The sequence below is a fragment of the Aotus nancymaae genome, unplaced genomic scaffold (genome assembly GCF_030222135.1).
Source record: "Aotus nancymaae isolate 86718 unplaced genomic scaffold, 86718_ANA_hifiasm-v0.15.2.pri h1tg000029l, whole genome shotgun sequence".
NCBI classification, from domain to species: Eukaryota; Metazoa; Chordata; class Mammalia; order Primates; family Aotidae; genus Aotus; species Aotus nancymaae.
Genome location: NW_026988442.1, coordinates 87,956,725 through 88,100,903, shown reverse-complemented (window position 1 = coordinate 88,100,903; position 144,179 = coordinate 87,956,725). Strand labels below are relative to the sequence as shown.

Sequence of the window (144,179 nt, the reverse complement as noted above, 5' to 3'; positions counted from 1 at the left end):
TTTGATAAAATGCATAGTAAAGATCTACTATCTTCATTGACCACTAGGGTTACCAATACTGCTTGAAGTAATTGTCTTTAAACTCTAAGTTCCACAATGCCAGGGACTGACTATCTATCTACCTATAACATACTCTTATATCCAAACATGGCTTTGTTTAGGCCAAGGCAAAAACAGAGTAGGTGGCTCTCAAAATGTTTTGTTTAATTTTGATTTTCCGATACAACTCAAATAATATTTTGTCCCATTCAGTGGCAGAAACTCTCCAATGCTTCCATACTTCTCCACTGTTTTTTTCATTATTCATACTTTCCCACTGACCTACTCCCAGGCTCACTTTGCTCCTTCCCATAGTTTTTCTAGAACCTCATGGGTGCCAGTGGCTCCAGGGCTTGGGACAGCTATGTGCAAGAACAGGACATCACACCAAGCAGGTCAGACAGGTGCACTTTCCTGCAGCTTTTAGCACAGACTAGAATACCTGCAGTAAAATGTCCCAAACAGAAATAAATTCCCTAAATATTCAATAAATAAGGACAGGTATTAATAACTTCACATGATACAAGGGCCATTTGTGGTCCACAGCTTAAGTCTCTTTTCTTAGCTAATTTATTCTCTAGGAGAAGTCACAGCAATGTTAAAATATGCTTCCATTCAAAGTAATTAAAGAAGCACACACAGGCACTTAAGGAATAATGAGACTTAAACAGTAACGTTCATATTTTTTCCTGGTGATTTCAACAGCCATCATCCATACATATTTATGCTACTAAACGGCATTTGGAGACAGCCTTGAAATGTCTACTTCATTCTTCATTCATTTGTTCATTAGAAAATGAGGGCCCGGAGAGAGAGAGAGAGTGAGAGGGAGAGGAAGACAGAGAGAGAGAGAGGGAGAGAGCGAGAGATTGAGAAAAGAGAGCCTGTGCCTTGTGGAGCAATAGAGTAGACGCAAAGATGAATAGTTGAATTGAGCCTCTCTCTCCAATCCACACCCCCGCAACTCCCCACCCACCTATACTCTCTTCTCCCACCACACCGAATCCTTCCAGTGTCCTGTGCTTTCACCAGCCACAAAGACATGGCACTGCTGTTGCAGCCTCATTCCTCAGTGTGTGAGTGCTTCTTGTTCCTACCCCTCAGCCACTTCTACCCCTGGCCTGCTCCCTCTAGAGAGTAACTGCATACCTTTCAGGGCACTGGGTAAAGTGATCCACTCGAGTCTGAGTCTCCTCACTTCTCATCCAGATAAACTGCATCTCTTCCAGGGATTCACAGATATTAGACAACTCTTGAAACACTACCAGACTGTGTGTTATTTACTCACCCGAGTTTTCCATTGTATTGTGAGCCACTTGAGGGCAGTGACTATGTTTCATTCTTTTGTTTGTTTTGATCCTTTTTACCCTGGGACCTTGTCATGGCTCTTAGCACATGGGGCATGCTCAACACAATATATATTGAATGAATAAAGGGTGGAATAATTAAGAAACTCTTAGCATAATGCTGTAGAGACAGAAACAAACCAATAAACAAAATACAGTGTCACAAGCTGATGGGAACTCATGGAGTGGGACGCACCCACAGTGTTAGGGAGGGCTTCACTCTCTGCGTCTTCACTCTCATCTCACCCAGGCGAGCTACTCAACCCCAGCCCTCAGGAGCAGGCTCAATATTGGTTTCTGCCCCAACAGAAAATGCAACTTGAAACAAAATGCAGGAGGAGAGGGTCACTTCACAGAGGGAAGCTTGTGTAGCTTGAGGAGAGTAAGGAGAGATTGCACAGGGGATGTTTCTGCTGCCTGGCCTGGGCAACTCACACTACATCAAAATGCACAGATGGAATGTAAAAGAAAGGAGCAGTACGTTAGAAAGGGAAGCAGAGGAATGCCGGAGTATGGCAGAGGGGCTGCAGAATATGCCTTCCCAAAATATGAAGAGTCGTTGAGCTGAAGGCACGTAGAAGCAGATACAGGAAAGCTCTCTGCCCTCCCTGTATTTGCTTAAAAGCAGAACATAGATTTACAAGGATAAAGGGTGTCCTGATCTCCCTTGGGGAGAACAAAGGTTAACTACTGAAGACAACTTTAGACTCTTACCATCTGGAGGGGAATCTTTGTTAACAACCTTTGCTAACCAGACTTGATCTGCCAGTTATTTGCCTTCCCACAAGTTGCCCTGGCTAGAAACTCAAAGTCCTTTTCCTTTGTCTTGTCACTTTTCTATAAATTTACTGTTCATCAACAAAAAACACTTTGTTGAAGATGCTATATAAGCTAACATTCAAAGCCACTCTTTGAGAATAACTCATTCTCTGGGCATTTCCCATATATATGAAATAATATCCTAGTAAATGTCTGTTATACTCTTACTGAACGGTATGTGTAGCAAGGGTCCTTTCCAACTTAACCTCTAGGATGGTTGGAAAAAAATTCCCCAGTAGGGGAAACTAGACAGAACTTAAGCCACACACCTGCGTCCTAAGACAGAGGATAATAAAGGTCCTTAATATCCATGGAGATTTTCCCTGGATTAATTAAAGCTAAGAAGATTTCTAAGAAACTGCCTAGGATTTCTTCCTGCACGTCTCAATTAAGCACCATGCCTCTACACCTGAAACGGGTAGGCACCTGTAGTATCAGGTTAACGTTAAGAATATAAGGAAGTGTCTTGGAGGCAAGAAACCTCCCACTCACTCCTTTCCAGTTTTATAGAGAGAAAATTGTACTCGCACAGGCGTTACCTATGCCTGGACACAAGCACAACAGCGAAAGAGAAACTGGAAAATACAAAAAACAGAAACAAACAAAAAACCAAACCAAAGCAAAACAGAAATCCTACTTTCTCTTAGTACTTGTAATACTTGGGCCAGACCTTGATTACACGATGGCCATCTGGAGCAACTCTCGTCACAACAGTCCTCAAGGCTTAGTAAGTTCAGGAATCAACGAAAAGCTTCCTATGTGTCACTCCCTTGAATCTAGAAGAGCTATAAGTTGGTGCAAAACTTTAAACTTACTTTAAATGTCAAAAACCACAATTACTTTTGCACCAACCTAAAAGATATACGAACTGTTTCCCAGACAAACGCCCAGTGGACAAGTTAGTCAGGGACCTTGTCCCAGCAGGTCTGGACGATGGAGCAGGGAGAGCACATTTGGCTGCACTCTGCACAGGTAGGGCCCCCATTCTGGCTTTTCTCGTGGAGCCCAGAAGTGAAGGAAGCTTGGAGAGAGACACAGGCAGGAACTTAACATGGAGATTGGGCACCTGCTTTGTCTGCAGCCTAGTGAAACCTCACCCAGAATCCCAGGCTCTGCCCACACAGAAAAGGAGTCTTTATTCTCTTTGAGAGATATGACCACAAGAACAGTTAAAAGGGAAGAGAGCATTTCTTCCTGTTTCCTTCCTTAAGGACAGAGATAGAAATATGGAGCAAAGAAGAAAGACGTCTTTTTGCCAAAACTTGAGAGTATCCTTTGGGCAAATTCGTAGTTTTCCAATCCTTATTTTTTGAAATGTAAAACGAGAAAAATAAAAGGAATTTTCTTATGAAGTTGTTGAGAAAATTAGATGAGATAATGTGCTGGAAATTTATAATATGAAATTAATAAGCATTAATTTTGTGTTAACATACAACTATACCTCAAGTGAGTGCCTCAGACTGGCAATGGCCCTTCTCTTTGATTGCCAAGTGGTGATATTTTGTGAACAAGTGTTAAAATCTGGCCTTTTGGTTCCTGAACTTCTGCAGTGTCCATCCCGGAGTCTTGCGTAGACCCTTTTCTCACAGTGCTGTCTGCCGTGGAAACCAGCTCTGTTCTGATGCCACACATGATTCAGGAATGCCAGGGTAGGGGAAAATTAGTAGAGAGAGGAAATTAACTTTCAAATTTTATTATCAATTAACATTTGTAAAGCAATAACTTAGGTGAAAAAATGAATTAAAAAACAAAACAAAACATGAAATTCTTACCTGTGAATTCAGTAGCACAAGCTTGCAGGGCTGAAGAACACATACTCAGAATATAAATGGACATCAAGAAACAGGAGCAAAGAGGCAGAAGATCTGCATAACAGGGCAACGTCCACACTTGGTGAAGTAAAGCCAGAGCACTTAGATGATTATGGTAGGATTGTAATCTCTAAAATAGCACAGTCCCCCTGTCTTCTGTTTGTGGCTAGCTAAATCGGGAGCACCGTGCCCTGCCTTGGGAACACCGTGGCTAAACAACAGCAGGGTCAGGAACAGCCATCACCGTGCAAGGTCCAGGAAACTGTGTGGCTTCGGAACCCAGGGCCACCTAGCCCAGGAAAGGAGTCTCTGAGGGAACCCAGATCATTCTCTTCAATCATAGAGTGCCGTATAGATGAGAAACCATACGCTTTCCCTGCTTCCATAGTGGCAGAACTGGAGTCAATGGCTAGATTGAACTAGGGGAAAAAATGCAGTTCACCTGTTAAAGCATATTAATAGCTTTGGCAGTCCAGTAATGGAATGGCTAGCTTATAAAATTATGGTCTTCACCATATAAAAAATGGGCATGTAGCGATATTGGGGGGCACATTTCCATATATCTTAACCATGGAATGTTACATGTTCCCTAAGAGAGGAAAATACCTGAAAATGGCTCTAATAGAGGAGAGGAGGAAGCTTGAGTGAAAGGAACAGGAATGTACAAGAGAGGAACCCCTTAAGGCCTCATATTAAAAAAATTGGAGAAAAACGATAGGAAAAGAAAAGGTTAATTTACTGCCATTTGTTACCCCTCAAATACAGTAATCATCTATTATGTACAAATACACATTTTGTTGGACACTGTGAGAAATACATTAAATAAATTAGACAGAATGCAGTTTTCATAACATTTATGACCCAATAGAAGAAAAGTATATTCATAAATAACGATATTATCATGTGGAAAGTGACTTAAATGTGGTGCACAGAAAGTCTTCTGGGAATTAGACATTAAGTAAAAATGGACAAATCAGCCTATGTTTTCCTTGTGATTAAAAAATGAGTTAAAAATTAAGGTATTTGAAATCAATTGCTTTGTATTCATAAAAAAAAGATGTAGGTCAAAGAAGTTTGAATCAGAGAAATGAGAAAAAAAAATTTAGAAAAAAAGTTTTTTGTTCTATTTCTCTCCTTTTATAAGCATGATTGAATCTCAGGTTTGGATTAGACACCCAAGGACATATTTGTGAAGTTATTCTAAATGCTTCCCCATCAATGGTCATTTTCTTTAAAAAAAAAAAAAAAAATCAACAAACCAGGGTCTCACTCTTTTATCCAGGCTGGAGTGCAGTGACGTAGCTTGGCTCACTGTTCAACCTCTGCCTCTTGGTCTTGAACAATCCTCCCACTTCAGCCTCCTGGGTAGCTCAGACTACAGGCTTAGACCACCACACTCAGCTGTGTATTTTTCATAGAGATGGTGTCCAACCTGGTCTGAAACTCCTGGACTCAAGCAATTCATCCGCCTCGGCCTCCCAAAGTGCTGAGATCACAGGGTCGTTTTCATTTAACTTAAGACTAGTTTATTAGAGAAATATTAGAAAAAATTAAATAAGTGAAAGAAAAATGTGTGAAGAACTATAATTACATGAAATTTATGTTAAATTATAACCTTTTTCAATATCTATAAGTATAAATGAATATGCATTTACCTATATACATAACATAAATAATATACATTGCATATTAAGCACATTTTAATGACATGATTAACACACAGAAATACATTTCTCCATTGATAAAATGTTTTGTGATATCATCTTTAATAGCTCATTTCTGTTAGGTGTACTATAATACATTTTTATTGTGATAAAATATATCTAACAAATTTTACCATTTTGATGATTTTTAAGTTCGCAGCTCAATGGCATTAAGTACATTGTTGTGCAGACTATGCTGCATCTTTTAAAACCTTAGTTGTTGGACATTTACTTTGTTTCTAATTTGATATTACAAATAATGCCACAGTAAATATACCAATACTTGTTCGTATTTTAAATTATTTTGCTATAAATTTTCTTTTACTTATGTACCAAAATATATACAAATGTCGATTTCCATATACTCTTGGAAACACTGAGCATTCCTATTACATTTTCTTTATGTATCAGACAGGAAAAACAGCAGTATTTTAATACTGTATTAATTTTTATTTATTTATTTTCAAAGAACAATGTTCGACATATTTCTATTTGTAATGAATTACAAGGTGTTTGTCTTAGGAAGTGACACCGCCTGAGGAAGTCAGAAAGTCATATTGTAACATTTTCAGATTCTTAACAGTCAATGGAATTCAGTAATTTGTCACAGCATAATTTTTTTACGTTGTGTTGTTTTTCTGTTAGTGTTATACGTGAACTCCCATGGATCTCTGTTGAGGGCTGCTCCCAGGAGGTGTCAATTCCTTGTTGTATGGGCACATCAGCAGGGAGGCTTTCCAAAGCCCTCAGGCACAAAGATGCTGACACTGGCAACTGGAAATTGTGAAGCACAGGGAAGAGTTGGAGGGCTATGGGGATGATGGTACTGGTGGTTTCTGTTACAGCCAAGACCAATCTTCTCACCACAGTGAAAAATCATTACTAATGTGTTCATGGTTTTTTTTTTTTTTTTCCGAACATATTTTTACTGCAGATACTATACATGGAATGTTGTTGTTTTGCATTGTGTCCACTCATATTTGTTAGCAGTCACCATCTTGTTAAAACTATTTCCATCATTCTAATGACCACATAGTTTTATTCTGGATTGCTTTACTATAGCGTATTTAATGCACTGCTTGTCCACTGATACATCACAGCAAAATGGTATGGAAGGAATGTTTAATAGACGAGCTGCCGAAGTGCAGTCAATTTTTATTATAAGTTTGTGTATTTTTATGAAAACTGAGGATCATGCTCTGATAGCAGCATCTGCTAGAAAGAACATGGAGCTGAAAATGAGAGACAGGAAAAACCTCCCACCAATTCGGTACTAAAGAAAGATTACCTATTTGTTAAAGCACGTGAAGATTTTGCCCAAGGAATACAAAAGAAAATCGCAGCAAGGATCAAGATCTTCTTAAGGAGAAACTGAGATAACAAGTACGCAAACAAAAAGCATAATAAGAATATGGTATTAACCAGTCCCTTCAAACTTTCAATTCGCTAAACTGCAGAGAAGTGCAAATAGGTGGAGCACTGTTTACGTAAACATCTCCTTCTTGCTGCAGTTTTTTCTATTTGGCACCAGCTGTAGAGTTTAATTAAGTATAACTTCTAGTTTATGGCACATAATTATCATTAGTTCAGGGAAGACCTCATTCTCTTTTATTTTCTTTTTGTTTTTCCTGACCCCCAATCCTGTTCTATGTTCCCACACAGAAACCCAGTCCAATGTGTTTGCTACATGTCTTTGGATTTATATATAACCTTATGAAAAGGGTGTTGGATTTTCGTACGTGTTTTAGGAAATGTAAATGACATTGCACCATAGAGCCTATTTGTATGTGTGTATAATGTGCTAGCTTTAAGTAATCTTCCTGTGGTCACAGGTACACCTAATTCGCTGCTCCTAAGTGCTTGCTACACTGAATACATCAATCGTATTTTGTGTGTTTAGAGATAAACACATAAAATGGCTACAACCAGTAGCTATCACAAACAGTACTAAAAAGAATGAAATTCACACGTGACTTTAAGAACTTCTTGGGAATATACACCTAGGAACGGGCTCGCTGGTAACAGGGTGTACACATATGCAATGTAACTTCTGCCAGCTGCTCTCCAGATCAACCTTATCAGTTTACATCCACACTGGTCACTGCCACACACACCATTCCATCCAGAACAATACTTGGTATAATTCAAACCTCTATCTTTTCCTAAAATGCATCTCCTACTATGTATAAAGCAATGTCTTGTTTACTATTGGTGAGGGTGAGTATCTCTTCATATAATTCTAGACATTCAGACTTGTTCTCTCTGTTTCCCCATGTTCTTCTAATTGATTTGTAGAATTTCTTCCATATTTAACATGTTGGGTCTTAATTGGCTTTAGTTGCTGCAAATCTCTCCTTTCAATCTGGCCTGTATTTGCTAACATCACCTACACTTTCCTTCTCTAATGAAATATTTAATCTTTCTGTAATATACTCCATTAACTCTTTTGTTACGATCTTTTGTTTGGGAATCTGGGATGCTACCTCTTTCCCCAACCCTTACACCAGGACTCAATGATATTCTACATTTTCTTACTTTAGCTTTATAGTGTTTAATGTGTTCAAGCACTGCAGAGTTCATGTTTATATACTGAATGAAAGAAATTAAACTTAACTTTTTTCCATTTAGTGGCCTTTATCCTTTACGTATTCCCTACTAACTGGGCATTCCAGTTCTACCACTTACCATATCTGCTACAGACACATGATTATACTTCTGATCTTTCTATACTAATCCCTCAGTTCACTTTGAATAAGCAGCGTATTGGCCACACACCTTTTATGGCCACATACCATACTTTTCTAAAAAGTATGCTTTCTAGAAACCTTATTTATATCAGAATAAAGATTACCCTTCCTTCATAAAATGGGCTGGGAAAGCTTTTTTTTTCCTTGGAACAACTTTTGTAAGATAATAAATATTTATTCTGTGAAAGTTTGAACTTATTTGCTAACCTTCTGATGACCATTTCCATTACTTTAACACTTATTGGATGTTTTATGCTCTTCAACAATTTTTGAAATTTTATATTTCTATAGGAATTTATCATTTCAGCTAAGTTTTCAAGTCTGTTAGCATATATAGCTATTATGTTAGCTCATAATATTCTAATACTTTTCAAAATCTCTTTGATTTCTTACTTAATTGTCTAAAATAAAAATTTGAAGTGGCTCCTTTATCACTGATTTCCAATTGTATTGCATTCTGGCCAAAGAACTTAGACTATAAGATTTTGAGTCTTGACACTTGTGAAGCTTCATCTGTGGCCTATGTATTGTAATTGTTGCATTACCTATAAACATAAAGTGTTTATTTTTGACAGTAACCATCTATCTACACATACATAAATGAATAAATGATTTATTGATTTATTGCAAAGTTATGATATAAGAAATATATATTTGGTCTTTGTCCCTGGTTCCCATCACAGAGCTTCTAAAACTCTTGCAAATTCCTGAGTCATAAGAATAATAGGAATATCTTCTTAAAATAACATTTGTTTTTTTCCCCAGTTCCTGAAATAGCTTCAAAATTACAAAGTTTAAAGGAGGGTCTTTTGTTATTCATAACAAGCCCAACACAAATTCACACCTGAGTTTATGTTAATGAGGTGACTTTCAGAAAACTTCTAAGGATGAAAGGGCTGGTTTCCAGGGGAACGATGTGATTAAAGAGTTGGTACTTTCAGCCCTACCCTCCAACCTCAGAAAAGGAGAAGAAGGCTAGAAATTGATTTGATTACCAGTGGCCAATCATTTAATCAATTATGGCTATGTAATTAAGCTGCCATAAAAACCCAGACAAAAGGGTAGTCCTCTAGCTCTTGGAGTTATGTTTTGTGCAGCTAAGGGAGTTTTTAGAGACATGCTGTCCTACATACCCTCATTGAGACTAGCCAGTCTCAAGAGCTGCTCTGCTGTTACTCCCACCATTCTTGAACAGTATGTGGACAGTGCTCCAGTTCCAATTCCAGAGACCAACCATGTTGGGTCAAGGGATGGAAAATGGCTTATTGTGGGAAATTTGGGGGAGAAAAGTCACAATGAAAAGTGTCTTCCAACATAGTCTCTGACCATGTCAGGATTTTTTTGCTCAAGACTGATACTTTCCCCTCAATAAGACTCAAATCATTTTCTGTCTCCACAATATTTTCTTCCAGATTTCACATTTATGACTCTTATCTCTCTTTTTCTATCTCCCCTTTGTGCTGTAAACAAAAAAATGTATTTCAGACAAATCTCCATCAATTTTGAAAGTTTATTTTGCCAAAGTTGAGGAGATGCCAACAACATAGCCTCAGAAGGTCCTGAGAACATGTGCTCAAGGTAATAAGGCTGCAGCTTAATCTTGTACATTATTGGGGGAGGGGGGCAGAAGTTACAGACAGACGTTAATCAATACATGTAATGTGTACATTGATTTGGCTAAGAAAGGTGAGACATCTCAAAGGAGGAAGGTTGGCTTCCAAGTCTTAGGTAGATTCAAAGATTTCCTCACTGGCAATTGGTTGAAAGAGTTAAGTTTTGCCTGTAAGAGTTGAAGTCAGCAGAAAGAAATGCTTGGGGTTAAAATAAGAGGGGTTGTGGAAGCCAAGGTTCCTGTTATGCAGATGAAGCCTCCAGGGAACAGACTTCAGACTTCAGAGGTGATAAATGGTAAATGGTAAATGTCTTTTTATCAGACCTTAAAAGGTGCCTAACTTTCCTGAAAAGACTTAGTAAGACATTTTTGGGGGTAAAATACTTTGATTTCTTTCAGAGCCTGCTATCTGTCATGTGATGCTATATTAGAGTTAGGTTGGAATTTTGTAACTTATTACTGCAAATAGTGTGTTTTGTTAGTCTAAAGATCTCTGTTTTAATGTTGATACTAGTCAGCTAGTATTTGAATTCCAAAGGGAGGAGAGTATAAAGCATGTCTGACTCCCCACTTCACGTTACAACATTAACTGATTTTTCGGGTTAACTTATGGAATGCTCTTGACTGAGAGAAGAGGTCCAATCAGTTGGTTGTCAGGCTTAGAATTTTATTTTTTTTGTATACATTACCATGCATCTTAAGTTTTAGGTTAGTGGGACATATTTTCTGGAAGAAGAAATTTTGGAAAAATATTTTCAATTTCACTTTATATATGAGAGAATTTAGGTTTAGAGAATTTAAATAATTTGCCCTATATTATCAAGCCAGTAAACAACAGAGAGAGAAAAAAGGTTGTTATGCCTGACTATAATTCTCATAGTCTTTCCCTGGAATTTATGTCATAAAGTAAGTAATATGCAGACATCATGTTTAAGAATATTATTTGCTCAGTCAATAAGAAGAAAACCATTTTGTTTTTACCAACTCTGGAGCTGGAGGATCATTTTAAATTTGCCCCACAAAATCAAACACACAGGAGATATTTTGAGACCCAAAGGCTCATTTCCACTTGGTGGAGATTAGAAAAGGCTGTGGAATAAGTGCAAGGATAATTTTCAGTCCCATTTACAAAGACGATTTCTGCAGAAACTGCATACATAAACCCTATAAATGGACAGTGAGCATTTACAGTTTAGAAACTCTCCAGTGATATGCACAGAGCAAATGGAAATCACTCTGCTCTCCACTGCTAACAGAACATTAGCTCTCCTTTCAGGTGAGTGCTTTCCAATGCAATACTCTCAACAGCAGCTGTTTGAACAAGGCAAAACATTTAATTTTTAATCACCACATAGTTGCTTATTATGGGAGTAGACACACAAGTGCCAAGTACTAAAACATAAGTTAGTCAAATGGAAAATACCACCTGGGTTGTCATTTCCCTGAATCGTTCATGGCAAAGTTGAAATAATGGCTGGAGTGTTAAATTTTGTGGAGTTTTGCATTTTCTTTCTGTGCATTTTAATTTTTGGAGGAAATGTGTATTTGAAGACAAGAGGGATTATTTTGAATAATATTTTGAATCTTGTAATTTATAATTATAATCTTGTAATAATAATTTACAGTCTTGTAATTATAATTTATAATTTATACAGTGCCTTCTTTTCAGAAGGCACCGTAATAGGTGTTTAGATGCAGAGACTCTTCATTTGTCTGTAGAACAATCAGACAGTCAGCAAAGCCCCAAACCCACAGCCCCGTTTCTTCTCCATCCTGGATAATCTAGTCTGTGTGATCAACACACCACAGCTTTAGCCAAATTATGCCAACAATCAGATAAAACAGTTTCTACCTGTTCTAAAGTAGAAATTATAGCCGAACACAGGAGCCAAAGTGGAGGCCACTAATCTATTTACTTTCTTATTCAGATTAAATTCTACTGTAAAAGAGAGAGAAGGAAAATACCACATGTTGTATCCTGTGTGCTGAATATTTTGCCAATTATTTCACATTTGTAACTCAACCAAGTTGGTGCAAGTTCATGATGTTGTGTCAGCAACTAGCCTTCTCCTAAAAGTGTTGCTACTTTTGTTTCTGAAACTTTGGAGGGAATAGTCTAACAGTACTCTAGAAGTATCCAGCGTATCCAGTGCTTCTACTCCAGTTTCTCAGCCCTGCAACCATGCCACTGACTCTCCAGAATCTGACGATGCTCTGCTGAGAATTATCCTCCATTGGGAGACACTTTGTTACTGCAACTCTTCTATAGGGAAGGGATGTCATATTTTCCATGTCCCTCTTTACCATAAATGTAAATATGGCTTTTACCTATGAAATCCACTTGATCGTGGTGGACTATCTTTTTGATATGCTGTTAGATTTGTTTAGCTAGTGTTTGGTTAAGGATTTTGTCATCTATGTTTATCAAGGATATTGGTCTGTAGTTTTACTTTTTCGTTAGGTCCCTTCCTGGTTTTGACACCAGGGTCATATTGGCATCATAGAATGAATTAGGGAGGGTTCCTTCTTTCTCTATCTTGTGGAAGAGTTTCGAAAGGATTGGTATCAATTCTTCTTTGAATGTCTGCTAGAATTCTGCTGTGAATCTCTCTGGTCCTGGACTTCTCTTTGTTGGTAATTTTTTATTTACCATAATTATTTAATTACAATTTTAATCTCAAAGCTTGTTATTGGTCAGTTCAGAGTACCTAGTTGTTCCTGATTTAAGCTAAAAGGGTTGTATATTTCCAGGAATTGATCCATCTCTTCTAGGTTTTCTAATTTATGTGAGTAAAGGTGTTCATAGTAGCCTTGAATTATCTTTTGTATTTCAGTGGTATCAGTTTTAATATCTCTCATTTTGTGTCTTAATGAGGTTATTTAGATTATCTCTCTTATTTTCTTGGTTAATCTTGCTAATGTCCTAACAATTTTATTCATCTTTTTAAAAAAAGCTTTTTGTTTTATTTTGTTTTTCTCTTTCACTTCATTTTTTCCTGTTCTGATCTTGGTTATTTTCTGTTTTCTGCTGAGTTTTGATTTAGTTTGTTCTTGTTTCTCTAATTCCTTGACCTTAGAATGTCATTTTGTGCCCTTTAAGTCTTTTTGATATATGGGTTTAGGGCTATAAACTTTCCTCTTAGAACCACCTTTGCTGTATTGCAGAGATTTTGATAGGTTGTGTCATTATTGTTCAGTTAGAAGAATTTTTTAATTTTCATCTTTATTTCGTTTTTGAACCAATGCTCTTTCAGGAGCAGGTTATTTATTTCAATGAATTTGCATGGTTTCAAAGGTTCCTTTTGGAATTGATTTCCAGTTTTATTCTACTGTGGTCTGAGAGAGTGCTTGATATAATTTTAATTTTCTTAAATTTATTGAGCCTCGTTTTATGGCCTATCAATGGTCTATCTTAAAGAAAATATTATGCACTGTTGAATAGAATGTGTATTCTGCAGTTGTTGAATGAAATATTCTGTATAAATCTGTTAAGTCCATTTGTTCCAAGGTATAGTTTAAATTCACTGTTTCTTTGTTGACTTTCTGTCTTGATGACCTGTCTAGTGCTGTCAGTGGAGTATTGAAGTCCCCCACTATTATTGTGTTGCTGTCTATCTCATTTCTTGTCTATTATTAATTGTTTTACAAATTTGAGACCTCCAGTGTTAGATGCATGTATGTTTAGAATTGTGATATCTTCCTGTTGGACAAGGCCTTTTACCATTGTATAATGTCCCTCTTTGTCTCTTTAACTGCTGCTGCTTTAAAGTTGGTTTTGTCTGATGTAAGAATAGCGACCCCTGCCTATTTTTGGTGTCCATTTGCATGTAAAGTCTTTAGATAATCTGATGACAATGTGCCTAGGCAATGATCTTTTTGCAGTGAATTTTTGCAGTCAACCTGGAGCTAAAATTCATGATGTGGGCCTCTTCCCATTGCTCTGTCCATATATGTTGGAGCTGCAATGTATCCTATGATCTCTTGTTATTTTTGAAGGTTGAAAATACCTTTATGTTTCTTGGGCAAAGACTGGCATCTATTTTTGCTACCCATCTCTGGTAGCAGGTTCTTACATAATCTGGCTTTAGTCTCCTCCTACCTCATTTTACACTACTCATCTTTCACTCGTTTTAATTCTATCTGCATCGACCTCCTTGTTATCTTTATGAAGGCTGAGCTTATCATAGCTTTGGGCTTTTACAGAGGTACCGGAAGCAATTTCTAGTTTACTCCTTCACTTCTTTAAGGTTTAGGCTCTGATATTACTTCCTCACAGGGGCCTTTTTTCAATAACTCATCTAAAATAATTCCCACCACATTATCATTTTCTGTATCGAGCTTTCCCTTCATAGCATTTATCCTTGAGTGTATGTATACTTAATGATATATATATATATAATATATATTTATATATGATATGTAATATAAATACTGTGTTTATAATATATAATCTATTTACATTATATAAAATATAAATTATTGTGTATATTATATACATAATATATAATATACATTATATATAATTATATATATATAATTGAGTGATAGATAAATTTGTAAGTAACTTTATGTACTCTATTAGACTCTATATTCTAACACTCCTCTTATTCATTTAAGACTAAACTCTCTGAATTTCTTGAATGTTATCACCTTATTCAGCACAATGTCTTTCATGATTAGAATCATGCTTAGCAAATATAATGTGGACAATAAACATTTGGTGAATGATAGGGTAAAAGTAAGTACTCCAAGATCTTTCTTGTATAGTTCACTCATAGTTTCAATTTGGGGACATTTCAGAAGCAGTGCTGATTTCTACTGTAATGAGAACCCACCTTTGACTCAGAAGGTGTGCAAGCAAAATTCTAAGTTAGATCCCAAAATTTCCAGCACCTGCTATACACATATCTACTCCCAGGTATTCAGTCAAACTCTAATCTAGATGTTGTTGTGAAGGCATTTTACAGATATAATTAGACCATAAATGAGTTATTCTTTTTGTAAAAAAAACTTTTATTTTAGGTTCAGGGGTACATGTGAAGGTTTGTAATGGAGGTAAACTCATGTTACAGGTATTTGTTTTACAGATTATTTAATCATCCAGGTATTAAGCCCAGTACCCAATACTTACTTTTGCTGCCCCTTCTCCATCCTTCTACCCTCCACCCTCAAGTAGACCCTAGTGTCTGTTATTTCATTTTTGGGTTCACAGGATCTTATCATTTAGCTTCCAACTTATAAATGAGAACATGTGGTATTTGGTTTTCTGCTCTTGCATTAAATTACTAAGAATAGTAGCTTTCAGCTCCATCCACGTTCCTGAAAAAGACCTGATCTTGTTTTTATGGCTGCCTAGTAATCTATGGTGTATATGTACCACATTTTCTTTATCCAATCTGTCGTTGATGGGCATAGGTTTATTTCATGTCTTTGTTACCCTGAAGAGTGCTACAATGAACATTTGCATGCATGTGTCTTTACAATAGAATAATCTATTCTGAGTATATATCCAGTAATGGGATTGCTGGGTCAGATGGCTGTTTTTAGCTCTCTTGGGAATCACCATACTGCTTTCCACAAGGTTGAAGTTAAAATACCCTTTCTGTGGAGAAATTAAAAACAGGTATTTCCAGCAGAATCCCAGCTCCTATGAACTAGCAGTAAGACTGCTTTTTATTTTATTTCATTTTATTTTTTTATTGTATTTTAGGTTTTGGGGTACATGTGAAGCACATGCAAGACTGTTGCATAGGTACACACATGGGACTGCTTTTAAGACACAGAAGAAAGATATCTTTGAAAATGCTCTGCTGTTGAACTGTTTTAGACTTCCACCAACAGTGTAAAAGACAGAATCTTATTTATTTATTTATTTTTGAGACGGAGTCACACTGTCACCCAGACTGGAGTGCAATGGTGCAATCTCAGCTCACTGCAACCTCCACCTCCCGGGTTCATGCAGTTCTCCTGCCTCAACCTCCTGAGTAACTTGGATTACAGGTGCACACCACCACACCCAGCTAATTTTTTTTTTTTTTTTTTGGTATTTTTAGTTGAGATGGGGTTTCGTTATGTTGGTCAGACTTGTCTCGAACTCCTGACCTCGTGATCCTCCCGCCTCAGCCTCCCAAAGTGCTGGGATTACAGGCGTGAGCCACTGCGCCCAGCTGATCTTATTGTTTTTATGTCTGCATAGTATTCTATAGCGTATATGTATCGCATTTTTTAAATCCAGTCTACCATTGGTGGGCATTTATGTTGATTCCATATCCTTGCTACTGCGAATAGTGCTACAATAAACATATGTGTGTGTGTGTTTTTATGATAGAGAAACTTATATTATTTTGGGTATATGTCTAGTAATGGGATTGCCGAGTCGAAAGGTATTTCTATTTTTAGGAATTTGAAGAATTACCACACTGCTCTCCACAATGGTTGAACTAATCTACACTTCCACCAACAGTATAACAGTGTTCCTTTTTCTCTGCAACCTCATCAGCATGTGTTGTGTTTGGCTTTTTACTAATTACCATTCTGAATGGTCCAAGAGCCTATATGGTGAGGGAAGACCTGATGAAGATGTATTTTTGAGTTGAAAATAAATAGATGAAGAGCAAATCCTCCTTCAGTGGGCTGGGAAAACACTCTTAGCAGAGGGAAAGCCAAGTGGAAATGCCCCGAGAGAAAAGGTGCTGTGTTTACGGGGCAAAAAATCCTATGACCGGAGGCTTGTGCTAGAGGTGGATGATCATATAAGACCAAATCTCTAATCTGGATCAAAAATCATATAAGAATTGGTAGCTTTTAGTCAGAGATTTTGATTTTATTGGAAAAGCAATAGAAAGCCATTGAGGAATTTTTAGCAGAGGAATTAAATAATCTCATTTGTGTTTTACATAGCTCATATTGGCTGAGGAATAGATAAAGGATTGGGAAAAAAAGGTAAACACAAAAGTAAATATATTACCAATTCTTGCATAATGGAACACAGAGATACATTATCTAGATAGCATTTCTAAAATATTGCGTTGGGCAGTTGGTGACTGTCAGGGGATGGATGGCAGAAGGTATTAACAGAAGCACCTTCATGATCTAGAGGACATAGGGTAGTGATCCCAACAAACACCATTTGATTTAATGGTTTGATTCCTGCAGAAACCAGACAGATCCCAAAGCAAGATATTAAACTGTCACTACAAACTACAAACTGATAGCAGTCACAATAGCAGCCTCCATGACAAATATGGAATCCTCGCTAAAGCACATTAGCATAATCTAAGGTACATGTACTTGGCCATTGATTTGTTGAATACACTCCTTTCTATTCTTAGCAGAAAAAAAAAAATGGTTTTGAAACAACTCATATTCACAAGACAAGAACAACAGCAAATGTTTCGAATTTTGTCCCACAATTATGTTAACTCCCCTCAACTTCTGTTAAAATATAGTCCAAGGAATCTGGATCATCTATACAGCTCACTCAACATCACATGATCCACTACATCAATGATATCATGCTAACTGATGAATGAGCAAGGACTAGCTAGTGTAACTGTGGCAGGCCAGGTCTCTATTAGCAACCAGGGCAGTCAGCCAACACCTTAGTGTAAATCTGATGAATGTATAACTTAAGCATTAAAGAACTGGAGAAACTGGTGCCTTAGTACAAAGGCTGGAATATGAAAACAAAACCATTAAGACTCCACCTTGGCTTTCTCAGACCTTAGAGTTTAATTAAAATAGTGGAGGCATTCTTGTACGCCTTGTACCAAGACCCACTTTAGATTAAGTAATTGTTCCTAGGCTCTGAAGTAATTGCAGATCTGGACCCTAATTAAAGATTAATGAAGTGAAACACTTCAGTTTGTAGGAAATTTTCCCAGTTTGTAGGCATATGGTTTGAATATACATAAGCACTGGAGAAAAACTTCTAACTTTTGAGTTGATCTGGTGAGTTATTCTGACTTTCTGTAACTGGTTGAAGAAATTCCCTTCTTTCCCAATCTGTTTGCATCTCATTATTGAACCACGAGAACAATTAGCCAGACCCCAATTCTGTCTGGGAATATAACAGCCTAAGAAGTTCTTCTTCCTCACTGCCTCCAAAACAGCCAGTGCATTGAGCTTTGCAGCACAGAGTTCCATAATCACAGGGCCAGCCAAGCGAAGAGAATGGGAGGTAATTCTCAAATCTGCCTCCCCAAGAACTTGGAGGTGAGGTTTTTTTAAGCACAGTTTGGTGGGCAAGAGGCTAGAGAATTTGAGTGCTGCTTGGCTAGGGATGAAATCATAGGGGTATCAAAATTGCCTTCTTACACTGAGTCAGTTTCTGAATGGTCACAGGAGCAACTGAGTCAGTCTTTTGATGTGGATCATGAATCTGGTTGGCATCTGTCGGCCTAAAGAATGTAAACTCTAAAAAGTATCTCTAACAGCAGTCAGGTTTTGCAATAGCAATGCTGTCTCTAGGGGCAATCAGACAAGTTACAAATCTTGTGATCTCTGGTTACATGACTCCTGAGCAGTAAATAAGTTAGGAGACAATGACTTAACTGTGCCTAGCATAGCAGAATTAGGGCTCTTAATTCCAAAATTATGGCTTTTCATTAGCTTTATAAGGACTGACTTCAGTCCCTCAACAAGACAGAGGTTAGTTTTGAGCAGAAACTACTATCATTCTTGCTTTAAACTATAAACTAAATTCTTCCCATAGTTAGCTTGGCCTACATGAAGGGATGGACAAAGGCAGTTTGCTTGCAAGGTTAGAAACAAGATAGTCAGCTATGTTAGGTTTCTCTGTTACAATTTTTGAAAGACAGTTTCAATAACATGTCAGAAACCTTAGTAAACATGTACACTTGTGAGTGAAGGAGATGAATCCTACTAAGCTTCAAGGGCCTCTCATTGTATTATAATTTTTAGGGCACATAGGTTAGGTATATGCTGGGACATCTCAGCCAACTTAAAAAGCAAATTATTGCATCTCTCACCTACTACCATGGAGAAGGATTCATTCTACCTGGTAGATTTTTCAGGATCTGGAAACAGCATTTTCCACACTTGAGAATATTGCTATGGCCAATATTTAATCACACAGAAGGCTGGCAGATTTGATTGTGGCCCAGAACAGATAAGGGTTCTTCAGCAATCTAGACTATGTTGTAAGCTTCCCTTCCATGAGTGGGTTCTGTCCAGATTGATTCCTAAGATTAAGCATGGCTTATACAGCACATGGTGTGAGATGAAGGCAGCATATCAATGACTAAATGAGCAAAACAAGAAGGCACAAGCAAGCATCTCAGAGCTCCGTGATACTCCTCACGGCTGCACCAGTGCCGACTCCCTTGGGATCACGCCAATGACCCTATGAGAGGGCCACAGCCAAATGAAGGATGAGGAAATACCCCTGGCTTAGCTCATGGGTAGTTTGCTTAGATATGTGGATACAAGGTAAAAATAGTCTGTAGTTGCATCACCTCCTCTCTCAGGAGTGACCTTAAAGCAGAGTGGTAAGGAAAATTCCTCCCAATGGGCAGAGCTTCAAGCAGTATTACTGGTCATCTATCATGTGTGGGAAGAGAAATAGTCCAAGATTAGAATTATGTGTGAATTCATGAGCCATGACCAATGGATTGGACAACGGGCCAGGTGTCTGCATGGAGAAAGATTAGAGACTGGGACAAGAAGGTCTGAATAGAGACAGACGTATGAAAGTGGGCGTAATATATGAAGATCTTTGTATCCCATATTATTGCCCAATAGAGATCATTCACCATGGAAGAAACACTAAACCATCAATCAACAAATGGTTTCATCCAGTTGACATCAGCCAGCCTCTGATATCGGGCATCCCGTGCTGGCATGATGGCAACAGGAATAAAACAGTCAAGTTGGCAGAGATGGAGACTATTCATGGGTCCCTCTGAATTAACTCCTAACCACAAATAATTCAGAGTCATTCTATCTTGCTCCCAGATATAATTTCCTCTTACAATCATTGATACTGGGAATATTCATTTCCTACTGATTAATTTTACCCTCCCCCAGAGGAAAGTAGTCCAGCCCTGTGAACTATTGCAAAATAAATCAAGATACACGTTCATGTTGTGTGTCTAAATAAACATCTTACAAGTGGATCAGGAAAATCCCATTGGGATTCAGGAATGAGAATCCTTTATTGCTAGGGAAGGCATAATGATAAGTTAGAAATTTAATTAGATGTTCAATAACTTGAAGGCATATTTTTTAAGTTCACGTGGATGTTACTGTTTAAAATTTGTGCCCTGATTCTGAATAAGAGCATAACAGATGAATGTGTTTTAAAGTATTTCTGAGACCATAATTATGACTATTTTCAAAACATCTAAATCTTGACTAGGTACCTTCAGAGCTCTTCAACTTTAGGCAAAAGAGATAATCAATTTCTCAATATGATAAGTAACCAACAAAAGCTCAGTGAGACCTTCTGACTTCCCAAAATGGGATAAATTCATGGCTTTATACCTAGTTTCCAATCTGGTTTCTTCCTAACTTAAGATAATAACTCCTTCAGCTACTTAGAATCATGCTTCCAGTTGCCAAAGTAGTTAGGGTTTTCTTTTTCATTTTTTAAAAATGATCAGTGTTCAAATAATTGCTACCTGAATGATAATGAATACTCTAAAAGTAGAGAAGGAAATTAATTCTAAACTAGTCTATATATATATATATATATTCATTTGAATCAGACCATACAGTAAATCAATCAATATATTTCCCCAATGTCTTCATAGGTTAATATTCCTCCAGGTCTGCATGGAAATTTTTATTTCATAGGTGTCAAAAGAATAAAGAGTCTTCCTGAGATGTGTATCAACAGCGACTATACTTTAGAAGAATAATTTCTACTTCAATAAGTAAACTTCCCCTTCACAGGTCAGGGCCATGACATGAAGAGAGTAGTGGTTATGAAGCTTATTAGTTCAAATGGGATCCCTGAGAAAAAGGGGAACCAGCTTCAATACAGACTTCCTAAAATTTATGAGCAGAAGACCCATAATTGGTTTTCCTATTTCCATCTGCCAGCTGGACATCCCTGGATGACTCACAAGTGCTTTTCCAAAACTGGGAAATTTAGTCACCATCACCTGTTTCTTCTCTCTGCCTCCTCATATCCAAATAGCCATCAAATCTCACTATACTATACGACTTTTCTTCATAAATTGTCTCTTCCTATCCATCCACTTACCTTTACCTTTGTAGTCTCTTTTTTAAGAAAAAAAATTGTTAGTCAAAGTTGTCTTTCTGTATCTAGTCTCTGTTCTTTTGAGAGCTTCCTTTGCACAGCTGATTGGATTCTCTGTTTAACATAGTAATTCTTGTGTCATTTCCTGTTTAGAAATGCGCCAATGGCTTCCAATCACCCATAAAACTGCGAACAGTATGAAGGGTTCTTGGCAGCAAGACCTCACTTGATTTTCAGCCTCAATTCTGCTGGTTCTTGGTTCTCAAATAGACTGTCTATGTTCCAGCAGGACAACATGGTTTCACTGACCAAATGTTCCCGGGCTTTACTGACTGTGTATCTTTGCCTGGGGTGGTTGCAGTCCTTTTCCACTCTTTCCATATGTCTTTCAACAACCCTCTGGAATGTGAGGCCTTCCTCAATCCCCACAAATAGACTCTTTTTTTGTAGTATGGCAGCACTTTGCACTTGCTGTTATTAGAGGACTCATCACATTTCCTTGAGAGAAAATGGAGCTTTCATGAGTAAATTGGTAACAGCTAGGACAGAGTATCTAACACTTTCTCAATACATATTTTTTGAATGAGTAAATATATGAATAAAAGAATTATTGCTACAGGCCTCCCGTCCCTTTCTTCTCCCTCTCCCAACTCAGTGATGACATAAGTAAGATTAAGCTGAGATCTTGTGTGGTTCGTATCTGGGGTCTCTGTACTTTTGTTTCAGTATGACATTTTAACTTTCCTTACCCAGGGCCAGGCGTTGATTTTTCACATGTTATCTCCAAATAATCTCCTCATGCTCACAGCTACCTAAATTTCCCTATTTATTTCAGGAAAAGAAAAAACCCTCTTTGATGAATATTCAACTAAATTGTAATTTAAAACTACATTATCAAATGTTGAAATATGTCTTCAAGAACTATAGACATTTAAAATTCTTAAATATTTGCTTCACATTTTTTAATTAGAAAAAATTAAAGATAATTTAAGTCTTTACATAGCACCATACTCTGTCACTTCTGTTTTATTCTTCTCCCTTGTTCCCTTCCCATTGCTCAGCCCTATCAGAAGCAACCTGCGTCATGACTGCATTTTATAGCTGTACACACAGACACACACACACAGTCATTTCTAAGAAATATACACATATTTGTGTGTGTGTGTACATACACAACTCTGTGTGTATGTGTGTATATATACAGTTGTGTTTGTGTGTATATACATATATACATATACATATATATATAATATATATATATATATATAGGCCCTCTGTATCAATGGGTTCCACATTCCCAAAGTCAAGCAACAGCAAATTGAAAATGTTTGAGAAAAAATAATAATAAAAACAATACAACAATTAAAAATACCAATTTTAAAAATACAGAATAGCAACATAGCATTCACATTGCATTAGGTATTACAAATAATCTAGAGATGATTTAAAGTACACAAGGCAGGGCATGGTGGCTCATGCCTGTAATCTGGCACTTTTGGAAACCAAAGCAGGAGCGTCACTTGAGGCCAGGAGTTCAAGATCAACTTGGGAGACATAGCAAGACCTTGTCTCTACAAAAAATAAAATAAAATATACAGGAGGATGTGCATAGGTTATACACAAATCCTACACCATTTTATAGAAGCAACTTGAGCATCCACAGAGTTTGGTATACGGTAGGGGTGTTCTGAAACCAATCCATGACAGATTCCCAGAGATAGCTGTAGAGCATTGCTTTAAATTTAATACAACCTATTTACAAATACAGATTCTCCTCTTGATTGTTGTAAAGTTGAAACATTGTAAGTGGAACCATCTTAAGTGGGGAACCATCTGCATAACTTTTTGAGTGTAATTATTTTTAATTTATATAAATAAGATCAATATAGACATATTATGCCACATTCAAAATGTACTCTAATGTCTATTCCTATGTAACTATGGAGACACGTTCTTCTATTTACCTGATATGTAGGGTATTAAATTGTATTCAACATTATATTAATTAGTAGTTTTGAAGACCATTTAGGTCATTTGTATTTCTATGTTTACAAGTATTGTTCCAATAAACATTCCATTGTGCCTGTGTAGAGTATATTTAAAGAATATAAATATATATACACACACACACCATATATATATATATGCACACAGATACATGCACATGCATGCATATATTTTTTTGCTGCTCATTTTCTATTTTAATAGATATTTAAAATTTGTTCTTCAAATTTTATGCTAATTTACATTTCTATCCAAAATTCTAACGTTATTAATACATTGTAAATATATGTTCCGAATTGATCCCATTTCCTTTAAGTATGTTTACAGTATCTTGTTGTTGTTAAAACAATCTTGTGATTTGAATAAAATTAGAATGCCTGTATTTCTTCTATGGTTAGTGATTTTTTTTTGCTGTCTTCTTAAATAATATATTCTTTACCTCGATGCCATGTATATATTATTCTTTAGTTCTTCTTATATTTTTGATGTTACCTCTTCCGTATTTTTCCTTTAAATTCATCTTTTATTTTTTTGCTTATAACGTGAGGGGAATATTATTATTATTTGGAATTATAATATCACATCCAACACATATCTATATATGTTAGAGAGGTTTCTTCAGTTCTTGGATTATCTTATTAAGATATATTTACTTTATGAAATATTGAACATTTTATTGGCATATATATTATGTATGTTTCAAAAGGTGCATAATAATAAGTGTGCATCTTGATAAATTTCATCACCACTCTGATCAGAAAATATTATATCAATGTAGAAGTTCTCAAACTCTAAGTATCACAAAAGGTAAATACTTTCTAACTTTTGACATGAAATATACCTATAAGATTAATTTATATAAAAATACGTTAAACTCAATGAGTTAAAAAGGTTATCAGATTGTATAAAATAAAACCAAACAAAAAAAATTAGTTATATACTGCCTAAATTAAATAGATCAATTGTAAATAAGTTTATTTTAAAAAAGATAAACTAGGCATGTTCTAATAGAAATAGAGGGCATTATTAATGTCAACATAAGAAAGAGAAATTAAAGAAATATGTTATTAGGACTGTAGATTTTTAAAATTTTATTTAAAATTGACAAATGAGGCCGGGAGTGGTGGCTCACACCTGTAATTCCAGCACTTTGTGAGGCCGAGTTGGGCAGATCAACTGCAGTCAAGAGTTCGAGACCAGCCTGGCCAACATGATGAAACCCCCATCTCTACTAAAAATACAAAAATTAGCCATACGTGATGGCACCCGTCTGTAATCCCAGCTACTCTGGAAGTTGAGACCTGAGAATTGCTTGAACTCTGGCGGCAGAGGTCGCAGTGAGCCGAGATTGCACCATTGCACTCCAGGCTGGGTGACAGAGTGAGACTCCATCTCAAAAAAAAAAAAAAAAAAAAAGGTAAAAATTAATAAATAAAATTGACATAAATGGAATCACGTGATTTGTATTCATCTCTGCTTATGCTGTTGGATATAGCAATCCTTTGTCTATTTTCATTGCTTCATAGTATTGCATTGTGTGAATATACCAAAATTTTTAATCTGTTCTAGTGTTTATAAACATTTGGATTGTTTACACTTTAGAGTCACAGGAACATTGCACCTATGAAGGTTCTTATGTATACATTTTTGTGAACACATCCATAATATTCTGTTGTCCATATACCCGGCAGTAGAACTTCTGGGTTATTCAGTATGTAAGTGTTTAGCTTGAGTGGAGCTGTAAAACAGATTTTTCAGGGACTGTACCAATTTACACTCCCACCAGTAAGACAGGAGAAATTTTGATAATAAAAAGGTTTTTTTTTCTTTTGTTTTTAATTGTATTCATTCTAATATATAGGCATTAGCATCAGGTCATTGTTCTAGAATAACTAATGATGGCAAGCACATTTTCACATTTACTAGCAATTTTGATAGACTTATTGTAAAGTGCATTTGTCCAGTTTTAAAATTGTTTTGTCTGCCTTTGTCTTGGTATTGTTAGAAATTCAGAACTATTCTCTCCTAAAATGGCATTCTGCTCATAAAGATATACTATTAAGACATTGAAAGTCATTTTAGCATAATTCGATATATCAAAAATTTCCTTTATGTTTAAGAGTTTTTATGTCCAGTTTAGAAATTTATTGTTCCGTCATTCATATTATATTTACAATTCACCTAAAACTGATTTTCACATATGGTGTAAAATAGAAGATTCTTTTTTTTCTATATGAATATTCAATTGATACAGCATAATTTGTTGAAAAGTTTATTCTGTTTCCTTTTATTGTTCTATTTGTGTGTTTTTACACTAATTTTACACTCTCTTCTGTACTAGAGCATCATAATAAATGCAACACCTTCACAATTATAAGTTGTCCAGCTTGTTCTTCAAGACTGTTTTGCCTATCCTAGGTCTTTAGCATTTCCCTGTATAGTTTAGATTCGGTTTGAAATTTTTCAGCAAAAAAAATGAGCTTAGATTTTAATTATTATTGTAGTAAATCAATAGATCAATTTAGGGAAAACCACGACTTTATTTCACTGAGTTTTTTTATTGCTTAACATAGAATATGAGTTTATATATTTAAGTTTTGTATATTCTGTCAGTAATATTTTGTAGTTCTCCTTGTTAATCCCTTTTACATTTTTTTAAAGTTTTTTTCCACAGCTATGTAATAGTATTATAAATGGCATCCTTTTTTGAAATTTTATCTTATGATTATTTGTGGCACTATTTTATTTTTCATTATTGATCTTGAGTACAATGATTTTACTAAATTCACTCAGTAGCTCTCATAAGTTGTCTATAAATTTGTTTATACTTTCTAAGTACACAAACATGTCATGAGTAGGTATTAAGTTACAACAAACGAACTTTTTGCAAATATTGAAATGATCAGACTTACTTTCTCATTTATTTTGCTACTACGCTAAGTTAAATTGTTCAATTTTTAAATGTTGAGCCAACCTTGTATTCCTGGAACAAAACCAGTTTATTTTTGGTGTATCATCCTATTAATATATCCCTAAAAATAAATAGCTAGTATGTCCAGGATTGTTTGCATATTTGCTTATGAGAAAGGCAGGTCGGCAATTCTCCTTTCCTATAATGTCTTAGTTGGTTTAGGATTCATGTTTGTTCTTGTCTCACAAAAGTGATTAAGTAATTTTTCTTTGTTAATTAGGTATTCAACTTTTGTAAGAGATATAAAATTTCTGGTGTATTTTTTATGAAGTTGTACTTTTTGGGAGATTTTACCCATCTCATCTAAGTTTCCGAATTGATTTATATATAATGATTCATAATCTCTTACTAACTTTTTATGTATGTGATATGGTTGGTTTGTGCATTATACATTGTCTTGTTTATTCTTTCTAGCAGTTTATCAAATGTGTTAGTTTTTTCAAAAGACCAACTCTTTGCTCTATTAATTTTTCTAATAGTGTATTTACTTTGTCTTTGAATAATTTTATCTTTTATTTTCTCTACAGTTAATTTGACGTTCATTCACTAACATTACTACTATAGTTCCTCTCTCTTGCTGTGTTTTAAAAGAAATGGAATCACTGTTCTTTCTTTTTTGATTTTTATTTTTTGTATAGTTAGTACTTTTGTTTTAGAGCTATCAGTATGTGTGGTAGGCAGAAGAAGTAGTCCCCAAAAGTTGGCCATGTCCTAATCTGTGGAAACTGTAAACATATTATCTTAATGACAAAAATACTTTGAAAAGGTTATTAAATTGGGGATATTGGGATGGAGAGATTATCCTGAGTTACGTGCCTGGGCCCAAAAGTTCTTATAAGGAAAAGAAGGAGGCAGAAGAGTGAGACAAGGAGATATGGCTGTGAGAGCAGAAGTCACAGAGGTTAAAAGATGCCCCGCTGTTGGCTTTGAAGATGGAAATAGGAGCCAGAATCCAAGAAGTGCAAGTAGAATTGAGAGGGCGAAACAGGCAAGAAAAAGAATTCGACCCAAGGTATTTCCAAAATACCAGCCCTGCCAACACCTGGACTTTGGCCCAGTGAGAATGATTTTGGACTTCTGACCTCCAGAACTATAAGACAACAAACATGGGTTATTTTTAAGTTGTTAAATTTGTGGAAATTTGTAACAGCAGTATTGAGAAACTAATAAAGCATGTCTGAACGTTTTGCTGTTGTTGTTGAAGAAGTTTTATGTTGAACCTTACTTTTTAAACTACACTATTGTTTTCCTCAGCTACAACCCTAGTGGTCCTCTCCAGATGGGTGGATAATAAGCTTTTATAGTCTTTATATTTCTTAGATGCCTTCACTCTGACACCCACCATATAGTATAATGGTATAACTAGCTTGAAGGATTCTAAACTGAATGCTTTAAAGATAATAGTTTATTGACCTTATTTATTTTTAGTGATAAAAGTCTATTGTCAATGTAATTGCTATTACTTAGTGGAAAATCTGCCTTCTGCCCCCTTTGGTAAACATTAAAGTTATTTACTCTTTATCTTTGGTATTAGTAGATATTTCCTCTCTTCTTTTTAAAGGCAATTGTATTTTTAACATAAAATTCTCTCCCAGTTATCTGTACTTAGAGGTACCTTAGAGATACTTAAATAAGAAATTGAATAGCTGTATTAGGACTTCTTAAAATATGGCAGTTATTAAAACTCATCTCCTATTAGTTTAATGTATTTGTGCATTCTTAGGTAACTGGCAATTGCCTCATTTGTATTGTTTCGAACTTTTGTTAGTATATCTTATTTTGTACGAATGTTTTTCCCACTCTTTGTAATTTTTTCTAAAGACTGAATACTTCAATATTTAGGTAAAATACATATCAATGTTTAAGTTTACAATTCTAAGAAGTTTCTTTGAGTTGCAGTGACAGAGACAGGACTCTTAAGATATATCATATCTCAATTGATTATAAAGAAGATTATATCCTTTAAGAAGCAAAGTGGAGAAGGTGAAAGAAAGCAAACAAAATGCTGTATTTTCAACCCCAGACATGGTATTTACATTTTCTAAATTTTTCTGTAAAATGTAGATAATATCATCTTTGCAAAATTGTTTTAATATTTAAATAAAATAACTAAGTGAGGTCATTAAGGAAAATTCTCTGCCACTAGCATATGTGGAAAATTCTCTTCCACATACGTATTTGTGGGCGCACACACACACACACACACACACACTTTAGCTCTCCTCTCCCAGTGAAATTTTTAAAAATAAAATTAATATTTCTTAAGTCTCATAATATTAAAAGAACAATTCTGTTTTAAAATTATAAGTTTTTCACTTAACATAATGACCTCTAGTGTCATTTATCTTGTTTCGAATGACAGGATCTCATTCTTTTTTATGGCTGAATAGTACTCCATTGTGTGTAGTGGTTATATAGCATCAATATATGTAGATAGCATATAAGACTAATTCAAAAATATCTTTGGTCAGAATGACCAGGACTGTTTATTGGGGCAAATGCACAGACACACTGGACAAGGAGAAGGGGTCTATCATTAGAACCTCCCTGAGCTGGGCTGCTCCCTTAGGCCCTAGAAAGTCTCATTCAGCTGGACACAGCTTTGAAATGCTCCCCTTCCTCCTTGCTGGCCCTGCCAACAAAATCTTCATTCTGCCAACTGTCCAATGTCAGTAGTTGCCATAGAAAAAAAATACTCTATACTAATACACACAAAAGTCAAAACCACTGTCATGGACTATGAAGTCATAAATGTGCAGTTATGTCACCACTCAACAGTGAACTCAAGCTTCCTAGGTCTGTTCCATCTTTAAAAGGAGAAGAAGAAGAAAGACAGAAAGACAGGAAGGAAAGAAGGAAGGAAAGAAAGAAAAAGAGGAAGAAGGGGAGGAGGAGGAAGAAGAAGAGGAAAAGCAGCCTTTTGCAAATATTATGACGAATAAATGAGATGTGTGTGTGAGAATGGACCATATGTGAGATGCGACCCATAGATTCAGCTTGCAGGCCCTATCCTAAAAGAGGTAAAATACTTAGACTACTGAGCACTTAATCTGAAACTTAGCTTGAATTCAGTACCTGCACTGATCACTATTATTTTTAAGTTATAGAACTCCATATTATGGTTGACTATTATAACGATATTCTCAATAAGCATAAATAGCTAATATGTTTCATAAGATTTTCGACATTTTGTACAATTCAGTTTTGATAGGATGCATTGGCCACACACAATGCATGGATACTGGCAACCTATGGAAGCTAAAATTCAGACAGGAAATATATCACGGGGAGTGTGTGTGTGACTAAGACCTTAGAGAGTTGCTCAAATCGTGCAGAGGACTAATCTTCTATTTTTGTTTCCATCAGACTAATCCTTGTACCAGTGCTTACTGTAACCTCCTTAACAAATTTGTTGTAATTCACATCTTAATAACATTCAGTGCAACATTCTACGGAAATTAACAGCTCTCTCGACAAGCGGCAGCCTGCAGTTTATGTGGCACTAATACGCAGCTAAGTAGTTTGGGCTACTCAGACATCTGGCCCACGTAAAACAGCTGGAAAGGCACAGCTATTAACCTTTTGCTTACAGAGAGAAGCTTTCCTACAGATGCTAAAACATTATGGGAGACTTGAAAATGCCTTGTAATGGCTCAGACAACTTTTCTAATTGCAGATGATGGCATTATGCCTTCCTTTCCTCAACAGCGGGGAGGAGAATGCTGTCTAGTTTCTCCTGTTTGATCTATGTCGCTTTGTGTACATGCTATTAAATTTAAGCTTATCAGATTCAGGGAGTGAAGGGCTTTATAGACAAAAATGTTATACTGTATCTGAAGCCAAAAAAGTACTGCCTTAACCAGTAAGGACACTTGCAAAGAAGAAATTAAATCAACATACGGGAAGTGCAGGAAAACAGAACTAATTTTTGTTGTTGTTGATATTTTTGTTTGAGATGGAATTTCACACTTGTTGCACATGCTGGAGTGCAATGGGGTGATCCCGGCTCACTGCAACCTCTGTCTCCCAGGTTCAAGCAATTCTTCTGCCTCAGTCTCCCAAGTAGCTGGAATTACAGGCATGAACTACTATGCCCAGTTAATTTTTATATTTTTAGTAGAAATGGGGTTTCACCATGTTAGCCAGGCTGGTCTCGAACTACTGACCTCAGATGATCCACCTGCCTCAGCCTCCCAAAGTGCTAAGATTACAAGTGTGAGCCACCGCACCCACCCATGTGTTAACTACTTATTTATTTATGTATTTTTACTTTTTAAGATTCACTGAAACTTTGTGGAAGAAGAAAGTGAAACATGGAGATCTTGTGAAGATTGTCCAGAATCACAGTTCGAACTTGGTAGTTCTGAGATTAGAGTCCAGGCAACACCTATGTAACCTTCTAAACAAGTCCCTAAGCACGTTATATTTTTTCTCCATAATATTTTTAAATATAATTAAAATCATAACTATCCCAAATAAACTCTCTAAGTAGTATTTTTGTCTAAAATTTCAAGTTCCACATATTCACTGATACTTGATGTATTTTAGTGATTATTTGCTTCAGAAAAAGATGTAAATAAATGATGGTATCATCTGATATCTTGGTTAAATAAGAACTTGGCACCACCTGCTAAAAACCCCCGTTGCCTTATATTCAACACTCATTTTTGAGGACCTGCACTGTGCTTGGCAGCAGGCTAGGTCTCAATGAAAAGTTCTCTGCAGGAGAGGTATGTGTACCATGGGAGCTTATAAAGGCTAATTTACCTCATCTGGGGATTGAAGAAGGGTTAGAAGAAGATGTAATAACTAAGCTAGACTCAAGAATAAAGTAGAAGCTAATATGTTTGCATGAGGAGCACCACATCTTTGGTAGAGCAACTCACATGTGTAACAGTCCTGTTCAAAAACATTTAAACAGTAGCAGTTTGAAAGTAAAGTGGAAAGAGGAAGGAAGCGTAAGAGAAAGATGAGCTTAGGGAAGTAGGCAATGGTTAGGACATTTGGAGATTGAAAGACTACGATCATTTTCCTCTAAGATAAAGGAATTCCATTAAAGTATTATAAACAGGTGGGTGATTGGTGACATGACTCAATTAATAGTTTGAAAAATCTCTGTGAGTGTAATGTGGAGAAAAAAATTCCTGGAGGAAGAAAGAGCAGGAGATCATGGTCACATGGACTGTGGTGATGGCTTGAGGAAACATATCAGTAGATTGGATAATGAATAATGAATTGGATTTGGAGGGTACACAAGTGAGGGGCATCCAGAAGGATACTTAAGTTTCCAGCTTGCATGGCAAGATGGGTGCTAGTGTTAGCCATCAAGCCAGAGAGCACTGGAGAAGAACGCTGTACAAAAGGAAGCCCTTGAGTTCACCTTGGGACATTATAAACTTGAGGTGGATTTGAAACACTTTACCAGAGATGTCAAGCAGTCATCTGAAAATGAGTACATTACACTGCAAAGCATCCTGGGATGGAAACAGAAACATTCAATTAAGTCCTATTTGAAGCCTTACGCATGGTTAAGATTGTTTATGAAAACAGTGAGACAAAAAATGAGACATAAATGAGTTATTTCATTACAGGCAATGCAAGACAGCAACATACAACTTCAAAAAAACCACCAGCCCCTTGGACTATGTTGTGAATGAGCCCTTTGGAGTTGTTAATTTGGCTGCCGTGGACAGACGTTAAGACCCAATGACTAGGGAGAGGAAAGTGAGTCTGAAAAGTGAGTGCCTGCCCAGAGAAACGAGAGAAAAATATGGACAAGTACAGCCATGGACAGCAAGGGAAGAAAGTATTTCAAGAAGAAGGGCAGTATAAAATGTTACAATTGCTGCGGAAAAGTCAAGTAAGAGGGAGAAAAGTCAGAAGGACAAGGACAAAGTCTAGTCATGGGCAAGAAGGGAAGAAAGCATTTTAAGAAGGGCAACATAAAATGTTATAATTGCTGCAGAAAAGTTAAGACTAGAGGAAGGACATGGAGCTTGGCAACTTAAAAGCCATTAGAATACTTTCAAGAATTGTCTCCGTGTAATTACAGAGGTGGAAGTCAGACTGGAGTAGGCTGAGGAGTGAGCAGGAGTCTTACCTGTTGCTATCAACCCTCTGTACTCTCTGATAGCACTTACCTCACTACACTGAACCTATATGCTTTTCAACTTTTCAAATGAAGCGTGAGTTCCTTTGCATTCTAGTCTCATTGCAACAGTCAGTGTGGTCCTCTAATATCAGATCAGCTCTTTACTGTGCCTTAAACCCTCCAGTGACTCTCAAGAATCCTCACATGACCTTCCATACGACCTGTCTCAGCAATTCCCTTTGTCTCTCTGGCTTAATCTTCTACCTCTCACCCCCTCACGCCATCCAGTAAAGGACCCTGGCCTCCTTACTGTTCCATAAAATACTAAGCTCATTTCCCTTCTTTCCATCTACTTGTGTGCCTTTTGCTTACACACCCCCATGGATAATTTCCTGGCTTCTTCCCAATCTTTATTCAAATGTCACTTATTTCTGTGAGATGCCTACCCTGCAGACAGTCTAAAGTGTCACCACCACCATCTCATTAAAATGGTTTCTGTCTTTCTTGCCTGTTTATATTTTTGCTCTTCAATACATAACACTTTCAAATATACTTTATTTATCTCGTGTACTTTGCTTATTCTCCATTAAAATACGTTTTATGAAGGGAGGTCTTTCTCGTGTGACTTTTTCCTATTATATCCCTAGGTCTGAGGTAATATTCTATGCAGAGAAGTATTCAATAACTATTTGTTGAATGAATGAAAATTTCCAGTGCTTTACACAGTGCTCTATACATAATAGGCACATGGTAAGTTCACAAATGAATAGACTGTTTTTATTATGACAAAATTATATTGTTAATTACTAAGATCATATTGAATACAATAATGCAAGTGATATTTTTTAGTCTGTGAGTTTCCTTTTTATTAATTTTTGGTGTTTATCTGTAACCCATCGAAATGATAGTCTAGTCATTATGGTGAAATACTTTGAAGCAATTTGCAATTGTAGGATTTCATTGGCTGTCCATATCAACCTTGAAATTAGAATGATGGAATATTATGCACTCATTTGAATCTAATGCCTTTCCTGGAGCATCAGAGTGAAGAATACTGTTTTTATTAATTTCCTTACTAACAACACTAAAAGATTAGCGTTCTATAAGTCTGAAATTCATTTGTTTTTAATCTCATTTCAAACATGAGCTTGGCTTCACAGAGCAGAAAAGAAAGATAATGTTGTACTCTGGACTTGACTAACAGAGTGGATTAAATAATTGGGTGGAAACATTTTATGAAATCTTTATGCCCTCTACTGATGTTTATTTCAAATTGGGTGACTTATTGCTCCAAAAATTTTATCGTATATGACTTCATATAATTTTTCTCCCCAAAGAAAATAAAGACTAAATTGTTGAGCCATAACTCAGTCGATTCATAAGTTTGTGACTTGTCATCAAGTATAAGTGTGGGAGAATTGTCATAATGATGAAGATTAGTTTGTCTGGGGTAGAGGGGAGATCTTGAGACATAACTTCTAACAGAGTAAACCATTTTCTCTGAGGAGCTTGGTGAATGTTTTTAAGAAATATAGTTCATTGACTTTTTTTTTGAAAAAAAATTAATGATGACAGGTAGAAGGCATAGTGGTCATTGTTCCCCTGAGGCACAAATACTATGTAAAATGTGCATCCAGAATGTATGTCAGGGTCAGAGATCATGGTGTAGATCTCACGTCAAAAGCAGGAAAGAATAAATAGTAAATCTACTCCTCTGGGGCATACTTCTATTTCTTTTGTCTTTTGTCTTATCTGAACTACCTCTTTTTATTTGTTTGTACTCATGATAAATCCCTTTCCAGAGCCTAAACATGAAGGAAGCAAGAACTGTACTCTGATTCCCAGAACTGTAGAAACAGAACATTTGAGGATTTCCTCACTCTCTATTGCAAGAGAGATAATACCATAAACATCACCTCTGTAGTTTTTTTTATAAGGAAAGAGCTGTAGGGGCATGCTGAAAATCTCTGTAGTGCAGCAAGTGCACTTGCCCTTGCCAGCACAGATCCCTGATGTTATCAGCTCCTTCAGACTACGTACAGCTCTCAAAGCTTCAGTGCTTTTAGAAATTCCCTTTCCAGTGAAGTAGTTTAACAGAGTCATTATGATGCTATCATTAAGGATTTTCTTGTGTTAGGGCCCATTAAGTAGTATACTGATATGATTTCGTGTTTATTTATTCACAAGAAGTCTTTTCCCTGATAAAAGTTGTGTACCAAAGGCCTCTGGTCTTGCTAATTAGCACAGTTCAGTGGTAGGAATGCTAGCCGCAGAGTCTGAGAAACTTTTCAAAACAGCTTTGATCAATTACCACCCATGTCACTGAGCAAATTATTTAAGCTCACTGAGCTTCCGTATACGCTATAGAAAATGGGCATAAATAATAATTTCTACTTTATAAAGTGGCTGTGACAAATATTTGAGTGAGTAAAAATTAAGTGCCTGGAACAGAGTTGGAATTCCGTCAATAAGCGCATTCTCATTGTCAACCCCAAACAACAATATTACAGAATTATCCCATGTGAGTTATCATTCTAGTCCAACAGTGAACTAGACTCCATTGTCGAATTTATAAAAATTTAAATCCTACAGCCTGATGTTAGCAATAGCATTTGGTTATTTGAAAAGTTACAGATGCTTGACAGTAACAACTTTAAATTAGCTTCCACTTGACTAAAGGTTTTTGATTTTCATTTATGAGACCAATTTTGAGAAAATGCTACATTCATAAAGTTTCTTTCTTGCATCAGTAGAGACATATTTCTAATCATTTAAAAATTCATATGTAGCATCTTTTCTTACAATATGTTATAATACTGCACCGTGAAATGTCAATTCAGAGCATCAGGTAATTTTTAATTCAGCTCCAGGCTCCTATAGAGTGGAAGAAGTTTGGAAATGGACTCTCTATAATCAGACCATCCAGAATCACAAGGTTAAAAGTAGCTTATCAGCATTTGGGCTTTTATTCTGAAGTGCACTGTATTATTAATACTTACTATAGAAGTGAACAAAGGATTAAGAGATGTCTATCTTTGCATACATATGTACTCTCCTGACTTCACAATTAAACTTCAACACTATATTAAAATTTTCAGAATAACTAAAGACTAAATTACAAAAAATATGTGAAACAAATAAAACTACACATGCATCTGTTTATTAGGGACCTACTACATACAAGATATTAAAAAATAGAAATGTAACAGTAAGTGTGAGACACAGTCCACAGTGAAAAGGGACTTAGGGCTTAATGCAGGCTGACAGTCAACTTTGAATAAACTGAATTATGCATATGTTATAATTTTCCACTCCCCAATTTGTTTATTCAAATTACGCCTAGATGTTTCCTTCAGTGAATGGAAATGTAGATGACTTGATTTTTATTTTAATGCACAAATTACACTGAATTAAATGTGCCATATTTGTGTATGTCATATTCAAATACCTGCATCTTCAATTACAATCTGTTAACAAGACCAAAACAAATACCATGTGTTATTCCATTTAGTGATTAACTTGTAATCTTAAGTACGATTTGACCACCTGTCTTTTCTACTGTAACATTAATTGTTACTGTAATAGAGGAGAGATTTATATCATATTTAGGAACCACATGTCCCTTTACCACTTAAAAGTCACAAAGCTGATTTCTCAAAGCCTCTTCCCCAGTGGCTCTTGAAGGGCAGCATTAGCATCACCTGGAATATTATTAGGAAAGAAAATTTGGGGACCCCACTTCAGAACTATTGAATCAATCTCTGGATGTGGAGTTCAACGACTGATGTTTTTAAAAGCTCTGTACATGATACTGAAGCATACTTAAGTTTGAGAACTTGACCCATTATTTGAATGTAAAGTCATTCCACTTAGGTTGGTTCAAAGTCTGTCATGTCATTCACATTTCCTAGGGCTGCACTGTCCCACATGGTAGTCGGTTGTTCACTGTGCCTATGGACCACTTGAAATGAGGCTATCCAATTGGAGATTTGCTGTCAGGGTAAAATGACAAATGTTTTAAAAACCATATGTGGCTTACATTTATTGTTCATATTACATATATTTTGGGGGGATTATTTTTAAAATTTTTCAGTTTTATTGATGTATAATTGACATATGGGAATCTTATAAAGTGTACAATTTAATGTTTATTCATATATGTATATAGTGAAATAATTGCCACAATCAAGCTAATTCACGTTTTCATTACTTCACATAATTATCATTTTTGGGGGGGGAATGGTGAGAACACCTTCAATCTACCATCTTAGGAAATTTCAAGGATATGATATATTATTGTAAACTGTAGTTACCATGCTGTACATTAGATCACCAGAATTTTATTCTGCATAACTAAAACTTTGTATTCTTTGACAAACATCTTTCAACTGTTCCCTCCCCACTCTGACCCTGGCAATCACCAGGTTGCCACTCTTTATTTCTGTGAGCTTGACTGTTTCAGTGCCACATATAAGTGAAATCGTGCAGTATTTGTTTTGCTGTGTCTAGCATATTCCACTTAGCATAAATTCCTTCAGGTACTTACATATTGTTGCAAAACATAGAGTCTTCTTCTTTTTATAAGGCTAAAAATAAAGCTGAAAAACAGCCCATCATATCTATACATCTAAAGAGCCAAGATTTTAAAAGACTTAAAGATCCACTTAAAGATTCAAGTTATATTTTCTTGGATATTAATATGGTTTGGCTCTGTGTCCCCACCCAAATCTCATATTGAGTTATACTCCCATAATTCCCACATTGTGGGAGGGACCCAGTGGGAGATAATTGAAATGTTGGAAGCAGTTTCCTCCACACTATTCTCATGGTAGTGAATAAGTCACGAGATCTGATGGGTCTATCAGGGGTTTCTGCTTTTGCATCTTCCTCATTTTCTCTTACCATCACCATATAAGAAGTGCCTTTCAGGCCAGGCGCGGTGGCTCACGCCTGTAATCCCAGCACTTTGGGAGGCCGAGGTGGGTGGATCACGAAGTAGAGAGATCGAGACCATCCTGGTCAACATGGTGAAACCCCGTCTCTACTAAAAATACAAAAAATTAGCTGGGCATGGTGGTGCATGCCTGTAATCCCAGCTACTCAGGAGGCTGAGGCAGGAGAATTGCCTGAACCCAGGAGGCAGAGGTTGTGGTGAGCCGAGATTGCGCCATTGCACTCCAGCCTGGGTAACAAGAGCGAAACTCCGCCTCAAAAAAAAAAAAAAAAAAAAGAAGTGCCTTTCATCTCCTACCATGATTCTGAGGCCTTCCCAGCCATGTGGAACTGTAAGTCCAATTAAACCTCTTTTTCTTCCCATTCTCTGGTATTTTTATCAGCAGCGTGAAAATGGACTAATACAGTGAGGCCTGGGCATTAGTATCAAGGTGACGTCACTGAAAGTAGAATTGAAAAGAATTATACAACATCACACCATTATGGTTTTTCCACAATATAGATAAAATATGTGTGAATCGCTTCAAGAACATAGATTGTTCTAAATTATAAAATAAACACCAGTAGAGTGGGGCGATGCTGAAAAGATACCCAAAAATATGGAAGCGACTTTGGAACTGGGTAACAGGCAGAGGTTGGAACAGTTTGAAGGGCTTAGAAGAAGAGAGAAAAATGTGGGAAACTTTGGAACTTCCTAGAGACTGGTCGAATGACTTTGACCAAAAGTCTGATAGCAATATGAACAATAAAGTCCAGGCAGAGGTGGCTTCAGATGGAGATGAGAAACTTTTTGGGAACTAGAGTAAAGGTGACTCTTGTTATGTTTTAGCAAAGAGACTGGAAGCATTTTGCCCTTGCCATAGAGATTTGTGAAACTTTGAACTTGAGAGAGATGATTTAGTGTATCTGGCAGAATAAATTTCTAAGCAGCAAAGCATTCAAAAGGTGACTTGGGTGCTGTTAAAAGCATTCCATTTTAAACGGGAAACAGCACAAAAGTTCAGAAAATGTGCAGCCTGATGATGCAGTAGAAAAGAAAAACTCATTTTTTGAGCAAAAATTCAAGCTGGCTGAAGAAATTTGCATTAAGTAAAACGGAGCCAAACGTTAATCCCCAAGACAATGGGGAATATGTCCCCAGGGCATGCCATATGTCTTCATGGCAGCCCCTCTCATCACAGACCCAGAAGCCTAGGAGGCAAAAATGGTTTCATGGGCCAGGCCCAGGGTCCCTGTGCTGTGCGCAGTCTAGGGACTTAGTGCCCTGTGTCCCAGCTGCTCCAGCCATTGCTAAAAGGGGCCATGTTATAGATTGAGCCATGGTTTGAGGGTGCAAGTCCAAAACCTTGGCAGCTTCCATGTTGTATTGAGTTTGTAGGTGCACAGAAGTCAAGAATTGAGGCTTGGAAACCTCTGCCTAGATTTCAGATGTGTGGAAACACTTGGATGCCCAGGTAAACATTTGCTGCAGGGGCAGGGCCCTCTTGGAGAACTTCTGCTAGGGCAGTGCAGAAGGGAAATGTGGGGTCGGAGCCTCCACACAGAGTCCCTACTGGGGCACTGCCCAGTGAAGCTGTGAGAAGAGGGTCAACATCCTCCAGACCCTGGAATAGTAGACCCACCAACAGCTTGCACTGTGCACCTGGGAAAGCTGCAGGAACTCAATGCCAGCCTGTGAAAGCAGCCAGGAGTGGGGCTATCCCCTGTGAAGCCACAGGGGCACAACTGCCCAAGACTATGGGAGCCTACCTCTTACAGCAGCATGACCTCGATGTGAGACATGGAGTCAAAGGAGATCATTTTGGAGCTTTAGAATTTGACTGCCCTGCTGGATTTCAGACTTGCGTGGGCCCTGTAATCCCTTTGTTTTGGACAGTTTCTCCCATTTGGCATGGCTGTATTCACCAATACCTGTACCTTCATTGTATCTAGGAAGTAACTAGCTTGCTTTTGATTTTATAGGCTCATACATAGAAAGCACTTAACTTGTCTTAGATGAGACTTTGGACTAAGGACTTTGAGTTAATGCTGAAATGAGTCAAAACTTTGGGCAACTGTTGGGAATGCATGATTGGTTTTGAAATGTGAGGACATGAGATTTGAAGGGGTCCAAGGAGGAACGATACGGTTTGGCTGTGTCCCCACCCAAATCTCATCTCAAATTATACTCCCATAATTCCCATGTGTTGTGGGAGGGACCTGGTGGGAGATAATTTGAATCACAGGGGCAGTTTCCCCCATACTGCTCTTGTGGTAGTGAATAAGTCTCACAAGATCTGATAGTTTTATCAAGGGTTTCTGCTTTTGCATCTTCCCCATTTTTCTCTTGCTGCCACCATTTAAGAAGTACCTTTCGGCTCCTACCAGGATTCTGAGGCCTCTTCAGCCATGTGGAAGTGTAAGTCCAATTAAACCTTATCAGTGGTGTGAAAATGGACTAATACAGGTATATACCCAGCAATGGGATTTCAGACTCATATGGTACTTCTATTGTTAATTTTTTAAGGAAGCCCCATATTGTTTTGCATAAGACACAGATAGAGAGACATTCTGTGCTCATGGATTGAAAGAATTAATGTTGTTGCAATGCCCATACGACTCAAAGTTATCTACAGATTCAGTGCAATCCCTATCAAAATCCCAGTGATAGTCTTTACAGAAATAGGGAAAAAAAAGTAAAATTTATATGGAACCACAAAAGACCACAAATACCCATGGCAATATCAGGAAGAACAAAGCTAAAGGTACCACACTTCCAAAATCTATTATAAAGCTGTAGTAATAGAAACACTATGGGACTAACATAGAACCAGTAATATAGACCAAAAGAACAGAGTAGAGAGCTTAGAAATAGACTCATATGCTGACAGTCAACTGATCTTTGGCAGGGATGCCAGGAACACATAGAAGTGAAAAGATAATCTCTTCAATAAATGATGTTGGAAAAACTGGATATCCAATGCAAAAAGATATAAAATTTGACCTTTCTCTCACATCATATTAAAAACAAACATAAAACTGTACAATTACTAGAAGAAAGCATATCTGAAAAAGCTTCCTGATATTGGTCTTAGCAAAAAATATATTTTGTTTATGACACCAAAAGCATAGGCAACACAAGCAAAAATAAACTGAGATTGCATCAAACTAAAAAGCTTCTACACAGCAAAAGAAACAATCAACAGACCGTAAAGCAATCTACATAATGAGTGAAAATATTTGCAAACCACATATCTGATTAGGGTTTAATACTCCAAATATATAAGAAACTGATATAACTCAACAGCAAAACAAAACAAAATAAAATACTGTTTCCAGTATGGATAAAGGACCTGATTAGGCATTTCTTAAAAGAAGACATATGTCTTAATCTGTTGTGTGTTTCTGTAACAGAATGCTTGAGTCTGAGTAGTGGATAAAGAACAGAAATGTATTTCTGAGAGGGATTAGTACTTCTGCCAGAGGCTCGTGGCAGCTCAGAAGTGTTAGCTCCTCTGTCACTTGTACACTTCAATGAAAAAACACACTGCAATGTATGGGATCTGATTTCCCTTGCAGTTGCCAGCATAGCCAAGTGTCATTGACCAGAAGTACAAGGAAGGAGAGACGGTGTGCCCTTTGGATAGATTTTGATCAATGGGAAACAGGAAATGACAAATGTGCACAGAGGCATTACTTCACCTCATCTACTCACCTCCAGCACAGCCATCTGGGGACGTTCCGGATGCCAGAGCAAGTGTACCTGCGTGAGGACACAAGTCCTTTGGTGGTTTGTCATAAAACAGAGGCCAATGCACTGATCACTCCATCCTACTAAGTCCCTGCATCACATGTCTGATCCTGCGACTGTTTGCTTCAAAGCAGAGAATGTGGAACAAGGAGAGAAGGAAAGCAGCAAGAGGTTAGTGGCCAGTGACAAAGTGCTTGGGATGGCAGATCAGAGTCCTTAATACGTGGGGTCAGTATGTCCAGTAAGGACAGCATAGAGGAATTTCTTCAGTAAAAAATTCGCTTATTTCAAATTAAGAAAGTACTTTTATTTCCATGTAAAATAAGGGAGACTAACTTTTCCAGGGGATTTTATTTCTAAAACAGTTAATTTTCTTCAGTTGAACTAAAATAGCTTCAGTAAGTACCAATTGACCCACTTTTTAACTATATATTTAGAGGTAAAATAAAATTCCTCTAATAGAAAGCTTCTCTGACTTATTCTTAGGTCATCTGCTGCTAGTTGTGAATGTGACAAGAAAGCTAGCTCATTAGTGCACTGGAGATGCTTGTGTGGGAAACTTAGAGTCCCATTTTACTTTGCTGTTTGACATTTTTCTCTCTAATGTGTAATCTACTGAGAGAAGCTAATCCTCAACTCATCCTGCTCAGTGGGAAGTGAAGAAGTTGCTAATTATCTCATCATGAATCCACAAGTGCTGCAAAATTTGGTTTGGGTGTTTGTGTAAATCATTAATAAACTAACACTCATTCCTCAATATGGTGATCTAACAGTGAAATATCTATGAATACCTGCCTTGTATTTGTATAAAACTAGGAATGCAGAGGAAAAGTTCTTTTAAATGTTTAGAAGTAGCTGGGGAACATTACTGTCACCTTTTCATGGGAGCAAACTAAAGGAAATTTCTGAGAAAAGAACTCCAGAAAAGCCGGGGAGAATGTGATGCACCAACATGAAAGACTTTTCTTTCCAAGAGGAAAGTCATCAACTGGCATAAACCAGCTCACAGACGGGTTTTCTTGAGCTTATTCAGTATTTTTTAATAAAGTGAATTAGTTGCCAAAATGTAAAAATTTTCAGGCTGGAAATAAAATGCAATCTATACTTCTGACTTTCTTTGAAAACAGGTTCCTGTAGCCCACTGGTCCCAGGTTCCAATTGGCTTCTGTTGGAGGTAGCCCGGGGGCGTGCTCTCCCCACTCCCCCCACTCCCCACCTGACTTTCTCACATTTGCTTTACGTGCTTACCACCTGAAGTCGTTTACTCAGTGTCCTCAGTTAGGAATTTCCCTATATTTAGATTGTATCTGAACTGACAGGTCTTTATCACAGGGATATTCTAGGACAGTGGTTCTCCGACTTGGCCACACACTAAAGTCATTTACGAAGCTTTAGACATTGTTATGCTCAGGCCATACCCCATGTGAACTGAACATAATTGTTAGCAGAGGAGGATATAGCACTCAGGCCTAAGTGGTTTCTTTAATTCTCTAGGTTATTTCACTATGTAGCTACATTTGAGAACAACAGTACCTGAAAACTTCCCAAATTCCTGACGTGTCCTTGCACAGAACTCAGATAACCAGGTGATATGGTTTGGATGTCCCCACGTAAATCTCACCTTTAATTGTACTTCCATAATACCCATGTGTTGTTGGAGGGACCCAGTGGGAGGTAATTTGAATCACAGGGCAGTATCCCCCGTACTGTTATCTTGGTAGTGAATAAGTCTCACAAGATTGGATGGTTTTATCAAGATAAAACCATAAGAAGTGCCTTTCACCTTCTGCTATGATTCTGAGGCCTCTCCAGCCATGCAGAACTGTAAGTCTAATTAATTAAGCTTCATTTTCTTCCTGGTCTCCAATATATTTTTATCAGCAGCATGAAAACAGACTAACACACCAGGTAACACCTTAACAAGAACTATCCAGTGGCAGATGAGATGGCATCCAAGAGGAAAGCGAAAACACAAATTGGTTAGGTCAGAAGTTTGCAGTGCTGGTTGCACATAAGAAATAACAGGAAGCTTTGACAAAAATCCATTCTGGCCACACCAACAGCTATTCTGATTTGAGTGATCTGGTTTGGTGTCCATTCATCAGTATCACTTTTAAGCTGACTAGTTTTTCTAAGAAAAAGCTAGGTTTGAAGGATCACTGTTTTAAGGAGTTCAAGACTGCAGTAAGCTGTGATCCTGCCACTGCACTATAGCCTTGGTGACAGAGCAAGACACTGTTTCAAAGAAAAAAAAATGAAAAATCACTGTTGATTTACAGAATATGCTACAGCTTAGAATGCTTAACTGAGTTACAGATACTTAATCATCTAATAACTATGAGCAAAAAGGCAACCTGGATATTGTTGAACAAGCGAGCATTATTTATTTTGTTTCACCTTTGGACTGTGTCTAGACCTGACCTTCAGCTTTCTTTGGCCTTTTAATTCCCATAAAAAGCTGTCACATCTCCAAAATTAGAGGATGAGTCTCTAATTGGCAAGGCCTACTGCATCATGTAATTTTCAACATATATTTTAAGTGCCTACCAGATGCTTCTTTCTGTCTTACTTCTCGCTCTGTCTCAAGAACCTAGCATGGAACCTGGCACCTGGCAGACTCCCAATAATTTTTGTTGAATTTAGAGTATAGCTAAAGAATTTTTTATAAATTCTAACCTGTGCCTCTAAGCTTTCCTGTTACTCCATTTTCAATATAAAATAAATACTATAACTTGTTCTCTCTTAAAACTATTTTCTAAAATTTCCAAAATGTGGTCTTGTGTCAAAAAATTATTAGTTAATTTAAACTCTGCTTAGAATTTTTCCTTTATTTATTCAAAATGCAGTATCCATTTGCCACTCAGAATGTCTTTTTGGATCTTCATTTCTGGACTTTTGCTTCTTATTTGAGGGGTCAGGACCTAAGCCACAGAGGCATTTTCTTCTTGATACTATCATCAGAAAACCTGAAGCAGCGTGAACAGGTGAGAAATAAATATGCTATCCATAGAAAAAAAGTTACCAGGAAAATGGAATAAAACAAACAAATGAAAAAACTACATACACACACATACATACAGATGGTCTCCAACTTATGAAGGTTTGCCATATGATTTTTTGTTTTTACGATGGTGCAAACAATACACATTTAGTAGAAATCATACTTTGAATTTTGAATTTTGATCTTTTCCTGGGTTAGGATAAGCTCTCGTGATTCTGAATGAGCCACAGCTTTCTGTTAGCCCATGACCACAAGGCTAAACAGCCATAAATTTTTGATTTATGATATTTTCAACTTCTGGTGGACTTATCAGGACATCACACCATTTAAAGTAGAGAAGAATCTCTCTATATATATATATATATGTATATATGTGTATATATATATCATATATATTCATATACATATGGATATATATCCCCAAATCATACATATCCATATACATATATGCATATACATATGGATACATATACCCAAATCAAAGCAGTAAAGATAAAAGTAGGAGAATGCAAACAAGTATGATGGTCAAAATGAGGACAAAATCTCATGCAAGGGATGAATTGAGAAGAAATGTTAAAAAAAAAAAAAGTAGTAGTGAGTTCCCAGTTACAGACATGAAACTTCTAAAACATAAACATACAGACAACATTTATTGTTAATTATCATCTAAGATTGATTTTATCTACTCCATAAAATTTCCCCAAATCCTACCAATCTATCATTTGGAAATGATATTCTAGCTCGCGTGTGTGAATTTTGTCTCAGATTGATGAAAGCAATAATTCTCAAGCATCCTCCAGAGTAGCCCTCCTAGTGGTAGCTACGTATAGATGTCTCCCTCTTCTGTGATTTGGGATCTGCGGCAGACTGTATTTTGAAAGATGGCCCAAAATATCTCCAATCCCATATGTTCTTCTTAAACTTTGCCACTCCATTTTTGAAAATTGGAGTCTCCTTTTCCTCTTTTTGAGTCTGGGCAGTCATGTGACTTTAACCAATAAAAGGTGATGGAGATAACTCTATGACTTCTGTGGCAAGGAAATAAAAGGCGATGTAGCTTCTACCTTCTTCTTTAAGACACTTGCCTTTGGAGCCCTGGGACGCCATGTAAGCAGGCCAACTACACTGAGGCCATTGTGTTGTAAAAAGTCCAAAGCAGTTCATGCAGAGAGATCATGTAAAGAAGGCTACATAAAGAGAGATGCTAGTTCCTCTATCCCTATAACTACATGAAACCCCAATCCAGATCTACCCAGTCACATCTTTCCAGAATTGACCAACAGAAGCTGAGCTTTAATTATAAAATAATTGTTATTTTAAGCTACTAATAAATTATGGAGTGAATTTCTAATTCTGCAATAAATAGTAAGTGGAACATATTTTTATTCTACTATTCCTTCCTTGGATATGGATGGCTCTACTTAACTAGTGGTGTGATGTGCTGGTAGATGTTTCACAGGCAGCTCCTTGGGAGGGGAAGTTCTAATCTGTAGTACTTGCTGAGTACTTTGGTGTGATTTCAAGTTATCAATGTGATGTCACTGAAAGTAGAGTTGGAAAGAGCTACGGAACATCACACCATTATGGTTTTCCACAATACAGACAAAATGGATGTAAATAGCTTCACAAGCACAGATAGTTGTAAATTATAAATTAAAATAAGAAATGATAGCTTTTATGCTGTATTATCTTTATGTTTAATATAATTTTATATATTGTAAATGTATATGATTTAATATCAAATAATATTTTTTCTAACACCTGGCTTACAAAATTACCAAGAAGTTATCTATTGGCTCCAACACATCATCGTACTTACACTTCTCTATTGCCCTGTGTGTTTCTCAGCTTCACCATAAACATCAGAACTCAGTGGGCCCATTTAAAATGACAGAGAAGTTCTCTTCTGTGTATACAGTGTCTCACATCTGCATCCAGTTTATTTAGTCCTCCAGCCTGTCTCATTGAATTCCATTGTTTCAGTGACCTTGGGCAATCTGAATTTCTACAAGCATCAAAATTATTGCTAAGAGTGATTATTAGTGTGTCCCACAAGTATCTTACATTCAACTTACAGAAAACTGAAGTCATTGTCTTCCCCATCATCCTTTCCTTTTTATATCTTTTTTTATTTTGCTGAATAGCATCACGAGACCCCTGGTCCCTGAGTGCTCTTGAATTTCACCCTTTTTCTTCTCTGTCCTCTTATTCCACTGGCTTTGTTTTCTCAACTTTCTTTACTTCTCTCCACTTGAGTTGTCACTATTATAGTCCAGGTATTGATTCTTTCTTGATAGATTATTTTAACAACTTCTCAAGCAGTCTTTTTACCTCTGGTCTTCCCTTCTTCACACTGACCTCAACGCTGCCTTTCCAAAAGGTGTGCCTGTTTGTGCAAGGCTGTGAGGGGAGGTCGTGTGTGCCACAAGCATTTTTTTCTCTATGATTCTGTTGTCCGGTGAAGGCAAATAGAAGGGTTCCCCTGGGGCACATACAGATTTATACACGTGCCTGCATATATACAGTGTCAACTCAGGTCACACACTAAGTCTAACAAATAGCCTTAATTTCCTTTTTGCTCAGTACCTATCCTACTTGTGGAATTTCATTAGAGTTCTGGTATAGGGTTCAGGTGCTTATCACTTATTTCATAGCTTTTCTCCTTCGTACCGATATTCTCTAGCTCAGGGGTGTCCAATCTTTGGGCTTCCCTGGACCACATCGGAAGAAGAAGAATGGTCTTGGACCACACATAAAATAGATTAACACTAACAATAGCTAATGAGCTAAGAAAAAAATCACCCAAAAAACTCATCATGTTTTAAGAAAGTTTACAAATTTGTATTAGGTCACATTCAAAGCTGTCTCGGGCCACATGTAAGCTGTGGGTTGGACAAGCTTGCTATAGCTAATCCAACCAATTGAAGTTGAAATCCATCTGAAAGATATTTTCTATTGTCCAGAGATTTAATTTTGCACCTTGATTGCACCATGGAATAAAACTATAAAAGTGCAGTTACAGGCACTTGATTTAATATCTAGAGAAAAAAGAATCCCTAGGGAGTTGAGTCACTTTGATCAGCCTTAATTTATAACAATGAGACCATCTGGATTTTATTTCTGTGGACATCAATTTTTTTGAAAAATCAGTTAATTTATCTGCTCTCTACTTTTGAGCTGCACCATTTCCTTTAAGTGACAGTAGCTACATTTGCAAAAATATTGGATTTTTTTTATTAACCCTAATTTATATACTCAGTATTTTAATCTTAATCCTAAAGTGTTTAGGTTCAGCACGAATTGCTGGAATGAATAAAATTCATTGGATCATAAAATAAGATAGAAAAGTTAAATGATCTGAAATACATTTTATGTGAGACTTTCATTTTTCAATAAAGCTTCAGAAAACATGCCCATATCCTACAGGAAGGAATATATTAAAGCCACATTGGAGATTTCAATAATTTCTCATGTTCATGATGGATTATTTGGATATTTATAACTGAAAGGAAATGTTTCCCATCAAAATATGCTGAATTATATTTTCTAGGGATATTTTTCCAATACAATCTCATATGGTAGACTGAAAAAAAGAGCTTTAGAAAACAATTTATCTTGAAAATAAAAACAGATTTTACTGAAATATCTTCATGTTCTTAATTCCCACATAGAGAGTTTTTCTGTTCTTTAAAATCTGGCTCAATACAGACAGCAATACATAAGAGTTGTTTTCCCTTCCCTGGCACCTGCCTACTGAATGCTATTTTGTACTTGTCAACCACGTCCAAGTGTTGTCAGCCTACCATTTGTCAAAGGCACAAATGCCACTTGCAAAGCTTTACTGCTTCACCTTAAAAAGAAAGGATGGCATTTCCACACAACTGTCATGGGACTGCTATGCCACTTTGTTTTGATTGTTTCCCATATGGAAGGGGACAGATCCTGAGCTTCGGGTAGGAAATAAATTGTGATGAATATTACTGAAATTCTGATGGTATGTGGCTTTACCAAGAACATTTATTTACTCACTCGGCCATCCTGTTTTCATAGAATGTTGACTTTAGCAGTGGTTGAAAGTAATTGAGCACTTGGTACCTTGCAAGGCCTGTGCTCAGTACTTTAAACATTATCTCACGCACGTCCCCTTACAACTGCAGGAGTCACTGATAGATTACACCCATTCTGCAGAGAAAAAAACTGAAGTTCTAATAACTTTTATGTGGCCAAGTTTTTTTTTTCTCTCTACAATTGCTATCAGCATTTAGACAGGAATATCCAGTCCTATAATCAGTAGAGAGGGCGATTTCTGACTCTATAGATAGGGTTGGACATTTAGCAAATAAAATTATAGCATGCCCAATTAGATTTAAATTTCAGATATAATTTTTTAGTATAATGTGTCTTGTGCAATATTTAGGGAATATTTGTATTAAAAGTATTCATTGTTAATTTCAAATTCAGCACTAAATAGGCATTTTGTGTCTTATCTGGAAACACTGTTTATAAAGCTAGTTCAGGCTATTAAAATTAAATCCTATTAATGTCTTATCAACCCAAACTCACTCCTATGGATACAAAGCCATTTGTAACACTCTAATCTTCCCTTCGGTCTCAGCTGGCCTGTGTAACATGTAAGACGATGCATATATCTCCACTGAGTGTCACCTGCAACCTTCCACAGGTCCCCGGCTAACTAGACCCCCCCTGTCTTCAGCTTCTAGTCCATGCATCTGCTGCATTCTCTGCAGTTTCGGTTTCTGACTCAACTGGAACCTTCCATTGACCTCTGAGGCCTTTTGCTCTCTCTGTCCTGATTACTGATGGACATTGTTTGCAACAGGCCTGTCAAGGGTTCTGAAAGTCCCCTTGGGCTGTCTGAGATACTGTTTTTATTATTTTCTCAACAGACTTAGAAAAAGTGTATTTTTTCCATGACAAATATAAAGTCTGGACACTAGTGAGGTAAAAGTGAATAAAACATGGGACTGGGGTGGAGAGAACATAACAGATTCAGTATCATCAAAATGGGAGCACGAAGAACAGTGGAGACTAGAAAGGAGAGACTTGGGCACAGGTGTGTAAATGGAAGTTTCGGGAGAGTGTTTTTGACAGTGGTAGATGAAAACACACGTCAAGTACTGCCTTCCAGTTTGTCCTTCTTTGGATACAAATATCTACGAAACCTTGAATAGGCTCTTGTTGCTGGTAGGGCCATGGCAGTGGTGAAGCAAGCAAGGCACTTAGGGCACGGTATCGAAGATTAAAAAATGACTTATAAGTATCTGGGACCTAGTGAGTTCTTTAAAAAAATGTTGATTCTCTTAAGCAACATTCTTTTAACGTTGGTTCTCTTATTGTTGGTTCTTTTAATGTTGGTTCTCTTATTTCTGTCTTGGAAATAACTGTTCATTACAATGGAGGTTAATTAAATTGAAATTATTATATGAATAAAACAGAACACGAACACCTTTGTCAAAAGCCATGTGTAATTGCATAGGAAAATGAGCACTGCCTTTGGAGCCATGAATCTTGGGTTCAAGACTTAAATTGATCACACCCTGCATCATTTATACACTTTAAATCAGCTTCATTTTCTATAAAATTATGCATGTAGAAAGCCTTTTCCTCAGAAATATTTCATTAATGATCTTGTAGTCAAGGCTGCTGATAAAAAATTGTTTTTATTTATTTATTTATTTTTTTAAGACAAAGTTACCTTCTGTTACACAGGCTGGAGTGCAGTGGCACAATCTTGGCTCACTGCAACCTTCACCTCCCAGGCTCAAGTGATTCTCATATCTCAGCTTCCCAAGTAGCTGGGTGTGTGCCACCATGCCTGACTAATTTTTGCACTTGTAGTAGAGATGGGGGTTTTTGCCACATTGGGCAGGCTGGTCTTGAACTCCTGGTCTCAAGTGGTTCATGAGCCTTGGCTTTCCAAAGTGCTGGAGTTACAGGCATAAGCCAACATGCCCAGCCCCCGCAAAAAAATGTTTAGATATCTTTATACTAAGATTTGTGACATGACTTTGGGTCAAAATTGTCACAGAAATTTGTAAGCGTCTTTTTGAAATAGATCATTCACCACAAAAATGTGATCATTAGCAACACAAACCAAGCTGAGACCAACCTGGAAGAGGAGCTAAATCACCAAGATGGCTGCAAACTCTTGAAAGCATGTTCACATTTTAAGTCTTTAAGACTAAGATGCTTTGCTGTGCATCAATAGTTTACTGATACATCATCCTTTAAGTTCTGCTTCATCTCCCATTGATTCTGAGATTTCCCTAGTTCTTCTGGGTCCAAAGTAATTTCTCCTTCTTCTAGATGTTTCTGGTATATAACATTTGCACCATCAATGGACAATTAATATGTATATTTTTAGATCCCTAATCTGTTAGCAATTGCCCTGTTTAAGAGAATCCAGTACCACTTTAATTTCATAATTCCTGGCCCATTACCTTATGCAGCTCAGGGGATATATAAATATTTATTCCTTTGATTAGTATACATTTTTGTTCAAATCTCATATAATTTTTATTATTAAAAATAAAAGTTGGTATTATATATGTTCTGAAGTACTAGTTCTTAACCATTCTGATTTAATTAAATTAGGGTGAGGCCTAGGCATTAACATCTGTTAAAATTTTCCCAAGAGTTTATGACGTATATCAAGGATTAAGAATCACTATTTTCAGGTTGGCTCAGAATGGATTAAGTCTTTAGAAGAATTATTTTTTAAGGAGTTTATTTTGCCATGTTCACGTTCACAGACTCCAGGTAGAAACCATCCCCTGCCCCTTCATAATCTGCTCAGATCTTTGTTGTTTGTTGATGTCTTTCTGCTCTAGCTGTTTTCCTTGTGTCATTCCTCTTCCCAAGAAGAGCTGTATAAACCCCTTGGTTCTCTTTACTTTAAACACAAACAAATCCTTTAAAACCAAATTTATTCATCAGAGCAAAAAGATAGCACCAAATGGAATGTTGGTATTTTTGTAAATTCTAAGTGAACAATCCATTTTAAATGATTAATTCCATTATACAGCAATTTACATCTAGTGCCAGCTAATGAAATAAATTAGTTTCAACATCGATTCAACCCTCTTCCCTTTCTCACATGCTCTCATTAGCCTCGTTGCAAATGTTTTGCTGCAATAATTTCTATGCCATACCAACTGCACATTACTGGACTGTTATTATTGATTACTGAAAATTCAGATGTAAAAAAGAGGAATTGGGCAGGGAGTTGATTACTATGATCAGTTTGAAGTTTAACGGGGAGAAGAGTCATCCACCAGATACCTATTTTTTTAATATATATTTTCTAGAGGAAATGGTAGGTTTCTGACCCATATACATTTAAAAACCCTTATATAGATGTAGGTTCTAAAACAGTTTTCAGGGATGTGGCATAGAGAATGCCTTAGTGTATGTGTGTTGCTATAACAGAATACCTGAGGCTGGGCAATTTATAAAGAAAAGAGATTGATTTGGCTCATAAGCCTGGTGACTTAAAAGTCTGAGATTGGGCAGCTGCAGCTGGCAAGAGCCTCAGGCTGCTTCCACTAATGGGAAAAGCAAAAGTAAGGGGATTGTGTGCAAAGAGATCATATGTCAAGAGAGTGAAACTAAGGAAGCCAGGCTCATTTTAGCAGCCTGCTCACAGGGGAACTAATCCACTCTCGTAAGAGCAAGAATGCACTCAACCCCTTAAGAAGGCATTAAGCTATTTATGAGGGATGCACACCAAAGACCCAACACTTCCTACAAGGCCCCATCTCTTAACACTACCACACTGGGAATCAAGTGTCAACATAAATTTTGGCAGGAACACACCACAATCAAACCATAGCAGAGGCCTTGATTTATTACATCAAATAATAATGCTACATATGATGAGTACACTTCTGTATTTATAGTACTTTTTCATCTATAATCCTGAATGATCCTCGTGAACAAATCTAAGAAATCAGAAATATAAACACTTAGCCATACTCTATTAATGAAGAAACTATAAATCAGAGGGCTTATGTAAGTGACATTTGGCTCCTTGGTGGCAGAGATGTGACCAGACTTCTCCTATCCCCAGCATCTCTAAAAGCAAGAATGAGAAACAAGGATGGCAGCTTTGGGGGAACCTAACTCATATGTTAAGTTATGCAATAGGGACAGATAATTCTATATTCTCTAATATTAAAACGGAAAATATGACCCTGGAAGCTCCATTGTATATGCCATGGTGTCAGACGTACTAATGTGTAAGGTGCACAGTGCCTGGCCCAGAGAGACACTCCAACCAACAGTATTGAATAAATAAGTCATTTCCTCTCATAAAGATACAATTTAAAACCAATTGCCACTGATGCAGCACATTATATGAAATCACACTAAACATACATTAAATGTGTCTGTAACATTCAGCAACAAGTCTCCTAGTAAAGGTCTGAGGGACTAAGGCATGAAACAGACATGTTTTGATCAGGTGAGGAGCAGTCAAAGGCTTTTAGGAGAGCAGAGCTAGAGAAATGTTGAAGCACAGTGCCTCTCAGTATTCATAAAAGCAGAATGGAAGAAAGTTGGTGCACCAGCCAGTACCCCTCAAGGAGAGATGTGACGCCAATATTTCTATTCCACTATTTCTCAGAGAGTCCTATCTCCACAGCATGCAATAGTAGAGAAAATACTGATTTTGCAATCAAAGATGAAAAATTCCTTTCATCATTATTTTAGCTGAGTGATATTGAAAACTTTAATATTTCTGAGTCTCTGTGTTTTCATTAGAAAAAAGAAAATTTTTAAACAAGTGATCAGGTCAACTAATAGATTTTTTAATCAGCCTTGAATATAATACTAAAAACTGTTTTCCGCATTTCTTCTTCTTCATCTCTTTCCTCTGGTAACTATTAAAATACTCCAATCCTCTAGGTTTTAAAGCACTTATTTTTGTGAGTGGTTAAAAATTCAGAATAAGAAATCCTACTACAGAGGGTCAAATTTTGTCTTCGTCACATGTAACTGTTATCTTGGGAAAGCAACCTAATCACTCTTTTTTCCAAGAATTCTAGAAAATCATTATTTATAAAAGGGCATCTACTAAACAGGGTTACAGTAAAACGTATATGAAAAAACATAGTAAAAGTCTCTGTGCATAACTTACTGCAAGTGCTCAGTGAGCCCTGCTGGTCCCTGCCTCGTCTTACAGGACCTTCAGCACCCATCCACCTTCACCCCATCTTGTTGACAAGGCTCTCCTTGACAGTGTGCTAGTACCATCTGTGGGATACTGCTAGTGCCCTTTTCCTGCGGCAGAGTGCCTTTATCTCTGTCTGCTAACATTCAAGTTCCCCTCAGTGCCTCTGGATGGAGCCATGTCCTCCCACTGGGCATCTTCGCTTCAGACACGCAAGCCCAGCCAGGTGTTTTCAGAGTTTTGGGGCGTTCCCAGTTGATGGTCACCCTTACAGCAGTTGGCAAGATGAAGTTGCATACTTAACCTTTCTCTGGTTTGCATAGGTAGAATAAAATAAGCTCATTTGAGCTTTAAAAGTATGGTGATGATTATATTTTAAAGTAGAAATAATTTGATTTGAAATCTAACATTCACACTTCTCTTTTGCAGATATTCTCAAAGGAAATATCAGTTCATTTCAGTATTGGTGATCTATATCAATTCATTAAGTAAGACCTGCCCAAAGTCAGATAACATATTAAATCTATTTTATTTTAAAGTAGTGGTTTTTTTTAAAACATGTTTAGCTATTCAGCGTTCTTAAGCTAAACCGATTTTGATGAGACTGGCAAAATTGCAGAAGGCAGGTATTATTGCTAACATTATATTAGTCCATCACCCTCTTGGTTAAAATGGTTTTTAAAAATTGTCTTACACCTGCTTTGTCTTTTGTTTTCAAGCACACTTCAGCATATATACACACCATCCCAAAATCCCAGAAAACTTCTGTTTTGTACCAATTTGAAAAGTACTTAATCTCTCATCTTATTTTCAGATTCCTAGCAAAGGTGGGGTTAGTGACTGGATTAGAGGAGTGCGTAGAGGATTTGTCACCTGCTTCCGTCTTTGCTCTTTTCCTTGTTAGGTGTTTGAACTTGGGTACTCAGTTGAGCCTTGCTGAGCCTCCGATCCCTGGAAACTGGCTCTGAAGCTTAGCTACTACAGCATGTGGAAGGGCCCAGCTCTCACTGCAGCCCTTAGAAAATTCAGGAAGAAAGAAGACAATAATATATTTTGGGGGAGTAGCAGCAGGATCCTGGATATTCATTTTCTTTTCTCAGTACTCAGCAATAGCCCCAAAGAAAGAATAATTTGTCACCAAATAATACAATATGAGTTAATCAGTTTTATTTCCATTTAGCTGGAATTCTAGGTACTAAAGGTATTTACACTGAATTTTCATTTGGACTAAAAACTTCAGATTGGTAGTCACCTGTGCTTTTGATGAATAAAGTTAATTTTTATGTTGTAAAGCTGCCATATTGCCTACATCTCGACAGTCCAATAGGAAAAATAATAAAAGGGAAACTTGGTGCTGAAATGTAAACTCATCCCCAAACTAAGGCTTTAACACTTAGAATCTGTGGCCACATAATGCTCTGAAATAAATGGAATTTTTGTCTCCGTAATTCTTCATTCTTCTGGTCAATGGGGGAAAAACAAGTAATTTATAAGAGAATTAGCTTTACTCACTTCATCGTAACAATGCTACCAAATGACTATTTTCACCTTCTATTTCAAACCTTTCATTATCATATATTATCTCGCCTATTCTCTTAAGGATTTACAGACAAGAATTGCAACAAATGAAGAAACTGAGATCCAAGAAGGCTAAGAGAATTACACAAGATGAGAGAATTATTAAGTGACTAGTCTTGAGCCAAATTAGGGTCCCGATTGGCCAAGGATAGTCCTATTTCACACATATTACCCCAACATAATTATTAAATGATTCCCCTTCACTCTCAAAAGAGAATTTGATTCCTTGGTCACCCTAAGTAGAACACACGTCTCCTTAGTCCCAGTCCTGTGCCCCTCCACCTCACAAAGCTGGGCTTAACTATATCTGCTCTTTCAGAAAATTAACATCCTGTCTCGGTACGTGTCTCACCCCTTTTGCCGCTTCAGCACAGAGCGGAGAAAAACTGTAGGTGAAGTCAGTGACACCTCTGCACTAATAAAGCTTCTGTTTCCCAGTCAGCTTCCTCCAGGGCAAGAGCTCCTTTTCAAATGACTATCAAGAGCATTAATTTATCAGACATCATGCTGAAGATGCCCTGAAGTTTGGTTTGTTTTTTTCTATCGTTACGTCTCCCCAGGGTTGCAGTATAGAAAAGTCTAAATTATTACTGTAATTATACAAAAAGATCAAAGAACTGGCATTAATTTCTACTTACTGGACAGTTTAATAGTTCGACTGAATTCTATTCAATCTGATATCATTATTAATAAATATCAACGCTTTTATCTAACATTCAAAGAGTTTCACTTTGTGTTTCCTTCAAAATTTGAATTTAAATTTAAACCACCTGTTCCTTTTGAACACAACAGATCACACTTACTCATCCAGCCTGAATGTTGCAAGTTGTATGTGAGATCAGTCTAGGTCTCATTAGCATCAGATTCATGAATGCACACAGCGAAGAGCTGGCAATGTGAAATGGAACCCAGCAAGCTAGGCTTCAGTTTGCTTAGTAAAATAAAGTACAATTAAATATAAAACCTCCCACATGTGGATAGCTCTTCATGGCTTTTTGTTGTTTTTGTTTTGGATTCGTTTTGTAAAGCACAGCAGCTTTGTGATATAAACAGACCAGGTGTTACCAAAAGTCTATAGATCTAGAAATGAGGTTTATTCACTTTGGTTCATTCACTCTTCTCTTTGTTTTCCTCTTCCTTTTTTCTGTCCATTGCCATGCTTCCTAGAGTTCCAGTTTGTCCATTGAGATTTTTCAGTGTTTTTCCTCATTGGACAATTTTCCCACCCTCATCACCCCAAGGTGACGAGGTCTCAAGGACTCTCCATCGGTGCAGGCTTCCCTGCAGATGACCTCCAAGTATGGCTAGGAATCCCTGAGAAGACCTCGTCCCCTACAAGTGAGGGGCTTGCCTGCAGATACACAAATACCGGTCTTGCAGTGCAGATGGGCAGGAGGCCTGCCCAGAGCCAGCCTTCTCTTGGCACTAAGAATGTCAGGTCATTACAAAATGTTGCCTCTAGCCTCACAGAGCTTACAGCCTATTTGGGAAAGTAAGCATTAAGAAAATAAATTCAAGGCCAGGCACCGTAGTTCATGCCCGTAATCCCAGCATTTTGCGAAGCGGAGGCAGGAAGATCACTTGAGCTCAGGAGGTCCAGACTAGCCCTGGCAATATAGCAAGACCCTGTCTCTGTAAAAAAAATAAATATAAATTAGCGAGGCATGGTGTCACACGCCTTCAGGCACAGCTACTTGGGGGATTAAGGCGGGAAGACAACTTGAGCCTGGGAGGTCAACGCTGAAGTGAGGCCTGCACCCCACCTTGGGTGACAGACCCAGACCCTGTCTCAGAAAAAAAAAAAAAAGGAAGAAAGAAAGAAAATAAGTAAATAAGTTCAAGCGTGAAGTGATTCACCTGTTCTTATGAAATGACAGAACCCTGTGGCCTACAATTTGTAGAGTTGGGAAGGTCTGACTCTTTGAAGAAATGACAGTTAAGCGGAGATATGAATGGGAATAAGAGTTGGTCAAGAGATACAAGTCAAGTTTATGATGACTCTTAGAGAAGCACTTTTAACGATAAGATACACTGACTCTTTCTCAGTTGAATCTTTCGAAGATCAGCGTTGCGACTCTCAACACCTTGATATTTATCACCCAGCTTCATTTCGGGGTTCCTAACGTGGCCCCATGTCATAGATTCTACCAAGCGTCAGCTCATTCCCTGAGAGATGAGCCCCAGTTCCAGTGTTTGTTGTTGTTGTTGTTTGCTTTTGGGATTCTACTTTCGTCCACAGTAATAAGGGATAAGTGATTTAAGAGGCAAATACCACTGAAGTGTGAGCTGTGGAAATATCCCAAAGAAAGACAGGGCAGGCTGGAGTGAAACAGCACTTCAAGAAGGCACAGAGCTGAGTTCTCCAAGACTGGCTGTGTGTGCAGCAAAATTCTGTGGCCTCAGGAAGCCTGGCTGGGGAACCCAAGCTGGCCTGCAAAGCCAGCACTGATGACTGCCCAGGGCTGCCAGCCAGAGCAGAGTCTACATTATCACAGCAAAGTAGCTCAAGGACAAAAGAGTGAAGAAAGGTTTCAACAGGAGTCCTGTAAATGAACAGGAAGGCTCATGGGAGGGGAAAAGAGAGATGCACAAAGGGTCCCGACTTTGGTGATGCAGCAGTCTGGGATGCAGCAGCCTGGGATTCAGTCCCATGTGTCACTCCCAGGCTGGGCAATGTAAACTAGTCTCTAGGTCATGCAGAGCCTTGATGTATGAACTAAGACTGCAAACACTAACACTTAGAGACAGTGAACATATGGCAATGAACATCCATCTTGGCACTCGGTAGTGTGCAGTAAGAAATAGATATTTTTATTATCGACAGTTGCTAGAAACCAAACTGGGTTTAAGATACATTCAGACAGGGACGGGTGCACGAAGAACACACAGCAGATGCTGTCTGGAGTTGGCGGGGCAGCAGGCTGGGAAGACAGAAAAGCACCCTCCATCAGGCCTCTTCTCTCCCTGAAAAGGAACAAGAGCAGCAGAGGACAGCATGCATGCATGGCAAGGCCCCGAGAACCCTGGCTCAGGCCAGAGCCGCACCAAGGACAAGTCAGTTCCAGCAGCAGCAGCAAGACTTTTTTGATGTGGTGACAGTGAATCCTACAGATCCAGTGCCCAGGATTCTGCAGCCGCTGCCGCAGTACTCACGACTGGTGACTTTCCCTCTGCTTTAGGCACCAGCTGGTCTGAGGAGACAAGGCAGTAATTAGAATAATTAGGACAAATCATCACAGTGAATTAATGAATCACCAGCCTCCCCCGGCACCATGATGGGGTTCAACAAAGAATATAACTCCTGGAAATGCCGTGGACAATAAACACTTCTGAACTTCTGTGGCACTGCTCGTGTCCAGGGGACAGTTCATTAGGAGGAAAACAACTTTCCCTGTTCCAGATTTGGCTGATCTGGCCAATTTAAACACGTGTTTAACTGAATTTTTATTAAGATAAGATCCTGGGGGTTAGACCATGTGACAGCATGAAGACATTGCAAATGCAATTATTACAGTGGAGCCACATGCAAATGTTCATTTTTCTCCACTCTGGTTCCTGAACAACAGGCAGAATTCCAGCATTTCAGCAGACGGTCATTGTGATGTGTGACTGTATTTCATTCACCAGGAATCAGTGGGTACAAAGCACTGAGTACATAAAGCACGTATCTGTGATATAGACACAATGTTAAACATGTGGCATAAAGCGGTTTTTGTATTTAATATTCACAATAATTATATAAAATACATGTCATTATCTCCAGATTACAAAAGAGGAAACTAAGAGCCTGAGGTTACACAGAGAGGAAATGATGGACGAGACTCCAGTCAAGAGTTCCACTCGCTGTCTATGCTCTTCTTAACTTGACTCCACAAGTCTCTGTTATACTAGCTTTGTCTTGTTGAGAATTGCTTCTCTGCTCTGCGGCACTTTCCTGAAAAATAAAGCCTGACTAGTATGATGGAGGTGTAGGGTAAAATGTGAAAGACTTTGCACTTAGATGAGTGTGCAAACGCTCCGCTGTACCAGGGCGTCCCTGAAAACTGCTCCTCCATCCTTTGAACTCCCTCAAAGCATTTTGAGTTGCTAGTTCATTCAGAAAATTAATCGAAAGAAACAAACAATAAACTTTGTTTTCCAGGTATATAACTGTCATCAATAACGGTCTTGAAGAACATTTGTAAATATCACCAATGGTGGAAGAGCAGTATGGAGGAAAGAACCTCCAGAAAGTATCAGATTGGTGCAGTCATTGCTCTGAGTCTTCTAGACCTAGCAGGTAATAGACATTTGCAAGGTGGTGATAAAGTCATCCAGGAGACCTTGAAGAAGGTTGACACAGTTAATATTTCCTCATGAGGATGAGCCGAAGCTCTGTGATCTAGCCAACACAGGTGCGTGAAAAGCAGGTTTAAAAAAATAACTTCAAGTTCCTAATGACTTCGGGGAAATGGCATAATTACCCATCATACCATTTCTCTCAAAACCCAATGACTTTGAGATTGGATGATGGCACCCATGTGTTCTTATCTTTCAGACAAGAAGAACTAGCATTAAACATGTTTCCTCATTTAAATCTTGTAACATACTTAAAAGATAGACAATATTTATTGCCATTATGAAAGAAAAAGAAAAACTGAGTCTTGCAGACAGTAAGCAATGCTAAGAGGATCACAGTCAAATGCTAACAGAACTGGGATTCACACCTGTCTTTAAGGACAGAATTTCAGGCACCCGAAAATGACTGTATGTATGTATTTGTTTGTGTACACGTGTGTGTACATGTATATATAAATGCATATACTTTGAAGAGTGGAATAATTTCAGTGTTTTTCCAATTACCCCACATTTTTATGTTTACGTATATAATGTCACTTCCTTACTACTGTCTTGAAATGTAACTTTTTAAAAAGATATATTAAAACTGTAAAGGGGTGATAGGCTAGAAATCCTATTAGCTAGCCTCTTATTTTATAAAAAAGGACTTAAAGTCCCAAGGCAGTGCTGAATTGCGCAGAACTCACAGAAAGCTCGCGGCTGAGCCAGAACTTTCACCAGGGGGCTTCTGTGCCACTCACAGCCTTTATCCTCCTTTTAGTCCTCGGCCTCATAGCTGGCAAAGCATTCAGACACCAAACACACACCCCAAGGGGAAGAAAAGCTATTTTTCATCCCAGATTGCACTGCCTTTTCTGAAACCGCCACTGATTCTTCTCCTGGAACGCCCAGGTATTCACTCTGTTAGCATCCTAGCTGGGGAAACAGCAAAGATGATTAGAAACAAAGGAGGAAAAGCTAGGGAAACTCCCATTCCCGCCTGCCGCTTTGAATGCCACTCCGAGGTCCTCCACTTTCTTTGCATATTCCCCTGCTCCGCGTGCCTATTGTGAGCACTAATGAATCCTGCAGCCGGCCTCCCAGAGAGCGCTGCAGACGCGCCTGGAGCCCAGAGAGAGGAGGACCGGGCTCCCCCAAAGGAAGCAGCCAAGTGCAAGGGGCGGAGGCTTCCCAGTCGATCCTTCCACCGCGGGCTTCTTTTCTTCTGTCTTCCGAAGGAAAAGAAGTCAGGGAGGAATTCAGCAACAGTTCAGCCAAACACCAAGAGAGCCACAAAAGAAAAGCCGCTTCGAGAAGATGGGATGAATAGCGAAGGCTCCAAGGGAGGCCCCCAGCGCGCGTCGGGAGCTCTGAGCGACCTGTTACACAGGGCGATCTGCACCCCTAAATATGAAGATTCGAGTGCGGTCCACCGGCTCTGTGCCCATTCCCCTCTGACACTTGCTTTGTTCTGCTTTAGGCATTTGTGAAGTTTTGGCTTGTGTTCCTGCTGAAAGCACAACGCGGGCACCTGAATTACAGCCAGAGGGAGGGGGATGAGCTGGGTGCTGAGCCCCAGAAAGGGAAGCGCGGTTCAAGCTGCTGGGTAACTTTGGCTGGGGCTGGGGAATCAACCTTCCCCGTCAAGAGAAGTTAGATGGCCTCACAGGCACGCTGTGTACTTCTCAGTGCTGGAGGCCAGGACAGAGCTTGGACAGAGAGGACGCAGCCTGGGTTTCCCTTGGCCACTGGGACACAAGCATCCTTGGCCAAGTTACTGCTTCCCTTTGACGCTCAGCTTCCTCCTGTGTTAAGTTAATATTTATTTGGTCTAAGGCACTGTTTTAGATATGAAACCCATCTCCAAAGAAAATTTTACAAGGAAGCCCTATTTGTAGAACAAATACAAACTACTCTAATTAAAGCAGCTGGAAGATGAGTAGGGTGCTAGACAGAGGAATTATAATATTTCATTTTAGATTATACTTAACATTTGGAAACCAATCGTTTCAAGTCTAACTCTTCATTACTTACTTTGGCTGAAGATGCTAACAAAAAACAAGCCGTTTTCTGACCACCTTGTGAAAATACTCTGCCCCCACTCTCTGTGCGCTTACACTGACATATTTTTCCTTCTACTATTTATCGCCATCTGATGCTATATTATGAATTTATTTGCTTATGTGCTTATTGCATATTTTTCTCATTAGATGCACACTCCACCAGGACGAGGATTCTGTTCATTTTAATCCCCACTATATTTCTAACACTCCAAATAACGCCTGGCACACAATAAATACTTGTTGAATATGTGTCTGGATTTCCCAGAATTTAATTAGAGTTCTCCTTTTCCTCCTAACTTGTAATATCTGGGGCCACCTCAAATGTGAGCAGTGAGATCAGTGTTCCCTTGCTTCTGTCAATAATTATTTTCTCTGAGGAAAATAAAAAGTGAGATGTTTCATTTCTAAGAAGTTTAATTGCTACATATTTTGCTCTACCAAAAATAATCATCTTCTTCATAAAAATTTCAAAGGCACTGGAGGCCCTCAGCATTCGTTCCAGGAAAAAAGGCTGGCAAGCGTCGAGCAGCACAGGTTGTGCCACGCAGTCGACCCACGAGCTCCGTGTATGCATGGACAGGGAGCTCCAGAACACCTCTCATGGACTAGAGCTCTGTAATCAGCAGCGGGGACCAGGGAGCCTCAGGCTTCAGCCCTCCGAAAAACTGATTGTATCCCAGGAAAAGCCTGAAAATTTGAACAAGTGTGAATTGCTGGGTTATTAACACAATTCTTCACAATGGTTTGGGTGCCCTTAGAAGATTTTCAGCCCCTCCTAGGGATGATGCTCGCCTTTCCCTCTGGAGAGGAATTGCACGGTGAAAGGAGGTCAGGCTTGAGCTTTAGAGCTGTGTTAAAAACCCAGTTCAATTCTACTACTCACTAATTCTGGGAACTTCAAATTTCTATGTCTTAACCTGTAAAATAAGGTTAGACATAGCTCTCTAATGGGAGTTTGTAATAATCGGAGTTACTGTTTATAAAACACCCAGCATAGTGTAGCACACAGAGCATTATTATTTTCCACCACTATGACTATAGTTGATGCAATATTAAAAGGTAAGATGCATATATTAACTTCAGTCAACATAAAGAGAACTTCTGTGTGACCACATTGCAGCATAAAGCAAGGAGGAAACGTAAATCTTCTGAAAATCCAATCGTTATTAACATAACTAAGATAAATGGCACTGCCCACAATATACAAAATAAAATATACAAAATAAGGGAAAAACATTTGATCTCTCCATTTCTTTCCTTCTTTTACTCTATTATTCAAATTGATGGAAAAAGTTCATTCCACTTTTAAAAAAATAATTCAATGCACAGATACTTATGAAGTTTCAATCTATGACTATGACTTTAACACATTCCAAATTCTTTTCAAATATATTTTAAATATAAAAAATATACGCAAGTAAAATGTTTTCACTTATAATTTGGTTTCAAGATGGCAGCCTGAATCACAAGGTATAATTCACAGTCCTTCCACAGTATTTGGCAATATGCTTTAGAAGGCAATATGCTTAATGTTTAAAATCTTGGGCTCTGTAGAAGAAAATTCCAGGACTGTCACTTGCAAGCTGAGTGAATTTGGCCCAACTGTAAAATAGTTCTAATAGCCTCTATCTCTTGGGGATACTATAAAGATGGAGTTAAAAATGCAGATAAAACATTTTTCATAGAGCTTGACACATAATGGGCCTTCAAAGAATGTTTATCGTTATAATTATTTTATTATTATTATTATTATTATTATTATTATGTTTGTTTGTTTGTTTGAGACGGAGTTTCACTTTTTTTACCAAGGCTGGAGTGCAATGGCGCGATCTCGGCTCACTGCAACCTCCGCCTCCTGGGTTCAGGCAATTCTCCTGCCTCAGCCTCCTGAGTAGCTGGGATTACAGGCACGCGCCACCGTGCCCAGCTAATTTTTTTTTGTATTAGTAGAGACGGGGTTTCACCATGTTGACCAGGATGGTCTCAATATCTTGACCTCGTGATCCACCCGCCTCGGCCTCCCAAAGTGCTGAGATTACAGGCGTGAGCCACCGCGCCCAGCTATTATTTTATTTTTATCATTAAAAGTTATAAAGTAGATGTTGAAAAATGTCACAACTTTAAAATGCCTCGCAGAAAGCAAGAATTATTTTTTTGTATTAAGGATAAATAATGTGAACTTTTGACTCATGCCAGTTGAGTAAAATACTGTTACTTCCAAACACTACCACATTCCTCAAAACTGATCTTCAAAGATTTAAAGCAGAGTGGAAACATTAAAGAAAGCATTAATCATGTATACAATGTTCCCAAACATATGAGTTGCTGTTTTTTTTAAAAATAATCCTGTACTTCTTTAGTGTACAAAGACTTAGATATTTTAATTTCTTAGATCTAGTCACATAACAATCGCTATACTCAAAATGAGTCTACCCAAAAAACACATTTCTCAAAGTCAAAACTATAAATGATATTTAAGAAATCAGAAGTCTCATAATTAAAGATCCAAGGACATAGAACAAAATTTGAGTTAAAGGTGAAAAATCTTTTAGTGCTTTATCAATTCTCACTATCAAGACTGTCTCAAGATCACAGAAGTTTGGAGTTAGAAGCACTCTTATGCAGGGGGTGTCTAGCATGGCAGTTCAGATAATGTACTGTGGAAGACTATAGACTTGGCTTTAGGATAAGCTTGGCCATTTATGAACTCTTCTTTGCACAAGTCACCAAATGGCAGCAAGCTTCACTTGCCCCAGCTATGAAATGAAGCTCACAACAACCTCATAGGCTTACTCAGGAGACTGAATTTTCAAAAGGACTTAAAAGTGCTCAACTCAGTGGTGTAATAGAACTTGTTTCTTTCTTGTAAGGTAATACTTGCTCAGAACGTGATTGGATGAGCCTCAGAATGCAATGTGGTCTAGTGTTTTTCCAGAAAAATATACATTTATTGAAATACTAGACTATGTTGAAAGATATTTAAACAGCAATAAAAAAAAAATTTAAAAAAAGAAAGATATTTAAACAAAGCTGAATAGAAGAGAATAATATTAATACTAAATATCACAAGCATTCTACGTATGAATATAAAAAACTGCCCATTTATCTTACAAGATCTTGATCCTTTTGGCTGGTTTGGTTGTTTGGTTGGGGGTGATAGTGATGCTGTTTATTTGTTTTATTGTTGTTATGTTTTATTTGCTATAAAATGCTTACGTATCTGAAGTAATGATTTAAGATTTCTCTTATTTTGCCTTGCGTTTCAGGCTTTGTTGAAAAACCCTTAACACAAGTTTTAACACCTATTATGTACCCACAAAAATTAAAAAATAGTAAAAAATAAAATAAAATGGGGCTAATACTATATTTAATGTTATAACCTGCCTAGATAGATACTGGGGTCATAGTAAGTCCTGATAAAAATGTATTTTTTCTTAAAAAAAAAAAAAAGTTATAACACCAGAAAATATGGTCACAGTTGCAAAAGCAGACTCCTAGATGCACTGGCAGCCATGAGTTTGAAGCCACTCAATTCTGGGATGCCTGCTCTTTGACTTTTTCTCTGTGCTATAGACATCACCCTTCCAAAACCAAGACAGAGAATCTTAGCCACAATCCTTGACTCTGAATTGAAAAATCATTTTATTCTGCTGCTTTTTCAAGTTGCCAAAGGCCATTTTCACATTTGGAAGAGGGATTATCCATCCCTAGAAATTTTCTAAATTCCTTCAACCTTTTCTATATTTTTCCCTCATAAATAATTTGTATTTTCCTCTTGCTAATTCTCAGAAAACACTCCAAGTTAATCTTGATAGCATTTGTCTCAACGTGGAAGCCTTCCCTCCATCTGCAGGCAAAATGCTTCTCCATAACGCACAGCTGGCAATAGTCAATCTCTTCCCCCAGTCCCCAAGTGTGCCTCGCCCTACCTTCTGACTCAGTGAAGGCAAACACAATATTCAATCACTGTTTTCTTAGAGCCTAGGTTTGTCACTGAAAAGCATTCCTTATGGGTTATGGTAAAACAAACCAGGGTGGCAAAGGCACTGCCAACTGGTTAGTCGGGGCGCTCTGAGATCCAAAGCAAAGATGACCTGTGTCTTCTGTCATCTGCTAAAGCTCTGATCCATAATTGCCCTGGTGGATTTTGGATAGAGGAGTTGTAATAGTCCAACAGGTTCATCTTGTCTGCTGCCCAGAAAGTCAAATGTACTGAGAAGAACAGGTATTGCAGCAAAGAAATGAATTTAATATCACAGGGCAGCTGAATAAGGAGAACAGGGAGAAATTTCTTAAACCCCCCTTTCCATGAGAATTCGAAGGTGAGGATTTTTTAAGGGTACTTTGGTAGGCAGGAGGCTGGGAAACTGAAACAACTGATGAAATCACAGGGGTGTCTAAAACAGTCTTCATGCAGCTGAGTCAGTTTTTGGGAGGAAGTCTCAGAAGCTGGTGGCAGCTCTTGTTCTGCTGAAACGCTAAATCTGAAAAATGTCTCAACGACCAGTTTAGGTTTCACAGTGGTGATGCTGTCTATAGGGGTAGGCGGGAAGTGGCACACCCCACCCACCCAATCCCAGTTAGGTAACTTTGTGGCAGTAAACAGCTTACAGGAAAACAGGCTAAGCCATGGCAGATTATGGTTTAACAACGGCTATTCTTTAGTAAAGTACAACCTGTACCATAATTCTAACATGGCCCTATGAATCTGGTTTCAATCTTCCATCAAGGAGGAGTGGCAATTTCCCTTGCCTCAAAGTTTAACTAAAACTAAATTTCTCTCATAGTTATCTTGGCCTCCATGCTAGAATAAGAAAAAAATAATAGTCTGTGAGGTTAGAAGCAAGATGGAGTTATTCATATTAGATTTCTCATGTTACTTATAATTCTGCAAAGGCAGTTTTAGAGACACATTACCAAAAAGAAGCAATACTTTTTAGAGACTGCACTATAACCCCAAATGTAGAGAAGAACACAAAAACAACACACACACAACTATACCCCCCCCCACACACACAAATATTTGTATATACACTAAATTTACCTGATTCTACGGGGGCATCATCTTGTTAATAATCTCAGTTTGCATTACTAATAAAACACTTACACTCTCAATTCCAGGTTGATTTCTTATGTATGAGCATTACTAAAAAAAACTTCCTAATGTGACCCTTTCGTTATTCTTTCTTCTTCTTCCTTTTTTTTTTTTTTTTTTTTTTGTGATTGTAGGCTGGAGTGGCATGGCGTGATCTTGGCTCCCTGCAACCTCCGCCTCCCGGGTTCAAGCGATTCTCTTGTCTCAGTCTCCCAAGTAGCTGGAACTACAGGTATGCGCCACCACACCCAGTTAATTTTTGTACTTTTAGTAGAGACAGGGTTTCACCATGTTGGCCAGGATGGTCTCAATCTCCTGACATCATGATCCACCCTCCTCGGTATCCCAAAGTGCTGGGATTACAGGGGTGAGCCAGCGTGCACAGCCGACCCTTTTCAAGACAAAGAGAACACTTATTTCAAAGAAAAATGCCCTATGTGATTTCTAGCCAACTGCCAAGTGGCAAAACTTTAACAAATTTCTGATGTAGTCCCATTGAACACTTCATCCATTTTATCTTTTCTCAAAACTGGTAGTGAAAAAATATTTTGCAGTCCTGCAACTCTTGCTGATACTATATAAAATTGAAAATCATTCAGTAATGCTTATTATCAAGTATTTACTGAGAGTCATGTACTGTTTTCTAATCCAGAGAGAGAGAAAAAATATTTATATGGCATAGGTTACGGCTTTCAGGGGCTCATAGTTCACAAGAGCAAATAAGAGAGGCACACAGACAGTGGCAATTCAAAGTTGAAAGCAATTGCTATAGCAGAGATTAAAGCTATGAATATTCAGAGAAAAAATAAATTACTTTGCTTGGAAATAAGAAAATCTTCAAGAATAGAAAGATTTGGATTATACTTTGAAGGATTAAATAGATTTACAGATATCTTGATGGAAAAGGCTGAAGAATATTGGAGGCAGAAAATCTAACAAGATCTAAGTTGGGAATGCTGAAAAACATGCTAAGTGAACAGTGTATACTAAACATGCTAAGTGAACAGTGTATACTAAACATGCTAAGTGAACAGTGTATACTAAAGTAGCTTGTCAGTTACTAGTAAAAAAAAACTTTTTAAAAGAAATATATCCAAAGGATTATAAATCGTTCTATTATAAAGACACATGCACACTTATGTTCATTAAGGCACTGTTTACAATAGCAAAGACCTGGAACCAACCCAAATGCCCATCGATGATAGACTGGACAAGGAAAATGTGGCACATATACACCATGGAATACTATGCAGCCATAAAAATCCATGAGTTTGTGTCCTTTGTAGGGACATGGATGAATCTGGAAACCATCTTTCTCAGCAAACTGACACAAGAACAGAAAATCAAACACTGCATGTTCTCACTCACAGGCAGGTGTTGAACAATGAGAACACATGGACACAGGGAGGGGAGCATCACACACTGGGGTCTGTTGGGATGAAATAGGAGAGGGACAGCAGGCAGCAGGGAGGTTAGGAGGGATAACATGGGGAGAAATGCCAGATATAGGTGATGGGGGGATGGAGGCAGCAAACCACATTGTCACGTATGTACCTATGCAAAAATCCTGCATGTTCTGCACATGTACCCCAGAACCTAAAGTGCAATAAAATATATAAGTATGTATATACATACATATATATGTATATGTGTGTATGTATGTATATATGTGTACATATACATGCATTGTATACATATGTGTGTATATGTATGTGTATATATGTACACATGTGTACATATATGTGTATGTGTTCTATATGTAAATATGTATATACACATATATACATATGCACATATATACACACATATATATGTATATATATGTGTGTATGTATATATACACACATATATATGTATATATGCACATACATATGTATGTGTATATATATGTGTGTGTATATATGTACATATATATATACATATATATAAAGAAAACACTGAGCATGTTCAGGAAACACTTTGGTCTGGTTTGGCTAGAGTTTAAGGTGCAAGGTTGACAAGCAGAATAGAATAAAATGTTAATCCCTATCTTGACTGGAAGTGATCAGTTTCAACGGCATAATGTGTGTTAAAATGCATGTATAATGGCATAATGGATGTGAGGGTTAAAGGACACAAAATGTAACCTAATGTACGTATAATGAGACAATGTATGTATGAGCACTTACAAAAAAAATATTTTTTAAAAGCACATAACATTCAATGTCTGTTTTCATTTCTTTGTTTTGCTGTAAAGGAATACCTGAGGTTGGGTAATTTATGGAAAAAGGTTTGTTTGGCTCACAATTCTGCTGGCTGGAAGATTGAGTGTCAGGTGAAAGCCTCAGGCTTCCACTCATGTTGGAAGGTGAAAGGAACCTGTGAGTGGCCAGTAGATGCCAGGCTCTTTTTGACAATCAGCTCTCATGGGAACTAACAGAGTGAGAACTCATTCATTACTGTGAGGATGGCACCAACCCCTTCGTAAGGGACCCCTTTTATTTTCCTGCTGGAACCAGGAAAATAGCTGGATGACTTCCCTTTTAGTGTTGGTTTTCTCAAGTTTTAATCGTCACACATTGTTGGCTTCTGAGTTTGTATCCAGAATTTGTGATTAGGGAATATATTACTGTTTATATTAGATGTATGGTAAACCATGCTTGCAATCAATCACCATTTTGTGTATAATATTTATCCATTTTCATTTTGTAGGCAATGGGATTGGCATCAAAGGACTACAAAACAATGAAACTAACATCAATTATACTGCAGAATGGAAGTGAGACTGTACATAGGTATGCATATGGCACTATATATACATATGAAACTGAACCAAAAAAAAAAAAAAGAGCAGGATCCTAGTGCTAGGTGAATTCTTCCAGGCTTGAATTATCAATGATTCACAGAAGTATGCAATTGCTCCTTGGTTTTCCCCGAACAAAGATTAAATTAGTAAGTATTGTAAATAACACCTCACAGAGCAAAACCAGGCTGAACAAATAGCTACATTTGGAAATAGAGACAGGAGATGATGAAATGAAATGCAGCATGGAAAAATACTCAGAAACACAGCCGAGAAGTCCATAAAACAGCAAATCAGCAATGTTTAGAATGCATTAAGGGAAATGAAGGGAAATCATGAGACTGTTTGTGTATATTGGCCTAAAGAATAGGAACGGTTGAGTTCTACAGGCTTGCCCCTGTAGAGTTTAGAATCATGCAATGTAAAAAGCACAGAACCAGGATTAAAGAGACAGTCACTGGCTTATGACGCACCCCAGTAGCAGTCTCCTAGCATCAGGAGAGGACATAACACTTACCTTTTGAGTTTCTCGGGGAATGTGATCTATGTAAGAACACTTTGTAATTTGTAAATTGTGTTCTGAATTTTAGTCATTAAAATTATCATGTTATTTTATAGCAAAAGGTACATGATACCATGTTACTATTATACAACAGAATTCTCATTTTTCAGATAAAGAAATTAAAGTTCAATGAAGTTAGAGTCATAAAAAAATAATAACACAGTTAATGACTGCATAATGAATGTCAGGCACTGTGTTCCTCTGTTCTTTATTTAATCTTTACAATGATTCCACAAGGTGGATTATTTTATCTCTAAGCCACAAGTTAAGGAAGCAAGGCTTGAAAAAGTAAAGCGAGTTTTCCTCAAATCAAACAGCTCATAAAGGATGAAGATGGGATTTAAGTGCAGGTGCATCTGTTCTAAGGCTTATACTATTATTCACTATGTTTTAATGTAGCAACATCATAATGAAGTGTTCTGTGACATGAAGGGGCCTATACCAGTCTCAAAAGTGTGTTAGAGAGAGGGGTGGGGACATAGATCAGAGAGGGTTTGCTGTGCTCCATTACATGATGTTTAAAAAGAGTCTCACTGACTAAGCATAAGTCCCAGACCAGAGCTTGGGAACGCCAGTCAGTCCTGGAGAGCAAATGGAGGCCAAGAGCTGGACAACAAATTAAAACCAAAGTCCTTAGAGCACCAGAGGTCAAAATCAGGAACACCAACTTCAGTCATCAAATACAAAGAATAACTGTAGAGGGAACACATCGTATTAAAAATCAGGACAATGAAATACTGTAGTGAAAACGCCAAACGATCTAGTGGATGTGTATACAACATGGGTGAAGAAACGGCAAACTTCAGCAGAGAAACAGAAACAAAAAGGACAGATAAAAACATTAGAAAAACGTTATAAACGAAGAATTGATTAGCTGGTCTTAACAATGGACGATACAAAGCAGAGGGAAGTTCAATGAACTTGAGAACACAGCTATAAAAACTGTTGAAAATGAAACACGAAGATAAAAAAGGAATGAAATAAACAGAACATCAGATATCTGAGATAAAACATGAAATGTCTAACAGAAGTCTAATTAGAATTGCAGAGGCTGGCAGGGAGAGAATGAGGCAAAGGAAATACTTGGAGAGACGGTAATCAGGAACTTTCTGACCTAGACATGTGCAAAATGATGGATGAGGAAGCTCCAGACTTTTGTCTCCCAACAGAAACACTGGAAACAAGCAGAAATTGTCAGAACCAACTTTGTCAGAATTCAGGAATACAGTAAAACATTTATAATAATAATAAAAAAAATAGAATCAGGAAAATGGTGCTTTAAAATGCTAGGAAAGCTTTGTACCCCCTAGCTTTCCTAGCATTTTAAAGCACCATTTTCTTAATTCTATGTTTTAGAATAGAGCTGCCACCCTACTCTCTTTCAACAGTCTTTGTCTTGAAGCCGTTGTAGGCTGCATTCCCAGTGTGGGACCCTTTCCCATGGGTCTGGAGTGAAAAGAGTAAGATCATATTAGTAAATAGTTGTGTTTATCATTTCTGCCCTGTCTAGGGCTACCCAAAGTTACTGACACGAGTTCTTTACCTCTGTTTTGGCAAATTGGGAACTCAGGCTGGAGAGGCAGCTCGTATTTCCAGGAACACCGCAAGCCGAAGTATGGATCCTTAGATGCTTGTGGCAAAAGCTAACAGTCAAAGCACACAGTAGACTGCCTAAAGTCAAAACTAAAAGAAACTCTCTAAGGAGAGTTTCTTCAGAAAAAAATAAGATATCAAAAAGGATCCAAGTATGCTGAGAAATTCAGAAATCTACATGTGTACCCAAAGGACACATGCTCAGGAAAGGCCTCAGAAGACCTTAAATTTTCATCTTGGGCTGTTGTCTGGCCAGTGCAAAGCAGGCTAAGTGTTGAGAAGGGTCCCAACACAGAACTAATCTGCAAAGACCAGGAGAAGCGGCTCTTCTCCCTCTACCCTGGCTCACCTTGCTCTCACTCTCACTCTGGCTTTCATTTTGTTTTGTTTTTATTTGTTTTGTTGCCTGTAGTTTTTTTTTTTTAATCAATGAGATCAAAAGTTGGTTTTTTGAAAGGAACAAGAAAATTGACAAATCTTTAGCTGTACTTACAAAAAAGATAAAAAGAGAGGAGACACAACTAAAATCAGAAATAAAAGTGGAAACATTATTTCCTACCTTACTGGAAGAAAAAGGATTATAAGAAAATACTATGTCAACAAATTAGACAGCCAGATGAAGTAGGAAAATTCCTAGAAACACATAATAACTAAACTGACTAAACACGTGAATAACTAAACTGATTCAAGTAGAAACTCTCAACAAACTTATAACAAGCAAAGACATTGGATTAGAAACATAAAACCTACCAACTAACGAAAGTCCAGGACCAGATGGCTTCACTGTTGAATTCATTATTTAATGTGATAGTGCAAAAAACCTAGCCAGCTTTGACTGATGGAACAGAGGTGAGAAGAACTGAAGAAGAGTCTGTTAGACTTCTGAGATCTACAGGTAGCAAAAAGGCAAATAGAGCTAATGGGTTGTGAACATATGTGATCCTTCAAAAACAGGGAAGAATAACTCCAAGTTTGCCTCAGAGACCAAAGAGGCTGAAGGGGCCCCTAGAGGTACAGACAATGAAGCTGAATTGGGCTTCTGTAGACCCAGAGGGGCAGAGCAATAAGCCACAGTGGGTTATTTGCTGGCCTTAAAACCTAATGGAATTCATTCTGCTTTCTTTCAAAATATCTTGGGGCCTGTAACCCCGTTCTCTCCTTTCAAATGGAAGTGTCAGTGGTATGGCTGTCTCACTCTTGCACTTTGAAAGCAAATAATTCGTTCTCTAATTTCACAGCTCCACACATGAAGAATTTTACCCCCGAGTAGGCCATACCCAGATTCTAATCCAAACGTAATTTACATATGTAAGAAAATGAGACTTGGGGCTTTTAAAAATTGGTAGCATTATATGAGCTTTTGGACTTAGAGTTGATACTGAAAAGGGCTAAGATTTTGAGTAGGTGGGGATGGGGGTGAATGTATTTTGCACATGGGAAGGATATAAATGTTGAGGGCTGGGGGCAGATTGTTGTGGATCGACTTGCCCCTTCCACACCCACCGAAAGATATGTGGATGTCCTTAACTCCAGGACCTGTCAACGTTGCCTTTTTTGGAAGCAGTGTTTTTGCAGATGTGATTATTTAAGATGAAGTTATACTGGATTGAGGTAGGCCCTAAATCCAATGACTGGTGTCCTTATAGAAAGGCCACATGAAGACCCAGAGACAGACACACAGAGAAATGACAGCCATATGAAGACAGAAGCAGAGATTGGAGTGATGCAGCTACTGGCCAGGGAATGACAAGGACTGCCCGTGATGGCCAACAGCTAGGGAGTAGCAAGAAAAGATTCTCATACCGAGCCTTCAGAGAGCACGTTCACCTGATACTTTAATCTTAGGCTTCTAGCTTCCATAATTGTGAGAGAATATATTTTTGTTTTTCTAAGCCACCCAATTTATGGATATTTGTTCTGACAGCCCTGGGAAGTAAATACAGCTGCCTACAAATAAAAATCACAAAAATCCACTTTAATTACAAATACACATATAAATACAAAAGGTAAAGAATGGTTTTAAAATATAGATATGTAATGATAACACTAGACCAAAACAATTGCAGTGGCACTATTAATATCAGAAAAAGTAGGTTTCTGAGCCAAGAGGTAAAAGTCATTTTATAAAAATGCAAGATTGAATCTGTTAAGACAAAAAGAGACACAAATAATTAAAACCAGAAATAAAAGTGGAAACATTATTTCCTACCTTGCTGAAGAAAAAGAAAAAGATTTCCTATCTTGCTGAAGAAAAAAGGATTTTTTCTTTTAAAAATAGCATTGTAAACCATGCTAGTTCACAGTGTTTATGTACTTAATAATAAAATGTGTACGCCAAAACCTAATAGAATTGTATGGAGAAACAGACAATTACTGCAGAAAATGTCAATACACCTTTTTTAGTAACTGATAAAAGAAGTAGCCAGAATTAAAAAGGCTGTTAAAGATATGAAACAGATCAACCAACTTGACAAAATAAACGTCTGGAGAACACTCAACCCAACAACAGCAGAATACACATTGTTTTCATGTGTACATGGAACATTTTTCAAGTTAGGCTGTATTCCTTTCTATAAAACAATTCTCAATAAACATAAAGATTCAAATTGTAAAAATGTTTTGTCTAATAGTAATATAACTAAATTGGAATGAAAAATAGAAAAGTCACAGGAAAATCTCCAAATAGTTGCAAATTAAATAACAAACCTTTATCTAAGACATCAATATTGAAAATAGAAAGTACTTTGAACTGAATGAAAATGAAACATCAAAAATTATGGGATGCTGCTAAACAGTGCTCGGGGAAGAATTCAGAGCATTCAGTCTCAGTATTAGAAAGAAAGAACGGTCTCAGAACAACGTCCTCAGAGTACACCACAAGAAACCAGAAAAAGGAGAGCAAGTTAAACTCAAAGTAAGTTGAAAAAAATAGTAAATATCAAAACAAAAAGCAATGAAATACAAAACAGAAAAACAACAGAGTGTGGAATGACAGACATTGGAGATTTGGAAGTGGGGTGGTGAGAGTGGAGGGTGTTGAGAAACTTCTTAGTGAGTACAATGTACATTATTCAGGTGATGGATACACTGAAAGCCAATACTTCATTAGTATGTAATGTAGGCATACAGCAAAACTGCACTTGTATCCCTTAAATTTATGCAAATTGTTGAAAGGAAACCAAATGCTGGTTAGTTTTTTAAGAATATCATTTAACTTATTTTAAAATTGTTGAAGTTTTGGTCAGATTGATTAGGAAAGGAAGAGAGAAGACAGAACTTACCAAAATCAGGAGGAAAAGAATGATGTAGTGACATTACCACAGATTTTTAAAATATTAAAAGAATAATGAGGAAGTAGAATGAACACCTTTTGACATTATATTTGACAACTTAGATGAAATAAACAAGTTTTCTGAAAGACAAAAGCCACCAAAGCACATTCAAAAAGAAACAAATAATTAGAATAGTCTTATATTTACTAAAGAAATTGTACTTGTACAAAGAACATTTAGGCCCAGATAACCACTCACAAATGCTACCACCAAATATTTGAGGAAGAAATAAAATCAAATCTACAGAAAATCTTCAGAAAATTGAAAAGTGGGTATTATCTGCCAATCATTCTATAAGCCAGCATTGCCCAGAAACCAAAACCAGAAATAGACATTTCAAGGAAAGAGAACTATAGACTAATACATCTTATGAATAAAATGTCAAAATTCTGAACAAAATTTTAGAAAATGATATTCATCCAACAATATATAAAAATAATAATACATGGTGACCAAATGGGTTTTTCTTGGGACTGTAACCATTAATTCTTTGACACTTGAAAATCGAGAAAGAAAATTCACCATCTAACTAAATCACAAAGGAAAAAAACCTCTTAACACTTGGAGAAAAAGCATTTGACAATTGTAATATTTGTTCCTGATATGAACTTTTAATAAATGCAAAATAGAAGAGAGGATTTTTAACCAGAAAAAAAGACATGGGGAAAACTCCACAGGTAATTTTTATGATAAAAGATTGAATATTTTAATAAGATCTAGAACAGATCATGGATTTGTGCTGTCACTATTTCTATTCAACATTTTACTGAAGGTCCCTGTCAGTACATTAAGGTAAGAGTAAAAAAAATCACAATCAGAAAGAAAGAACTAAAATTTTCTTAAATCACTAATGACGCAATCATCTTTTAAGAAAATCTAGTGAAATCTACAAAAAAAAAGCTACTGGAATTAATAAATATGTTCATCCAAGTTCCAAAACATACATAATAAATTAAAAAGTTATAAAAATAAATTTTATTTATATATACTTTCATTAAATGACTTTAAATAATGATTTTTTTCAAAAATGCTATGTACCATTTAAAACATACGACATACTTACGGGTAGATGTGATTTAAAAATTTAAAATAAGTGTACAAAACATTGCTCGAAGAAAATTAAGGAGCATTAAGCAAATGAAGAGCTGTACCATTTTTATGGATTGGAAGACACAATATTGTTAAGATGTTAATTCTTTTCAAAGTAATCTTTGTTCAATCAGAATTCAATACTATCTTAATGAAAACCGCGTAAGATTTTATTACTGATATTGACAAGTTAATTGTAACATTTGTTTGTTCAAACAAAGAAACTAGACTAGCCAAAAAAAAACTTGGAAAAAAGAACCAAGTTTGAAAACTGATTTCAAGCTTTACAGTAATAAAGACAGTGTGTTTTGTTATATGTATAGACAGATTAATGAAACAGGATAGAGACTGTAGAAATAAACTCACACCTAGAATGACTGCTTTCAACAAAAATGTAAAGGCTATTCAGTGAAGACGGAATGTTCTTTTGACAAACGGTGCTAGAACAATTGCATATCCACATGCAAAAGCAAACAAAAGCAAAAGCAAAAACAAACAAAACCCCCCAGAAAATGAAAACACAAGTAAAACCCTGATTCATTTCCTATACCATATACAAAAATTAACTCAAAGTATATCATAGGTCCAAATGGAAAAATAAAAACTAAAAATCTGCTGGAAGAAAGCATGAGAAAAAGGCAAAGATTTCTAAGACATAACACCAAAAGCCCAATTCATTAAAAAAAAAAAAAAACCCACCACTGGTAAATTTAAATTCATCAAAACTAAAAGCCTACACACTCTAAAAGACACTGTTGAGATAATGAAAGACAACTTAAAGATGATGAGAATGTGGGCTAACCAGAACTCTGTTACTCTGGTAACAATGTAAAATGATACAACCACATTGGAAAACAGTTTGACAGTTGTTTACAGAGTCAAATATACACCCAATCTATAACTCACCACTTCTACTCCTAGGTAATTTCTCAAGAGAAATAAAAACATGTATACAAAAGGACTTCTACAAGATGAGCAGCAGCCTTATTCATAATAGTCCAAACCTGTAAACAATCCTAATGTTAATCAACAAAAGAATAAGAAAATAAAATGTGATATTATCCATATTCATTCAGTGGAAAACTACTTAGCAACAGAAGATGTCAACTACTGATACGTACAAATCATGAATGTAGAAAACACAGATTATTCTGACTAGACAGAATCAGACATATACAAACACATACTGTAGAAGGATCTGTTTAAATCAACTTCGAGAGTAGGTAAAACTGACAGTGGAAGTTGCCTCAGCAGGGATTGAATGGAAAGAAACAAATGGTATGTTTAGGGGTGATGGAAAAGACTCTAGATATTGTTTTAGATGGTGGTAACATGAATGTGTGCTATTACAAGAACTGATTAATAGGAATGCTTAACAACTTATTTTATGATATGTAAATTATACCTCAAGAAAAAATTGAGAAAACAAGGAGAGCTGCAGACAAAAACTAACAAATTTATTAGCAAGTTCAAAAAGTGTAATTATTTCTCATCTCCAACCTGTAAAAGATAAAATTGAGAAATGTTTGCAGCTACATTGTATGATGTGAGCAAGAAGTTAACCCTTGTTGCTGTAAGCCACTAAGACTATGGGATTGTGTGCTTATGAGGCATAACTAAGTAAAAGCTTTTACTTGTTCCAAGACAAATTAGTCACCTATTTCTGCTATTTAAAAAAAAAAAAACTCACTATCTTCAAATGTTTAAAGTATAAAATATGTTAATTACCTAAAATATCTCCTTTGTTTACTTGTTTTTGCTTGTTTTGATGTTTGCTGTTTATTATTTCTAGTGAGATGGTAAAATTCTAGACAATCAAGGCCAAATGACAGGGAGTATAGAAATTGATATTGGAGGCTAGAAATACAATAATCCATGACATGCCTTTTTAAATATTAACTTAAAAATGATTGTTATGACTGCAAATGGCAATTATTATGAGGTTGGTAGAGGGATGAATCTTTTTCTTTTCTGAATTACTGAAGATCAAAGAAGAAAGTTTCTGACAGTCCTCATCCTATCTCCTAATATTCTTTGCTTCCAGAAAAATGAGTGTTAAGTTTGGAAGAAAGGAAGAGATTTGAAACTAACATCTATTAACTGAATACCATGTATTTGGCATTTTTGTGGGATGCTTTGTGTACATTGTGTGGTTTAATCTTCATTAATCTTAAACATACAAATTATCTATTATGAATATTGTTTTAGAGATGAAGAAATTGGGGCTCATGGATTAAATGACACCTGTATTTCAAATCACGCACCACAAAATCTCAAACCCACATGAGTATGATAGTGAAGAGGATGTGCCATGTTTTCTGTCTTTATTTCTCCTTAAACTATTGCCAAGGGCTCCTATTTGTGAGACAGAACAGCTTTATGACCTCCAAACCACTGTCCAAAGAATAGGAAGAAAAAGTGTAATTTGATTTGTGGTAAAGACAACATATCAGATTTGTTTAATTGCTTCTTCGTTATTTAGCTCCAAGAAACACCATCTATTAATCACCTGAGAGTTAATCATACTAAATTTCATCCATTAAAAGCAGAAGCCATTAGTCAGAAAGCCAACAGCAAAGGCAGTGCTTATGAAAAGCAATCATCATTTTGGATGTGGGCCAGCATTTACCCAGCTGCCTGTTGGCTAATGACACAGAACAGAACACTTTAGAGAGATATGGCTAAGAGGAAGCAGAAATTTTATTTGTTTTCCAAAGAAAACAAAGAGTAAAATTAAAGGACAAAAAAGTACACAATGAAGTTAAAAAAACATGTTATTTTGGAATTTCTAATCATTTCTGAGTTTGTCATGGCTCACTAAAGATTAAAAATGTATCAGATGTGGTTTGCAGGCTATAAACAAATGCATCATCGTGAAGAAACTATGAGGAATGAAGACAAAAAAATGAAAACAACCAGAACTCTCCAGATTGAAGACAACCCAATTTTCCTTTTATTCAGAAATAATATGGCCACAAAAATTATGTATTCAAAAAGATTTATGCTGATCTTTTTAGAAAATTTGTCCAATGCTATGCAATGTTGGACATCACTTAAACCTATCCCCTCCCGCTTCCTTCAGCAATCTAATTGATTTTAAAAGAGTTAACAGCAATTTTTTACGAAGTGTTAATAAGGATATTTAGGCAATTCTGAAATGCCATCTTATACACACATTAGCAAATGACATTCTTGGAGTCTACAATATCTAGTAGCAATCTGTGTGGTGTGGTGTCTTCTGAGGGGCTTCAAATTACTTTTCATATGCAGGAAATATTTTCAATAGTACATGTGCAAATCGTGAGACTCTACCACTTGAGTAACAGGCTTCAGGTGGCGTCACTTTCCTCCCTGTTAATCTTAAGGTTAAAAACAATTCTGGGTGTTGAACAATGAGAACACATGGACACAGGGAGGGGAGCATCACACACTGGGGTCTGTCGGGGGAAACTAGGGGAGGGACAGCAGGGGTGGGGAGTTGGGGAGAGATGGCATGGGGAGAAATGCCAGATATAGGTGATGGGGAGGAAGGCAGCAAATCACACTGCCATGTGTGTACCTATGCAACAATCTTGCATGTTCTTCACATGTACCGCAAAACCTAAAATGTAATTAAAAAAAAAAACAATTCTTGAGTTTCTCGAAGAATGATACTGTAACTTATTGACACTGAATTCTGGGAAAGTAAAATCCAGAGACTCAAATAGTGCCTTCGTCTATTCAGGCAGCTGCTGTAACAAAATACAAATTGCTGGGTAGTTTATAAGCAGCAGAATTTATTGCTCACAGTCCTAAAGGCTGGAAAGTCCAAGATCAAAACGCCAACAGATGCAACATGTGGCAAGGGCCCATTCCTTATAGATAACACCTTTTTGCTGCATTCTCACGTGGTAAAAGGTGTGAACAAGCTCCCTCAAGCCTCTTTCACAAGGCACTATTTTCATTTTTGAGGGCAGAGCCCTCTTGACCTAATCACCCAAAAGCCTCGCCTTGAGGGTTAGGTTTCAACATACGAATCTGGAGGGAACACAACTCTTCAGACCATAACAAACGTATAAAACAATAGCAAATTTTGTAGGTCCTTCACAAGCACTCTAATGTCTGAACACAACTACTTACATGTTCAACATCTTCAGTTTCATCAGTCATATTTGGCTTAACATATATGACTTTTTTTTGAGACAGAGTTTTGCTCTTGTCACCCAGGCTGGTGTGCAATGGCATGATTTTGGTTCACTGCAACCTCCACCTCCAGGGTTCAAGCAATTCTCCTGGCTCAGCCTCTGGAGTAACTGGGAATACAGACTCCCGCCACCATACCTGGTTAGTTTTTGTATTTTTAGTAGACACGGGGTTTCACCATGTTGGCCAGGCTGGTCTTGAACTCCTGACCTCAGGTGATTCGCCCACCATGGCCTCCCAAAGTGCTGAGATTACAGGTGTGAACCGCCACACCTGGCCCATATATAACTTTTTTAAGGTCTCATCTAAAAATGCCCTAAGTGATACGATCCAGCAAAATTTGATGGAGCTCCATAAAAAGAAAAGTACAAGTAATTTTTACCAACATTCCAACTTTTCCCAGCTATTGCCATGCTATGTATCTAGAAAGTCATTCTGACTGGGCCTTATACAGAGGAATATAATGAAAGAAAATGGAAACTTAGGAGGGCAAATGTTTATTGAAGTTTTATGCAATGTGCAAGAAATGTACACATTATCTTGTTTGGTCATATCCGTAATTGTATACATTCTTTGCCTGTCATCTACATGAGGAATCTGGAGATCAGCTAGTTTGTATATTTTGCCTAAATTCATATAGGACTGTAATTCAGCAATTTTTGTTTTTAAAACTTTTTTAAAAATTCCTAAGCCTTCACGTTTTATCAGGCATAACTTCCCATTGTTTTATAATGCTATAAGCTTTGTACTTGAGGAGATACTGGGGATATTCAGAATACTTTAACATTGGTAACATCTTCATATATGCCCTTCAGTAGACATACATAAGCAAAACTCCATATCCACTTCTACTGGATTGCCATTTGAAATTGTAGGGCTGAGTCCTTGAGTGTGGCAATATTGTGCTAAACTAGGACTCACTGAGAGAGAAGTTGCTAATGTGGTAAGCAGTGGTCTTGTCCCTTAGCATAAATCTCAGGCCTACCTCACCTTGAGAGGTAAGCCAATCAGCAGGTCGGTGTTGGCCCCACTCTTCAGAGTTTACTGTTCTCATCTACCAAAACTTAAATTGCAACATAGGACCCCTCTCTTCCACACTGATGCCATGTTTTCCAATAGTTTCAATGTTATATTTTCCTGTGTGCCACTGAACTCCACTCTTAAGCCTCTCTATTAAAAAATAGACCATACTGTCTTTCTAAAAGTCTCATGAAGAAGGTACCTGAGCTTTCCTAAACACCCAGAAGCCACATGTCTGTCACCAGTGCCCATACAAGGCAACAAACAGGCCTCACTATACAAACAAATTATCTTTTGCAGCAAATTTTTGACATTTGTTGTCACAATGCACAGCAAGAAGTCTGGAATCTAATAAGTGCTTCCCCTCTATGTCCTGTTTTTCATCCATGCAACAGATATTTATTAAGAATCTTCATATCAGGAGCTGTGATTGTACTGGAGACACAGGGTGAATCAAAGACTGAGTCGAGGAAAGATGTGGACACCTGGGTGACCAGGTCATGATTAAAAGGATCAACTGGGGCACTTATGTAATATGACTTTGCCTTGAAGGGACTTGAATGGGGCAACCAAGTTAATTCTTGTATCGGGCAAGGCAGAATCTTGAAGTTTAGAAGTTTTTCAGGTGGAAAGAGGAGTTATAAAAAAGACAGTTGGAAATGATTGCCCCTTAAACCAAACAATTGCTCAGAAATATTCTCCACCTATTTTCCTTCTCAGCATCCCAACGAATGAAACATTCAGTCCTAAGATATAAAGTACAATCTGATTCCAGACTGTCCATTTTGACAACCTTTGACTGCTCTGGCCATCACCAGATACCCCTCTCCAGCCCAGTCAGTTGTTTCTGGCTCCATTCACAACTCTGCATGATGCCTCATAGAGAAGTATCCTGAGACTTCTAGTGAGATATGCCTTCCTGAGACCTACCGAATTGCCCATGGTGACTCCTACCAGACAGTTAAGAGACCAACTCAGAGAAGAATAGCAAAGAGAGCAGAGAATGGCAGGCTTTATCCCAGGGCCTAATCCTGGCTAGCTGAGCCAGTTGAGAGTCGCAAACCAGGGAAATCCACAGATTTTTAGCTTCCTCTATGGCCACTGGGGCTGAGGAGTAAGAAACTGAGGACTGTAAGATGAAAGGCAACATGACAGTGGTACAAAGGAACCGTCTCCTGTGTTTTTGCTGATGTTAGACCATTTAAAACTATTTCACTTTGATTTTAAAAAATCTGTTTTATGCAACAAAGAAAAACAAAATTAAGTATATACTTATGTTTCACCATTTTTAACGAGGAGCCAAGCAAGGTTCTGAAGAAAAATAACATGTATTAAGAGAGAAGATAGGCAAGGGTAGGGAAGAGAAAGAGAGACAGAGAGGGAGAGAAAGAAACTTTTCACCAAGTATTCTTGTTAAGTACTGGTAGCCAAAATGAAGGCTCATTTCTGCTATACAAAGAGAAATAACCTTTAAGTGCAAGTGTTTGAAATGTTAGCTACAGGAGAATAAGTATGAAGTGAAGTAACACTTCCTGTAAAACCAGTCTTTTTACAGACACATCGCCATCTTCTTTGAGACAATTATGTTTAGAAGTCGGGCAGACAAGCTCTCAGAGGCAGAATTCCATTTTGGACTGCAAGCGTGTAATCCGTAACTTCACCGAGCAGTCAGTAAGCAAATTCATGAGGATATCTTTCTCTCATTTTTCTTCCTTCCAGATCTTGCATTTTATTCTCTCAGATGATAAATTCCTGCTTTCATGTATATAAAGACCTTACAAGTTTTACCTGTATTTTGAATACTACAGTTCAGGTTCTTGTAGTTTAAGTCCTGCTTAGGTCTCCTGGTCAGCTACCAAACTCAATCTATCTCCCTTCAAATTCTGTTTTATGTTTCAAATCCCCAATCTTCGACCCTCACTCCAAGAAGGATTAGAATAAGTATCACAAATAAAATAGAGGCAATAAAAATGAACATTCCACTTTGATCTTTCTATTTGAATATTTTGCGATGCAAACAGAACAGCAGAGAAGGAAGTGGGTCTTCTTCAAAGCAGCATTCTAAATAGTGTATGACAGCCAATTACTGGGTCTAGCACGGTCTTTCACACTTCCGACTTCAAATGAGGATGCAAAGGAAGCCGTGTTCCTTTCCATAGATAACGTCTTTGATGAGAACATTGAAAATTTGCACTAGAAAAATAGAATTATAGCGGAATTATACAAAACACTGTATGTACCTGCCTTTACTGAAACCATTTTGTCCAGATGTTGTTAAATAATCAGACATTAAACCACTTAATAAGATAAAAATCTAAAAGACACTGGTTAGATGTATTAAACATGGTTTAAAAATACCTGGTTGAATACCAAAAAGATAATTTTTTTTTTTTTTTTTTTTTTTTTGAGATGGAATCTTGTTCTGTTGCCCAGGCTGGAGTGCAGTGGCACAATCTTGGCTCATTGCAACCTTCGCCTCACGGGTTCAAGTAATTCTCCCGCGTCAGCCTCCTGAGTAGCTGGGATTACAGGCGTGTGCCACCAGGCCGGGCTAATTTTTGTATTTTTAGTAGAGACGGGATTTTGCCATGTTGCCTAGGCTGGTCTTGAACTGCTGGCCTCAAATGATCCACCCACTTCGGCCTCCCAAAATGCTCGGATTACAGGCGTGAGCCACTGTGCCTGGCCCCCAAAAAGATCATTTCTATAAAATAATAAAGTAATAGTTGCACCATAAAGTGACTTTAGAAGTTTTTTTATTATTTAAGAAGGTATTTCACAAGTACCTTGGAATAGAATTTAAAACCTTCAAAACAATAGCCAACAGCAAACAAAAGATAAATAAGTGGTGCTGCATATGAAAATGAGAGGAAGGAAAAAAAAGGAGGAGAGTAGGTGAAGGGAAACGGGAGAAAGTGGAGCCGGAGCAGGTCCTGAGGCTAGGGATGAGACGGCATGGGGAAAGTTCTCAGTGGATGGCCAGATGGTGGGCCAGTGGGATGGTTACCTTGGATGTGAGTATCCCCCTCTTCCACCCTCTCCTCTTACTGTATCTCTCATAAAAGTGGAAAAATACAGATGTCTATGAGTGAGGACTTTCTGCATATATTAAGGAAAAGGCTGAATTTTACATCTGGGTGTTCTAGCGCAAAATTCAGGCATCACAAAGGATTAAAAAAATCAATTAGTAAGTTAAACAAATAGACCAAAGCCAGATTCTGATCCAAAGTTCACCACGAAAACACAATTCCCTCTTCATTCCACTGCCCCTCCCACGCTTCTGTTGCTGCTAAAAACTATCAAACAAGCAAACAAAACACAAGAGGATATCATTAAATATATGTTAAAATATTCCAAACTGAATTTAAGAGCTGGGAGGTTCCAATTGACTCCTGGATTATGCTTTCTTGGATTTTAATCAAGCAGATACTACAATCCCAACTCTTTCTCTACTCTTCACCTACTTAAAGGTACTAGTTCCAGACAGCTAAGGTCCGCCTGCACACTTCCCCTGGCCTTATAAATTAAGAAAGAGATTATAGAATGGGCAAAACCATGCTTTGTCTGGAAAGATGCTTGATTTTGTTACAGGAAAAGGGTCCTGATCCAGACCTCAAGAGAGGGTTCTTGGATCTCAGGCAAGAAAGAATTCAGGGCCAGTCCACAGTGCAAAGTGAAAGCCAGTTTATTAAGAAAGCAAAGGAATAAAAGAATGGCTACTCCATAGACAGAGCAGCCCCAAGGGTGCTGGTTACCCACTTTTACGGTTATTTTTTGATGATGTGCTAAACAAGGGGTGAATTATTCATGCCTTTCCTTTTTAGACCATATAGGGTAACTTCCTGATGTTGCCATGGCATTTGTAAACTGTCATGGCATTGGTGGAAGTGTAGCAGTGAGGATGACCAGAGGTCACTCTAGTCCCCATTGCAGTTTTGGTGACTTTTGGCTGGCTCCTTTACTGCAACCTGTTTTATCAGCCAGGTCTTTATGACCTATATTTTGTGCTGACCTCCCATCTCATCCCATGACTTACAATGCTTTAACCATCTGAGAATGTAGCCCAGTAGATTTCAGCCTCATTTTATCCAGCTCCTATTTAAGATGGAGTTGCTTTGGTTCAAATGCCTCTGACAATCTGACCTAAGCCTGAAATACTTTCCTGAATGAGATGACATTTGTGGACTCTAACACACTAGGCACAATCCTGACCTTGACTTCAAAAAAATATTGATAAAGATTGATAAATATATATGTATACATGTATCTATAGATATAGATGTAGATATAGGTATAAAATTAGTTTCCTCAGGCAGGCATTCATTTTATACTCATAGGGTTATGTGTGCCAAACACTGAGTCAAGATCACAGAGTTACATGCATGTTTTAAAGAACTCAATTGTTTTAAATGTTGTAAACTTACAGTTTTTTTGTTATTCAACACCTTCTGTTTTTCAAACACACAGTAGTGTGTACAATATGTTAAATGTTTTCAATAATCAGATTTGTTTCTCAAGTCAGTTTGTGTCATGACTCTGTAGTCTACACATCTGCATTAATCTAGAAAAGGGTTCATATGTAGCAATTTTCATCTTAGTACAGATCAAAGCAACTGATCAGGTTTTGATGTTTTAATAGGCAGTAGACAAGTGAAAAAGTGTGGCCTTTTGAGTTAGCCAGACCTAGATTTGTGTTCATACTCTGCTTCTTCATGACTGAGTGTTGCTCTTGGATATGCCACGAGACTTCTCTGAGCCCCAGTTTCCTCTTACGTAAATAGAACTTAAAATATTTACTCTTCATTTTGAGTAGACATTTATAGTAGATATATTAGAATTTGTAACCACCATTTTGATGAATCTGTCTTGATTGGAAAAATTTTAATGTAACCTAAATGTTAGAAGTCCCTTTTAAAAAGAGGAACAGAAAATATATTGTTTTTTATTCTTGGGGCAGCATTCAACTCTGTCCACCAGCATAACTTGGTGGCAATTTCTAACTTTTCTGACTCCCTAGATTATAACGCTTGTTTCCTGCCTGAACCACATAAAAGATACAGTGCTTTCTTCTCTGCACTAACAGACCTGCCTGGATTTAACACTGTGTCCATATAAACCTGCGCTGTCAGCCAAACCACTGATGCTACCTTTGACTGTCCAACTCTCACTGCTTCCCATTCTCTCATAGATTATAATTTGTGAGCCAACTTCAGCTACATCTTCTGGTACTTCTTGAAGTTCAATTATAATATCAGTTTCATCTGTTTGGATTTTATTCATTATAAATAAACATTGCCGAAGAATTGAAATTCAAAATTTTGTTCTATTTCTCCAATGCATTTCCAAAAACCAAGTCTTATATTCCCTAATTAATAGCAAAAAACTCTAACTCATTGATATTTCTATATATAACAAAAAAAGTTTGGAAATTAAGTCCACTTGTTTGTCAATCAGCCTGACCAATTGTCCTCTAGGGATGTCTATTTTGTATTTCCATGTTTTATTAGTTAAAACTAATCAGATGGAAAAAGAAAACTTTAAGAAGCAAATTGCTTGTGTAGTCTGTAATTGTCAGTTAATACATTCTCTCCAATGAACCGTATTTGCAATGCTATTTTATTTATGGTGGCATTTAGATATTTCTGATTGCTTTAATGTCTGGCATGCAAAGTTTTTTCATCTAACACAGGATCAAACATCTGGAATGGAGCTTAACATTTAAGTAATTTAGCTCCATGTTTTCAATTATCCTCATGTTTGACATCTTATGGAGCAAACATCCAGATGTATTACTGAAGATTTCACTTTTTAACCAGATGTTTTATTGTCTACTAGACATATTTTCAGTGAATATATATATATATTTTAACTTTTCTTAATAAAGTAATCTTTTTCCAGCCTTTTAGGTTCCAACTTCTCTATTCCATGCTCAACAGAAAATCCAATTTCCTTGAAACTGAATTTAAAAAGAAACTCATGCTTTTCTCTCTGTATCTCTTCATTTCCAATCATGATAATGATTCTTGCCAACTGATACAATAGGAAAATCCCCTCTTTTGTATGTGCAAAGAAATTGCTTTGGATAGATGGCTGCTACATAAAAATTTAGCCTGTATCATTTCAGAACACACTTCCCCTCAGTGCTGAAGATTCAAATCAAATATTTATTGGAAAAATAGTTCAAGGCTCTGTGACAAAGATGAAGAGACTCCTGAATTATGTGGCAACTTCTCTCTCCATTCTTAAATTTAAACAACAACCATATGTCTAACTGATGAGCAAAAGATTGTTTTAATACATCCTTTGATTGCAAAGACCAAAACCGATTCAAACTTTACCCAAATACAAGAGTTTATTGGAAAGATTCACTTAAATTTCAAGAAAACACAGAATAGGGATTTCAACTGTGTCTAGAGAGAACTGGAAACCTTGTCTCCATCTCCTTCCAAGCGTCTACTCTCTCTCATTCTCTCTCTCTCCCCAAAGTTGCAGAATTTCATTTGACTTGCATATCTCTTGGCAGAACTCCAGTCTCAGTTCTTCAGAATGACTATTCCTAAGTTTCAAAACTATCCTCCCATAACCTAACTATGTGGGCAAATTTCACTCATATTTCATACCAAAACCCCAGTCTAGTAATCTCAAGAGGGTTTATTCTACTGTGTCTTAACTCATATAGCAGAACAGTAACTTATAAATCAGCTTTATTTATTGCTCTTATTTCATATTTATTAAACAGTAAATAAAATGTCAAGTGTATTAAAATAATATATTAAAGATAATAAAGAGGATGTGGCTATAACAGATGTCATTCTACTCATATAACTTAGTTTTGTGAGTCTGTTTCAATATTTATTTTGGAAAGATAATGTTAATTGTTTTCATTGAAAAAAACTAGTCTGCTCAATTAATCAAACATCCAACTACGGCAGAGTTTAATATTCTCTAAAATTCTGTAGTATTTTTGGTTATAACCTGCATTAAACAAGCCTTAGGTCAACATGAAGAAATATTTAGTTCATGAAACCAAGAGTCCGGCCTCACCTCTATCCTGATCAGTGTGTGACCTTGAGCAGATCAGCTGCTTCTCAAGAAACTCTGATTGCAACATCCATCAAGGTTATTGTTCAAAGGCTTGTTTATTTTGACTACATTTAAATGCCCCTCATTAAATTAGCTCAAAATGGTGACAATAAAATGTAACATATACATCTTGAGTTTATTTTGAACCATATATTTGAAGGTGTGCTCCAAATCATTCCATACCATATAAATGTATTTGGACGCTCACCCAGTAGACGATGTCTATTGAGGAGTAGTCTTTATTAGCCTCAATTCAACAGCAAGAGTGAAACTCAGAGTAGTCCAATAAGATGGCCAAGAAAAACACTCAATAATTGAGTGATAAAATGTGAACCCAAATACAGATTTGGCCAATTTCAAAGATCACAATTTTTCTCTACCTTGTGACTTCTTAAAACATCTTAAGCATATTTCACCTGCCTCATTCCATACTGAGACAAGAATTAGTCTAACATCAGATATGAGACAAAACATCATCTGCCTGCTAGCCCAGTAGGTAAAAGTAATCCCAAGTGACCAAAACAATGTTGTTTGTAAGTGTTGGTTCAATTTCTTTCCATCGATTTATACGGGAAATTCTCCTTGTGCCAATAGAACTACATTTTATTTCTATTGAATGCCTTTTTTAATTTATAAGTTTTTAACTAAAAAAGTAGAGTGAAGTAAATTCAGGCATGAAATACTGTTCTCTTCAGTAGGTCTAATTGAAAAAGTGATAATCAAAGTATATACTCAGAGTCACTAAGTCTAATCATTTTGATTCAGAGTTTCATCCGTAAATGACTGATTAGGTGATGAAATGATCTTTGCATCCTGATGTTGATTCCTGAAGAATAACTACTTAAAAAGAGAAAGAAATAGAGAAAAGTAACTTATATTAAAGTGATAAGAGGGTAGCCATTTCAGAATCTGAGAAATAAATAGCATTGCTGAACAAATATTGAGGAGGAAACCTTAAATGCTAAAGATAATAGCTTTTTTATTATCTTCTTTTAATTTATTTATGACATTCCACTAATGTTAGAAACGAGTGTTGGCTCCTTATGTTTGCCTGTTTCAGACCTACATGCAAAGCTTTTTAACGTAATCACGGCAGATGGGAAGTAGCAAGCAACCTTTTCAGTGTGAGGATTGAGACTATAATAATTCTCAATGATGTGTAGGAGATAATTTGGTGCATATGATATAAAAAAATCACTTATAACCGATTGACTTATGACAAACCTGAACAGAACTGGTGGATGTACTTTGCTGGATAGAACTGAATAGTATTTACCTAAGGCAATGTAAGACTACCAGATAACCTGTATGGTGATTGAAGAAAAACCATGGTTTTATGCTAGAAATCTGTGCCAAGTGGAAAGGAACACTAAGGCCTGAAACCTGAGGATGAATACCAATTGAGAAAGTTGGGAGCACTGGCTGTGTAAGAGGGAAGCATGTGGTGTTGAGACCGTAGAACAAAGACCACAAGGGGAAAGATAAGAGTGGTTTTCCTTTAATGTCAAACTAAGTGCTTGGCCCCTTGGGGTCTTCAGACTTACAGGAATTCCTGTTCACAGCTTATAGAAATACCACAGAAAAAGGCAAAGTATGAGAAGTAAACATTTGTTCACTAAACATCTGCACAGCACAAGTGTTGGGAGTGGTATAGAAGCCCATTTAACTGCTCACAGGGGCCTTTGAGGCTGCTAGGTATGAAGAGTCAGCATATCCTGCTCACGATTACCAGCCACTGGATGACAGTACTTTTCAGCAACCCTGTAATGTTGTTATTATTGCATTTCTTTTCTAAGGAAGGAAACTCATTTCAGAAGATATCCAATTTAATGAGAAAATTTAATTTACTGGGCTATAAGCATGAGATGTTTTTATTTGTCCTGACAAATACCACTCAGATCTTTCATCACTGGATGGTGGGTTCCCCTAACACAATCTGATCCTGGGTTCATAAAGTTAAGACGTTTTTGATTACTGGAAGAGCTGTTGCTTCTTAAGGCTCACTGTTGTTCACTTACTAACTTTAATTTTATTTTCAATTTAAAACTTCCAGATATGACTAACCTTGCAGCTCCTGCAGCCCGGCATGGAGAGGAGCTGGGGTGTGTTTTTCCACATCTTACCTTCTCCTCCTACCACCCCTGTTGTGAGGCAGAGGATTGGAAAGAGGATACAGATCCCTCCTTCATGGACTGTAGCAATAATTAACTACTTTTCCTTAGTTCAATGACAGTGACTGCCTCTTGGGTATACGCATTTGTATTTATCATCCTCTCTGTGCACAGCCATTAGCAAGAAAGATCCAGTTTGGGCTCAACCATTCCCTGTCCACACCTCAGCTTCTTGCAAGTTTCATGCAGTAAATGATGCCGAGGACACCAGCAAAACAGCTCATGCCTCAAGCCCCACTCTTTTCACAACAAGCCAGGACCACATCAAATGAAGACGACACAGGCTGCTACCTCACCCCCACTCCCTGCCTCCCAGTCCCATCTTTCCTCCAAACTCCAGGATCAGCTGCTCCAATGGTCTAGGGATTCAGAATATTCCAGGGAGAGCCTAACGAAGTTGCACCAGATTCTAAAACCTTTCATGTTTCCACTCTTGAGTACTCCTGCCAAGCAACAGAAAGAAGTGATACAAACAGAGAAATGAAAAGCAAAAATGTAATACTTCTTTTCTTGAATTGTTGCTTACCAAAGGTTTTTTTTCCAAATCATTTTGCAGTCTTATGTGAAAAGCAATGACTTCCATACAAAATATCACATTGACGTATATGAGAACAGTGTGAGCTGGAGACAGGGTCATTGAATGTAGGAAATGTAATTTATACGGATGCTTGAAGGATAGAGTCGTATACGGATGTAGAGAGAAAGGGGAAAGGAGTTGGTGAATAAAGTTTGGATATTGTGGGAAAGATACCAGAAGAGTCAATGCCTCTTGTGAATTTATTAAAGAAAAAACAGACTTTAGCCAGAGAATGTTTTGGAGGTTATTTTTAAGTCCTGGTACTTATTAAAAACTGCCTAGAAAGATAAATGTAATTAGTACATTTCAGGAAGTTGGTCCATTGATTTCCATTAAAGACTTAAAAACTGTCAGGCATTTAAGTACAGCATTTGACCTGATCAAGGACAATTGTCAGCTATTACTTCTGAAGAGTTAATTAAAAAATAAAATTAAACTATTTTCACATTGGTATTTTAATGACATGCTATTGGTTAGAATTAACTTAATAATGTAGCTGCCATGAATTATTTATTTCTAGGGTCCTTTCGCCATGACTTTTAAAATCAAAGTACAACAAAAGTTAATGTGGACATAATTCTAGCTGATATAATACAGTGGTTTGGTTTAAGTAGAACATATAAAAACCTAAACAGTATTTTATTCTGGCAATTGCGTTGTTTTCATAAAGACTTCTCAGCATTGCAGAGTGGGGTAAGAAAGATTCCTATCCCCAGCAATGAGAATCAGATTTTCTAAATATCATGGCTGATAATATTCCTGACCATATATTTTGGCAATGTACCTTTCCAGCCTCAAACCAAATCTTTGAGAATCACCTTTGACTTCTTTCTGTCTCTCATACCCTACATCTGATACACCTTGAAGTCTTATCATCTCCACCTTTGAAATGCATCCAGAGCATCATCATTTCTCCCCACTGTAGACCAAGCTATCATCCGTCCATGTAGGGACTGATCCGATAACCTTGTAACTGGACTGCTCCCTTCCACCTTGGTCTCTCTGATGTACTCTCAATCCAGCCTTGTTACATTGTTACCATCTAAATCAATTCACATCTTTCTTCTGCTCAAAGTCCCCAGTATCTTCCCACCTTACTCTGAGTAAAGACTGAATCCTTTACAAGGCCTTATATTATCTGCTCCAGCCGCCACCACACCACTCCTCCCCTAATATACCTTGGACTTTACCTCCTCCATCTCTCCAGCTCAGACACTGCTTCAGCCCCATTGGCCTTTCAAGCAAACCCCTGCATTAGCGCTTTTCTCTGTCTGTGATACTCTCCTTCCAAATATTTACCCGGCTCACCTCCTCGAGGTCTCTGCTCATATGCCATCTATGGAGAAGGCTTTCTCTGACCACTTATACAAAATGCCACCCCCTTACCCTGACACTCCTCATCATCCTTTCCCTGTGTGGTAGATTGCCCTGCTGTCTTCAGTTCTTTATTCCTTCCCTTAACAGCATAATGCATCTATGCCTTTGCCATATGACATTGCAGCGCCACCCTCTGTGGGCTGAGTATACCCCTCCCAACCCAACTGATCTTGGGCTTATCCATGTGGGTTGATTTGGCTAAGACTGTGGGCCCCAGATAGAATTTTGCACTTTCTTGTTGAAGCCTAAGAAGCTATATGAGTTTCGATCACCCCCTTGTGTTCCTATCATTCTACATGAGGAGAACATATACTGGCAGCTCTGGTGGCTGCTAGTATAAGAATAAGCACAGTTGAGCAGAGCTCAGTCTGAAAGCAGCCTGAGGCCACTCCCTCCAGCCAACCACAAGCCAGTGTGCAAGAGAAAACAATGTTTGTTGCTATGAGAAGCTGAAATTTGGAGATATGCAGCCTTACCACAGTATCAATAACTATCTGTCCTGGTATTTTAATTGTTTTTGGAATACCTATGAGATGCTATAAGTAGTTCCCTGTTTTTTGTTTATTGTTGTATCCACTGTTGATTTCTTGCTTTATCCTCAACACCTAAAACAGCACCAAGGGCATAATAGAAACTAAATAAATATTTTTTAAATATATGAATGATTAAATGGACAGATGGAAAATAAACTGCCTTTTTAAAGAAAGCCAAGGAAATAAAAACTCTACCATTTTGAGACTCTACAAACGATTATCTTAGGTGTGAATTTTTTTTTGTTATGAAATAATGTTTTGCAGTTAGCATCCTAACCATGTCCCAGAGCTTTCTTTATCCCCGATGGCTGCCCACCCAGATTCCTCTGGGTCCAGTTCCCCCACCTCAAGAACACAACCACCTACGGAATGAAACTTCAGCACACTTTCTTTCCCCTTCTACTAAATCCTGGGCCTGAAACACAGTTCGATGGGATCTTTGCACCTTGCCTGGGTGGAGAGGTAAACATGCAACCAGGCTCTGGGGCACAGTGGAAATGAGGACAGTGTGAGGTCAGCTGTGGTAAGGATTGGGCATGGAGGTAGGCAGACAGACAAAAAAGAGGTAGTATGTTTTTAACATCATAGCTTAAATGTGGGGACAATTATCACTTACATTATCTGGACCAAAATATTCCTGTCTAGTTCAAAACGACCCGGTAACAGTCACCACGCTATAGAAGAAATTAAAGAAGTCCCAGAAAAGACAAATGGCAAATCAGCTACCACACAGACAGCCAGTGGAAAGGACAGAGTTAAAATCTATTCTCCTGACTTTGGTCCTAGGCTTTCAACAAGAATAGTCATTCAGGGGCCTCTCTGGATTGGCTTCCAGCTTCTCCCAAGTCTGCTGTGGTAGCCCTGGGCTCCTCCTGTGGGTCTGACTGTGGCTTTGCATGTTTATTTGTATTGCTGCCATGGCTAGATAGGGAACATTTTCTAGATACCTTCAACATGGCAGGAGGTTTGCATATATTATTCTTTTATATTTGCGGCAATCCCAGTAACACTAGATGTCATTACTCCAGTTTGCAAATGAAGATGTTAATGGTGAGAGAGGTTAAGTAAACTGGCCAAAAGGATACAGCTAATAAATGACAGAGCTTGAATTCAAGCTCTGCTTAAGACTTTATCTTATGATCACTTTACTAATCCACGTCTTTCTGCTGGCATCCCTCTGAATGCACTGACTTCAGTATCTACCTGGCTTTCCCCCACTGAATGTGCTGGTGGCGTTCATGCCGGTGCTTTCTTACACAGGACTCTCCAAATCTCAGCCTTGATGACACAATACTCAGCTGGCTTAGCCCCGGAGCCTCTGTGGAGAGGAAGGATTTTCAGTTATTCCCCCTGTCTCTGCATCATATGTAAGTAGACTTTTCACTTAACTCTTTCATTTCAGAATGATCACCTCCCCTTCTTTTGCAACACAGGGCCCCACCAGACTCCTCTAGCTCTATATCCATTCACAGATACTTTGGTCAACACACTGTATCCTCTTGATTTTCCAGGGAAGCCTGGATCCACTTGTGCTCACCACTGTCATGTGCCAAACACTTAGCATCTTTGCTTAGTTTCTTTGCAGGTGTTTTATGTAAGAAAACAGTTTTCCTTTAAGGTCTCTTAGACCAGTAATAAACAGTTATAGAAAAAGTGCTGTTAGCCCAGGTAGGCTGCAGGGAGAAGTGACCCTCCCCACCTTCAGGCAGTAAGGACACATGTTATCTATCGATAATTAAAAAAGAAAACACTGACATAAAATTCACCTACTTGTTATTGCTGTGCTTCACCAATTATAAACAATGTCAAAGAAAAATATTTCTCCTCAGAAAAATCTTTTTTTTGGTCTAACTTCCAGGGAGTGTTGAAACTGCTGTTGAGTTTTGATATTACATTTCTCTGCGTCAAATAGCACCTTTTTTATTACCTACCATCTAATAAACGTTGTGTTATACATGCAAATTAATTTAAGAACTTCCAACCATACTGTTGGCCCCTGACAAACAGTCTCAGCTACAGGTCTTTGTTTTGAGGGTCAGTTGGTAAGGACTTAGAATAATTTGAGCTCACTTGGGGACAATGTATTAGAGTGAAGTTCATGTCTCTAGAACTTGTAGGACTGCATAATTCTCAAGTTTAAACAGCAGTCAAAATAAACCAGATAATGTATTAACTGTAAAGAGGAATAAACAGAATATGAGTGACTTTCATTCTATCACTCTTTGTGACCATTTCAAATGTTAAGTTCTGTCTAAAATGTAAAACAGTAAAGCAGAATGCAGACTTCAAGGTGTAGTATTTTATTAGGGTAAGTGAAAACCTTTACATACAAATATTTTACTTGAATATTATCTTTAAATGTATGATTTTTTAGTTGTTAATTTTATTCAAATTAAACAATGAATCAGAAAAAAATTGGCATTCCTGGTAACTAAATGATTATTACTGAAAATAATGTTTCAGCATCTCTTCCTCTGTACCACCAGTGCTGACTTTATTCACAACCCTCCTACCGCAAAGAGCCAAACTTTGTTCAGTGTGGAGGCAATTTCATATCTTAGCGCTCCAAACAGGCAGTCCTGGTGTTCATAAATCCAGCGAGCACCATTGCTGCAGCAGGCTGGAAGATAAAAGGCAAGAAGCCCAAAGAGATTGTGGGACATAAATGCCTGTTAGCAATTGCAGTGATTTTATCCATAATGTCTTACAAATGTTAATTAAGCCATAACATGCCAGCGAAAGGAGTCGAAATAATTATTATCTGTTTCAAGCAGCAGTAAACTGGTTCTCTGAGGTCATGGATTCATGGCCGTCTCTTACGCCTTCAACATCAAGGTCCCTTTGTCTGTGTGGGTGGTGGAAAGAATGTGACGTGTGGCCACACACAAAAGTCAAAACCAAGATTCGAATCCAGACTCTTCTCCTATTCATTCACTGAATATAAGTTTTTATTTATTTAAGTTTTCTGATTTTAATATCTTCATTTTTCAATAGAAATAGCTGCCTAATTCATAAGCCACTTAAAGGGATTGAATTGTAAAAGGTGGCATGCCTGTTATGTGATACATGAACCCAGGAAATATTACTTTATGTAGAAAGTGCCTTAAAGACTTCCTCTTTGAATTGTTTTTTCCTCATATCGATATGTCTGAAGATAAGATGGAAGAAAACAGGTTTTTAATCTATATTTGAAAATTTATGGGGTTACCAAATATATCATTTTTTTCACTTCATTAATTTCTTCTGGCATATTTCTTCTGTGTTTGTTCAGTGAGAACAGAAATATAACCATGAAATTGTTCACCAAGTACCAGATTTATTTCTGAGGACCCTATTCATGTACAAAAAAGTAAGAAAAGACAAGTCCCAACTGCCATGTTCAAATCAATCCATCTCCATAGGGTGGCAGAATTTTATAATGGTACACAAAGATTTAGGCATATATGCTCATAATTCACTTATTTGGAAATTAAGTAACTTTGAATCCAAACCACAAGTCTTAGTGTATCATTCAAGGCTAGAGAGGATGCTGCTATCAGCATTTAAAGAGGCCCTGCTCTCTATACCACATCCTAACTCAGCAATGCTCAGCCTAGACTTATATATTAGGAACACCTGCTAAGATTTTTAAAATATTGATAACTCAGTCAAATCTCCATGCTTTGGATCTAAAAATTACATCTGTATTTTTAAAGCAATACAGATTTTAACACTATAGTCCTAATCAGATAGACATTGGTGGTACTGAGTTACACCACACCCTCCTGCTGCTGCTCCAACTGTAAACTGTTTATATACCTTGCTTCCCTCCAAACATGATTTCAAGCAATTCTAAAGAAACACGAAAAGGTGGAATAAAAGGTCAAGGACAGAGAAAGTTCAAACAAATATGCAAATTAATGTAAAATCAAAAACTTTTTCAGAGTTTCCGAGAAGCTACAGCAAAAATATTTTTTGAAAACTTTCAAACTGATCTATAAAGATAATCCACATTAAAATCATAACAGGCTGTGTGTGTGTATGTGTGTAAACTGAAAAGCTGATTATAAAATTAATATGGAAAGATAAAGGTTCAAGAACATCCAAGATACTCTTGAAGAACAAGTTAGGAGGACTTGCTTCTCTGGGTATCAAGACTTAAAACAGCATAGTATTGAGACAAACTACAGAGCCCTAGAAATGGGCCCATTAACTTGTATTTGTTGGTTTACAAATGTGACATTACACAGCAGTAGGGGAAAATCTGACACACTACCAAATAATTTGTACTTCCAAAATGTAGAAATAAAAGGAAAACCTAGATGAAAAGTGAACACACAATTTGAATATAGACTTACAAAAGAGAATGTACCAATGGCCAATAAACATCTAAAAAGACAACCAATCTCATTAGCCATCAGGAAATAAAATTAAAACTACACACTCATCAAAATAGCTAAACTCAAAAGGTTCAATAATATCAAGTGTTACCAAGGGTGTAGAATAAAGGTCACTCCAACACACTCAGAATGGAAGTGCAAAATATTATAATCACTTTGGAAAACTGTTTGCATTGTCTGATAACACTGACGGTAAGTGTACCAAAAACCCAATCATTTCTTTCCTAAATATACCCCTACAGAGACACAGTTATGTGATCCAAGAGAAGGGAAAATGAATGCTTTTAGTAGCATTTCCTGAAGTACCAGAAGTTCATAATAATCTGCATATTTAACAACATTAGAATGGATAAAATAATTACAGTATAATCATATAAGGAAGAAATTGACAATTTTTTTTTCTGAAAGGACTAGATAATAAATACTCTTGGCTATCTGAGCCATACGTTCTCTGTCTCAAGTACTCAACTCTGTCATTTAAGCAAAAAAAAAAAAAAAAAGGCAGCTATTAACAATTTTTAAATAAAAAATTATGTCTCTGTCCTAACAAGACTATTTACAAAAACATGTGGTGAGCTAAACTTGACTCTGAGGCCATCGTTCGCTCATCTCTGGTAGAATGGACTGTTTCACAGCAATAAAAGCAAACTGTAGTTACAAAAACAAAAGGAGCATGAGAGGAACTTTGGGTACTGGCAAATCTCTTGATTCGGATTATCTTTAATGTGGTGTTTATATTATAACAACTCGATAATTTGTGTACTTATTTTATGCACACTTCTATATTTGTATTATACTTAACGTTTAAAAAATTTACTCAAGTTCTTGTGTTAAATTTCTCCCACCTCTTCTGTCCTAAACACAACTTTGATAAACTTTTTTTTAAATTGTAAGACTTAGCTACTTTTAAAATGTGTATCGGTTGAACTAATTTACACTCCCACCAACAGTGTAAAAGTGTTTCTGTTTCTCCACATCGTCTCCAGCATCTGTTTTCTCCAGATTTTTTGATGATCACCATTCTAACTGGCGTGAGATGGTATCTCAATGTGGTTTTGATTTGCATTTCTCTAATGACCAGTGATGATGAGCAGTTTTTCGTATGTTTGTTGGCCTCATATACGTCTTCTTTTGAAAAGCGTGTGTTCATATCTGTTGCCCACTTTTGAATGGGGTTGTTTGTTTTTTTCTTGTGGAAGACAGTATAGCAATTCCTCAAGGACCTAGAAACAGAAATTCCATTTGATCCAGCAATCCCATCACTGGGTATATACCCAAAGGATTATAAATCATTCTGTTATAAAGACACATGCACATATATGTTCATTGCGCCATTGTTTACAGTAGCAAAGACCTGGAACCAACCCAAATGCCCATCGATGATAGACTGGACAAGGAAAATGTGACACAGAAACACCATGGAATACTACGCAGCCATAAAAAATGATGAGTTCATGTCCTTTATAGGGACATAGATGAATCTGGAAACCATCATTCTCAGCAAACTAACACAAGAACAGAAAATCAAACACTGCATGTTCTCACTTTTCGGTGGGTGTTGAACAATGAGAGCACATGGACACAGGGAGGGGAGCATCACACACTGGGGTCTGTTGGTGGGGACTAGGTCAGGGACAGCGTGGGGTAGGGAAGTTGGGGAGGGATTGCATGGGGAGAAATGCCAGATATAGCTGACAGGCAGATGGAGACAGCAAACCACGTTGCCATGTATGTACCTATGCAACAATCCTGCATGATCTGCACGTGTACCCCAGAACCTAAAGTGCAACATATATATGTGTGTATATATATATTAAAAATTAAGAAAAGTAAAATCAAATGCATATCGGTAAGTGTGCTGAAGATACAAACTGACAATTCTGAGTTTCTGATCCCAAAATAGGTAGAGGTGACTGAGAGTTTATCTCCTTAGCACAATAGAGGGGGGAAAAAAGTCTTTCCATGAATATAGGAGAATACAACTAAGCCTAAAGAGAGATTAGAATAGACTTCTCACCTATGTAAAAGTGGTCAAGAAAATAGTGACCACTGTCAGAGTTTTGCTTTATGTCAACCTAAACAACTAGGATGGTTGCAGAGGAAGTAACCAGAGACAGGCTGGTATTCGGGACCTTGCCAAAGCACCCCCAAGATCAGTGAGTAAGCTCTGATAGCACTGAGGACAAAGGCCTACTCTGTCCACTCTGTGCCACGTGGAAACCTGATTTTGGAACGTGTCTGGGTAAATGTAATCATTAAAGCAATACACATGAGGAGAGCAGACCACAAAGAGAAAACGGGAGAAAACAATGACTGTCCTCAAAGGGAACGTGAAGACTGAAATCCCAAATCCCCTAGATTAAGTTAGGCGAAGTAAAAGAGCAAACCAATGCAAACACTCAGGAAATTAGTTTAGCTACCAAAAGAATCAGAAAGGAATAATTGCACATTTAAAAACTCTCAAAAGTTAAAGAAATTAACAATATTTTACCAAACAAATTTATAAACAAAAACAGATTTGCATCAAGAGAAGGAAAATTAAAGAGAATCATTTATTTATCAAGTATTTATTGAACATGACTATGTACCAGGCCCTATTATAGGTGCTAGAAAGAAACATGAACAAAACACAGAAGTCACTACTGACTTGTAGTGAGGGAGAAAATCAAGAGTGAAGGGAAGTAAAAGAAAGAGAGAGGGAGAGGTGCAGGGAAAGAAAGACATTAAGAACAAACATTTCATGTAGTAATATGTGCTAGAAAAAGAAATGAGGCAAAAAATAAAAAAGAAATGAGAGATGGGTAAAACATATTTATCAGAAAAGGTAGTGAGAAAATATCCTTTTTTGCTGAATGGAAAGTAACCAGAATAAAGAAAAAAAACATTCAAATAAAAATCTGAAGTAGGAAAACATAAACATTGAAACTGAACTTTTCAAAAGCATAAAATCTACAGTATATGAATACTGTTTTAAAATATACTGCAGACCACTATACAGAAAGCTAAAAGGATGAGAAAAATGTAAGAGAAATTTTAAAACTTGAAAGATAGATAAAGAGGTTTTGGTATTTGCTTCATAAGAATTCCCAAAGTAGATAATGAGGAAATGAAAGAAACAACATTCCAAAAAGTTTTCTAATGAGGATTCTCTATAATTTATAAGAATCATGGTTTTCAGATTCAAAAGACATTAAATATTAAAAAAGGATAAATTCAAATAAATCTACAGTAAATATATAGTAATAAAAATGAAGAACATAAAAATTTAAGGTTCTAAAGCAAAAAAAAAAATTTACTAGCAAATGGGAATTAGAGTGTCTTATTATGAAGACAAGCAGATGTTGTATCACCAATAATGAACACCAGATGAAAACGGAATAATAGAATGAATGTGCTTAGGGAAGATAACTGTCAATCTAGAATTATACATCAAGGCAAACAATCATTTAATTGTGAGGCCAAAATAAAAACTTTAGAAGCAAAGCAGTAAGTTGAACTTATAGACTTTTTAACTAAAAGAATGAGTATGAAAAAAAAATAGTAAGAAACAAATTTAACCCAGAGAACAGGCTGGTAAGAATGGTAGAGACAATCTCTTTAAAAATAATTTTTCTAACCTAATAAAGTTTACACATAAATACTATGCATAATGGTGATATGGCAAACTTTCAATGAGAGTTGATACATGCTAAGGTAGAGAAGGGTACTTACTATACAGTTTTAGACATTGTAAAACATAGGGTCAATACTCATGTCTTATAAAAAGAATGAAGGTGAATTTGAAAAATATGTAATCCATTTTTGAAACATCGTTTAATAGATTACTTTAAACCTTCTGAATTAGAGTACTGATATAGTAGGTTTGATGAAAAAATACCATTTGCTTTTTCCTATTTGCCAGGAGTTTCTTTTTATTTCTTTTCTGTTATCTGTTAGATTGAAAAAAATTAAAATTTTCTCCTATATATTTTCCCCTCTATTGGTTTCAAAACTTTCTCTGGATTCACTTGGTTTAGTGTCTCTTATATTTTCCCACACACTTACATACTCACATAAGGAGGCTAAAAATTTAGTGATTGTTTACCATTTCCTTTCTCTTAACGAAACAGGTAGCTTGAAAAAAGAAAAAAAAAAGTAGCTAAAAATGCAAAATACAAGATAAAATTTGATTTTTTAAATAAAGAATTCAGTTCAGTGGAAGTCACAGAAGCCTGGAAGTTGAACAGTACACTCTGGAGCTAGCAGATGCACTGAGAACCAATGATACATGGTGATCCAGAGTCTTGAGATTTATCAGTACAGGAGAGAAGGCATCAGGCAACTCTAAGGTGGTGCGTAAGTGGGAACAGATATGAGATTTGGTTGGGGAAACAAAGTCCAACCATATCAGAGACTAAAAGCATAGGCAACAAAGCTAAAAATAGATAAATTTGATACATCAAAATTTTAAAAATATATATGTGTCAAGGTATACTGTGAGAAGACTGAAAGAGAAGCTCATTGAATGGTAAAACATATTTGTAAATCATATGTTTTATTAGGAATTAATATCCAGAAGGTAAAAATAACTTCTACAACTTAATGACAAAATTCAAACAACCCGACAGAAAAAAATAGGCAATGGATTTAAACAGACATTTCTCCAAAGACAATTTACAAATGTCCAATAAGCATATGAAAAGAAACTCAACAAGAGTAATCACTTGTAAAATACAATAAAAACCACAGTTAAGTTAGCACTGCACATATGAAGATGACTACTACCAACAAAGAGATAGAACAATCATTGGTGAGAATGTAAAGTTGGAATCCTCATACATTGCTGGTGGGAATGTAAAAAGGTACAGCCACTGTGGAAAACACAATTTTTTTCTCAGAATATTAAACATATAATTTCATATAATACAGCAATTTCATCCCTGAATATGCACCCAAAATAGTTGAAAGAAGGGACTTGAACAGACTTGGATTGTTTTGAAAATTTGTACACAAATTTTCATAGCAGTATTATTCGCAATAGCCAAAAAGTGGAAACAATCCAAATGTCCATTGATTGATGACTAGCTAAGCAAAATGTACTATGTATGTGTGTGTGCTTTTGTGTATGTGTTTATAAACACATTGCATATGTATATATATACAATGTCATATTATTCATCCCTAAATAAAGGACATAAGCTACAACACGGACGAACCTTGCAGAAAATATGCTAAATGAAAGCCAGAAGCAAAGGAAAAAATACTATTTGATTCCACTTATATAAAGTATCTTGTTAAATTCATAGAAACAAAATAGAATGAAGGTTTCTAGGAACTGGAGCGAGTGGAGAGTGACAAGTTATCCATTAAGAGGTACAAAGTTTCAGTTTGGAAACTGGAGTTGGATAATGGAGATGGTTGCATAGCAATGTGGTTTTACTTAATGCCACTCAAATGTACGTTTGAAAATGGTTAAAATAATCACTTTTGTTATGTGTATTTTACCACAATAAAAAGTGACTGTTGGAATATTTTTTAGTGCGTGCATGTTGTTCAAGAAAATGTTAGTTATATGAGAACACATACATGATGAAAGGAAATAATAAAGTCTTATTTACTTTGTGTATAAAGTACAAATCGATTAGATGATTATCAAAATAGGTTTTTTCCCTACTAGACAAACAGCTTCACTTTGTTTCACAGATTACCTGGGAGTTGGGTTAGAACATGATTGAGTTCTGACAAATAGAAAGTGTGGATGTGCCGTGTGGCTACACTCCAACTTTTGCCTATGAGGTCCAAGCAATCACATTCTCCTTCCTCTTACCTAGTTTTGGCTGGATACTCATGCCCAGGATGACCCTGTAAGCCAAATGCTGAAGACATCAGAGTTTCTTCCATCTTGGGCACTTGCAACCATCTGGAAGACAGACCAAGAATTTCCTCAGCCTATGGCTCTAGGAATTAAGTTAGAAAACGAATGTTGAGAGTATGTGGGCTACTTGTAGGGTTAAAAATAGATGACAAAAGGGCAAAAATCAACTAACTAGGAAGCAAAAATGAAAATGAATATAGAAAAAGTAAAAAAGTTAATGCTATAACGGGTTAGAAAAGATTTTTCTAGACCTAAGTGATAGAAGAAAAGACCTTTGGCCTATTAAATTTCAAAGATTCAGCCCTACAGAAAAGATCTGATTATGGGTATGTCTTCTTCTTCCAAATTTGATGAACTAAAGGTAGTTGACATTAAATTGAAAGGCAAGTAAGTAAATGTATAAATTACAATTTTGTCTAAAAAATATTTTGATGTGGTTACCGAAACATGGAAGCAACTAGATTAGACACCTAGTAAGGTTTTGTTTCTTATTTTCATCCAAGTTTTAGTTTTTGGCTTTTGAAGTAACAATGTCTACATTTTATTGTTTATTTGAATAAATCAGTAAATTTGTCAAAAATGCAGTTTCTTTGCCCTAATTACAGGAATTTTGATTCACTAAGCCTGAAATGTATCTCAAGATTCTACTTTGTTTTGGTATTTTCACATTTGAAATAGGCATGTATTAAATGTCCTGTTATCTTCGGTCACTTTGGTTGAGGTTATCTTTGATCACTTGGATTAAAATTGGGTCTGCCAGATTACTGTATACGTACTGTTTCCTCTTTGAAATTAATAAGTATATTGTGGAAAGATGATTTAACTGTATAAACATCCTGCTTCTCATAAATTATTTATCTACTAGTTTAATAGCCATTGGTAATTCTTGCCTTAAATAGTTATTACTATGGAGATTTACAAATAGCGATTTTCTAATTCCATTACTACTTCTACATTTATTAGTTTGCATTATACTCTAAGAGAGAACCATTTGCTTTTTTTGTTAGTGTATGTATTTATTTATATCAATACAAACTTATGTACTCTTATTTGATTCTAAGATTTATAATCCATTTACAACATTACTTATTTTAATGATTGAAATGGATCAGATATGACCACTAAGAATCCCAAATGACTCTCGTGTTCTTTTCTACAAGGCCTATTATCAAATTAGTGTAATCCTACTTTCTGTCACAAGATGTTTGAGGCTCATCCTGTACTTTGCTTGCTTAATTTTTGTAATCACCAGGGTCCCAAGGGTTTGGAACTGTGAAAATCCATGTGATGACTGAGGATCAGCTATAAGGAGACATAAAGGATAATCCGGAAATTGCTGGGCACAAGATGATGGGCTCTATGTCAGGAAAAGAAGAAACTGGTCCAGTTTCAAGCCATTTGTGAAAAAAAAAACCATGGTTCTTTGAAACAAAGAACGGCATTTAGAAACCAGTATCTGATATTTAGGTGTGCTCATTGTTACTGGAATAACATTGCTTCTGAAAAATGTATTGAGGGCATCTGTTAATGCAGTCTTGAGTTTTGGCCAAATTTATAAATTAAAAAAGAAAAAATGTGTTCCCATTCCATTTTCTAGTTGTGAGAGTAAGCATTCTGTTATATGTTTATGAGAAATCATTTTTACTTTTTTGAATTGTAATCATTTGCCCATTTTTATTTTTATTTTGTAATTTTAACTTTTATTTTAGATTCAGGTGTACATACATAGGTGTGTCACACAGTGTATTGAATTACACTGAAGTTTGGGGTACATATATGATCCCATCACCCAGGTAGTGAGCGTAGTACTCAATAGATAGTTTTTTAGCCCCTACCCCATCTTTTTTCCTCCCCTTTCTAGTATTCTCTATGGTCTATTATTGCCATCTTTATGTCCATGTAAACCCAATGAAGGAGTTCAATCAGGCTAGTGGGAGAAATTTTAGTTATAGAGAATATGCACAAACACTTTTGGAAATCCTGAGGATTTTTATTATACTACTTGGCTGAAGGCAGCCTTGTCTTAGTTAAATAAATTAGAGTAGAAACTAAGGAATGTAGGGAGTTTATCTAACTAACTTGTTTACTCATATGGTCTCAAGTCTAACCTTTGTTCTACTGCAGGTGCTTAACTGCCTCCTACTTGGGGGTTGGCAGAAGTTTATTACTCATAAATGGTATTTGCTTTAGACCTCGAAACCTGGCCTTTAATCTTTATCCTCTAGTGGTGTTAACTCAAAGCTTTTGTCATTTAATGTGTGCTAAATAAAGGCTGGGAAGGCCAGGGAGTCAGGGCCAGCTGCTGTTAACTCCTTTGGGTGGGTAGCCTGGACACCACAGTCCACTCTTCCATTGATTCTGTGTTTGAGTGAATTTATTCATCTGTCATTGAGTCAGGGTCTGTAGGACAGATCCCCACAGGTGGGGACCCCAGTGTGACTCCAATGTGAAGGGAGCATGACAGAACCCCAAAAACAAAGGACCCCAGAATCAAGTCAGTAAAACAGTGAGTCAGTAAGTCATTGGTACCTGCTTGGAATTACCAAGTTTGGGGGGCAATTGTTCAGCCTGAGGTTTCTTCATGGGACAACAGTTATCAGCTCAACAGAAACAGTATATAAAAATATTGAAACAGCTGCTTAAGGCTAGTGGAGCCTCAATTTTACAGGCTCAATTAAAAAATTTAACGCAAATTGTAGCTTCATATAATTCATGGTTCCCAGAAGGCACACTAGACATAGGACTCTGGGAACAAGTGGGATGAACCCTCAAGCAAAAACCCATGCACAAGGGCAATGGTTCCCAGCATCATCTTTAACACTATGGACTTCGTAAGGATGGATTTAGTCCCATTATACACAGAAGAGCCTAGAAAGGGGAAAGAGGAGGAAACATCACCTGCCTTATTGCCTCCTTTTCCTTCAGTCCTGCTATCACTGGGCCAAAATAACAAAGAGGAAACAGAGGTTTTGCCTGAACCCCCTCCTCCAATAAGTAGGAAAAAAAAAGACAAGAAGCATACACCAGCTATGGGACCTTATCTTAAGCAAGTAGCAGTAGAAGGGGATCTCTTAGCCTGTCCAGTAGTGCAAGCCCAACAGGCAGTCAGGTACATAAAAAGATAAAGAAAAACATTAGAGCCTGAAGCCACATGGCCAAATGATCGGTGGGTGGAAGGAAAAGCTTGGCAGCAAGAAAGCTTGCAAACCCAGAGCCAGCAAATGCTTCTGGGAACTTGACTTGCACAGTAGTGAAGGCAACAGGGAGCCGGGCCCAGAGTGCTGGAGCTAGCCTGCTAGGGAGGGGCAAAAGGTCTGTGTGGGAAGGTCCGCCCAGCCAGCAGCAGCTGCCTGGTGGCAGGGCATGGGGGCGGTGGGGGGAGAAGAGTGGCAGAAGCAAAAAGCAGCTGATATTTTGGAACCCACCCAGCTGCTCTCTGGCTCTGCAAGTGACCCATGGCAAAATTTCATATGTTCCTTGTATAGAAGCAACATATCAGATTATAGTTCTCTGCTAAGATTTAAATAAAATATAAGAATTTGTAAGATCTTTTCTGATAGTGGCCTCTGTTGGTATTTCAACCCTACCCCTGATATAGCACTCTCAAAATCCTACTAAAGTAAAACAGTAACCTCTGAAGGGAGAGAAATTACAAGGGGCTTACGAATTAAAGAGTAATTAAAGGCTGGGCATGTCAAATTATCTAATAGCTCTTGGAATTCAGCAATTTTTATCATTCCCAAAAAGTCTAGGAAATGGAGACTTTTGCGTGACTTATGTGCTATTAATGCTAAATTGCAACCTATGGTATCTCTGCAACTGGGGCTTCCTCCCTCTACTGTGGGACTTCTCAAGATTGGCCTATCATCATTATTGACTTAAAAGATTGTTTTTATACTATTACAGTTCTGCTAAGAACCAGTGGAAAATTTGTGTTTACATTACCAGCTATTAATAATGAAGGACCAGCTTGTCGATTTCATTATAAAGTGCTGCCTCAAGGAATGCTGAACAGTCCTACTATGTGTCAGTATTGTGTAGATCAGGCTTTACTCCCCAGTAGACAATAATTTCCCAATCACAAGATTATTGATTTTATGGATGATATTTTACTGGCAGCCCCAGCAGAGCCAGTACTTTAAAAATCTGTATAAATCTGTCATAAAGAATACACAGTAAGAGGTTTACTCATAGCATCTGAAAAAGTACAAATGAACTCTCCTGGATATGTCTTGGGTATATATTTACAATATACTTAGAAAACAAAAAAGGGAGAGTGTGAGTAAAGTTCCTGCAATACTATTAGCAAAAGCCATATTTATCCTCAATTTTCTCAATTTAGAGGACAAGTTTTAATCAGCTGCAGAAAAGCACTTTGCTAAAACCTCTCAAGACAGAAACAGAAAGATTGGAGAGAGAAATAGAAGGAAAGAATGAGTAAGAGAGAGACAAGAAGAGACAGAGATCAGGGATAGACACAAGAATTGAGACTAAGGAAAGAGATAGTATAAAAAGAAGAGGGGAGAAGAGGGAGAGAAAGAAAGAGGCAGGAAGGCAAAGAGAGAAGGAGAGGTAAAGAAAAAAGATAAGGAGAAAAAGAAAGTTAAGGCTTGTTGAAGATTGTGAAAGTCATGAAAAATGTTATAGGAAGGAATTTATGCAAGAAATGTTGTATGATCTTGTTTTGAAGGTCTAAGCAAGTTATAAAATGTTAATTATAAAATAAATACTGTGTGTAAACATATGCATAAAGTTAAAGAAGTATCGTTCAATTTCTCTGTAAATTAGGCTTCAAAATAAAGCACCACAGGTTTTTCTTCAAGCACCAACATGCTCTTTAACAAAGTTTATAAAAGGTCTCCTAGCACAGACACCACCTCTAGAACTTCCAGTACACCAGCACCAGCCTGGAGATGATGTCCTCACCAAAGGATGAGAAGAAAAAACTTGAACCAGCCTAGGAAAGATTCTGCAGAATCCACAACCCCAGATAATGCAGCTTCCTTGTACCACATATGCCCTGGACATTACCTGGGTTATGCTAAAATGGACAACTCAGGAGGCTGAATGAATCCTACTTTGGACACAGACACCATTTACTCCAGATAATTTGTTTCTTTCTATGTTTTCTGTTGTACATTGCAATTCCCATTGGGTATTAATCCTTTTTATTCTCTTGCTTTGTCTGCAACCTATACCTACTATTCTCTATTAGGCTCATATCTTAGACCTGCCTTTCTTTCACCCTGTCACCTGGGCAGACACCTCCTTCCCAGCCTATAACATGACTGCTTGGCTAGGAGGGATAGATTTACTCCCAGTGGAGTCCCTCAATAATGGCACACATTGGACTGGATAAAACTATGTATCACTCCACTATCCTCCAACTGTGTGTAAATTATAAAGATTCTAACCCTTACTGTGTGTGTACCTGCCCAGAAACAAGTATGGCTACGTCATGGCAAAGGAAATGCATTAACAGTCTTAGCTGTAGGTAGTCTCAAACCAAGCAATGCAATCAGTGCCACTTTCCCAAACATTCCCTCCTGTGCTAAAGAAGAAAGCTGGGAAAGTAATGGATTCCACTTTAGCTTGAAGGTATGTCATGTGAAACAAGCCTGTAGCCTTCAGTTAGGCAATTATAACACCTTGGACTGGAGCTCCCATGGCTAATTACAGGGCAGCCTGACTAATGATTTCATCCATCATAGCATCAATCACAGTTTCATAGCCACATTTCATTCCCTTACAATTTGGGCCAGTGTGGGGATGGGATATCCCAAACCCCGAGTAAGGTCCATGCCACCCCTAGTCACCTGATGGTGCTTGGGACATCTTAGCATCTTCCTTAACAACTAGAAAGGGACATATCATAATTCCAGTCACAACTATAGTATAACCTTTATTCATAATCACATTGATTAGTGCTGATTTGCACTACCCATCCACATGTTTTCCTTATGGGAACTAACATTTTGACTACACCCCAAAACTTCATGTTTGTGACCTGGGTGCAGGGACAGGCTTGGTTTGCCTCATGTATCACTAATCACAATATATCTAATTTAAATATTACTAGTGTCATGGTATTAAGAAGGCAATCTGAGGCGTTCTCACCAGTCATTTTGACATGCAATTGGCAAGGTTTCTCTGTTCTTGTCACCTGAGAACATGCCCTGTCCCAGGTCAGACACAAAAGATTCATAGTTACACTTATGGCCTATGTCTCAGCCACAATCATCCTGGCAACTGCTACCATTGCTGTGCCATCTATTACTGAGTCAGTATAAACAGCTGCCTTTGTAGATAATCTGGCCAAAAAATATGTGTCTAATGAACTTCTCTTACAGCAAGGTATAGATCAAAAAATTCCTGCATGTCTACAAGCCCTTGAGGCTGCTTTGGAATACGTATGGGAGTGACAAGATGCACTGGGCATTCCAACAGCAGTTAAGCTGTAACTGGGAACATAAACATATCTGTGTAAATTCTCTACCATAGAATCAATCAATACATAGTTGGAATGAGGTGAAACACCTCTGGGGAACCTTTTAAGACAATTTATCAGCAGACACAAAGAAATTTAAAACTAAAATTTTAGAATCCCTTCACACTGTAGATCTACACACCCAACAAACAGCCATATGAAAGGGTGTGCAAGGGTGTGATCATCTCTCCTGGTTAGACCTCTGCCCCTGGGGGTCACTCTTCGACTGGAAAAGAATGTTGCTAATTGTACTTATAATTTTTTAATGTTATTTGTTAATTCTAGGATGCAAAGCCAGAATAAAAGCAATGACCACCTCACCTGACAGACTTGTTGTTGCTACATCTCTTCAGCCATCGGGATCCAATGTTAAAAAAAAAGTGGCGGTTGGGGGACAGATGCAGGGGTTCAATCAGGCTGGTGGGAGAAATTTTAGTTATAGAGAACATACGAAAAATCCTTTGGAAGATCTGAGGGTTTTTATTTTTTATTTTTTATTTTTTTTTATTTTTGAAAGAAAGAAAAAAAATAAAGAAGAGGAGGATAAAGGAAGAGAAAGAGAGAGAGAGAATGGGAGTATTGCTTTCTTGCCCAGGCTAGAATGCAGTTTAGTAATGGGTATTGAAAACCTCTTTTATACCGATAATTATACTTGATGTAAACAGGAAGGAATAAGGGAAGAAAATAACAAACGAACAGCCAACCAATATTTCATCTAAACCTATGAAATGCTATGCAATTACTGAGTAGTGATTTACTTCCAATTATGTAGTCACTTATGGAATAGGTGTGAGGTGGTAATGTATGTTTTATGTATTTGAAGTGGAGAGTTCTATAAATGTTTATTAAGTTTACTTGTTCCAGGTCTGAGTTCAAGTCCTGGATGTCCTTGTTAATTTTCTGTCTCGTTGATCTATAAAATCGTTAGCTCTTCTTGTTACATTGATCCTTTTGCCATTATGTAATGTCCTTCTTTGCCTCTTTTGTTCTTTGTTACTTTAAAGTCTACTTTATCAGAGGTGAGAATTGCATCTCCTGCTTTTTATTTGTTTATTTTTACTCTCTGATTGGTTGATAAATCTTCCTCCTTCTCTTTGTTTTGAGTCTTTGTGTATCGTTGCATGTGAGATGGGTCTGGATGCAGCATACCAATGGGTTTTGGCTTTTTTTCCGATTAGAATATATATAACTTTAATACTAGCATTTGATGCTAGCTGGCTGTTTTGCCCATTAGTTAGTGTAAATTTTTCGTTGTGCTAATGTTCTTTTCTTTTTGATATATTTTTGGAAAGGCTGATATTGGTTGTTCCTTTATATGTATAGTGCTTCTTTCAGAAGCTCTTGTAAAGCAGGCCTGGTGGTGGTGAACTCTCTAAATACTTGTTTGTTCACAAAGGATTTAATTTTTCCTTCGATTATAAAGCTTAGTTTGGCTGGATAGGAAATTCTGGGTTGAAAGTTCTTTTCTTTAAGGATGTTAAATATTGGTCCCCACTCTTTTCTGGCTTGTAGGGTTTCTGCTGAGAGATCTGCTGTAAGTCTGATAGGTTTCCCTTTATGGGTAACCTGACCTTTCTCTCTGGCTGCCCTTAGTATTTTCTCCTTCATTTCAACCCTAATAAATCTGGCAATTATGTGCCTTGGGGTTGGTCTTCTTGAAGAATATCTTTGTGGTGTTCTCTCTATTACCTGGAGTTGAATATTACCCTGCCTTGCCAGGTTGGGAAAGTTTTCCTGAATGATATCCTGAAGAGTATTTTCCAACTTGGATTCTTTCTCTTCATCACATTCAGGTACACCTATCAAACGTAAATTAGGTCTTTTCACATAGTCCCATATTTCCTGAAGACTTTGCTCATTCCTTTTCATCCTTTTTTCTCCAATCTTGTCTTCTCGTTTCATTTCACTGAGCTGGTCCTCGACTTCTGATGTCCTTTCTTCTACTTGATCAGTTCGACTGTTTAAACTTGTGCATGCTTCGCGAAGTTCTCGTGTTGTGTTTTTCAGCTCCATCGATTCACTTATATTCCTCTCTAAATTGTCCATTCTTGTTAACATTTCGTCAAACCTTTTTTCAAGGTTCTTAGTTTCTTTGCATTGGGTTAGAACAAGTTCTTTTAATTCACAGAAGTTTCTTATCACCCACGTTTTGAAGCCTGCTTCTGTTATTGGAACACACTCGTAATCTATTAAGCCTTGTTCTGTTACTGATGAGGAATTGCGATCCCCTGTAGAGGGAGAGGCATTCTGATTTTGAGTATTCTCTGCCTTTTTACGTTGATTTCTTCCCTTCATTATATATTTACCTGTCTGTTGTCTTTGTAATTACCAACTTTCTAACTAGGTCTCTGAGCAGACGTCCAACTTGTTGATTCCCTGTGCTGAAATCTGAGCAGTCCACTGCGCTGGCCAAAATAGCGGTGTTAAGATTGATGATGCTTTTCTGCCTGGGAATCTCCGGACTCTGCACCAAAAACTGGCGCGCTAAGGCACCAGCAAAACCGCCGCGCCAGCCACAAGAGTCACCTTGGCGACACGTGGGACTTCTCTGCTGGGAATCTCCTGGTCCGTGAGCAACAAATATTCGTCTGAAAGTGTGGCGTCCTCTCGTTCTCTGCGCTTTCACTGGGAGCTAGGAGCCCGAGCTGCTAGTGATCAGCCATCTTGGATCTCTCTCTCGGTTTTTATTATATTACTTGGCTGAAGGCAGCCTTGTCCCCTTAGTACTTTTTTTTTTTTTTTTTTGAGACGGAGTTTCGCTCTTGTTACCCAGGCTGGAGTGGAATGGCGCGATCTCGGCTCACCGCAACCTCCGCCTCCTGGGTTCAGGCAATTCTCCTGCCTTAGCCTCCTGAGTAGTTGGGATTACAGGTATGCGCCACTGTGCCCAGTTAATTTTTTGTATTAGTAGAGATGGGGTTTCACCATGTTGACCAGGATGGTCTCGATCTCTTGACCTCGTGATCCACCTGCCTTGGCCTCCCAAAGTGCTGGGATTTCAGGCTTGAGCCACCACACCCGGCCTGTCCCCTTAATTTAAGAAATTAGAGTAGAAACTAAGAAATGTGGGGAGTTTATATAAATAACTTGTTTACTCATATGGTCCTAAGACTAATAACCTTTGTTCTACCACGAGTGTTTAACTGCCTCCTGGGTCAACAGAAGTTTATTACCCACAAATGGTGTTTGCTTTAGACCTCGGAACCCGGCCTTTAATCTTTACCCTCTAGTGGTGTTGACTCAAAGCTTTTGTCATTTTGGTCATTTCGTCATTTTGTTAGAATAATTAATTTTCCTTCAGGTGTATACCCAGTAATGAGATTGCTCAACCAAATAGTAGTTCTGTTTTTAAGTTCTTTGAGAAACCTCCAAATTGCTTTCACAGTGACTGAACTAATTTACACTCTCACCAACATTGTATAAGCATTCCCTTTACTCCACAGCATCTTCAGCATCTGTTATTTTTTGACTTGCTATTAATGGTCATTCTGACAGTTGTTAGATGGTGTATCATTGTGGTTTTGATTTGCATTTCTCTGATGATTTGTGATGTTGAGCATTTTGACCATATTTCAATCAAGTTTTCTTTAAGTCTCTTTTTCTTCTTTAATGCAAACACACATTAATGTCACTCTCACTCAAATGCACATGCACACAGTCATGCATGCACACACACATCTATTTTATGGCCATACTTATCAATCTTTTCACTTACTATTATATTAGTCCATTTTTATACTTCTGATAAAGAATTACCAGAGACTGGGTAATTTATAAAGAAGAAGAGGTTTAATAAACTCACAGTTCCATGTGGCTGAGGAGGCCTCACAATCATGGTGGAAGAGGAAAGGAATGTCTCACATGGTGGCAGGCAAGAGAGAATGAGAACCAAGTGAAAGAGGCTTCCCATTATAAAACCATCAGATACACTGAGACATACTCACTATCACAAGAACAGTATGGGGGAAACTGCCCCCATGATTCAATTATCACCTACCAGGTCCCTTCCACTTCATGTGGAAATTATGGGAGCTACTATTCAAGATGAGATTTGAGTGGGAAGGCAGCCTAACCATATAATTCCAACCCTATTCTCTCCTAAATCTCATGTCTTTGCATTTCAAAAACAATCATGCCTTCCTAACAGTTCCACAAAGACTTAACTCATTTCAGCGTTAACTCAAAAGTCCAAAGTCTCATCCAAGACAAGGCAAGTCCCTTTTGCCTATGAGACTATAAAATCAAAAGCAAGCTAGTTACTTCCTAATTACAATGGGGGTACAGGCATTGGTAAATATACCCATTCCAAGTAGGAAAATCAAAATGACTATAACAAAGGTGTTAAAGTTCTCACGCAAGTCCAAAATCCAGTGAGGTAGTCAAATCTTAAAGCTCCAAAATGATCTCCTTTGACTCTAGGTCTCATATCCAGGTCATGCTGATGTAAGAGGTAGGTCCCCATGGTTTTGGGTGGCTCTGCCCCTGTGGCTTTACAGGGTACAGCCTCCCTCCCAGCTGCTTTCACAGGCTGGTATTGAGTGTCTGCAGCTTTTCCAGGTACACAGTGCAAGCTGTTAGTAGATCTACCACTTTGGTGTCTGGAGGACAGTGACCCTCTTCTCACAGCTCCACTAGGTAGTAACCTCATGAGGACTCTGTGTGGGGCTTTAACCCCACATTTTCCTTACACACTGGCCTAGCAGAGGTTCTCCATGAGGGCCCCAGCCCTAAATAAAACTTCTGCCTGGACACCCAGGTGTTTCCATACATCCTCTAAAACCTAGCTGAAGGTTCCCAGACCTCAATTTTTGACTTGTATACACCTGCAGGTTCAGCACCATTGAAAGCTGCCAAGGCTTTGGGCTTCCACCCTCTGAAGCCACAGCCTGAGTTGGACCCTGGCCCCTTTAAGCCATGACTAGAGTGGCTAGGTTGCAGAGCACCAAGTCCCTAGGCTGCATACAGCAAGGGTCCCTAGGCCCTACCAATGAAACAATATTTTCTTCCTAGGCCTCCAGGCTGTGATGAGAGGGGCTGCTACAAAGGTCTGTGACATGCCCTGAAGACACTTTTACCCTTGTCTTGACAATTAACATTTGGCTTCTTGTTACCTATGCAAATTTCTGCAACTAGTTTGAATTTCTCCTCAGAAAATGTTTTTTTCTTTTCTATCAATTCTGTAGGCTGCCAATTTTTTTAACTTTTATGTTGTGTTTCCCTTTTAAAATTAAATGCTTTAACAGCATCCAAGTCACCTCTTTAATTCTTTGCTGATTATTTCTACCACTAGATACCCTAACTCATCTCTCTCAAGTTCAAAGTTTCACAAATCTCTATGGCAGGGGAAAATGCTGCCAGTTTCTTTGCTAAAACATAGCAAGAGTGACTTTCACTACAATTCGCAACAAGTTTCTCATCTCCATCCAAGACCACCTCAGCCTGTATTTTATTGCTCATATTGTTATCAGCATTTTGGTCAAAGCCATTCAACAAATTTCAAGAAAGTTCCAAACTTTGCCACATTTTCCTTTCTTTTTCTGAGCCCCCAAACTGTTCTAACCTCTACCTGTTACCCAGTTCCAACATTGCTTCCACATTTTCAGGTATCTTTAGAGTAGTATCCCACTAGTGGTACCAATTTACTATATTAGTCTGTTTTCACACTGCTGATAAAGACTTATCCAAGACTGGGTGATTTATACAGAAAATGAGGTTTGATGGACTCACAGTTTCATGTGGCTAGGGAGGCCTCACAATCACGTGGAAGGTGAAAGGCACATGCTTTTATGTTGACAGGCAAGAGAGAATGAGAATCAAATGAAAGGGGTTTTCCATTATAAAACAATCAGTTCTCATGAGACTTATTCACTACCACAAGAGCAGTATGGGGAAACCATCCCCACGATTCAATGATCTCCCAGTGAGTCCCTCCCATAACATGTAGAAATTATGGGAGCTACATTTTAAGATGAGTTTTGGGTGGGGATACAGCCAGACCATATCAACTATGAATGAATCTTGAATCATAGTTAGAAAATTTTATGCCCAGGTTATAAAGAAAATTACTTATTTTTGTAAATACAAGCATGGTTTAATCTTATTTTTACGTTCCCTGATATGTTTATTCTTGTATATGATAGAGATCTAATTTTCATCTTTTCAAAAAAATACTAACAAGTTGTACCAGTACAACTTTTTAGTAAGTACAAATTTGCAACAGTGTTTTGAGATGCTAACTCTTACCATTTATGTATATGAGATTTTTTAAATCCTGTTCTACTAGTCTATTCAGTCATGGTCCAGTGCTGAACTAATTTAATTAGTAGAGATTTATAGTATGTTTTCTAGAAGCTTTATAGGATGTTTGATAGGCTAGTTCTTGTTTGTAGCTTTCTTTTCCAGTGTTCTCCTGTCTTTTGGCATGTATGCTTTTCATATGAATCTTAGTATCAACTTGTATAGCTTCATTTAAAAAGTTGGAATATTTATTGTGATTTAATTATTTATTTCATTTACCATAAGAGGACTGACATCTTTATGATATTGAGTCATATTGTCCAATAAGTTTTTATTAGTTTATGTTTACTTGTCTTTCAGGAGTGTTTTGAAGGTTTTGTACACAGGTGATAGGCATTTTTAAATTAAGCGTATTCCTAAGTGTCTTTTTCTTGCTGTTATTGAACATGCAGTTTATCCAACATTATGTCTTCCAACTAGTTATTCTTTGGATATGTAAAAGTTATTGATTTCTGTGTATAAATTTTATATTCTCCTACCTTACTAAAAGCCCTCATTTTTAAAGTTACTTTTGTTACTGATTCTCCAGGTTATTTCAGTTATATCATAATATCATCTACAAATTAAGATGGTATTACTTCTACGTATGTTTTCAGTTCTTTAGCCCCACTTTATTTTTTCTATCTTATTTCATTGTCTAATTTCTCTTTAAAGCCAGCATGCAAATCTCACTCCAGTTGCTAAGACTCAATTTTATATAATGTAATGTAATCATGAGAATGACTGTCTCAGCACATGTGCCCTGTAACACAACTTATTCAAGGTACTTAAAACTTCCAATGATGAGGGTGACAATCCTATCACATATGCAGAGGTCTCATTCACCCACAAAGGGAGGCTAACTGTGAAAGCATGTACACCAATGTAGGGAAAACTTGAGGGTCTTTCTAAAATTCTTCCTTCCACAGTCTACTCTCTGATCCCCTCCACATACTTCCCAAATGCAAAATACATTTAATACATTTATCTCCTCCCAAGATTTCTAAAATTCTCTTCTCATTACAGCATAAGCCCAAAGTAAAAACAAAAATCTGATTATCTAAATCTGAATTTAATCATCACACAAATTTAAAGTCCAAAATCACATCTAATATTAAATCTAATTCAGAACCAGTTATGGATGAGGCTGCAGGACTGGATATTTTGTTTATTATTTTTAGTTGATTTATAGGACTTATTTGTATTTTACTTTGGTACAAATGCATAGCTTAGATATCTCTTCCCACTTTCTGACTTATCTTTCTGCTTTTCTAATGCTGTGTTTTGATAATTTGGGATTTTTTACATTATAATATATTCAAATATAACAATATCTTCATTTATGATTAATATTTTTATGTTTAAGAAATGTTGCCCAACCATGAATTCACCACAGTGTTCTTTATATTTAATCAAATCTTTAGCTTTCACATCTATCCATTTTCTGTATGATATAATATAGATGTTCATTTTCTTTTTACTTCTTGTCTTGGTCCTTGCTCTATTTATTAGATACTAAACCTATTTTCCAGTCATCTGCAAAGCTGCCTCTTCAAGATATTAAACTTTTATATGCCCCTAAGTCTTGATCTACAATCACTATCATTACTCAATTTTCCTATATCTTCACCAGTATTTTAATGATTTTATAATAATCTGTTTTTGTGTGTATGTGTGTATCCTCTCCCTACCTTACTCTTCTACTTCAGAAATGTGTGGCCCTTCTGCAAAGTTACATTGAAACTGTCTATGGACAAATGTTTAAGGCATTGGATTTTAAAGTGTGTTCCTAGGACAAGCAGATTCAACACTGTCTGGAAATTTTTTAGGGAATACAAATTCTCAGGTCTGACCATAGATCCAATAAATTGAAAACTGAGGTTAACTCAGAAATCTGGATTTAACATACCCTACAGGTGATTCTGCTGAATGCTCAAGTTTGAGCACCATGAGCTTACGCTAATCAATCCCAATTACCCATTAAGTTTTATACCATTGACTCCTGATTATATAAGGTGATTCGCTAACTATGATTGCTGAGCTGGGAGAATACAGCTGGAGCCAATTTATACTTCAGTTGTATGCTGGCTACTGATCAAGGCAGGAGAGGAACAGGTACTTTCCTAATCATGAAGTACTTGAGGTGCACTTCCTATTTCTCATGGCTCACAAATTAGGAGTTCTCTGGGGAATCTGAAGTCTAAAGGGCATTGTCCCGTAGTATAGTGAGCACAGAGGGAACTATGCACCTAATACCATTTTATCTTTGTATTTTTCCCTAAAATCACTGTTCAGCATGTCCAGCTCAGTTAGTTGTCTTTGTTAACAATACAATTCCTTAATTCTTATTGCTAATGTTTTTATATATTTCTTTTACTTAAATTATCTTTTTCTTGTTTGTATATAAAAATTTATTTTTATTAGCCTTCTTGCCAGCTTCATTAATCAGAGTTTTTTATGTAGTCAATTATATTATTGGTGTGTAATAAAAAATTTATTTTCCCTTCAATTTCTTATATGTTTCAATTACTTTTTCTTCTTTTACTGCACAGGCCAAGGCATTGAAGATAAATACCTCTAACATGTTCCACTAAAAATAATAATTGCCGTAGGTTTGGGATGAATACACTTAACAAGGTTAAAAAAAGTTCTTTCGTATTTCTGATTTACTAAGGAGTCACGAATAATCTTAAACTTTTCAGATGATTTTCTGCATCTTAAATATTTTCTATATGAATTTGTAATTGTGGTAAATAATTTTCTTCTAATGTTAATCCATCCTTAAAATCTGGACATAAAGTCTAATTTCTCCATCATGTATTGTTTGCAAAAACAGAAGGATTTGTTTTGTTAACTTTTTAGAGTTTTTCTAAGTTCATGAGGGAAATTGTCTCATGTTTTCTTTTCTTTCCTTATCTTTTTCTCTTATAATTTTATGTTATCTATGTAGAATGAGTTGGAGAATGTTTCTTATTTTCATAATATCTGAATATTTTTTGTGTGATAAAAATATGTTCCCGAAGCTTTGGTAGGGCTCACATTTTAAATCATGAGCTTACTGTTTAATTTGTGTGAAGAGTTTAAACTAGTGATTTATTTTTTATTTATTCATTTTGATAGTCTTTGACTTATGAACTCATTTAGTGACACTCTTTTTAATATCTTAAACTCTTAAACTATTTTCTGCATGGATATTCATATTCTGCTATTGATAATTTTAATACCTCGTGGGCCCAAGACCTAAATGTGGTTTGTTACATCTGTTAACTTTTAGTTCTGGTTTGCTTTCTTATATATTTGCTAAAAATTGTTTGTGAATCTATATATGTTTGATCTTAATCTGCATAATCTTTGGGGCCTTTAAAAATGTATGCAGACACCCAGAAAGGAAATTCATATGTTTATGTCAGAATTTGAACCTGTTGGGAAGATAAGCACTAGTTAGTCCCTTTAAGAATCCTGGCGAAAATGCTCAGTGGAAGTTTTGCACCTCAATCTGCTGATCTCTGGAATGGTGTCGTTATTTGCCCTAAAGACAACTTCAGCTTTAGATTTAATGATCACCTTTCCCACTTAGGTTTCGGTTCAAGATTTTTTTGTAACATAGTAATTAGCAAAATCTCTTCCTGAGATCCAGAAATGTTTTTTAAAAGTATGTTTTATCAAGATTCCTGTTGTTTTCTTGACAGGTAAGCTCTTCAAAGTATCCAGGGAGACAAACCAATGGAAACAAAAGGTTTTTTTAAAAAAAAAAATTTAACTTCAAAAAGAGCTGTGAATATAGACTTTAACCTCCAAAGGGCATTTATACTAATTGGACCTCATAATGTAGTCGTATCCAACTATATTTATTATAAATTATTCAAATAATTTTCATTAAAATATATTTATTTATTTGAATAATACTATTTTTTATAAGACATACATGTGCATAAAATATTTATTTTTCTAATCACAAGTTATTCTCAAATTTATGTTTCTAAGTTTGACCTCTCCAGAGAGAATGACATTAATACATCAATGGGATAATAAAAATTTTCATTTGAGTGTCTAATAAACAATTCAATTTTAATTTATTCAAGCAAAAATATCAGGTTGCCTGCTTCAGATATATGTCTTGTTATTTGTCAACTCAGTTGGTGTCAAAAACATTCACCTAGATCCCACAGAGGAGATCTTCAGATTTGTCCCTAATGATTTTTTGTAACTCCTTATAGGCTAATTGTTCATTTTTTAGGCAAATTCCTTTAACTCATTTTCTAAATACATTTTCAACTTTTCAATGACTCTCTATTTCTGGGGCTCAAACTTACTTTTAGCCACCAACATCTCTAATCTAGAACATAGCAATTACTTATAAATGAATTTGACTTGTTGGCTAAATACTGAGGGAAGCCATGCGATTATTTCTGAAAAGAGGACTTGGAGATTTGAAGTCTTGTTTGCTTTTTATTTATCCGATGTATTAGTCTGTTCTCACACTCTTATGAAAAAATACCCAAAATTGGGTAATTTTTAAAGGAAAGAGGTTTAATTGACTCACAGTTTTGCATTGCTGTGGAGGCCTCAGGAAACTTACAATAATGGCAGAAGGCAAAGAGGAAGCAGGCACCTTCTTCACAGGGTGACAGAATGGAGTGAGTGCAAGCATGGGAAATGCCAGACACTTATAAAAACCATTAGATCTCATGAGACTTGCTCATTATCATGAGAACAGCATGGGGAAACAGCCCCTGTGATTCAGTTACCTCCACCTACCTGGTCCTGCTCTTGACATATAGGGATTATTATGGGGATTACAATTCAAGGTGAGATTTGGGTGGAGACACAGAGCCAAATCATATCATCTTGACATCTTGGAATCCAATAGTGGCAGATGAGTTTCTGCACTTTGACAGAAGTATATGTCACGTTGCTTTGAAATAATAAAAAGTGTGGGGTAAATTTCCCAGGAAAAGACTGAAGTGATTTGCCATTGATACAGAAGAGTCTGAAATTGAAGCAACACAAGAAAAGGGAAAGGAATTGTTTTTAGCTATTCCTTGGAGAATTTGGCTGCAATTCCATAGTTTGCCTTGCCTAGAGTCCAAACTTACACATAGTCTACCACCATTCAACTGTGGAGAAGAACTTTAAGCATAGGAGGGAAGTATGTACCCAGTAGAGACTCAATAAATGTCGACAGGTGATAAATGATATTAAAAGGTTGTATATCAACTGGACACGGTGGCTCATACCTGTAATCCCAGTATTTTGGGAGGCCAAGGCAGGTGGATGATGAGATCAAGAGATCAAGACCAACCTGGCCAACATGGTGAAAACTCACCTCTACTAAAAATACAAAAATTAGTTGGGCATGGTGGTGTGCACCTGTAGTCCCAGCTACTCAGAGGCTGAGGCAGGAGAATCACTTGAAGCTTGAAACCAGGAGGCAGAGGTTGCAGTGAGTTGTGATCACTCCACTGGTGATCTGCCTGGTGACAGAGTGAGACTCCATCTTAAAAAAAAAATTGTTGTATATCAAATATGTCATTTAGAATAAATTGAAAATGAATTCTAGAGGAAAATATAACATTTTCTCTCTCTTGTGTATGCTTTATCATGACAGAATGATAATATTATTGAATGATAATATTATTGGAGGCCAAATGACAGAGAACATACAGGCTAGCACCATGGATTAGAGAAAGGGCATTAACGGTGTATCCATGAGACCCTCATTCAAATATTTTTTTTTTTAATTTTTGTGGGAACAAAATAAGTGTATATATTTATGGGTTACATGGGCTATTTTGATACAGTCATGCATTGTGTAATAATCACACCAGGGCAAATGGGGTATCTATCATCCCAAGCATTTATTCTTTGTGTTACGAACAATCCAATTACACACTTTCAGTTATTTTTAAAAGTTTAATTAAATTATTTTTTACTGAGGTCACCCTGTTGTGCTAGTAAACATTAGGTCCTACTGATTCTTTCTAACTAGTTTTTTATACCAATTAAGCATTCCCACTTCATCCCAACTTCCTTTCCTCACTATGCTTCCCAGCCTCTGGTAACCATCCTTCTATTCTGTATCTCCATGAGTACAATTGTTTTAATTTTTAGCTTCCACAAATAAGTGACAACATGCAGTTTATCTTTCTGTACCTGGCTTATTACACTTAACATAATGACTTCCATTTTCATTCATGTTCTTGCAAATGACAGAATCTCATTCATTTTTATGGGTGAATGGTACTCCATTGTGTGTATGTATCACATTTTCTTTATTAATTCATCTGTTGATGGTCACTTAGGTTGTTTTCAAATCTTTGCTATTGTGAATAGTCCTGCAATAAACATGGGAGTACAGATGTCTTTTTGATACGCTGATTTTTTTTTTAAGATATACACCTAGGAGTCGGATTGCTGCACTGTGTTGTAGCTCTATTTTTAGTTTTTTGAGGAATCTCTAAACTGTTCTCCTTAGTAGTTGTACTAATTTGCATTCCAATCAACAATGCACAAGTATTCCCTTTTCTCCACATCCCTGCCAGTATTTGCTATTGTCTGTCTTTTGGATAAAAGCCATTTTAACTGGGGAGAAATCTCATTGTAGTTTTGATTTGCATTTCTCTGGTGATCAATGATGTTGAGTGCCTTTTCATATACTGATGTGCCATTTGTATGTTTTCTCTTGAGAAATGTCTTTTCAGATCTTTTGCCCATTTTAAAATCCGATTATTAGATTTTGTCCTATACAGTCATTGAGCCCCATATATATTCTAATTATGAATCCCTTATCAGTTGGGTGGTTGGCAAATATTATCTCCCATTCTGTGTGTTGTCTCTTCACCTTTTTTATTGCTTCTTTTGCTGTGCAGAAGCTTTATAACTTGATCCCATTTGTCCATTTTTGCTTTGGGTGCCTGTGCTTGTGGGATATCACTCAAGAAATCTTTGCCCACTTCAGTATCCTAGGGACATAACCCAATGTTTTCCTGTAGTGGTTTTATAGTTTGAAGTCTTAAGTTTAAGCCTTTAATCCATTTTTGTTTCATTTTTGTATATGGAGAGATATAGGAGTCCAGTTTTATTCTTCCACATATAGATATGCAATTCTCCCAGCACCATTTATTGAAAAGACTGTCTTTTTCCAATGTATGTTCTTGAAACTTTTGTCAAAATCAAGTTCACTGTAGATGAATGCATTTATTCTGGGTTCTCTTTTCTGTTTTATTGGTCTATGTGTCTGTTTTACGAAGGTACCATGTTGTTTTGGCTACTAAAGCTCTGTAGTATAATTTGAGTCAGGTAATGTGATTCCTCCAGTTTTATTCTTGTTGCTCAGGAAAGCTTTGACTATTCTGGGTTTTTTGTGGTTCCATATACATTTTAGAATTGTCTTTTTCTATTTCTGTGAAAAATGTCACTGGTATCTTGATAGGAATTATATTGAATCTGTAGATTACTTTGGGTAGTATGAACATTTTGACAGTATTGATTCTTCCCATCCATGAACATAGAATATCTTTCCATCTTTCTTTTCTCTTTTTGTCCCTCTGCTTATTACCTTTTATTGTTACTATTTATATCTCATTACACTATCTATCTCTTGAAAGGTTGTTATTCTTGACTGGTTCATCTTTTAGTCTTTTTAAGAAAATTTAGTTTGCACACCATAGTTACACTGTTGTAACATTCTGTTTTTCTTTGCCCTTACTATTATGAGTGTGGGTTTTTTTTTTTTTTTTTTTGTACATTCAGAGGGTTTCTTATTGCTCAATAATGTCCTTTTCTTTCTTATTGACATACTCCCTTTAGCATTTCTTGTAGAACATATCTAGTGTTGATGAAATACCTCAGCTGTTGTTTGACTGGGAAAGTCTTTATTTCTTCTTTATGATTGAAGATTTTTTTTACCAGATATACTATTCTAAGGTAAAAGTTGTTGTTGTTGTTGTTGTCATCTGCCTTCAGCACTTTTAATATCTCATGTCACTCTCTTCTGGCCTGTAAACTTTTCAATGAAAAGTCTGGTGCCAGATGTATTGGTGCTCTATTTTATGTTATTTGTTTCTTTTCTCTTGATGCTTTTAGGATTGTTTCTTTACCCTTGACCTTTGGGAGTTTGATTATTAAATGACTTGAGGTAGTCTTCTTTGGAATAAGTCTACTTGGTGTTCTATAACCTTCTTATACTTAGATATTTATATCTTTAGGTTGGGAAGTTGTCTGATATTATCTTTTTGAATAAATTTTCTACTCCTATCTCTTTGTCTACCTCCTCTATAAGGCCAATAACTCTTAGATTTGCCCCTTTGAGGGTATTTTCTAGATCTTGTAGACATGCTTCATTCTTTTTCATTCTTTTTTCTTTTGTATCCTCTGACTGTGTATTTTTAAATTACCTGCTTCAAGCTCACAATTTTCCTTCTTCTTCCTTTCCCTTTCTTTCTTTTTCTTTTTCTCTTTCTTTCTTCTTTCTTTCTTCCTTCCTTATTCTTTTTTTTTTTTTTTTGATTAGTTCTGTTGGTAAGAGATTCTGATGCATTCTTCAGTATACCAACTGCATTTTTTTCAGCTCCAGAAATTTCTGCTTAATTCTTCTTAATTATTTTAATCTCTTTGATAAATATAGCTGATAGAATTCTGAATTTTTTTCTCTGTGTTCTCCTGAAGTTTTTTGAGTTTCCTCAACACAACTATTTTGAATTCTCTGTCTGAAAGGTCACATATCTGTCTTTCTCCATTATTGGTTGCTGATGCCTTATTTAATTCATTTGGTAAGGTCATGTTTTCCTAGATGGTCTTCATGCTTATGGATGTTTATTGGTGTCTCAACATTGAAGAGTTAGGTATTGTATTCTTCAATGTGTGGGCATCATTGTACCTGTTCCTATTGGGAAGGCTTTCCAGGTAGCCAAAAAAAACCTTGGTTGCTGTGATCTAAGTCATTTTTGCATTAGGGAGCATCCCAGGCCCAGTAACACTGTGGTTCTTGCAGATTCATAGAGATAACACTTTGGTGGTCTTGGATAAAATCTGGAAAAATTCTATAGATTACTAGGCAGAGACACTGGTTCTCTTACTTTTTCCCAAACAAATGGAGTCCCTTTCTCTCTGCTGGGCTACCTGGAGGTGAGGATAACGTGCCAGAAGCCCCCGTGTGGCTACCACTAGTGGCACTGTGCTATGTCAGACCAGAAGCCAGCACAGCACTGGGTCTTGCCCAAGGCCTGCTATTACCACTACCTCACTATTGCCTATGTTCCCTCATGGCCCTAGGGCTCTACAGTCAGCAGGTGGTAAAGCTATCCAGGCTTATGTCTTTCCCTTTGGGCTGGCAAGTTTCCCCAGGCACTGAGTGAGGTTCAGAGATTTCATCTGGCAGCCAGAGACTGGAGTTAAGAACCTTAGAAATCTACCTGGTGTTCTACTGCAACTGAGTTGCACTCAAACCATGAGACACAGCTCTTTTCACTATTCCCTTCTCTTTCCATAGGCAGAAGAGGCTCATTCCATGGCCACCACCACCACAGGCCCATGTGCACTATTGCCAGGCTACCACTGATATTCACTTAAGGCTCAATGACTCTTCAGTCACCTTATGGTGAATGCTGCCAGGCCTGGGACTCACCCTTCAGGGAAGTGGGCTCCCCTCTGATACAGAACAGGTTCAGTAATGCTGTGCAAAAGTCAAGATCTGGAGCTGGAAATCCTAAGCACCCATTTGTTGCTTTATCCCACTGTGGCTGAGCTTGTACCTAAGGTGCAAGATGAAGCCCCCTTTACATTTCCCGCTGCTTTTCTTAACCACAAGAGTTTCTCACCATAGTCATCACAGCTGAGAATATGCTGTGACTCGCCTGAAGCCAGCATGTCTCAGAGACTTATCCAAGGCCCACAGCATACTAACTGGATATTGTTGCTGGTTATTCAGGACTCAAGGACTCTTCAATCAAGAGGTGATGGATCCTTCCAATGCTGGGCCCTTCCCTTTAAGGTGGTAGGTTCCCTTCTGACCCAGGGTGTGTCTAGAAATGTAATGAAAGAGTTAGCTCCTGGAATGGAGGCCTCTTAACTGTTCCCTGTGTCCTATCCTACTGTGGCTAAGCTGGTATCCAACATGCAAGACAAAGTTCTCCTTTACTCTTCCTTCTCCTCTCCTGAAGTGAAAGGAAGGAGTCTTTTTGGAGCTATAAGCTGTGTTGCCTGAGGCTGGGGGAGGGATGGAACAAGTACTCCCTTAATTGCCCCAGCTGGCATCTTAGTAGGTCACGAGCTCCCTAAGTCCACTGGCTTAGAGCACAGCTCAGCACTGGGACTTGCCTATGAGTTGCAGTTCTTGTGGCCTACACTATCTTTCAAGTTTATTTAGGGCCCCAGAACATTTTAGCCTGCTATTGTGAGGTTTGCCAGAACTCAAGTTCTGACCTCTAGGATGGACAATTTTCATCTGGTTAGGGCTGGTCTAAATGCTCCCTCTGTGCACAGGAATTGGTTGAATTCAGCCCAATTTTGCTTTCCACTGTGACATGGCAACACTGAAGTCCATGAAGAATTTCACAATCACTATACTCTCCCTCTCCCAAGCACAAAGATTGAGGCTACACAACTTCTCCCAGGGGATGAGGGAGGGATGGCATTGGCAGTTCAAGACTGTCTTTCTTAGTCTCTTCAATGTCTCTTTTAGTGGTATGAAGTTAAAATCAGGTTCTGTGAATATTCGTCTGATTTTTGGTTCTTGAGAAGGTGGGTTTCTTTTTTTTTTTTTTTTAATGTAGATAGTTGTTAAATTTGTGTTCCTGCAGAAGGGACAATTGATAGAGCCTTTTATTCATCCATCTTGCTCCATCCCTGCATTATCAAATATTGATTCTGCTATTCATTAGCTGCCTTGGCTTGGAAAGCATATGCAACCTCTTTAATCCTCAGCTATATTATACAAAAAATAATACATAATAGCAATTTTAGTACATTACTGTCAACTTTGCTATGTGATTGGTAAATTAGAAGGAAAATAAAAGCACCTTCTTAGTCTGGCATTGTAAGCATCACACAAATTGGATATTATTTTTCTCCTGTTCTCCTAAATGTAGTTGGTGATTCACATGTGTGTTCATGTGTATGCATGTGTGTTCAACGTGTGTGCTTCTATTTTTATATGAGAGCTGGGATTTTTTATATCTAGGAGGTAGAAAGAGAAGTGTGCATCACAGGAGGACAGTATTTTGTTGTTTAGATATATAAACTGCACTAAATTCTGTCTTATAAACTTTTTGCTTCCTGAACTTTGTTGGTTAATTTCTTCCAAGCTGTGTGCATGGTAATTAGAGTCCAAAAGGTTCAAAACAGTTCTCTAATAGCAAAGAAAAAAAAAATCTTAAAGTTGTAAGAAAACGTTGCTAAATTGAATACCTAGCAAATCCCGCCCTCTTCTTAACTTTCCAAGATTTATGGTACAAATGAAATTAGCTTGAAAAATAGAAGAGTCTTCTCACAGTGCCTCATCTCAAGGAGTTTGACCTTGACACTCAACTCCCTCTGATTAAATGTCTGCTCTGAATAATGAGCCTTTCAAGAACTGAGCCTCCTTGAATATGGGACACTAATATATTGCACTATTCTTTTCTTCTGGTGCAGGCCACCTTCAATCTAAGGTGAATTTTTCAGGGCAGCATAACCCATCCTAAAGAATTGTAAGAATGGTATGAACTCAAACCTGTTGCTCGGTCTCAGAAGAGAGTCAGAAGAGTTGATAGTTTTCAGGGCTCTGGTAGCAGCAGCTCTGCTCTCTCTGCCTTGTTTCCTCTGTGGACTTCTTGCCCTGGATGAAAAATTTCTTTCTGGGTCCACTCAAGACACAGTCATCTCTCAAAGGAGCTCAAAGGCCTCTGAATCTTGAAATGATCTGGAAGCAACCAAAGACTCATCCTAGTATAGGCCTTTAGAAACGTAAGTAAAGCATTAGGAGCTAACTCAAACCTCAGAGAAAATAAAAAGATGCCAATGTGTGGCGTGAGAGTAAAGCTATCTTCACCACCGCACCTAATAAATGATTCCTTTCCTACACTTAATGACCATCTGCCTTGGGGCCTGTGTTATGCTAGAAACTGAGATGACAGAGGTAAAATCAAACATGTCCTGTCTCATGAAGCTACAATAAAGTGGGGATGAGGGTGCAGGCAGCTACCTTTTTCACAACTGTTGAATTTGACCAAATGCAATGTGTATTTCACTAGGACTCAATGTTTAGTTCCCTCAGACCAGGCTCAACCAATCAAACTTGCCTCCTTGAAACTTGCATCATAGTCTGTGATCCTCAGAAACAGGCAGAGTGGAGGCAATAGCTTTGAAAGCCCAAGTGCAAGAGCTTATGGTTTTCAGTGGCAAAATCTAGTCTCCAGGGTTGAAGCTACAACGTCCTTTGTTCATCAGTAGTGATGGTAGAGTCCTCCCTTACGGGCTGTACTATTTATTAGCCATGGTTCCATATTTCTGCCTTGTATCTAAACCTGGTTACCTAGCATTCTCTGCCATTTTCTGAACTACTTAATATCCTTTCAGCAATTTGTTTTTAGTTTAAACAAACTGTAGTCAGTTATTTTTTATTCTATTTCTGTTATTTCTTCTTTTTAAGACCCTATCTGATAAAAACACTATGTATATGTGTGCCTGTGTGTGCGTGTGTATGTGTAGATATACAACTGCATTAGTCTGTTTTCACATAGCTGATAAAGACATACCTGAGACTGGGAAGGAAAAGATGTTTAATTGAACTTACAATTCCACATGCCTAGGGAAGCCTCAGAATCATGGTGGCAGCAAGAGAAAAATGAGGAAGATGCAAAAGCAGAACCCCTGATAAAACCATCAGATGTCGTGAAATTTATTCACCACCACAAGAATGGTATTGGGGAAACCGACCCCATGATTTAATTACCCCTCACTGGATCTCTCCCATAACATGTGGGAATTATGGGAGTACAATTCAAGATGAGATTTGAGTGGGAATGCAAAGCCAAATCATATCAACAACTCTATAAAAAAAATTTTAATTATAAATATGCTAAAATGGCAAGGATCTACTAGAATATAAACGTCACAAAACTGGGACTTTCTGTTAATTTTTCTGTTGTACCAGGTGTTTAACAAATATTTGTTCAGTGAATACATGAATGAGTGAATAATGGATATTTGTCACTGGAATATCTGGATGCACACAGTTTGGGTTAACCTTGTTGCCAATCAGTGGATTTGGATCCAAGAATTATTTTCACATAAACTATTTATATTTTAAATAACGTTCAGAGAGTGGCTACTTTCAGATTTCCCAGAAACATGCAGATTCTTGATATTGTGAAGTCTGAGTTGCAGAATCAGGCTGACATCTCATAATGCCTGAGAGAAAGGCTAATGTCAACTCTGCACACCCAGTCTTTTAAAGAAGTCTTCTGTTCTCTGTGGGACAAATAGAAACCTCAAGGCAAAATCTAACACAATGCTCTATATTTATTTCTGAGATGGAATGCTGTGGGTTTGACTGCAAAGGAAAAAGGAACAGATTTCTGCTAAATAATTTGACATACCCTTAATGTTGCCATTCTCTCCATGTTCCTTATTCACGTAATGCAGAGGTGTAGGAATACACAGGACTGTGCATCAATTCCATCACTTGTGTTTTGCACACATTATGCTGGGAAACAGAGCTAAACAGAAGCTAAACTCTGGCTCTGCAGCCTGCTTGCTTACAGCATGAGAGAACCCATTGCAGGCTGTCACCTGCCAAGCACCCGCTTGCACGTCCAAGCAGCAGATGTTAAGTGAACATTCCCACCAGTAAGAAGGCATCTATCAACTTGCTTCCCAGTCAGTTGGCATTAGTTAATGAGGACTTTATGCACTTCTGAATAATAACAGTAGAACTAGCTGGCAAGTCTGAACTTAGAAGAAAATCTATAGTTTTCTTTTTTAAAATAAAAGCTGGCCTATTATTTCAGCAAAAGTAACAATAACAGTACCCTGAAGATATCACCTTTGGCAATCAAATTCATTTTATGGGCATAACAGCTGAAATCTATTTTTCCTTCTGATTGCTTATTAGTTTAGTTTAGTACTGGAATACGCACGTTTATCTATTTTTTTACCTAAATTTGAATACAATCGAGGGAAGTCTCCTTAATGGTAGAGAAACTCATTCCACAAAAATAATTTCCTGAAGTCATTTATTCTGAAAAGAATAATTTAAAATGCACACAGACACACACACACACTGCCTTATTTCTTTCTCCCTGTAATTATATTTTTAGATGATTGCTTGTGTATTTTCTCACTTTAAAATGGAAATTAAAGGTCTGATGACTTGGGTTGATTTAATTTGCCCAAGGAGAGGAACTCCTGCACAGTTCTGCAATAGAGTTTGTTACTGTGTCATTACTCGATCTATAGAATTATAGGATGTTAGTAGCACTTGTTTTTATCATGGTTTACTTTAGATTTTTTTGTTTTGTTTCTTTTTTGAGATAGAGTCTCACTCTGTCATCCAGGCTGGAGTGCAGTGGCACAATTTCGACTCACTGCAACCTCTGCCTCCTGGGTTCAAGGAATTCTCCTGCCTCAGCTTCCCGAGTAGCTGAGATTACAGGTGCCTCCCACCACACTCAGCTAATTTTTTCTATTTTTAGTGGAGATGGGGTTTCACTATGTTGACCAGGGTGGTCTCGAACTCCTGACTGCAAGTGATCCACCTGCCTTGGCTTCCCAAAGTGCAGGGGTTACAGCCATAAGCCAGCATGACCAGCCTATTTCGGTTTCTAAATCACCCATTGCGTAGTTATATGAATCATCTGGGGGAAACAAAACATCAGGTACTTTCTTTCTGTGTGTTTAACCAAATGTGAACAAAAAGCAGAAATAAACTTACAACTATTCAGGGCCAGAAAGAATTGAAGCTATCATTTAGCTCAATACTATTTTAACATATGGAGAAATTAATACCCCCAAAACTCTCTTTTCAAGTATCTCCAAAGTCACATTATTAAGCAGAATGAAAGCCTGGCTGGCCGCTGGTTTCTCTACCTGGTCCAAGGATCTTTCCAGATTTATTGACTTTCAGTTCCGTTAGATGATTTTTATCATGATCTTTGTGAATAAAATGGAGGCTCAGCATGAAAAGCAGATGAGGAGCTATGGAAGAGGTGTAAATTCTCTAAGGGCATTTTCATAAACATGTGCAGAATGACTGACAGGAAGTGAGGCTGCTTACTTATGCACATTTATACAACTTCGAATTGCATTGCCCCTTCACTTGGTATGAAGAGAGAGTATCTCACCAGTAAAACCTTCATTTTAATCGAGATTACACACATGTCCGACTCTTTTACCAAAGAGAGCTCCTACCATTTGTTAGAAACGTATTATTTTCTGATATAAAATGTCTATTTCTGTATTTCCTGATGTCTAGATTTCTCTTTCACAAAATTTTTTTCCCAAATTCTATCTTCTAGGATTTTATTTATCTTTCAGGATAAAATCAACTGATGCCTTTTTGTGGTGTTCTAACTGATCCTCTAAATCTTCATATTTTACTTAGAATTTTTATAGAGCATTTATCTTACTTTTGTAATGTTCAAAGCATCTAGCATTTATTTAGTAAAAATTTATTAATGCCAACTCAGTTTCTCACATGGTTATAGCCAATAAACATTAAAAAATGTTGCATTAGTGAATTAAAAACTGAATGGCATCTATAAATCCATCTGGGACTGTCCACTGAAAAGCAAATTCTACAACCCTAGCTTCACTCTAGATTGCTACATTGACACTTCATGCCCTGGTTCCTATATCATTTTGAGCAGCAGGTGTACCCGGAACCATAGGATCAATACTGCATAAAAATTGGCCTCCAGGACTGGGCGCAGTGGCTTATGCCTGTAATCCCTGCACTTTGGGAGGCTGAGGTGGGTAGATCACCAGAGGTCAGGAGTTTGAGACCAGCCTGGCCAATCTGGTGAAACCTCATCTATACTAAAAATACAAAAATGAGCTTGGGGTGGTGGCGGGTGCCTGTAGTCCCAGCTACTCAGGAGGTTGAGGCAGGAGAATTGCTAGAACCCAGGGGGCGGAGGTTACAGTGAGCTGATATTGTACCACCGCACTGCAGTGTGGGTGACAAGAGCAAAACTCCATCTCAAAAAAGAAAAAAAGTGGCCTCCAAAACCTTCTGATTGCTCTGTCTCCAAACTGAACTTTACAGCCCAATTTATATTGTATTCAACATATATTAATCTCTGACTTTTAATGCTGCTGCCTTGTTCCCTTATGTAGGCCCTTTCTTCTCTCTTTAAACCTAACACTTAATATTCCTTCTCCAGATCTGTGTAGAGCTTTCCATCCTTGATCGTGCTGTGTTTTTGACTTGACTTCTTTATATTCTTACCAGACAGAAAATACCTTTTCACGTGCAACATGTAATTAAATGAACTTAATTTCTTCCCAGAAAAGTTACCATTCTTCTGATTTTCCCATATTTGTCCAGCTCTTATACAAGCAGTGATACTTTTTTTACCCAATGGTATTGATAACACTTTGTACCAGAATCGTGTTTCTTCCCGTACTTGCAGCCGTCATTCCCTTGGCTGATGCTGACTCTCCCTCTGTTGCAGGCACTGCACTACTTTCTCGGAGGTACCTACATGAATGAGACGTGGTTCCTTCCTTCAAGGGCCTCACAGTGTAAAGCAGATAGTATGCATATAAAGAGATCATGATTACAGTGTGAAGAGCACTTGATCATAGAAACCACTAAGACTCTGGAAGCATCGAGCTAAGCATCAGTCTCAAAGTTGCATGGAATCAGAGAAGGCTTTCTTCAGCAGGTTGTGCTTGAATAAATTTTATACAAAAGTTGCAATTAGTTATAGAAGCTGTTACAGGGTAAAACAGGCTTGATGCACCTTTGAATCTTCTCAAATCATGCAACACAAATGTCAAATAAAAAACTCAATGATTGAATGACTACATATGTTCTTAATCTTCCATTTCTACAATGTTTCAAATATGAATTTGCAACTCACACTACTATAATGTTTCTGCAATAGTATTTCTGCAATATTTCTGTAGTATTATATAATATTTCTATAACACGTATTGCTGTAATAGTTTCTGTCTTCAGCATCTTCTCCTATCCCCATCCTACAGTCATTCTCTAGGTTTACATCTGATTAGTCTCACCAAAGCATTACTTTTTAAATATGGATCCCTGAGGCCTATTCAATAAGCTCCAAACTTCACAACCAAACATTCCATGCCCCAAAACTGAGACCCCAATCTATTTTTCCAAACATTATTTTTCTGTGCAAACTATTTGCAGTAGTCATTTTAGTCTATACCTTTCCTCTGAGATGTGTTATTCAGTTCTTCAGAGTGTTCAAAGCTCCTTTAAGGGGCTTCTAAAGCAGAGCAAATAGACCAGTAATAAGAAGAAACAGTGGGTTTCCAGGAAGATGTTCAGGAACACAAAGACCAGGATGTTACTGGAATGAGTGCGACAGAAGTAAAAAAAAAATGCCAGCGAAGGTGTTCTCTTTGTATACTCGAATTATAGGGAAATTTTGAATTTGCAAAACTGACAAAGAACAAGTTTTTGCAAAAAAATTCAGCACTTTTAACTTAGTCTCTTCAAAATACAGCAAAAAAAAAAAAAAGCATTTTTCTTTTTAATATTTGTAGCTCTACTACCTCCATCTCAAAGAGTGAAGGCAGCAGGAAAACACAAATATAATAGACGAACAGTGCGTCAACTATTTTTAACCACGCCAGGAATCATTACAATTGAAATCAGGGGCTTCAGGTGTTATCAGCTTTGGCAATTCATTCTATCTTAACGTCTGCTTTCCTGCTCCGCTCCTAGGAATCTCTCCATTCTGTCTCCTGCACCTTCACCTTTGTGGCTGCTGGCATCTGAAAAAGCCTTAACTTTTTTGTTGGTTGTAGCACCTCATTTGCAAATGTGGAACTTTAGCCTTTATGAATCCCCTCTACTTCTGTAGTTCTGTAGCTGAATTGCAGCATAGTGGGTAATCTATCTCCTTATTCTCTGGCTTTTGGTATGGTGTAATCTTATTAAAATTGTTGAATGGAAGTTGGTCGCATATTTTGTAGATCAGCGAATTCAATAAATATTTAGTACATGCAAACACACACATACAAGCACACACACATGTACCCACAAAAGCACATTTCTTTCTAGACAGAATTTTACAGCAGTTGCGGAGTAGTGGTATTTAGTATATGAGCTGTTATTGCATAGTGGTGTTCAGCATACGTGCTGTTATGAGTAGTAGTGGTGTTTAGTATATGCCACAACAAAAAATGACTGTAGGAGACCAAAATATGCCTTTCCAAAATACTCCTCTTTAGCATAAGGATTATTTTGAGCTGATTAATTTGGGCAACAGCAAAGATAAAAGAAGCTCTAAAAACAGTGAAAGTTATCCTTTCACAAGAAAAATTTATATCTATAAAGAAAACATCTATTTGTAAGAATGTCTTCTTCTCTGTACAAGGGAAAGAAGGATGACTCTCAGTCACTAGAAACTCCCATCTGCAGAGAAGGCATGAACAAATCTGCATAACAAATCCAATCCTGCTTCCTCTGCTTCTATGGTCATCTTCCCACTACTGCTCCTTACCCGAACACTCCTATTGTTTCAGCAGAAGATAGCATTTAAGCCTAAACTCAAGCCAATTCTTTGAGATTTACTCATTTTCCCTGGGTATCTTCTATGTATACATAAGGTTTACATGTTATTAAACTTCTATTTGTTTTTCTCTTGTAAATCTTTCTTTTGTTACAGGGATTTGTCCCAACTAAGAACTATGAAGGGTAGCGAATTCCAACATAAAACAATCAAAAGGCCAGAATCTGGTTAAAAGAGTTTACTCAAGCACAAAGGTAAGGGCAGCTGTCCAGGGAGCAGAATTACACCAAAGAATGGTGATCAGTGCTCCTATGTGGGGGGAAATGAGGATTGTTTCTATAAGCAAAAATGGAGGGGCTAAATAGAACTATCGCATTTTCCATATAAAGGCTGACATACAGATATAAGATTTGATTGGCTGCTATTGATTACACTCTAAAGGGCTTGCTTAACATTCTCTCATAAAGGGGTAATAGTCACAAGGGTCTCTGTCTTCTTGTCATCTAGTCTAGGTTTGAATGAAGAACAGGGAGTCTGGTCAAGGTATAATGTCTCAACGCAAAGGTCAGTAAGCAGTAGTCACGCACCAGAGAAGAAAAACAGCTGTTATGCGAGTCCATTTTCAAGGTTTAACTTTCCCCCTTGGCATAGTAAATTTGGAAGGTCCTCAGGTTTTAGTCTCTTGTCACAGGAGAAAATTATTTTTCCTCCTGTACAAGAGACAATAAATCAGGCAGCAGGGCCCAAACACTGCCCTTCCCTGAGTCCCCACTGCAGTCAGTATTTATAGCAATCAGACACTGTATTGTGCTTATCTCTGCTTTTCACCTCCTTCTCCCCTTGAGGGCTCCAGGAAGGTAGGGAATATAGCCTTCATTTCTGAATCTCCATACCAACCTACTGTGGCATGTCACAAACACTTAATGTCTGTGGGCTGACTGAATCAAAAGCTGTTTTTTAGAATTGAGAACTAGACATGGTTTCATGCTTAAAACTCTCTAAAGTAGAGATTCTAAGTTCTTGTTTTATAATATATCTTTCTCCACATTCTTTAGGAATTTGAATGATATTTATGAAAAATTCTAAAATAATTTCTAAATTATTTTATGATTTTTTGAGAAATTCTAAAATATTTCCAAATTAGAAAGATAAAAGAAAGACCCAGGATGCATTTAGTTTTATTTAGACAAAAGCGTGCTTTTGCAAAATAAGTACCCAAAGGAAACATCAGGAAAATGTCAACGTGGCCTTGCTTATCGGCAGTAGGTGTTACACACGTGCACATGCACACAAATACACACATGCCAGGCCACACACTTCTCTGTTTTCTTGTAATTAGGGAAACTGGTTTTCATATGTCTGGCTGAAATCAGGAGTGTGGGGATGGATCAGAGGAGAGCTCAGTTGACAACAGATTCATTTCCAGGACATAAAGATATTAAATATACTCAAGCTCACTAGTAATTAGAAAAATGCACATCTTAGTAAAATTAAATACCATTTTAATTGTCAGAAAGACAATTTCAAAAACATCTAGAGCTGGTAAGAATGAGAAGACATGTATTGTTGATGCATTTTTGGAAGGCAATTTGTACATACCCTCTAACTAGTAACTGCTTCAGTCTTTCCCCAGAATGCATGCAAAGGCACAAAAAGAATATCCACAGGAGAGTTGGACTTAGCCAAAATAACAAACAATGTCAAGTCTGCATGTATACCAGAAAAAGAATGTTTAAATTATTCATAATGCATCTGTGCAAAGAATACTATATGGCCAATAAAGAGAATGAAAATGCCATTATGTATTAATATGTCCACATGCATTATGAAGCAAAACTCATGATAGAACAATATATGTCGAATGATCTCTCTATTTCTCTGTGTCTGTGTGTGTGTGTGTGTGTGTGTGTTTGTATTCTATTACATACACCTCTGGAAAGGTATACATCCAACTTTTACCATTGTATAAGTGTTGCAGTCTAGGTTTGAAGTGGAGAGATGCAGTACAGGCACTCTTAAGTATTTATGTGCTTAAAAGCAATAAAAACATGGAGGAGAAATTTATGGAGATTTTTATATACACATGTTTATACTGCTTTCAGAATGATAAACTAATCCATTAATTAGCAGAAAATTGTGTTTTTTAAAATTTTAATAAAAGCCTTCAAATAATAAAATGATTCAAATAATAAAAGCCTTCAATGTTATAATTCACAATTTATATCCACTTTTCTTAGTCAAGTGTGGCTTCAAGCACCACTCCAGGGCCTTCAGACTTCCAGAACAGAGGGCCTTGGGAAGAGCATGCTGGGCTGCTGGCTTCTGTTTCCAGCTCTTCTGCTTCTACAGCTACAATTTAGGCTCAGTTATAACTCCAAGGCACGTGGAAATCATAGCCATTTAACATTCTCCCTAGGGGCTTATTAGCTGACTCTAGGTGTCACAAGATGGAGATATATATATATCTTCATCTCTCACAGTCTTGGCAACTACCACTGATGATGTAAGCTACAAATATTTTTAATTATGTATAATTCTTCAAAAAATGGTATTTAGTTTATTGTGATGGTCTGATGAGTATAACCTCAAATGATGATAATTCTGTAAGTTCCACCAAGGATTCAGACAACCTGTATGTGCAAAAAGCCAGAGTTTAAAGACAAAAACCTGTGGTTTAGGTACTTCAAACATATCATATACGTGTGTAATATTCCTTATCCCAACTTCAGAAGTGAGATGTGAGTCCCCATTATACAGAAAAGAAAACAGGTTGAGCAGGATTAAGTAACTGTCTCGGAGTTATACAGTTCATAAATGGGTATACCAGGCTTACAACCTAATTTTATCTGACTCCTAAACTTACATAGTTTCTTCCAGAACATGTTGCCCTCCAAAGCATTTGGCTTTAGTGAAGAAGGTATTGGGGGTCAAAAACCTATACCCCAAAATACAGCGCTTCCACTTGCTGGACTGAAGAACAGCCTCTCAAGGTCTCTGTGACCTTCCCCAGCTCCTTCCTCTCTCTTCCGAAGCACTGGATGAAATCGTCCTATAAAGTTTTCAAATCTGCCTAAGGTTCAGACCACCAAAGAAGAAATCTGTGGCTTCCCCTCTCTGAGTTTCCATTAACTGACTCTTGTATCACAGGAAGAAAAACTGAAGCCTGTCAATGTACTTGGGCAGCCTTTTGTCACAGACTATTCTGGGCGCCCAACAGACTTTGTGCCAGGCAATTGTATGTTTTTCAAATCCATTGAATGATCCTAAAAATATTACTAACCCCTTGAAATCATCCACCCTTCCCAATCTTTCTTTCTCCTGGGAAAATGGTATATAAGGACCTGCACCTCATTGGGTAGTGGCGTAAGCACACTAGGATTTTCCCCTTGTGCATGCTAATACATTTGTATGACTATTCTCCTAAGAATCTACCTTTTGTCAGTTGATTTCCAGTGAACCTTCAGAGGACTAATGGGCAGTTTTCCCTTTGCCTCTACAAAAATTAATGGACTTTTTTTTCCCTCTCTAGGCGTGACTTTCATAACCACCAACTTTAATTTAAGTCATCTGTGTTGTGGCTAATTGGGAAGAATCCCGTTTATCCCAATTATATTAGGCTGGGCAGATTCTCAAAATGGATGTTAACCTGTAAACCCCAGAGTTTCCCCTAGTCTATAGAATCTCAAATATCCAGCATTATTGTGGTGGAGAAAACACCAATTAATGAGAATGTAACTAACCACAACCTCAACTAACCAAAGATACTTACTAAAAAACAATTTGGAAGAAAACCAAAAATTACCTTAATCTGGACAGACACATACCTTTCAGAGGTTGGTGCAAGTCCATGGAACCCTCTCATCACCTGTATATTTTTTAGTTTCCTGCAATCCAGACTAGTGACCCTGTTTGGGCAGATGGGGTTGTAGCTCAGTTTGAACACTAGAAACCGCTCAAGTTAGATCTTGAAGACCTGGCATGGAACCCAGTCCTCTTATTTCTCCTCAGTGTTACAATGACTAAATGACATAGACTTTATCAGTTAATGCTGCCACAAAGAGTTTGCAGAGGATTTAGATGTTTACTGTAAATTCCTCACAAATGAACTCAAAAAATTCATTCATGAATAGTTCTGAGTGCCTTCAGTGCCTGACATATGCCTGAAGAAGCTTATTCCTGGCTCACTATGTAGAAGGTGGAGGAGTGGGGGTGGAGAGGCATACAGCAGAACAGGCGATTGCAAATATGGTTGACCTAAACTACCTGATCATTAGAAAATAGCTATTGTGACTTTCTTATTGTCACACGAAATCCCTAGCAAGACAAATACCGATCTAATCATAATAGTATGTGACATTTATCTGTGAGGTGGGGCCTAGGGGCAGCAGGGGCTTGATTCAAACATTTTAACAAGATTTGAAAGCAGAATTTTTTTAAATTTATGATTGATATGTAATCGCTGCACATATTTATGGGTACAAAGTGATGTTTCAATACATATATAAATTGTGTAACGATCAAATCAGGGTCATCAGCCTATCCATTGCCTTGAACATTTATCATTTCTTTGTGATGAAGACATTGTAAACCTCTCTTTTAGCTATTTTTATAGATATGGTTAACTTAAAGCTTTAACTAAGAAGTTCAGCTAAACATGGCCCTCATTCATATTCACTAAGATGTTATCAGAATGATTTTTCTGATTTTGGTTAAAAAGTAATTGAAGAAAAATTGGCCTCAATGACATGGGACCACTTTCCTTAAAAGTAGATCCAATCTCCATTCTGCACATAATACATACTATGTTTGCAATATTCCTTTATCTATAGTGGGTTTATATAAAAAGTAAACAAGATATTTTACAATCCATGTTTAGTGACGTGCTTATACAATTAGAGACTTTTATGAATCATCTTCATTATGCACTTAAACAGTTCATAAAAGTTATGAGTCCAATGTATTTACCTCTTTTTGTTGTTGTAAACCTTTAACTATAATGGCAGTGAGAACAAAGAAACCAGAATGTGCATTTTCTACAGGCTTCACGTCAACCCTTGCTTCAATTATGCATGAATTAACAGAAATGAATTCGCAGCATTTTATTTCTTGGTGTAATGGAGCTCAAGTATTTCATAAAGTGTAACCATACAGCAAATTCTGAGCTCATTTTAGAATAATTAGCACATTGATGTTACTTGTGTAGTTAAAAGGAAGTGTTAACATTTTTCCATTGTAAGCAGTTTTTGAAGGCTCACTCTGTTCTCTAAAGTGAGCAATCTTTCATTCTGAAGAAAGCTGGAAGCTCCATCTTCCCTGCATTTCATCTTCTTCCTCTTATACCTCGATTAAAATACTAGTGCTTATTCAGACAAGTCTTAATTACAGGCCTCCAGCAAGGGAAAGAGCCTCTGTAGATTAAGTCAGTAATTTTTTTAAATAATGCATTTACCTCAAGTTACTCCTGTTTAGTCCTTTGAATAATTAAAGCTCAGCTAAGGGAGACCTAAAATCTGTACCTTAAAATGTCGTCATTTAACATTCTCACCAAAATTTGACATTCTCATATAGCTTTCTGTAATCCTTTCCACAAAAGGAAAGCCGCTGTCTTGGGAGAAGGAAGAAACTAACATTTACAGAGCTTCTAGTATATATCAGACATGAGACTGTGCGAGATATGCTCCCCTCCTATTTTTTTGACTGTTTGCGTAATTATGGAGGTCACCATAGTCATTCCTGTTTTGCAAGTGAAGACAGCAAGGCTCAAAAAATGTTAAGTAAGCTTCCCAAACTCACAGAAGCCAACCAGGAGAAAGGGAAGACTTAATTCAAATGAGTCAGTTTGGACTCTTCCTCTCTAGAAAATATTTCTGAGGTGATGGAAGACATTTGTTTTGTTTGTTCGTTTGTTTGTTTTTGCCAGAAAGCTGAGAGATGGCCAAGGGGAACTTGACGAAACTGTAGGAGCTTCTGTTGAGATTTGCACTATAATTATTTGGGTATGTTAGACACAGCTTCTCAGATAGGATTTTGATAGATGCAACTGTGTAGCAAACAAAGAAAAAAATGAAAAAGAAATAATGTGATTGTTTTTAAATTCCACCAAGCACTTAATGAATGACTAGGACATGCCAAAAACTATGCTGGGCTTCAGGAATAATACTTTCACATAATTGGACGGATTCTTTTCTCACAGAGCTAAACATGAGAACTAGATAAGCAAAGTAGATATTTTGTAATCTAATGAGACTGGTATAACACCAGGATCTAATGAGACAGATGCCAAGGCCAGAACTTTTGTTCACAGATGTAACCCAAGCACCTAGTAGTTGGCACAAAATAAGTGCTCAATAAATATGAACAAAAGAGAGCTAGGAATATCTAGGAGGGGGACTTCACACAAATTAAGTGGGGAGAGTAGGGTGTGTGAAGTGTGAGGCATTCTGGTGGTGAGGAATCGTATGTGCAAAGGCTAGTAAGAGTTAAGCGAATCTGGGCAGCTCCTTTTTTAGGAAAGAAAATGTTTTTGAGTATAGGCTGTGTAAGATCAGCTACAGTTCCCAAATCTTACTCCACTCATTGGTCAGTTTTCTTTTCTTTTTTTTTTTTGTTTTGTTTTTTTGAGATGGAGTTTCGCTCTTGTTACCCAGGCTGGAGTGCAATGGCACGATCTCGGCTCACCGCAACCTCCGCCTCCTGTGTTCAAGCAATTCTCCTGCCTCAGCCTCCCAAGTAGCTGGGACTACAGGTGTGAGCCACCACGCCCAGCTAATTTTTGTATTTTTAGTAGAGACAGGGTTTCACCTTGTTGACCAGGATGGTCTCGATCTCTTGACCTCGTGATCCACTCGCCTTGGCCTCCCAAAGTGCTGGGATTATAGGCGTGAGCCACCGCGCCCAGCCTCATTGGTCAGTTTTCTAATTTGCTAAGTAGTTATGGAGCAGGCTTAGTATCTGGTATGATTAGGATAAACTCTAGATATACATATACCCAATAATCATACTTTTTCTTTTCAGAGTCTCTCTGTGGCCCGGGCTGGTGTGCAGCAGTACCATATCAGCTCGCTGCAACCTCCACCTCCTGGGTCCAAGCATTTCTCCCACCTCAGCCTCCAGTTGCTGGAACCATGGGCATGCGCCACCACTCCCAGTCAATTTTTGTATTTTTAGTAGAGACATCCGGTTTCACCATGTTGATCCTTCTGTTCTTGAATTCCTGGCCTTTAGTGATCTGCCCATCTTGGTTTCCCAAAATTCTGGGACTACAAGCTTGAGCCACCATACCCGGCCATGAATTGCAGGTCTTTTCATTACCCCCTGCCATGTTGGCTAAATCTCTGTACCTTGGTTTGACATTTAGATTTCCATTGCTTCAGTCACAGTGGTTTCAGATTCTTACTGAAAATGGATATTTTGGCCAATCCTACCTTAAATAGCTGGAAACCCATCACTCTACCTAATTCTAACAAAGCATCCTTTCAAATGAATGAAACTTGCTCCTGTATGCTCTTGGAATGTACTTTTCAGTAGAGATCCCCACCCCTGACTTATACAAAATACTGCTGCATTTAGCTTACTCTTGTTTTGGGTGTCCTACAGAGTTGAACCTCCTTATATATCAAATGCTTGCAAATCACAACTAAACTTACTATCTGCATTTGAATAATACTGTTTACAAAGCTACTGACCATCCATCTTGAAGCCTAGCCCTTCAGTAAAGTCAGAATCCTCAGCTCTGAATCTCCTCGTCTGGGCGTATTCTCCCCTATCCCTATCTGCCACCATTGCCATGAACTATCCTAATCTAAGCTAAAACACCTTGGACAACTGATGGGAGAAAACAGCACAAAGAGTTACTAAAGCAACATTTACTTTTTCACATTTGTTGATTATGATTTGTTTTGATCCTTCCAGACCATTGCTAGTAGGTGGCTAACTTTCACATGAGGTGATGACAACCCCGTTGTCTTCATATTCAAATTGCCTTTTCTTTACATGAGTGTCACTTTCCTTGGTCCTTCCATAGTAGCTGACATTGCTTTCTTAAGTCACATGTTTATCTTCATCTCTTATCTTCTCAATTGAAAGTTCTTCGTATTCCTTATTCATCAGATTTTTTTGAGCAGCTTTTAGATAAGCCTCAAGGCCACATTTTGGGCATCTGATAAAATTGTCCTCAATGGCTGGGGCTTTTTGCTAAATTCCCATTAAGTGTCTTTTAAATATTAAGGCCGAGGCTGTTGCTAGAATGTTGGTTTCTTTAGCCAAATTTAATTTAAAATTCACAGAGACACATGCATATATATACACATTCTTATTACTGTAATTCTCATTGTTGGTCAAGTTTATTTGTTTTTTGTTTAATTTTATTTCTCAAAATTGTCTAGGCCAAAACTGATAACAATAGCTTATAAGAATATTGCAATTACAAATAGCAAATCCCTTAATTTGTAGGATATTACAATTATAGTATAGTAAGAAAAGCAATAATTTCTCCAAATTTAATCTATGATTATCCATGCATCCTTCCAAAATTTTGAAAAAATTTATCAAAAGAAATAATAGCAAAATGTTCACTATTAATATTATGTATTACTATTAATAGTTCTGCAGAACTCTATGCAGTACTCTGATCAAATGCTGAATTGTTGTGGGTAATATTTGAGGCCTAAGAATGGTCTGCCTGTGTATCTGTAGAGAGACCCAGATGGTGCCAATACGAATGTCGAGTACATTTACAACCAAGCCACAAGAATCATAAAGAAAAAGAGAAAGTTAGGTGACAATTCCAAGAAAGGCTACATCCAACTTGTTAATTCTTCCATGAAAAGTTAATAATTGCAAGCCAGGGAGCCTAAGTTGCTGCCTAGCAATTAAAATGCAAGAATCCTTCTTCTTTTTATTTACTTATTTATTTTTAAATTTTTAAATGGAGTCTCACTCTGTCATCCAGGTTGGAGTGCAGTGGTGCAATCTCGGCTCACTGCTCCTAAGCTCAAGTGACTCTCCTGCCTCAGCCTCCCAGGTAGCTGGCATTGCAAGTCTGCGCCACCACATCCAGCGAATTTCTTTTGTATTTTTAGTAGAGATGTGGTTTCACCATGTTGCCCAGGCTGGTCTTGAACTCCTGACCTCAAGTGAAGGGATCCCTCTTCTAATTATCTCCTCTTCATATCTAGGACCAGTCTGATTAACAGTCCCCACTTTGGAGTGTTAGTAGAATGTAGAAGCAGGAATAGAGTAGGTTTGTCCACAGGTACTAGCCGGCGAGTTCTGAATATCTCACGAGGAAGGAAACTCTGTGGGATACCAGTAAAGTACCATGACTGTTTTGGCAGATATTATGTCGATAGTTCAAGTTATCCAGTGTGACTATAACTGGTGTTAGTATCAAAGAGAATTGACCTGTGGGTAAGACAGATCTGTTCTTGATCTTAGACAAAGCAAACTATGACTTGGTGTTGGCTTGAATAGAAAATTTCGTGGAAGACAGGAGAGATGCTCTTGGAGACCTTGAACTCCCAAGGCAACCTTTCATATCTGAGACAGAGTCCCACATGGAGAGGCCAATGCTGGAGTTCAACTCAAAAGAGCAGAGCTTTGGGGAATGTGTGGCCACTGCAAATTCTGTTTTCTCAGCCAGTGTTGAGGAGCAGCAAATCAAAATCCTATTGTAGCAGGAACATTTGAGATTGAAATAATCTTATTATATCATTAGTGGTATAGATAAGATAAAAGAAAACCAGAGGAATAAGAACAGTTAACAAAGAGAAAAAAATGATGGGAGAGAGAGGGTGGTCACAGCTTCTCTCTGGTCCTCTAAATATGTAGATTGAGATGTGCCAAAAGCAGAGACAGCACAAGGCTAGAGGCCTTGTCCCTTTGTCCTTTTTCACAATTTA

General features: G+C 37.3%; 1 protein-coding gene across 4 annotated transcripts; it reads left to right on the top strand.

The window, feature by feature from the left end:
• Window positions 1–41,036: 41,036 nt before the first annotated feature.
• On the top strand, window positions 41,037–132,333 carry LOC105728179 (UPF0764 protein C16orf89-like). Of its 4 annotated transcripts, none has more exons than XM_064382218.1 (5): window positions 41,037–41,221; window positions 43,962–44,034; window positions 66,429–66,526; window positions 93,856–93,962; window positions 132,244–132,333. In XM_064382218.1, exons 1-5 carry the CDS (start codon window positions 41,151–41,153, stop codon window positions 132,279–132,281), a joined length of 387 nt encoding a protein of 128 aa, XP_064238288.1. In that variant the 5' UTR covers window positions 41,037–41,150; the 3' UTR covers window positions 132,282–132,333. The 4 variants fall into 4 exon arrangements, 3 of the variants coding, with proteins under 3 accessions (XP_064238288.1, XP_064238289.1, XP_064238290.1); XM_064382219.1 differs by lacking the exon at window positions 132,244–132,333 and adding an exon at window positions 102,785–103,414; XM_064382220.1 differs by lacking the exon at window positions 132,244–132,333 and having other exon boundaries at window positions 93,856–94,091.
• The last annotated feature ends 11,846 nt before the right edge of the window (window positions 132,334–144,179 follow it).

Bases quoted from the DNA above. Each gene is read 5' to 3' on its own strand.
- LOC105728179 (XM_064382218.1), top strand. From the start codon at position 41,151: ATGTCTGATCCTGCGACTGTTTGCTTCAAAGCAGAGAATGTGGAACAA. The intron at 41,222-43,961 runs GTTAGTGGCCAG...TTCTTATTTGAG, and splicing joins GAGAAGGAAAGCAGCAAGAG to GGGTCAGGACCTAAGCCACA. The intron at 44,035-66,428 runs GTGAGAAATAAA...TTGTGATTGTAG, and splicing joins ACCTGAAGCAGCGTGAACAG to GCTGGAGTGGCATGGCGTGA.